Raw genomic sequence first — 144,179 nt, 5'->3', positions numbered from 1 at the left:
GTTAAGGCACACATGCTCATACCACTCGTAATATAACATATCTCCTCTCGGTTTAATATATGGATTAGCAAAATATGTGCCAGTATCACTCAGCTCTCAATATCACTCATAAGTACATATTAATCCATCAAGCTGCTTTGGCACAAATGCAAATCAAGAGATCTTTAAAAGGGTTGTAACGGGGCCAGGTGTAAGGGTATGGAAGGGAAATATTTAAGTAGCTCAAACGATCTGACCCGACTTATTACAAAACATCTAAATAAAACGAAACTAATGTACAACTAACCGACTGATTATATACATCTAAATAAACAAACTATCAACATACTGATTTCACAATTTTTTTTTGACATAAACGAACTTCAACTAACTACAGAATACATAACTGAATATAAACATACATCTTTTTGTCTTTTTTTCAAATTTTTTTAAGCATAATAACGTGATGCTTAACAATGGAACAAATACAAATACAATTACAAAAACAAATAAACCTAGTAAGCCGGATCGTCTCGTAACATAATGTCGGGGTTAAACAAACGGAAAATAAGTCCAAGAAATGTTTTCTGAGGAACCCAACCCCCAGCCCCTCACATAAACCATCCTCATATGTATAATGTATAAGGCCAGACCCCCCAATACCCACACTCACGCTCATCCAGATGAGGCTTAACCTAGTTGCCTCTATCACTTTCGCATTTTGCCAACTGTGATCCCGTAATCCATGAACATCAGTGAAAGCACTCAAATGACGTGTGTGTACTATATATTATTTGTGTACTATATATATTTGGGTCAACTCACACACGTACCGGAGGAATAAGGTTGATGATATAAACATGTGTACCTATCCCCATGACTCGTTATCCCCGCCTAAACGACCCCATTTTCAACTTCTCGTAATAAAAACATTTGTGAGTAAGACTAATGAGACGCTGAAAAACTAACCATGACCAGAAACCTACGACTTGGCATTAATGACATTAATTAACAGTTAACAACTTTGGTTTCTTAACACTTTTCGAGGTACTATCGGGCTAAAATTTTTCAAATTTCCTCCATCCCCACACTTGAGGTTTACATTGTCCTCAATGTAAGAACACTTAACACTGTCCTCAAAGTTAACAAAAATGATAAAACGATTAATGAACATTTGAGGGACGGGGTAGAAATTGACTTTTTGATTATTAAGCAATTTTAAAATTTCTGGGCTCATGTGTGGCGGTTCTACTAACAATTATACAATTACACTTTTAACATTTTAAAGTAATAAAAACAAAATAAAATATGAAACTGAAATCACCTGATATCAACGTGACTGGAGAAGGACCAGTCGGCTCATGAACTCTCATAACACTCGTATACTCTCGTCTCATTCAATTACCAAACTGACAATCGAACCTATAAAATCTCGAGATGTGTAGAAGCAAGCTTCTCACAAGTGTAAGACATAGGTATTTTAAGAGTTACGAAAATGAATATTTGTTAATTTTATTAAAACACTTACCGAGCCAAATTAATTCGTTTCATAATAAATTCTGTTAAATCAGTTAAAAACGTTAAAAGACCTAACTCAATTTCGTAGGAATCACGATTGCATTTAGCATATGCAACAAGCCCTGTAAACCCTCCGGTAGCCCGGGAGGACGAGTGGGGTCTCGTGAGGGTTTATAGCGAACAAAACCCACAAAGTTTGATTACAACAAAATATACAAATAAATCAAACACAGCAGCAATCAAAAGATATATAAACATAACGCCCAACCAGTTACCCAAACATGAATCCCCAAAATATAATAATATAATACAGACCATGATACTAATAAAAACAAAATAAAGTGAAAAAGGTAACCAAAAAGCTACTGTGCTGGGGAATCATCAGCTGCCTCGTCCTGCGGATCCATAGGCTGCTCCGCTGTGATAATTAATGACTGTTGGAGCGGTACCTGCGAAGAGACAAATAACAAACGAAAATAGTCCTCATGGCGGGCCAGATGGGCCCGCGTCTCCAGCCTATGTGCTCGGGCCTTCTCCATCTCGGCCCGAACCTCCTGTCGATGGGCTCGAGCCTCCTCCAGGATCTCCGACTGCCGCTGATATATCATAGCCAATGTGACGGGCTGCTGCGGCTGGCGTGAGGAAGATGATGATGTCTCTCGGAGTGAATGCTGCTGTTGAGGTAGCATGATATGTGGAGTCGGACCACGCTGACGGCGTGTCGGAATACCTCTCTGTAGAGAAACAGCAGCCTCCGACCCCTCTGGTGGTGGTGCCTGTGGACCCCGTCGGACCGGTACTAAAGCCACTGGATCATGCTCCTCAACGATCCCGGCCCGACGGGCCTCCAATATCCCAAAAACGCCTATAGCTGGCCCCCGCGTAAAATATCTAGTCGGATAACGCTCAAAAACCCCAAGCTGCTCGGCGATCCTCGTAATATAAGGCCCTAATGGTAAGCGTGCCGAGGATCCCTGTAGTCTGCTACCCCGTGCGAATGACGTGAGTAGGAGCATCGCCACATTGGCCGGTCCCTGGCCAAGAATAGAATATAAGCACAGCTGATCTAAGTTGCTGCACTTCTCGTGGCCCGAATGTCGGCAGACGAGAGTACAGGCAACGATCCTGTGAATGTAGCGATGGACGGGGTCCCGAATAGATGACTCCACAACAGCACTGGAGTGGGCCCCATCGGCGATCTCCGCCCAATACTGGCCGAGCTGGGCCTCCGTAAGCCAGTACTCACGGGGGTCCTGAGTATGTGTCGTGTAACCACGTATACTCTGGAGGAAGGCAGGCGCCTGAACCTGCTCGGCCGTATAAAATCCAGTGGCCACCGCGAAATATGGGACGGACATCTCGTACAATTGCCGTCCCAGTGAGAATGATACCGCGCGCGGCTCACTAAACTCCATGTGCGTGAAGTCAAAAGTCGAATAAAACTCATGTGTGAGCTCGACATACGGAGTCGAGTCACACGCAAGCATATCTGCCCACGGACCTGTCAATAAATCACGTACCTGGTCTTGAATCTCCAACTGACGCAGCAATGTCCAATCGAATGAACGATGGTGAAGTAGCTGCATCTGCCGAAACCACTGATATCTCGTATACTCCTATGATGTCAAATAGAATCGAAGAACCTAATGAGGTATACGAGCATCTCCCATAATATCCGCTGGCTCGATGCCCTCTACAATCTGTACCTCCTCACTGTCATAGCGGATGACACGAGGGTCAGTCCGCTGCCTCTTGCGCCGGGTGCGCGAGGACTCTGGTGCATCAGCAATATCTGCAAACTCAAGCAAGCAAGTTAGATATGTTAATATGGCGACGACCGTATAGCATTTCGGTCGCGGTCGTCCCATATAATAAAATAATATTAAAATATTAATAAAATATTAAAATAAAAATAAAGACGAAAAATTCGGGGATACCCTTTGCGTTTTTCTAAAAACCAGATTAACCCGGCCGAATGGAGATTGAGTACATGTGAGTAATCACTTAACAATTCACACTAACAAGGTATCCCCGATACTCGATTAACAAAACACAAACAAACGTGATTCGACACAACTCGATTAACCACACATAACCAAACAAAACAAAAGACAAACTAACATACTTGACACAAACTGACCAACTGTCTCGAAAAACATGCATAGCAAACAACTAATATGTCGGGTTGGGTTTTGAAGTATTAAGAAAATAATTTAAAAATACGTTCACACAAATCGTTTAATATCGAACAAACACTATCATTTATTTTATAATAAAATAATGATTTTTAAATGTGAATATCAAAACCCAACCCGACACATTGAACAACCTCGATAAGTCCACCGAATAACCAACCTGATCAACCCGTAAATCATAATCCCAAAGTAACTCCCATAACCCGGTAACCATACTCTCAAAACTACAAGTAATAAAGCAATTATCCCGACACACTAAACAAACGGAACCCAAACTCAAATAACCAGGCAACATCAATCCAATCCCGCAAACTAAATTAACAAAGTAACAAACGAACCCTTCTCAACATCCAATATCAAACTAAACAGGTATCCGAAAAATTGAACAAGTTAAATACATACCTCGATGTCGGGAATAAAGATTGAGAGCAAAATAGATAACGGAAACGATGGTACTGCAGACGGCCGGCAATGGTAAGGGTGGACGGCAGTGGAGGTGATAATAGGAGGGTGGTGTCGGTGGTGGATAGTTATGACAGTGGTGGTGAGGTTGAGTGGTGGTACGGGTGTGCGGTGGTGTGGGTGGTTACAGTGGTTTTGACAGCGGGGTAAACAGAGAGAGACGGAGATGGTGGAGATTGAGAGTGGGAGGGTGGATGGAGATGGTGGGTAGGGTGCGGTGGTGGTGACTGGGTGAACAGAGAGACAGATATGGTGGGATACGGCGGTGGTTTATAAAGAACCGGGTCAGGCGGAGCTCCAAGGCCCATCGCGGTACGCGATGGGTTAAAATGTACTGGGAGCGTATCGCGACCCGATTATGGAGAAACTAGGGTTTTAACCCCATCGCGTATCGCGATAGGGGTGTGATGCCATGCCCATCGCGTACCGCGATGGGTTCAGAGATCAAATTAGAAATTTTTCGAAAATGCACCTGTTTTGGCATCCCGACATTACCCTGGACACGTTCAAAACTGAAAATACCTTTACATACCTGGAGTGATGTGTACTACACCCATGCTTACCGAACTTCTCTAATTTCCCATTCTTCAACAAGTTTCCCCACACTTGGCGTTTACTGCACAAAACTCGAGACGACACTAAGTACAAGACTCAATAAAATAAAAACAAAACTGGACAGACACTAACAAACCCCGGGTTGCCTCCCGTAAGCGCTGAATTTAAAGTCTACAGCTCGACAATGCCTCAAACTCAGTTATCTTCATAAACCGGTGAAGTTACAATAAAACTCACCAATTCCTCATCCAGCTCGTATATGTCCTTCATCTCCAAATATGGCTTCAGTCTATAGCCATTTACCACTTGTCTCAAATGATCATCAAAATCTTCAATCTCGTACTGACTATGATTCCCGACTCTTACAATCGAGTACGGGCCCGTCCACTTACTTCTTAGCTTGCCCGGGAAGAGTTTCATTCTCGTGCTGTACAACCACACTTGTTGACCAACTTCAAAATTCTTCAACCGGATATTAGCATCATGAACTTTCTTCATCTTTGCCTTGTAAGCGGACGCGCAATCGTATGCCTCGTCTCTCAACTCCTCGATCTCGCACAAAGCCAATTTCCTCGCTTTACCTGCATCATCATAATCCATATTAACCTGTTTTGTAGCCCAAAACGCTCTTTGTGCAATTTCAACTGTTAAATGGCAATCCTTTCCTTACACAAGTCTATAAGGAGTGGTTCCAATTGGCATTTTATAAGCAGTTCGGTAGGCCCATAGAGCATCAGTCAAATTAGTTGACCAATCTTTTCGGTCCGCCCGAACGGTTTTCTGCAAAATTCGTTTAATTTGCCTATTAGAAACCTCCAATTGTCCACTCGTTTGTGGATGGTAAGGAGTTGCTATTCTGTGATCAACACCGTGTCGTTTAAGTAATTTCCCAAATTTAAAATTCTTAAAATGAGATCCCCCATCACTTATGATAGTTCGGGGGACTCCAAATCTCGAAAAAATATTACTTTGAATGAAATTGCAAACGAATGTATGATCGTTTGTCCTAGTGGCTATTTCCTCGACCCATTTAGACACATAATCAACGGCCACTAGGATATAAAGATTACCATGCGAATTTGGAAACGGGCCCATGAAATCGATCCCCCAAACGTCAAAAATATCAACAACAAGGATCGGGTTCAAGGGCATCTCGTCCCTCTTTGAAATACTCCCGAGGTGTTGACACTTCAAACAGTGTGTCGCAAACTCGTGAGCATCCTTAAACAAGGATGGCCAAAAGAAACCACTCGCTAAACTTTTCGAGCAGTTTTCTGGCCACTAAAATGACCACCACACGCAGACGAATGTGCGTGTTCCAACAGCGCTCTGACATCCTCCTCGGGTATGCATCGTCTGATCATTTGATCTGCACTGATTTTAAACAAATCTGGATCGTCCCAAATGTATTGTTTAGCTTGGGACATCAATTGTTTCTTCTTTCTCCTTGGCCAATGCTTTGGTAAATCACCTGCAACTTTAAAATTAACAATATGAGAAAACCAGGGATTTTGTGAAACTGCCAGAATATGCTCATCCGGGAAGGACTCGTTAATGGGCCCATCTGTGTCCTCATTTTCCACCATAATTCGGGACAAGTGATCTAAAACAACATTTTCACTCCCTTTCCTGTCCCGAATCTCTAGATCAAATTCCTGCAACCACAAAACCCATCTGATAAGCCTCGGTTTTGCATCCTTTTTTTCCATGAGGTACCTGACAGCAGAATGGTCAGAATATATAATAACTTTACTACCCCAAATAACGGAATTTATCTAGAGCATATACTACTGCTAGTAACTCCTTCTCGGTTGTGGTATAATTTAATTGAGCATCCAAGAGGTTTTACTCGCATAGTATATAACAACGGGTTTCTTGTCGACCCGTTGACCCAAAACAGCCCCGACTGCATAAGCACTTGCATCATACATTATTTCAAAAGGTAAACTCCAATCGGGTGATTGCAAGATTGGGGCTTCAACTAATTTCAATTTCAAAATGTGAAAAGCCTTAGCACATTCATCATTAAAGTCAAACGGGGCATCCTTAAGTAATAAATTACATAAGGGTTTGGTAATATCACTAAAACCCTTAATAAACCGTCAATAAAACCCGGCATGCCCCAGAAACGATCTAATGCCTTTGACATTGGTGGGATGAGGTAGAGTAGAAATGACTTGGACCTTAGCCCGGTCCACCTCGATCCCTCGACTCAAAACAACATGGCCCAATACAATTCCCTCTTGGACCATGAAATGGCTCTTTTCCCAACTAAGAACCAAGTTCGTTTCGACACATCTTTTTATAAATCTTTCGAGTTGGTTTAAACATGACTCGAAAGATGTGCCGAAAATCGAAAAATCATCCATGAAAATTTCCAACGACTCCCCCAGCATATCTGAAAAGATACTCATCATGCACCTCTGAAAGGTGGCGGGGGCGTTACATAACCCGAATGGCATCCGCCTAAACGCGAATGTGCCGTACGGGAACGTAAACGTAGTCTTTTCCTGATCTTCATGATGAATAGCTATCTGGTTATACCCGGAATACCCGTCTAAAAAGCAATAAAATTTTTGACCAGATAGCTTTTCGACAATTTGATCGATAAACGGAAGCGGAAAATGATCTTTTGATATTGCCGCGTTCAGTTTACGATAATCAATACAAATGCGCCACCCGGTTACCGGCCGGGTGGCGACCTCGTTACCTGAGTCGTCCTTGACGACTTGGATGCCCGAATTTTTCGGTACTGTCTGTGTTGGGCTCACCCACGTGCTGTCTGATATGGCAAAGATAATGCCAGCATCTAACCACTTCAGCACTTCCTTCTTCACCACTTCCCTCATGTTCGGATTCAACCTCCGCTGAGCATCATGAGCGGGTTTTACAGCCGGATTTGTTAAGATTTTGTGCATCACGATTGAGGGACTGATTCCCTTCAAATCCGCTATCGTCCACCCGATTGCTTCCTTATGCTCAACCAGCACCGCCATCAAAGCATTTTCCTGTTCAATAGATAAGTTAGAAGCTATAATAACAGGCAATGTATTATTCTTACCAAGAAAAGCATATTTTAAATGCTTTGGGAGCTCTTTCAGCTCGACTTTCGGTGCTTCCAGCATTGACGGTTTCAACCCGGTATCGATCTTCTCGGGAAGTGGTTCCACCTGAATTGACCATGGTGGACGGTCTCCTCGCACAGCTGCGATCTCCATTTGTTTTTCTTCCTCTTCCAGCAACCTGTCTGTTTACACCTGTAACCTGTCAAACAAAAAACACGTCTCCGTTGTGCCATCCAAACTGACGATAGAATCATATAGCGGGATGCACTCGTCAATGACATCAGCCATGAAGCACTCGTCATCGACCGGAGAATTATTTCCACGTGTGAAAACATTAATTTTCAGCTTACGGTTACCGAATGCCATGTCAACAGTACCATTTCTACAATTAATGTTGGAATTAGCGGTAGCCAAAAATGGTCTACCGAGGATAACCGTAGGCTGTTTGGTCCGTTCACCCGAAACATAATCGAGGACCAAAAAGTCAACTGGAAAATAAAAGTCTTCCACCTTAACAATAACATCAGTCAGTATTCCTCGGGGAAGTTTCAGTGTCTGGTCAGCCAAGACAACCGTGGTGGCAGCCGCACGAAGCGGGCCAAAGTCATACTGATCGTATAGACTTCCCGGGAGAATACTGATGCTAGCTCCAAGATCTAGCAATGCCCGAGTCATTTTAAAATCACCCACTTGAATGGGTATAATGGGCATTCCCTGATCTTGAAGCTTCGGTGGAAGCGAACTCGAAAGAATTGCACTCACATTATCGGTAAAATCAATTTGTTTAGGAATCTTATGACTCCTTTTTTGTGTGCACAGCTCTTTCAAGTACTTGGCATAGGCGGGAATTTGTTTAATGGCATCTAAAAGAGGAATGTTAATTTTAACTTGTTTAAAAGTTTCCCACATTTCTTCTTGTTGCGGGCCCCGTTTTGATGCCATATTCGCCTTTGATGGCTCCAACAAAGCATCGGGATATAGAACAGTTTTCACTTTTTCCTTATCCTTAGAGTTGTTGGTATCATCCTTCGGAACCGATTTATTAATTTTAGTTTCACTTTTGTTAGATTCATTTAATTTAATCGGTTCCGGCTCGTCATCACTAACGAGATTTTCATCAATCTCTTCCACCACCCCATCAACCAATGGTGGTGGACCTCCAACCTTATTATCATATTTCTTACCATTACGTAAAATACTTACCTGATTGACGTGCTTTTTCGAACTGGAACTGTAGTGGTTCGGGTTTACTGTGGTGTCGCTCGGGAGTTGGCTCGTGTTTTTCTGTAACTTTGCCACATCTGAAGCGAGCTGACCGATCTGCTTCATCATTGCCTCTGATGACTTCTCCCGTAACTTGAACTATTGCTTCGTTTCGGTTTTGTGATCGGTCATGACTTTGAACAACGCATCCAACTTCGAGTGCACCGACTCATCAGAATTTCCTAAGGACCCTTTCTGTTGATCCTGATTACCCGAAGAATTTCCCCGGTTACCGTCTCTGTTATACCCCCGATTCTGATTACTCGAACCCTGCTGATAACCGCTCTGGCGGTAATTACCCTGCGATCTGTTCTGGCTCGATCCCTGAAAGTTCGGGTTCAACTGAGAAGATGCGTTCCCGTAACGAAAGTTCGGGTGATTCCTCAGGCCTGGGTGATATGTGTTCGAATTGAACCCTTGGCCTTTAGAATCCCCGTAAGTATAATTAACTTCCTCGGTGTCATCCTCCACATCATCATAATACTCAGGACAATTTTCTGCCTTATGCCCGATTTCACCACAATCTTCACAAACCGGGAATTTAACACCAACTTTCCCGACCTCTCTTTTCTTACCCTTTTTCAACTCAGCCAGTTCGCGTTCCAACTCAGTAATTCTTTCAGATTCACTCGTGACTGACTTAACTGACCTAGAGGAATTACCACGTCTTCGTCTTTCAGCTGCTACTTCTGCCTTGGATTCTTCAAACATAAATTCCAAAAAATCCCAATCATCTTCCTCAGGCTGATTCAGCAACAGACCATTACACGGGGCCTTAAGATGCTTTCGGTCCTCGTATGTCAAACCATCAACAAAGCACTTTACCAGTTCCCACAGTTCGATCTGGTGATGTGGGCATTTCGTGATCATGTCTTTATATCTAGTAAAGGCTTCGTGAAATAACTCACCAGGTAACTGTGAAAAGTGACAAATGTCGGAACGGGCCTCGGTAGTCTTCGACTGTGAATAAAACTCGTTTAGAAACACTTGTTGCATCTCAGCCCTGTTTCTGATACTGTGCATCGGTAGCTAGTTAATCAAAGTTTCGCTTTGTCTTTTAGGTAAAATTGGAATAACCACAACCGGACTTCATCTTGATCAAACGTACCGTCACCGATAGACCCGCAGATAGCCGAAAAATCAGTTAAGTGTGAATACGGGGTCTTCCGAAGCCATCACATTGAAGTGAGGAACGATGTTGATGTAAGACGGCCGAGACTTGAAAGTTTGCTGTCCCTGCACTCGTTCCTGTGGAACCATCGGGGATGCTCCATCTGAGATAGCCGGTCTGAACCGACTGTTAACACCATGAGCCGGGGCTATGTAATTTCTCCTCTGCCCCCGGGGTTTCCCATACCACCCCGGTTAACTGGAATACCACCAACTCTTTCGGGCCGTTCCGCCAGATTCACCCTTTCTCGGTCCCTTCCGTTTCTGTTAACGAGTTCAGCCCGTCTTCGATTTACCGGCTCTTCCACTTCTTCTTCATACTGATTATCACCCTCAATCTCTGTTCATCAACCTCATTCTCGGGCTCAACCGCTCGATTCCTTCTAACCCATCGATCTACGTCATCATCAGCTGCCCGAAAACCCTCGTTTCTATTATTATCTTCCCCCTCATCCTCATCTTCAGTCGGAACACTCGGTTGAACATCATCAATATTTATCCGAACTCGGCGTTTGGGGTTATTGTTTGGAGCGGATGGTCCGGCTTGGTCAAAGTTGAGGTTTAAGTTTCGGTTAAAGTTTCGGTTTCGGTTTTGATTTCGGGTTCTGGAGGCACGAGCTGAGTTGTTTTGGTTATTCTGGTTATTGAAGTTTGGTGGGTCGGGTATGTTGTCAGGGTGAAACATGTTGGTTTGTGGAAGTGGATCTTGGTTTTGGTAATTGTTCTGGTTCTGGTTTCCGTTTTGGTTCTGGTTCTGGTTCTGGTTTTGTTCTTCCATCTCAGAGTTTCTGTTTTGTACTCGGTTCTGCCGAGCTAACCTCTCAATTTCAGGCTCGTAAATTAACGGATACTGTCGGCCCGAATGGCGGGTGTGCATAAACCTGTAATCTGCACAACTAACACAACCCGTGTAAAATACAGGTAAATAAAATTTAAACTAAAAATTGAAAACAAAATTAAAACTAAAATTAAAATTAAAATTAAACACAAAAATCAAATAACACGAAAAATACTAAGTGCACTAACTCCCCGACAACGGCTTTTGATGACCGTCGTTTGAGTTAATCAAAAACCTAATTATTCTAAATAGTTAGAGCAAGTTGGGTATCGTATCACAAGGAGTATGTGGTCAATGTATTCGTGTAACAGATTTAATATTATGAAGTGACTAATTTTTAGTGCTGATCACACAAGCAATTTTTTGTAAATTCAGAGAACTAAACAACGAACAAGTAAACGAATTTCAAACAGTTAACAAAGCAAATCACACCCAGGAATTCAAGTAAGCAACCAAAAGTATCTCATGCAACCTAACAGATTAATTATTAACGATTAACTGAAACCTGATCAATCAGACAAAACCTTAGACATCAACAATTACTTTACACACGGAACTGGTTATCAAACAGTCCTTGCCAGTGTGACTCAGTTAAGGGTTATTGTATGTTTTATCGTATTCAATCTAACCAGACAGTTATATGACTAATTATCTAGCAACTGGTAACAGTTCGTTCAGACCAACGTAAACCTAAACCGACCGAACACTCAGGAATACCAAACATCAATAATCATATATTAATCATCAATAACAAAACATAAGTATTCTTAATCACATGAGAAAAACTTTAAAAGGTTACAAACTATACATCCCGGTTGCGATTCTAGGAGATTAGCCAAGCCTAGACATCATTGAATCTTCGATACGGATGATAGAAATCATATGTAAGGTCTTGACACGAGCTAGGATAGTGGAAATCGCTAGTAGGAACTGCTGGAATCGCCTCTTAGTCATCAAAAATGAAATTAGGGTTTTCTCTTGATGAAAAAGAAGTTATAAACTCAAAATCCCGTCTGCAGACCCGTCGCGGTACACGATGGGCCTTCTTAAAGGTCGATCGCGTAGTGCGATTGACCGGAAGTCAAAGATATTTTATAACCCATCGCGGTACGCGATGGGGACCTCAGCAAGCCCGTCGCGTACCGCGATGGGACCTTGTTACAGCAAACTTTACCGTTTCATCGTTTTGCGTGCTGGACATCCCGGGTCTTCATTCCGTGTCACGACAAGTCCATATTGAGTACTTTAACGCCTATGACCTGAAATCCAATAAAACATGTATGAAGTATTGATAGTTCTAGAATAAACAGTTAAAACTAAATAATAAACGAACTAAAACATATACAAATTAACCGGCCATTATTCTTCCATTGTCTTGAGTTATGAGGGTGATTTATATGTCCCGCCGGTGAAATATGAGGGGGTCCCCTCTTACCCACGGGTAGTACTTAGGAATATTTGGGTCTTTTTGATACCCTACCTCTACACCGAGAGTTGAGAAAAAAATTGATCGAATTAAGAGTTTGAAGAATTTCCCATGATAACCTCTATACATTAACTTATATCATTTTATATATTCTAACTTGTTCTGACTTATTATTCATTCAAACGTTGAGATTGGTTTAAGAAACGTAAATGATATTTCTTAAAATTTTGGTTTTTTCCGTTTGAAATTAACACTAAACAAAATTCAAATTTGGTTTTCAGTTCAACTTTTATCATTTTGAATTCGGTCTAGCTTTTGGTTTGATTGGAATAAAATTGATGTTAATTCTTTTACATCTTTAATACATCATTTTATACCCGATTCATGGCAATTTTTTTGATAATATTATTGAGAATTGGCACTAATAAGCCTTTATTTGTTTTTATAGGAAAAAGGAGCTTAGGAAACCAAACATGATTAAAAACAAAGAAAAAAAATCAATAAAAATGAAAGTTTGGCCCTAAGCATGGGCTGTGCCTCATCTAGGCATGTCCCATTCCCCTCTAAAGAATATATCAGCTAAGCATGGGCCATTCTTAACTCAGACATGCTCCTATGCTCGTTTAGAAGAAGACAAAACATTTACCTAGTTAAGCATGGACCATTCCTAACTCAAACATGCCCCACGCCTCCTCAAAAGATGATAAAACAGTACATTGTCCCCTCTTTTACCGACACAAAGGGTCATGCCTCACATAGGCATGCCCCATGCCAATCAAGTATGTCAAGAAATTACAAATCAGTGCATGCGCAATAAATGCATGAGGGACCAGCACAGGCCCAACCTCACCCAAGCATGCCCCATGCCTAGCAATATTCCAAAAAGTACAAAAGGAGAAGACAAAATGGCAAAAGACGTCATTTATGTCTAATCGTTTTTTCAGTGGACGTCCTTTAGCAAGATAAATGGCAGAAAACATCATTTACATTTAGAAACTCTATCACATTATGTCTTTTGATCCTAACCCAGTTAACTTTTCTTGTTAAATATGGTCATGCGCAGAGCACATGAGGGTATTTTGGTCATTTTAATCTTGAAAATTAATCATCTTTAGGTCAGTGAATGGTTCAGAGTTAATATTATTTTAATTTGCAATAGTAAAATGACCAAAATACCCCATGTGCAGGGCACATGACCATATTTAACGTGAAAAGTTAACTGGTTAGGGTCAAAGGACATAATGTGATAGAGTTTTTAAATGTAAAGGATGTTTCTGTCATTTCTTTCGCTAAAGGACGTCCACTGAAAAAATGATTAAACATAAAGGATGTCTTTTGCCATTTTGTCAAAGGAGAATGTGTTGTACTACATGGGGACTAGAATGGGTCATCCTTCTTCTAAGCATGGACCATGCTTTATGCATCAGTGTGCCTATTTAAGACCATGCATGTTGCTCATTTGATGAGTCCGGTCTTGGAGAAAAACACACGCCTTTTCACCCCAATATTCCATATAATTAAAGAAAAGAGAAGCTCTTGAACCCTTACACAACATCAAGAAGAATTCTTAGCATCATCATAATTATCTAGCTTAATTAGTTAGCTTATCTTAAATATTAAACATGAATTCTATATTCATCTATTTGGTGTATCTTTTATATTTATGATGAAATAAAACTCTTTATACCACCATAACTCATGATGAAACTTGACAACTTTTGATGTTTGGAATTAATATATGATAATTTTATGTTAAAAAATGACTAGTTCTTGGTTATCTTTTGATGAAATATTTTGTTTAAACAATTGGAAGTAGTATAAAAGAATTATAAATGGTGTATCCTTTTATGTCGAAAGACTTTTTAATTTTGTTTGAACCTGGATCAATCCTTAAACTATAAACAGATCTCAGATCTGTACGAATACGATTAATCCTATATACGGGATCTAGCTCAATATCACGTTTGATTATATGTTATAAGTATATATGTTATCAGTAGTATGTGTATATATGTATTATATTAATATGAAGATTGAGAGAGATTCGGACAGAGATTCGTTAATTAACTCTCCAAACTTATATTAATGTGTGAACAGTGCTCACTATAAATAGACGATGGAGTTAGTTCGTTAACATCCCTAACGAACTAACGTCCAATTCATTACATACATTAGAAGGAAAATAACTTAACGAATCACCTCCTGATTCGTTAAACATCCTTAACGAATCAGGAGGGATATAACTTAGATCTAGTTCGCTAAACATCCTTAGCGAACTAGACTCTTACATTAACGAAATACAAGATAAATTAATTGTTTATTACATTAAACAAAACGACAAATACGTTAAAGATAAATACAAAGACTCGAAACGCAAAACCGTGCACTAACAAATTTTATCATTTATTTATAAATGTTGTTCATGCAACTTTTTAACGTTTAATTTATAAATAGTTAAAATAAGTCTTGTATGCTAACATGAAAATTGGTTAAACACATATCCTCATGTTTAAATTTGAAAATAGTGAACATTTGTTATGAATTGATATTCTTGTTAATTAATATTATAAGTAATTTGTTAAAACAACTATTTTAATATTACACTTGGGTTGAAAATTCATAGATAAAGGGAATACTTGAACTTTGTCTAATTTAATCAACCATGAGTGGATTAGGTGTTGTTCATGTAATCTTTCCGACCGGTTGTTAGATTTGAATTTCGTAATTGAATGATACTCTATGTCTCTAAATTTCAACATAAATGTTCACTTACACTATTGTATAATTTGTGGTGATTAGTTTGTATAATTAACACTAAGGTTTCCAAAAAAATCACTTGAATGGTTATCTATAACTAGAAACTATTCTTTTCTAGTGAATTTATCTTATATATCTAAGTTTACCATCATTAGGAGTCAAGTGGATTCTATGTTAAGGTGATAACCTTTTAATTTTTGTTTATCTCCATTATCGTGTTACTTGCTTTAAATTATGTTACAAGATTTTCTAAAAATTAATCTTAAAAAGAAATCGATTTAGCTCATTTCTCACGGTTATTATATTTGCAAAGATTTAGTATTAAATTTTACGTGTCCATGTATTGATACCCGGTTCTCGCCATTATTATATTACCGCACGAATGGTACACTTGCCTTTTGTGTGTGTGGTTAAGTTTAGGTGAAAAACATTTTTAAAACCCAACCAAATGTATATTTAATAAAAATGTATATATCTTACACCACATCAAGTTTTTGGCGCCGTTGCCGGAAACACGGTGAATTTAAGAACTATCCGAGTTTTTATTTTAAAGTTGTTTTTTAAAAAAACAAAAAAATAAATAAATAAATAAAAATATGTTTTTAGTTTATTTAGTTTTAGTCTAATTAAAAAAAAACTAATAATAATATTTAAAATTTAAATTTTTTTTACTTTTAGTTTATTTACTTGTTTAGCTTATATTTATATATTTTATTTGTTAAGTAATGTATGTCCACCACGCTGGCACTTGAGCTTGTTTCACCACTTTCAGAACCCGAACGTCACCTTCACCATAGGTTACTGAACCGTTCATGTGTAGTAGTCGAGACAATCTAAAACGAGGCGTTTGTAGACATAACAACCGAAGAAAAAATGGCGGCACCAAATGGTGTAAGGCCTCGGTCCCGGTGCCCATTTTGGCGTTGGATTTACTCATAAACACAGTTCTAAAAATCATATAAAACTTTTCTCAGAATTTAATAAGTCAGCCATATATTACATAACATTTTAAATCTCGTCTTAACATCATTCAAATTTGTCTTTCAAAATAAAAACATAATAAAAAATAACATCATAACATTCTTCTCAAGATGCCAGTATCTTCAGTCCAATGCCATGTGTCTTCATTCAAGCTAGCTACCTTAGCCTATTCACCTGCGTGTATACTAAATGTCAGCTACGCTGAGTGAGTTCTAGTTAATCAGGCAACATACAATACGTTCATATACTACATACTTAACCTGCTTTACTTTCTTTGTACATACATAAGTATATACCTTCATTCTTACTTTCATACTTTCGTACTTTATTTTGCTTTACATACATACACATACGTTTTAAAGAGCTTTCCGCCCTATAACCTCACAGATATTATAAGGGTCTGGTCGCTATCCTCTCAGATATTATAAAGGTATGGTCCTTATCATCTAAGATATTATAAGGGTCTAGTCTCTCCTTTCCATTTAATCATACCTTCTAACATATATTTCTTCATATTATCGTTCATAATTACATACATATTTTCCTATATCCTTCATACATCATTCATAAAACAGTCACATAACATACACTTACCACTTAAGGTAAGTGTATTAACTGATCATGTCGAGTATGCACACATCCCCGAAAACATAACAAGGAAATAGGGATAGAAATTCCCATGTGTCATGTGCTTCTCAGAGTTAACGATAATTCCCATCCTTAGCTGTGCACAACTAATTGTGTAATAAAAAAAGTATCAATTAACTACCTCTACTATGCCATACTTCTATGTTATTGTAACCCCTAGCTACGGGGGTCCAGGGGCAGCGCCCCTAGCAGCGGGGTCTAGGGGCAATAGCCCCTAGCAGGGTCCAAGGGGTTGAGCCAGTCTAATAGTTCTTACTAAAAATTCATCAGAAAACTGAAGTTTGAACCAATATAATCGAATCACAATTTTAATCGAATGGCCATTCTAATCGAATGATCATTCTAATCGACTAACAGATTATAATCGAATGGCATATTCTAATCGAATGGCAGATTCTAATCGAATGACATATTCCAATCGATTGGCATAGTCTAATAGAATCGAATTTGATTCGATTATTTCATCCATTCGATTCAATTACTTTGTTTATTCGATTCGATTACTATGCCCATTTGATTCGATTACTTTGCCCATTCGATTCGATTACTTTGTCTATTCGATTCGATTACTATGCCCATTTGATTCGATTACTTTGCCTATTCAATTCGATTACTTTGTCCATTCGATTCGATTACTTTGTCCATTTGATTTGATTACTTTGTCTATTCAATTTAGTTACTTTTTGTTCAAATATGATTTTATTCTCATCACTTTGCAGCCTTTCTTTTCTACTCGTATTGCCCGTCTTGCATAATAAACGAGCCTAGTACTTTAACCATACTTTTCCCCTACACTAACCTCGTCAAACATTACCCGTTTGTCCCGTTTCATTCCAAACATCTCGTTTATGTTCAAGTTTATATTTTTCTTGCATAATAAAGCCTGATTTGCCTTAGTATCAAATCTTAGGGCAAACCAACCTTAAAAACGTAACCTTTAATCTAAAGTGTACGTTTTTGGTTCACTTCTAGCTACGGGTTAGATTCAACCCGTGATTATGGACGTTTTTCTTGCTTGTATGACAAAGATCTAACACAACCCTTCTTGGTTCGGATTTAAATATGTTCCTTAACGAAAAAGGAGTGTTTGTGTGTGTTTTTAAGTGTGTTATGAAGGCTAGAATATGGAAATGAGAGTTTTAAGCATTGTTTTGAAACCCGGACCGGCCCGGCGATCGGACCAGTCTAACCGGGACCCGGTCCCAATACCGGGCCGAGTCAGGCTATTTGGCCATTTTCTAAAAACCCGGCCGGGTTTTGCAGGTGGCGGTTGGTCCGGACCCGATGACCCGATGGGTGAACCGGTAATATGTAATTAAATCCAAGATTCTAACCAACATTATATAAAATATACATATTCTGGCCACAATTCCGGCCACAATTCCGGCCACAATTACAACCGTTGTGCATCCGACAACTCTAAAAATAAGCAGGTATGTGAAAGAGAAAAATGAATAGGGGTGTGAAGAAGATGAAGATGAAGATGGTGATATGATTCAATCATAAAATTTACATGAGGTGTGAGATGAGATGAAGTTTATGGAGAGGAAGATGATGAGGACTGTTTTAGATCTAGGTTAAAATAACATTTGCCCAGATTTAGGTATATTTGATATTTCAACCTTTTAGTTATTTATAATCTAAATATATTATACTTAGAATATGACGGAAGCTTCTAACCTAAAATCAATTTTTAATTTATTATTATTATTATTATTATTATTATTATTATTATTATCAATATTAGTTGTTTTGTTATATATGTTTTAATAATTATTGTTGTTGTTATTGTTATTATTATTATTATTATATATATATATATATATATATATATATAATTTATATATTTAATTTATTTCTTACATCATCTGGGTCAAACACCGGCTCACCCTCTCGGGTCAGTCCGACCTTTGACCCAGTATGCCGCCCGGGTCGACGTCTGGGCTGGGTCTGAAAACATTGGTTTTAGGGTTTTAGGGAGGTTTAAGGGGGTTTATATACCCTTAAGCCCATTGACCTAAGGCCATCACCTTCCCATAAACCATCTTTTATTGCCCAAGCCCACACTCTATTATTTTATATAAATCAACTAAATAATAACACACCATTAAGTAACGAAATTCTTTATTTATTATTATTATTATTATTAATATTATTATTATTATTATTATTATTATTATTATTATTATTATTATCAAAAGTAGGATGTTAAAAATGGGCTGGAAAACAAACCTAACTTTAACCAATACGGCATGCCGGCTCTGGAAGGCTTTGGCAATGAGGTGACACAACCGAAAATCATTAAAAATTTTGAAATCAAATCCAGCACCATTCATATGGTGGAAAGTGATGTTCAATTCCATGGGCTTCTCGATGGAGACCCTTTGTCTCGTATCTCTCGATTCTTACGAATCTGCTGTACTTTTAAAATCCAAAACTACTTTGAGGACCAAGCTAGGCTCAAGCTGTTTCCCTTCTCCCTCTGAGGTCATGCCTTGGATTGGCTAGAGTCACTACCATTTGGCACCGTTGCCAATTGGGACCAGATGGTGGAACATTTTCTCATTAAATACTTTCCGTCCGATAAAACTGCAAAATACCGAGCTAGTATTACCGGATTCAAGACCGATGAAGATGAATCGTTTCACGCAGTGTGGGATAGATTTGAGACGATTTCCTTGCCATGGTTTGAACAAAGGCTCCAAGTTCAAACATTCTTTGATGCCCAATCTAGCCAAAACAAGAAAAAGTGTGAGGAGCAAAAGTGGGCATCATCGTGCTCTTTCACCAAAGCACTCTCAAAGAAGTTTGAGCAACTACAAACAGAGTTAGTGAGAGCAAAGACCAAGTGCGACACCTGTGGGGGCAAAAACAAGACGAAATATTGCCAGCAAATCATGATGGTTGAAGATGTTGATTACGTAAGCCGGCAGAACAACACCTTCGGGAACGCATATAATCCTAGTTGCAGGAATCATCCTAGTTTCAGCGGGAAGGATGGAGCAAACAATCAAACACCACATGGTTTGAGAAATGTCCTTTTAACCAAACTCATCCAGGCTAACCAAAACCTCAATACCACAGCCAAGGGCCAAGAACCAGTCAACAACCAAACAGTGGGGATACTATGGAGATTCTTTTAACATGACTCTAAGCCAGTTCTGAAACTTCAAACAAATTGACCGAATAGAGGTTCCAGAAGAATGAGGTGGAGTTAAGGAATCAGAAGGCATCTTTACAAAACATCGAAATCAAGTGGGTCAACTTGCCCAGTTACTTTATGAAAGACAACCTGGGGTCTTCTAAGCAACACAGTAACAAAACCCAAATGTTCAGGCTAATGCCATCATATTAAGGAGTGGCATGACCACTCAAGATGTTATATCCCCATCACATCTAGTTGATGATGAGACTGAGATTCCTAACAAGGTGTACGAGTGGAAAGTCCCAGCAAGTACCGCACAAGTCAGAGAAAAAGTAAAGCCATGTGTCCCACCCACACCTTACCCAAACCGTCTTAAGAAAGAAAAGATGGAAGCCCAGTATGGCAAATTACTTGAACTCTTCAAACAATTACACACAAATCCTCCTTTCATCGAGACCACCTCACAAATGCCAAAATATGCAAAGTTCTTGAAAGATGTGTTGAAAAACAAGAGAAAGTTGGAAGAGCTATCATATGTAAAATTGAATGAAGAATGTCGAGCTGTCCTCCAAGACAAGCTGCCAACAAAGATGACCGATCCAGGGAGTTTTACCATCCCCTGCTTGATAGGATATTTATTTTTCAGCAATGCCCTAGCTAATCTCGGAGCTAGCATTAACTTGATGCCTTATGCAGTTTTTTCTTAATGAGGATTAGGAGAACTAAAACCAACCCGCGTGAGCATCCAGCTAGCCGATAGATAAGTGAAATTTCCTAGGGGCATAGTTGAAAACATGTTAGTCAAAATTGATATAATTGTTTTTCCGGTAGGTTTTATAATCCTTGATATGGACGAGAAAAAATTTGTTTCGCTGTAAGGCCCCGATCCCGGTGCCCTACTTTGGACGTTGGATTTACTCATAAACACAGTTCTAAATATCAGAGTTAATTAAAACTTTTCTCGAAACTACACCAATGAGCCAACAACAAGAACATGAGTTGGAACGTACTAAGAATCACGTTGATACAAGTCCATCTACTGCTGAACCTCAAACTCAAGAATAGACATTTGATGATATTGCACATGAGTTCGTGTTTGAGGCTAATCTTCAATCTGCTGATGAGCCATCGGGATCGTCCAACCCGATTGGTCAATCAAGTTCCAGTGTTGCTGATAAGATTGCTCACATTCTTTCTATGCAAGATAAGAGCAAGGGGATCACCCTTGATGCTGAAACCATTGATGTACAGGCCTTACAACGACGAGTCTTTGAACTTGAACAAGACTCAGTTGTGAAGGATGTATGCATCCAAGAACTTGAAGCTAGCAACACTGATAAATATCTGAATATCAATGACCTTCAAGCTAACATGGGTGGTGTCACCGCTATGTATCTGGACCTCCAGCAAAAGCTTATTTAAAATTTTAGAGATGAATTCAAAAGCGGTGAGGACGTTACTGCGGAGACACCTGCTGGTAGTCAAAGTGGTAATTCTAGTGCGCGTCCTGCTTCCAACATTGACGCGTTTGATGCACTGAAACAATACCTTGTTGCCTCTACAAAGAAATCCGAACAATTTGAAAGGATTCAAAAGAAGATTCTCATTATGAAGAATTCTAATCAGAACGTGGAATACCTAATACATCGAAACTCATTGCCCATGGATAAAGAAAAACCGTTTCAACATCAAAAACAACAAAAACTAGAGCAAACATATAATAGCGGATCCTAAATTGTAACCAAGCGTCGCCTATTGGTTCTATACCTGATTCATAACTAGAAAGTTTCTCCTCCGATCATCCAGACACGTTTATTGTTGAATTCAAGAAGGGCTTTTCAGATAAGTATGGTGATCGATCGGATGTCATGTCATGGGGTTTTGATGTTGATAAAGCGATGTGGTGGGTAAAAAGAAGGTCTGGGACTACTGAGTATTACAGGAAAATGAAAGGCTTTGAATCCTAGACAAGGGTAGAACTCAGCGACCTTATCAATGCTCTGTTTCACAACCCCAACAAGGACAAGAGAGCCATAGACTTCTGGAAAATCTTGAGAAGACAAGTCGATCGAGGATTCCCGAACATGGCTACCGCTGAGTCATTTTTAAAGAAATTAAAAGGGGTTTGAGATCCAAAGATGGGGAAGACGATGGTTGTCGTAATGTGGCCTGCAACCAAGAAGGCAACTCACATTCCCCTGTCTATGAAAATTCCAGACTGGACGTTAGATGAGATGAATTTCTAGACGTATGACTGGGAAACGGCTAGGGTCGTCATCCGTCTACGAAAGGGGAAATTTATATTTGTCGACCCACGTGACCTGCTGAAGTTCGGTGAGAAAGACATCAAGACTCTTAGAAATTTTCTGATTATGGCTGAACCACTATTCGAGCCTGCTTCTAAAGAGAATAATAGGATGGTGGGGTCTATAATCAGAACATGTCTATGGGCTGGTGCATACAAGGAAGCAGACACGAATATTCTTGAGCATGATTAAAGATGAAGATACAAACCAAGTGGGAGATTGTTGGGCTAGTTATAGTTTGGTTTGTACTTTGTTTTGGGATTGTATGTAAATCGAGATCTTTTGGATCTCGATGGGCGTTTTGGTTTGTGTTGGGCTAGGGTGTAGTGCCTGTATATACAATGTATTTAGGTTATTGTGAGGTTGGCCTTGCATAACGTTGTTGAACGAGATATCGGTGTAATTTAGTGCTTAAGCACCAGACGTAATATACGTGTGTTTTGAAGCATCTTGTGTGTGTTCTTCGTGTTTTTGATTATTTCCTTTGAATCATCTCTTGTTATTTTCGTATAACAACGAGATTGTTTGATATCACATTGAAAGATCCGTCTAAAGGACTTACATGGTCGTTCTGTGGAAGTCCTCTGATGTAACACTTGATTCTCTTTGCTTCAGTGTTCACCGTGTCGGGTTCTAACCTAGACATGGGATTGAATTCGGTGGTGTACTCGTGGTGTGTCATCTTACCCGCCTTTAGATTCAAAAACTTCATCTCAGCCCTCTCAACCTCGGCATCAGCATAAAACCGCTTCATCACCAATTCCTTCAGGTCATCCCACATCATAGCCTTAATCTCTTCCTGGGTCTTTCTCTGTTCCATAGTTCCCAACCAAATCATAGCCTCCTCACCAAACGACTGGGTAGCGTAACCCACCGCTTGATCGGGTCGACACTCGCTAATTCAGATAACCTTGTCCATTGTGGTTATCCACCAGAGAGTAGCGATTGCTTATCCTAAACCAATCAGCTTTGGCGGGTCGCAACCTTTGAACGACTTGTAGTTACACCCACCTCGGCCTCTCTTTCTTTCATCAATTTTCATAGATCGAACTTCACTCGAGTGACCTTCCTCATTCTTATCAAATTAATTACCATTCTCCCCTGTCCTCTTAGTGGTACTTGCATGGCTTTCAGCAGACTTACCAGGATGTAGATTCTTCACTGCAGCAGCTACAACTTGAGCAATGGCAGCTTGAACAGCAGGATCAAGTTGATACCCTTCATTGTTACTCTGGTCCTGCCCAGTTGCACTTCATTCTTCTCTCATGTTAGTAATTGGTCCTTCAAAAGGTTCCCGGGTAATACGTGGCCTACCAAGACGTCCAGTACGACCTCCTTGACCAACAACCTTTTTAGCTCCAGCTATTCATATTCTATAAGGAAACACAAACGTTATCACTCAAGGAACTATTTGATACAAGGATAGTAAAGCTAATAGGTAATAACATTGGCCAGTTGTGATTAGCTGATCACGTTACTCCCCGTGTCCTATACACTTCCCTTTGTGAGTCCACTTGTGCTAGGTTCTACTTTTAAATGATTGAACAATCAATCACCATCCACAAACAATCAAATAATCCTGTCATTAGCAATTAAGCTAACTTTCTTACAAATTCTTACATTACACATGAAATTAATCATGTACTGTACCTTTACTTAGCTTGCTTGAGTGACACATGACTTTCTTAAACTGGCATCTTCTTTCTTTTCTTACTTAAGTTTCATTCTCTGTTCAAGTCTAAGCATATAGGATGCTTATTTCTCTCGAACTTATGCTCTAATACCAACTTGTAAGGCCCCGATCCCACTGTCCTACTTTGGATGTTGGATTTACTCATAAACACAGTTCTAAATATCAGAGTTAATTAAAACTTTTCTCGAAATAATAAAAGTTAACCATTCCTTACAAACCATAGAAACTTGTCTTAAAACATCACAAATTGTCTCAGCATGAAACATAAAATAAAACATCATTTATTCCATCTTTAGATGCCAGCCATTCAATCCATGCCATGTGCCATCCTCATGCTAGCTCTTTTAACCTATTTACCTGCGTGCATACTAAAAGTAAACTACACTGAGTGAGTTCTTGTTAATCAGGCAACATACAATTCATACACTTACTAACATATATGCATCTGAAGATACATTTTATATACTTTACTTGTTTACCTTTCTTTCGTACATACCTTAATTCATACATACGTTCATTCATACTTTCATAATTATTTATGTTTTAAAGAGCATTTCGCCCTGTAACCTTCGCATATATTATTAGGGTCTGCAACCCTGTAACCTCCACATATATTATTAGGGTCTGTAACCCTTTAACCTTCGCAAATATTATTAGGGTTTGCAACCCTTTAACCTTCGCAAGTATTATTGGGGTCTGCAACCCTTTAAGCATACAACCATACAACCATACATTACCTTCTTTATATTTATATACTTTCATACATACTCTTAATCTTTTCTATATCATTCATATATTATTCATACATCATTCATAAAAAAATCACATATCATACACTTACCACTCAAGGTAAGTGTATTAACTAATCGCATCGAGTATGCACACAACCCCGAAAACATAACAAGAAAATCGTGCTAGAAACTTACCTGGATTCTGTTACGTTCGGAGCTAATCGTAATCCCCTTCCTTAGCTATGCACAACTGACTGTAATAAGGCACATAAGTTAACTACTACTCTAGTGCTAGTTTGTGTCCTTGGACCTTCTTTCTAGGTCTTTCTCATTTTAAACATTAACTTTCATTATTAATTAATTCCTTACTCTTAGCGTATACACCGTATAAGTCCACACTCTTTGTTTACATATGTATACGTTATACATACATATACGTTATACATACATATACGACATACATATACGTCATACATACGTAAACGGCATACACACATACACGTTATACATATACGGCATATACAACATACATACATACATACATACATACATACATACATACATGTTATACATACGTCCTTCATACATATACGGCATACATACATATACGGCATACATACATACGTTACACAACATATACGTCTTACATGCATATACGACATACATACATACACGTCATACATACATATACGTCCTACATTCATATACGACATACATACATACACGGCATACATACATATACGTTACTCATACATATACGTCATATATATATATACAGCCATATATACATATAATATGTCCATACCAGCCTCCTTCTTCGCGTTTTTAGGGTTTTTCTTCGATTCAGGCGTCGTCGGCCGCTATTAATCACCATGGTTGGTCGGATTTTGATCTTTTATAACCCAGGTAGCTTCGGGGTGTCCAGATCCAAGCTAAGGTGGCCCTTAAGCTCATTTTTGTTTCATTAAACACCTGAATAAAGCTAGATCTAGATTCAAATGGCTCATTTGGCATCCTGGGGATGCGGTGTCGGTTTCTAAATTGTTGGGTCAGCTGAGATAAATGATTTCTTACCTTCGGTTGGTCTTGGATCATTGAATAGAAAAGTGTAGAGAGTGATTGGCTTAAGTTTGTGTTTTTGATGGTGTATGCTAAGGTTTAGACTGATGGAGATGGAAAAGATTTAGGGTTTAAGGGTATTTATACTCCCTAAGCCCATGGACCTTAAGCCTATCTTCATTCTAAGTCCATGATTAAATTCCGTATATTTTAGCCTACCATCCTTATATCTTTGTTATTATTTTTATTATAATATCTCTACCAGTTCAAAACAATTCTTCCGGCGTAATTAATATTTTAATATTATTCATGGAAATTTTGGGATGTAACAAGTCTACCGTCCTTAAAAGAGGTTTCGTCCTCGAAACTTAACTTTTACTTAAACAAATCTGGTTAAAACTTGCGCACCTCCTCTTCAACTTCCCAAGTAGCGTCCGATCCTCTACGATGCTTCCATATCACTTTCACTAAATGAATGACTTTGTGACGAAGCTGTTTTTCCTTACAGTCAACTATCCCTACAGGCTGCTCGATGTAGTTTAACTATTCATCAACCTTGATGTTTACTAATGGCACGTGAGAAGTGTCATCAGCTAAGCATTTTCTCAAGTGAGAAACATGAAAAGTAAAGTGAATTCCTTCTAACTCTTCAGGCAATTCCAGCTTGTAAGCCACTTCGCCCACACGATCGACGATATTAAACATGCCAATGTACCTTGGACTTAAATTTCCTCTCTTTCTGAAATGAATAATCCCCTTCCAAGGAGAGACCTTGAGCATTACATTGTCACTAATGCTGAACTCAATCGGTCGTCACCACTTATCAGCATAGGACTTCTGGTGATCTTGAGCAGCTTTCATTTTTGCCTTGATCTGATCAAACCTTGAAGAGGTTTTCTGCACCACTTCTAAACTTCCAGTCTCTTTCTGACCAATCTGTCCCCAACATACAAGATTTCTACAACGTCTACCATACAACAACTCAAACGACGGCATACCAATACTCGAGTGGTAGCTGTTGTTATAAGAGAATTTGGCAAGATGCAAATGATCATCACAACTTCCTCCAAAGTCTAACACACAAGCTCGTAGCATATCAACAAGGGTTTGAATAGTCCTTTCAGACTGCCCATCGGTTTGAGGATGATACGCCGTACTGATGCTTAATCTTTTTCCCATAGCTTCATGAAAATTCTTCCAGAATCATGAGGTAAAAATAGTATATCTATTAGACATGATTAACAGCGGTACTCCATGCATAGCCACAACATCTTTTATGAACACATTTGCTAACATTTTTGACGAGATGGCCTCTCGTATAGGTAGAAAGAGCACATTTTTTGTTTGACGGTCCAATATCACCCAAATGGTATCATGATGTTTAGCTGTACTCGGTAGCTTAGTTATGAAATCCATGGTGATGTGTTCCCATTTCCATTCTGGTACTTCTAAAGGCTGCATCTTCCCATAAGGTATCTGGTGTTCTGCTTTGACTTGTAAGCAAGTTAACCACTTATTGACATAATCTACTACATCATTCTTCATACACGGCCATCAGTAGTCTCTCTTCAGATCCTGATACATCTTGGTGGATCCCGGATGAATCTAGTATCTAGACTTTTGAGCTTTATCTAGGATTCGACCTCTAAGATCCCCATGGCGTGGAATCCACATACGGTCAAACCTAATCTTAACACCATGAGTGTTATCCATCAGCTCGTCTTGCTATCTGAAGATTATTTCCCTTTTCATTAACCCTTCATCTGTAAGCACCTCAGACTGCACTCCGAAGAGATCGGAGTTAATGATAAACTTATAAGACTTCACTGTTGCAATGACTTATTCATTCTTACGGCTTAGCGTGTTAGCAACCACATTAGCCTTACCAAGATAGTAATTGATATCACATTCATAGTCCTTTATCAACTCTACCCATCTCCTGTATCTCATATTTAGCTCTTTCTACTCGCAAAAATACTTCAAACTCTTATGATCTGTATAAATAGTACACGTAGTACTGTACAGATAATGTCTCCATATCTTGAGAGCGTGCAGTACTGTTGCTAGCTCTAAATCATGCAACGGGCAGGTACCTTCGTGAACCTTCAATTGTCTAGACACATAAGCTATCACCTTTCCTTGTTGCATTAACACGCAACCTAACCCACGATGCGAAGCATCAGCACAAACAACCAAATCCTCGTCACCATCAAGTAGAGCAAGGACTGGAGCTTGTGTGAGTCTCTAATTAAACTCCTCAAAATCCTCCTTCTAAAACCTACCCCAATTGAATACTACAGACTTTCGGGTCATTCCGGTTAACGGTGCGGCTATCTTGGAGAAGTCTTCGATGAATCTCCTAAATAGCCAGCCAACCCCAAGAAGCTTCGTATATCAGTCGGGTTTTGTGGAGTCTTCCAATTCATTATCGCCTCAATCTTAGCTGGGTCTAAAGTAATCCCTTCAAGATTGATTACGTGGCCTAGAAATGCACTTTACGTAACCAGAATGCGCATTTATTAGAACTTAGCATACAACTTCTCTTCCTTCAAAGTCTCCAATACTTCTCTTAGATGCTCAGCGTGATCGGATTCACTTTTGGAATAAATCAATATATCGTCCATGAATACGATAACTGACTTGTTTAATATCGGCCGACATACCCTATTCATCATGTCCATAAATGTTGCTGGAGCATTTGTTAGACCCAACGACATCACGAGAAACTCGTAGTGTCCATACCACCTACGAAACGATGTCTTAGGGATATTTTCCTCCTTCACCTTCAGCTGATGATATCATGATCTAAGGTCTATTCGTGAGAACCAACATGAACCTTGTAGCTGATAAAACAAATCATCAATCCATGGCAACGGATATCGGTTCTTCACCGTAAACTTGTTCAACTCATGATAATCTATACACATTCTCATATTCCCATCATTCTTCTTAACAAACAGCACTGGTGCGCCCCACGGGGAAACACTCGGCCTTATAAAACCTTTGTCGAGGAGTTCTTGTAGTTGAGACATCAATTCTTTCATCTCGGATGGCGCCAGATGGTAAGGTGCTTTCGTGACGGGTTGTGCTCCTGGTATTAAGTTTATCTGAAATTCTATCTCTCGCTCTGGTGGCAACCCCGGAAGATCCTCAGGGAACACTCCGGGATAGTCGCGCACAATAGGAACACCTTTCACTTCTTTTGTCTTGGCCAAAGCTTTGACAACAGACGCTAGGTAGGCACTTCACCCTTACCTTAACAATCCTTCCGCTTTTATCATGGAAATGACATTAATCCCTGAACTTTCTTTATCACCATAAACCGTCACCGTACCACCATCCAGGGACTTTAACCTTATCAACCTACTCTTACACACTAACTGAACCTCAAACTCAGATAGCCAATCCATCCCCAAAACCACATCGAACCCTCCTAAGGTCATAACATATAGGGTAACAGGGAACTCATATTCTTCTAACTCTATCTTATCTATCTTACAATCCTTAACCATTGTCATTTTCCTAACCGATTTTCACTAGCGGTTTCTACTATGAAAGTTTCAGGCACACGACAACATTTCATTTTTGCTAACTTACTAAAAGGTGTAGCTACGAAACTTCTATTGACAGTTGAATCAAACAATACGGAAGCAGAAATGCCATTTACTAGAAACGTACTTGTCACAACATCAGGGATTTGCTTGGCCTGTTCTTGCATCAGCATGTAGGCCCTGGTCCTTGGTCTTGATGGTTCAGCACCTTTCTTTCCACTTTCCTGCACCTTCAATACATTCCCTGGCCATGTGACCCGTTTTGCCACAGCAGAAACATGATGGTTTCTCACTGCACTCATGTGCATAGTGCCCCACCTTCCCGCACTTATAACATGCACTTGATCCAACTTTTCACTCTCCTCCGTGTGCCTTCCCACATTTGTGACAAGTATCAGTTCTAACACCCCACTTGCACTCACCACCGTGCATATTCCCACATGTCTTCCATTACTTCTTTTCCCACACTTTATGTCTCTTATCCTTAGAGTTCCATAACTGAGTGTGAGGTCGTTTAGCAGGAGCAACCCATTTCCTCTCTTCCAACACCACATCGCCCACAGCCAGATCAACGTAAACTATCTCTGCGAGTTCAATAGTAGAGTCGGAAGTAGCAGGTTTACTTTCCCTGACTAAAGTGCGGACTGTTGGGCTAGTTATAGTTTGGTTTATTCTTTGTTTTGGGCTTGTATGTAAACCGAGATCTCTTGGATCTCGGTGGGATTTTTGGTTTGTGTTGGGCTAGGGTGTAGTGCCTATATATACAATGTATTTAAGTTATTGTGAGGTTGTCCTTTCATAACATTGTTGAACGAGATATCAGTGTAATTTAGTGCTTAAGAACCAGATGTAATATACGTGTGTTTTGAAGCATCTTATGTGTGTTCATCGTGTTTTTGATTATTTCTTTTGAATCATCTCTTATTATTTCCGCATAACAACGAGATTGTTTGATATAACATTGAAAGATCCGTCTAAAGGACTTACAATTGGTATAAGAGCCTATAGACCTATTATAGGCTCGGTGTTTGTGATATCATTGATTCAAGGTTGAGTTTTTGTATGTGGATTGTTGAAAAATTCTGGAAATTAAAAAACAACTGTTCTCCGTGTTCTTCGAGGTTGTTGGGATTTCTTGGGGAAGATTTTGAATTGATTAGGGTCATAAACTTCAAATCCCAGAGTTTTCGGGATATATTCTGTTACCAAAAATATCTGGTCATAGTTTCCTTGGGATCCTTGGAAGTTATGGGGAAGATTTCATTGTTTTCGGCCAAAGTTTTGTCGTTTTCGGTGAAACTCGTGTGTTGTCGGGCACCTTTGATCAATTTTCGGCTAACTTTCCTTGTTCTCGAGAAATCTTGGGTGATTTTGGCTTGTTCTCGGTCAAGGATTCAGTGTTCTCAGTTGAGGTTTGGTCGTTTTCGGTCAGCAAATAGGGTTTTCGGTGATCTTGGACAGTTCTTGGTCAAAGTGTGGTGTTTTCTGCCGTTCTCGGTCAACTTTTTTGGTTCTCGGTCAACTATAGTTTTCGGCTTGGATTATATAACTTGGCCTGATCATGTTGGGCTTTAGGATAACTAAGAAAGTATTTGGACTTAATTACTGGACTTGTGTATCATTCAAAATAGATCATATAACAAATAGCTTAACTAATGTTGCACTGCATCAAGAACTGGATTCTATAATGGGAACTACTACTCGTGTACCCCCGTCTGCTGTCTCATAAGGGGTTTGCCGAGTGGTAGTTTAGGTTTGAAAAATACATGAAAATGAAATATGCTAAGACTTGGAGAAGTATTGTTTGAGGCCCTCAAGTTATCACGTATCAACATGGGAACTCTGAAGAAGTTGCTGTGAAGCCCGCTGAACTGTATGATGATGCAGACTTTAAAAAAATTGAAGAGGATGACAAGGCGCTTGCTACCTCAACCATGGCACTTTCACCTTAAATTGCCTTGGGGTTTAGAGAATTACAGTCTGCTAAGGCTTTGTGGGAAGCCCTGATTGAAGTGTATGAGGGTAAAGAGGACATGAGGAGAAGCCGTCAAGATCTCATGCGACAGAGGTTCAATATGTTTAACCATGTTCTGGGAGAATCTTTGGAAACACAGCTACAGAGATTCATATCTCTTGTGACTTAGATGAGATCTGCTAATATTAATCTGACCGCTGCTAAAACAAATAATAAACTGGTCAATTCCCTGCCTCAAAGCTAAGATATGAATGTTACGGTGATTAAGAAGTTGAAGGATCTCAATAGGCTAACTCTGTCATAAGTGATGGCAATCATCAAGGCTTGTGACAAGGATGACAAGCAGCGTGCCATAAACCATGCAAACTCCTACAATGCAGCCGGCTATAGTGTTGCTTCTAACAATGCACACATTTCAAAAGACAACTTCTCAATGTTTAAGTCTTCTCATGGGCAGTACCTTCCGCAGTATCAACCTCAGAACAATTTCTCCATGTTTTAGCCTGCTCATGGTCAATTCTCACAGGAATCACCACAACCAACTCATGTTTTCTTTCTTCAACCTACCCAACCATTGGCATCTTCTGTTAAACCTCAGTCATCTGCCGCCTCTTCAAGTCAGTCTTCCAGTCAGATTCCCTCTATTTCAAATGAGACTCAGGAAAACATTGCCTTAATGGCAGGGTTCATGAATTGCTACAATGTCTTCCTTGCTGGAGATCTGGTTCAACCAGTTGTAGCTGATGAGCTGGATCAAATTCATTCTGATGATGTAGAGGAAATGGACATCTTTTGGCAAATCGCCATGGCAGTATTTCGCGCAAAGAAATTTACTAAAAGAATAGGCAGAAACAACTGGAATGTGCCAGCAAATCAGAAGGTGGGATTTAACAAAGATACTCTGAGGTGCTACAACTGTCACGAGCCAGGTCATTTTGCTCGTGAATGCACTAACCCAGCCAAGGAAGGAAACATAGAAAGGTAAATGGTTCCAGTGGGAAATGCAAGAGGAGAAAATGATGCAAGTGCTGGTGAGGGTGAGGGAGGCTTGGTGACTCAACAATTCTCTTGGAATGATCAATGACAGCTCTTAGCATCAACAATCAGACTGCTAATTTTGCTCGAACTGAAGTCGCTGAAGAAGAGAATGTTATTGAAGAACAAGTAAAGGAACTTCAATTTGCTTTTATGACTTTCACTTCTTCCATCTCATCTGAGGTAAGTTCCCCATTATGTTCTCAAGCTTGTGTTAATAAAGTAGATCTTTACAAATCCCATAATAGTAACCTGCTTAGAGAAATGGAAGGAATAAAATCTGAAAATTTTACTCTTATAAAGAATGAGAAAGCTTTCAGAGATAAAATTGAGGCATAGAAAAAGGATTTTCAAAACTTCAATATAATTTTGGCATAAAGTGCTGTCACCACCTTGATGCCAAACAGAAAATTGCTGAGCTAACTGCTAAACTGGAAGTCTCTAAGTTAGAGATTATAAATTTAACTAATAAATTTGAAAGAGCTGAACTAGACTTTAAAAAATTCGAAGGCCCCAGTACCTTTGTTAGCTCCATGATTGTGAATCAATTATAGTTGAAAGAAAACGCTGGTGAGGGGATAGGGTACAATGTTGTACCCTCTCCTTACAACGAGAATTACACTAGTCTTCCTCTTACCAAAGAGTAGGAAGAATGGGTAAAAACCATGAAATATTGTAAAAACAATGAGAATGGCAAAAATGCTCTTGGTTTAGTAAAAGCTACTGAATCAACCTCAGGGGTGAATGATACTAATGCGTTTACTTCACATGCAGATGAAGTAATTGTCGAGGATTGGATTGATGAGGATGATTATTTTCCTGTTTTGAATAATTAAGACTCTAATTCTCATATTTCTTTAAATTTACTTTCTTTGTATTCGGTGACTTCAAATGTTTGTGTGGGCTCTATTTTTAAGAGCAAAGACAATTGTGTGGTTGATTCCTTTAAAACTTCGAAATCTGGTGGTGTGTTTTTGAATAAATTTGACAAAAATAAGAATTCTCATAAATATATATCACGTAAGTTTGTTAAAGAAGGAAGTTCAAATGATCTAAATTATGACAAACCAAGCAATAAGTTAGGTGGTAAACGCCAAGTAAAGCATACTAGCTCACACAACATGTCCAGACAAGGAGCTGACCACAATGAATTCCATATAAAACGTCAAACATGTTTTAATTGTGGCGCCCTTGGTCATATTGCTAGAAATTGTTGACACCATCCATATATCCCATATTATGGATACTGTCATAGGTATATGCCTCGAAATATCTATCAAAGAGAATCAAGGTAATATAAGGCAAATCCCTCTGACGGTGACTGGAAGAGAAACAAAGTTGGTGGGTTTAGTCCTCATCAGACCAAGCCTAACACGTTTCAGAAAAGTGATAAAAATGGTGCTTCGGTCTCAAGAACCAACTCGGTTTCTGGACCGAAACGAGTTAGGAAGACAAAGTCATATGTGTCTCCCACTTGCAAACCAGAGACTAAGCAATCCATTCATACAAACATTAGTAAATCTTCTAAAATTAGATATGAATGGTTTCCTGAATCTCCGGTGATTAAGCTATCAAATTCTATATTAGATAACCGGGAAGACATGTCATGGAAACCCATGAAAAGTTTAGATGAATCAGGTTCACCAAGTGTTACTATGGACTAGGTACCAAAAACTAACTGATCTCACACATCGTGCAGGAACAGTTATGGAGGAATATCATCAGAACTTGGTATGTTGATAGTGGTTGTTCCAGGCACATGACAGGAGACATCTCCCAACTACACGACATTCAAATCTTTAACGGTGGGTATGTTTCCTTTGGGGGAGGAGAGAAAGGGAACATTACGCAGAAGGGTACTGTAAGTAATGGTGTTTTAAAGTTTGAAAATGTTAATTTTGTTCTAGAGTTGAAATACAGTTTGTGAGCATCTCGCAGATTTGTGATAAAGGTTTTTCAACCCATTTTACTAACAAAGAGTGTTTGATCTTAAAAACTGGTATCACCATACCAGAAGATTGGGTTCTTATTCGATCGCTGAGAAAAGATAACGCTTATGTGATCGACTTGTACAAAAATGTTCCTGATGAAATAACCTGCTTGTTTTAAAAAAGTATCAGAACATAATGCCATGATTTGGCATCGTCGTCTTGGTCATGCAAACATTAAGAATCTAAACTGTCTTGCTAAAAACGACTTGGTTGGTTGTTTTCTTGTCAATGATTTTGTTACCGTTGAAAAATGTGTGGCTTGTGCCTTGGGTAAACACAATCGTAAATCTCATAAGCCAAAACTTGTTAATACCATTTCATCAGTTTTTCAATTGCTGCACATGGATCTGTTCAATCTTGTTCATGTTTTGAGTTTTTCTCTCAGGTCTTATTGTCTTGTTATTACTGATGATTACTCACGCTTCACATGGGTGTTTTTCTTGTTAAATAGAGTGAAACTGCAGAATTGATAAAACGCTTCGTGGTTCTTATGGAAATCAGCTCAACTTGTAGCTGAAGGGTATTCGCTATGTCAACGGCACAGAATTCAAGAACTCATCACTGAATTATTTTTGTTCTGAAAAGGAGGTGCTTCGATAGTACAGTTCAGCTCGGACAACGCAACCAAATGGTGTTGTTGAAAGGAGGAACATAACTCTTATTGAACCGATAAGAACTATGTTGTGTGATTCAAAGCTGCCTTTGTTCTTCTGGACTGAGGCCGTTAACACGGCCTGCTATGTTTAAAATCGAGTGCTGATCAACAAGTCGCAGATGAAGACTCCATATAAGATTGTCTATGGTCACAAGCCCACAGTTGCGCATTTTTGAGCTTTTGGCTGTCCATGTACTCTGCTGAATCTTGAATCGACTCCCAAGTTTGGAGCCAAGGCTGATGATTGTTACTTTGTTGGATATGCTGGTCGTACCGCCTACAGAATCTACAACAAGTCAACTAAGAAGATTTATCTGCTGACACTCACATGTCTCCAGTGTTGGGTATTGATCCTTCAGATTCACTGGATACCACTCAACCGTTGTCAAACAATCAACAAGAGGAAGTTACCAAAACTGTGTCTTCACCAACACCTGCTGTTGATGTTTCATCAGTTGAGGGGGAGAGTCCTATTTGTCAAATATTTGGAAGCAATTTATTCCCAGATGTCATACTTAATAAATACATTGCCAGTACCTCGTACTCACACAGTATGACAACATCTGGCTGGAAGAACCTTCATACTGAAATCCTTGAAGATCCATCAAACTTACCTTCCACCAGTTCTATTCCCGGACATTCATTTCCAAAAAGAATTCAACGAGATCATCCAATTGACAATGTTATAGGTCCTCTTGAAATAGGCGTGTCCACCAGAAGTCAGACCGGACATATACCGTTTGTTTTCCTGTTTCATCTATCAAATAAAGTCTATGTCAGTGGAAAGGGCCCTACAGGAACCAAGATGGGTGGATTCCATGCATGAGGAATTGAATCAGTTTGATAAGCTCAAAGTTTGGAGATTGGTCGAGCTGCCAGTTGGAAAAAAAGCGTTAAATACAAGATGAATTTTCCACAACAAGCAAGATGATACGGGGGTTATCGTTCGAAACAAAGCACGACTCGTCGTTCGTGGTTTTCATCAGGTTGAAGGCTTAGACTACACTGAAGTGTATTCTCTCGTGGCTAGACTTGAGGCCATTATGATTTTTCTATCATATGCGTCCTACATGGGATTCACGGTTTATCAGATGGATGTCAAGACAACGTTTTTATACGGAGAAGTCAAGGATGAGATTTATGTGGATCAGCCACCGGGGTTTGTTGACTCAAAGAATCCAACTCATGTTTACAATTTAGATAAATCACTGTATGGTCTTCATCAAGCACCTCGGGCGTGGTATGAAACTTTGACAGCTCATCTTCTAAGGCATGGTTACAAGAGAGGAACCATCGATCAGACTCTGTTCCTTAAAATTGTCGGAAAAGATTTGATTCTGATTCAGATATATGTGGATGACATCATCTTCGGGTCTACCAGTGCTGCACTATGTTCTGAATTTGAAGAAGTCATGAAAAAGAGATTTGAATTGAGTTCGTTGGGGGAAATGACATTGTTTCTGGGATTATGGATTCGTCAGATTTCGACGGGGATTTTGTTGCATCAAAGAAAGTACGTTGATGACATGCTTGCAAAGTTTAAATTTAAAGATTCTAAGAACGCAGCAACTCCGATGGCGGAAAGACCTCTTCTTTCTTTTAATCCTGAAGGGAATCCCGTAGATCAAACGTACTATCGGTCAATGATCGGATCCCTGATGTATCTCACCGCCAGTCGCCATGACATCAAGTTTGTTATATGTCAATGCGCCTGTTTCCAGTCTAATCCTAAACTCTCTTATTTAATTGCTGTTAAACGTGTTTTTAGATATCTAAAAGGGCAACCAAAGCTAGGTCTTTGGTATCCCAAAAACTCGGATTTTGATTTATATGCTTTTGCTGATAGCAATTGCAGTGGAGATGATATTGACAGGAAATCTTCATTTGCTGGTTGTCAATTCTTGGGTGACCGACTCATCTCATGGCAGTGCAAGAATCAACAAACGGTGTCCACGTCCACTGCCGAGGCTGAATATGTTGCTGCATCAGCTTGCTGCTCATAGGTCATCTAGATACAACATCAATTGCTGAATTACAGTTTGGAATTTCTTGACACCCCCAATCTTTTGTGATAATGATGCTGCTATTTCTATTGTTAAAAATCTTGTTAAACACTAAAAAACCAAGCACATTGACATTAATATTCATTTTATTCGTGACTTTTACAACCGTAAATTGATTCATCTTGAGCAAGTTCACACTGATAATAATGTGGCAGACTTATTTACAAAACCGGTCGGAACAGACAGATTTAATGTGCTTGTGGGGTTTCTTAAAAGGCTTCGTTTCGATGATTGAGTCTTTTTAAGGTTAAATTTGCACATAAATATTTTTTTTAAATTTTTGTTGCACAAATTTAGGGGGAGAAAATTAAAAAAATTCAAAAAGAGTGTGTGTGTCGGTTTAGAAAAACAATTCAACACTCTCGCTTAAAACTATGTCGGTTGCTCAACTTAGAAGGACATATACTTGTATATGTTTGGTCCTGTCATCTACTCGTAGTCATATAGGATAGCCATTCACCTAAAGACGGAAAGCTACTGGGGCGATTGTGGTGTGTTCTTATTTTAATTCTTTCGCTTAAAATTAGGTCGGTTACTCAAAGTTTGAGGGACATGTATCTCTATATATGTTTGGTCCTGTTATCCAACTGTGGACATACAGGATAGCCATTTACTTGAAAACTAAAAGTGACTGGGGCGGCTGAGTTTTAAATTGTCTTATGTAATTCAGTGGGAAGTGATATGATTATTCAGTCAACAGCTTTAAGCTTTAAATATTTTCAAATGAAAATTGATCCAACCTTTGGAAAATGATAGTAAAATTGATTATGTATGCCTAACGTGTGAAGTTACTAGGCTTAAAAGGCATTATAACAATCATTGATTTGCATGGTAGCTTTCCATGATGCGTAAAAGTTGAAGTGATAAGTTGAAGTGATATAAACTAAATATGCTAAACTTACTGTGGAGAGTAATTTTGAATAAAAATTGCATGTCTCTAGATATATCTCTCCGAATGATAGGCAGAAAAGTAATTACCCAGTCATACACGAGCCCGTTAGTGTCTTGATCTCCAAAATATTATGTCTTTGTTTTGTTAAAAAAATGTTGTGTGAGTAATATATATAGTATTGTGTTGCTAAATTTCATTTTTCAAATGCTTAAAGGGTCAAACTAGAACTACAAGGGTGGGGCATTCAAGTAAGTCCTAAATACTCTGAATGTAAGAGATGTAAGTCCGGACGGCTTGTAAATCCAACGTTCAACCTTAAAGCTTAAAATTCTTTTTTGGTTATCTATAAAAATCTTTTGATCAAGCATTAGGGGGTTGAAGTCAAATTGAGGTGTTCTGGGGAAAACCAAATACGCTTTGAGAATATATAGGATGCATCACAGGTCCATGAGTGATGTCCATCTAAGATTTATGCCAAATTGAACCTATTCGTATAACTGAAGCAATGAAAATCATGCTAAGTTCATTATACATGCTATCAACCTGTCTCTTTATGTCATAATAATTTTGAACATGAATCATTGTGAAAGCATCTTAATTAATATGATTCCATGTTCGGATCTTTTTTTAAGAGGTGGCATGTTTATCAAACTTAAATCTGATCCCAAATTTGTTAAATTACAAGGAGACCGAGTAACTAAATTTTTATATCTTTATTTATTTATTTTATCTTTACCTCTTAATTACTCTTGTCGATACGGATTCTATAAGGGATCGTTCCTTTTAAAACCATGGATCAAGCCCTTGTTGGGTATAGAATTTGTTTTCAGCCCATGTGGCCCACCAAAGGTCTGTTTGTACTTGATGAACTTATCGCGGCTCATAAGTCATTTTTCGGCCCATTAGGGTTTTTGGCCCATTTTTAAATGTTTTGAAATATAAAAGGTTTAATTTGCATTATTGCTTTCATTTTTTTAAAACTCAAATCTTAAATATTATAATAATAATAATAATAACCTCTCCAGCCGAAAACCCTTGGCATTCTGAATCTTCAAGTCTTTCAGTTCTTGTTGTTCAAGTTTGTTTCGTGATCAACGTTAATTAATAGGTAAATGAAAGTTTTATAAAGGGTTTCTTGGCTCATTGTGAATGATAACTGGACAGAATTGACAGATTGTTGTTAATCACATTGTGACTTTTGATTAGAGTAGAGATTATGTCCATGAGTTGTAGGCTAAACATGCAGTGAGTGATTATAATTGCAGGTTTCATCATCAATGGTGGTTTGGCGTTGTGGAGAAGATGACCCAGATTTCGAGGAGAAACCCAAAGGGTTTTCCTGGCCGAGATATAAGTATCTAGGGTTCTCTGGACATTTGACCAAAAACATGTGGTCAAACAGAGATATCTTGAGTTCATTTGAAATTTCAAGGGTTCTCGAGTGACTTGTTGCCCGAGGACGTTTCATCATCAATGGTGGTTTGGCGTTGTGGAGAAGATGACCCAGATTTCGAGGAGAAACCCAAAGGGTTTTCCTGGCCGAGATCTAAGTATCTAGGGTTCTCTGGACATTTGACCAAAAACATGTGGTCAAACAGAGATATCTTGAGTTCATTTGAAATTTCAAGGGTTCTCGAGTGACTTGTTGCCCGAGGACCTACACTGAGTAACCGAGAACTCTTGTTCACGGTGGATTTAGACTTTGTTGGACAGAGAACACAACCTTTGGACCGAAAACCTGTTATTTGGACAGAAAATACAACCTTGGACCTAGAACCTACTTAAATTGACATTAATTTACATTGAATGATCAATATTATCTAAAATGACACTCTTGGTCCCTGTTCTTTAGTCCATTTGATATTTGTCCTTATAATATTGAGTGATTGTTAAGTTAAGTGAATGTTCAATTAACTTGACTCATTTTTTGCAGTCATGGATGATCAAACACCCTTAAAGTTTGTAGATACTCACAATATTGTTGGATGCTTATATGATCCACCCCTTGTACACATAGAATTCAAGTCTATGATTGTGGGGCTAAACACATGCAGGATTTCTCACACTATACGAGAAACTCCTGTAATCTACAAAAGGATGGTGACAGAGTTCTGGAACAACGCTTCTATTAATCAATGGGGAGCCGAAGGAGTTGTAACAATTGACTCTAAGATTCAAAAGAGGCCTGTCATTATTTCAGAGGCCATCATTCGTGAAGTTTCACTATTCGACGATCAATACGACTATCCAACTGAGTATCTCGTTGATGTCGTTGCTGAAGTCGCACTAAGAATGAGATATGAAGGATCTTACCCTCCAGCTATCAAGAAACTTTTTCATCCTTACTGAAGGTTCATGATTCACACGTTTTTCACGTGTGTCTCATAACGAAGTAGGGGTCAAACGAGATTAGCCACATCCAGACATAGGCTGTGGTTTCTTTGATCATGGACTGGAATTACAATTACTTAAAGTTTGTGTTCGATGAGATGATGAGCAACCTCAAACGGAGAAGAAGGAGATGTTTATGATGTACTTGAGGTTTCAACAGATGATTTTTGACTCACACTACCCTGGTCTTGTCAAATCTATAGAAATGCTCGATCTTATAGCCATGGGTCCCAAAACATTTGGGCTAATGAAGCAGTCTCAAAAGGGAGAGAAAGTCGTATACAAAGGCCTTCACGAACTTGTCAAGTTCGGAAAGTTTTCTGAAACTGTGGCTACTCCCGCTAGTGCCAGTGCCTCAATTGCTGACGAGCACGTGAGACCTTCTCAGAGGTTTAATGCTTCATATGAAACCATTTCTGATGATGATGAACCAGAAACTTCTCCACTACAACACATGGAGATTGAACACCAAGAGGAACAGGTAATACCTACTTTTGATTAGTTGAAAGACTTCGAGATGTTTAAAGATCAGCTCTAGTCGACTGCATTGAAACCTCCTCAATTTGTCACTGCAACTCAAGACGAAGATCTTTCTGAAGAACCAGCCACTGATCTCATTCCACGAGAACGAAGAAAGAAAGATCCGAGACCGGGTGTGCTGGTTCCTGAAACTACACCAATGAGCCAACAACAAGAACATGAGTTGGAACGTACTAAGAATCACGTTGATACAAGTCCATCTACTGCTGAACCTCAAACTCAAGAATAGACATTTGATGATATTGCACATGAGTTCGTGTTTGAGGCTAATCTTCAATCTGCTGATGAGCCATCGGGATCGTCCAACCCGATTGGTCAATCAAGTTCCAGTGTTGCTGATAAGATTGCTCACATTCTTTCTATGCAAGATAAGAGCAAGGGGATCACCTTTGATGCTGAAACCATTGATGTACAGGCCTTACAACGACGAGTCTTTGAACTTGAACAAGACTCAGTTGTGAAGGATGTATGCATCCAAGAACTTGAAGCTAGCAACACTGATAAATATCTGAATATCAATGACCTTCAAGCTAACATGGGTGGTGTCACCGCTATGTATCTGGACCTCCAGCAAAAGCTTATTTAAAATTTTAGAGATGAATTCAAAAGCGGTGAGGACGTTACTGCGGAGACACCTGCTGGTAGTCAAAGTGGTAATTCTAGTGCGCGTCCTGCTTCCAACATTGACGCGTTTGATGCACTGAAACAATACCTTGTTGCCTCTACAAAGAAATCCGAACAATTTGAAAGGATTCAAAAGAAGATTCTCATTATGAAGAATTCTAATCAGAACGTGGAATACCTAATACATCGAAACTCATTGCCCATGGATAAAGAAAAACCGTTTCAACATCAAAAACAACAAAAACTAGAGCAAACATATAATAGCGGATCCTAAATTGTAACCAAGCGTCGCCTATTGGTTCTATACCTGATTCATAACTAGAAAGTTTCTCCTCCGATCATCCAGACACGTTTATTGTTGAATTCAAGAAGGGCTTTTCAGATAAGTATGGTGATCGATCGGATGTCATGTCATGGGGTTTTGATGTTGATAAAGCGATGTGGTGGGTAAAAAGAAGGTCTGGGACTACTGAGTATTACAGGAAAATGAAAGGCTTTGAATCCTAGACAAGGGTAGAACTCAGCGACCTTATCAATGCTCTGTTTCACAACCCCAACAAGGACAAGAGAGCCATAGACTTCTGGAAAATCTTGAGAAGACAAGTCGATCGAGGATTCCCGAACATGGCTACCGCTGAGTCATTTTTAAAGAAATTAAAAGGGGTTTGAGATCCAAAGATGGGGAAGACGATGGTTGTCGTAATGTGGCCTGCAACCAAGAAGGCAACTCACATTCCCCTGTCTATGAAAATTCCAGACTGGACGTTAGATGAGATGAATTTCTAGACGTATGACTGGGAAACGGCTAGGGTCGTCATCCGTCTACGAAAGGGGAAATTTATATTTGTCGACCCACGTGACCTGCTGAAGTTCGGTGAGAAAGACATCAAGACTCTTAGAAATTTTCTGATTATGGCTGAACCACTATTCGAGCCTGCTTCTAAAGAGAATAATAGGATGGTGGGGTCTATAATCAGAACATGTCTATGGGCTGGTGCATACAAGGAAGCAGACACGAATATTCTTGAGCATGATTAAAGATGAAGATACAAACCAAGGGGGAGATTGTTGGGCTAGTTATAGTTTGGTTTGTACTTTGTTTTGGGATTGTATGTAAATCGAGATCTTTTGGATCTCGATGGGCGTTTTGGTTTGTGTTGGGCTAGGGTGTAGTGCCTGTATATACAATGTATTTAGGTTATTGTGAGGTTGGCCTTGCATAACGTTGTTGAACGAGATATCGGTGTAATTTAGTGCTTAAGCACCAGACGTAATATACGTGTGTTTTGAAGCATCTTGTGTGTGTTCTTCGTGTTTTTGATTATTTCCTTTGAATCATCTCTTGTTATTTTCGTATAACAACGAGATTGTTTGATATCACATTGAAAGATCCGTCTAAAGGACTTACATGGTCGTTCTGTGGAAGTCCTCTGATGTAACACTTGATTCTCTTTGCTTCAGTGTTCACCGTGTCGGGTTCTAACCTAGACATGGGATTGAATTCGGTGGTGTACTCGTGGTGTGTCATCTTACCCGCCTTTAGATTCAAAAACTTCATCTCAGCCCTCTCAACCTCGGCATCAGCATAAAACCGCTTCATCACCAATTCCTTCAGGTCATCCCACATCATAGCCTTAATCTCTTCCTGGGTCTTTCTCTGTTCCATAGTTCCCAACCAAATCATAGCCTCCTCACCAAACGACTGGGTAGCGTAACCCACCGCTTGATCGGGTCGACACTCGCTAATTCAGATAACCTTGTCCATTGTGGTTATCCACCAGAGAGTAGCGATTGCTTATCCTAAACCAATCAGCTTTGGCGGGTCGCAACCTTTGAACGACTTGTAGTTACACCCACCTCGGCCTCTCTTTCTTTCATCAATTTTCATAGATCGAACTTCACTCGAGTGACCTTCCTCATTCTTATCAAATTTATTACCATTCTCCCCTGTCCTCTTAGTGGTACTTGCATGGCTTTCAGCAGACTTACCAGGATGTAGATTCTTCACTGCAGCAGCTACAACTTGAGCAATGGCAGCTTGAACAGCAGGATCAAGTTGATACCCTTCATTGTTACTCTGGTCCTGCCCAGTTGCACTTCATTCTTCTCTCATGTTAGTAATTGGTCCTTCAAAAGGTTCCCGGGTAATACGTGGCCTACCAAGACGTCCAGTACGACCTCCTTGACCAACAACCTTTTTAGCTCCAGCTATTCATATTCTATAAGGAAACACAAACGTTATCACTCAAGGAACTATTTGATACAAGGATAGTAAAGCTAATAGGTAATAACATTGGCCAGTTGTGATTAGCTGATCACGTTACTCCCCGTGTCCTATACACTTCCCTTTGTGAGTCCACTTGGGCTAGGTTCTACTTTTAAATGATTGAACAATCAATCACCATCCACAAACAATCAAATAATCCTGTCATTAGCAATTAAGCTAACTTTCTTACAAATTCTTACATTACACATGAAATTAATCATGTACTGTACCTTTACTTAGCTTGCTTGAGTGACACATGACTTTCTTAAACTGGCATCTTCTTTCTTTTCTTACTTAAGTTTCATTCTCTGTTCAAGTCTAAGCATATAGGATGCTTATTTCTCTCGAACTTATGCTCTAATACCAACTTGTAAGGCCCCGATCCCACTGTCCTACTTTGGATGTTGGATTTACTCATAAACACAGTTCTAAATATCAAAGTTAATTAAAACTTTTAGCGAAATAATAATGGTCAACCATTCCTTACAAACCATAGAATACTTCTCTTAAAAAATCACAAACTGTCTCAGCATGAAACATAAAATAAAACATCATTTCTTCCATCTTTAGATGCCAACCATTCAACCCATGCCATGTGCCATCCTCATGCTAGCTCTTTTAATCTATTTACCTGAGTGCATACTAGAAGTCAGCTATGCTGAGTGAGTTCTAGTTAATTAGGTAACATACAATTCATACATTTACGTGCTTATACGCATGCGAAGATACATTTTATATACTTTACCTGTTTACCTTTCTTTTGTACATACCTTCATTCATACTTACATACTAATTTATGTTTTAAAAAGCATTTCACCTTGTAAGATATGCATATATTATTAGGGTCTGCAATCCTGCAATCTTCGCAGATATTATTAGGGTCTGCAACCCTGTAACCTTCGCATATATTATTAGGGCCTGCAACCCTGTAACCTTCGCAGATATTATTAGGGTCTGAAAACTTTTAACCTTCGCAGAGATTATTGGGGTCTGAAACCCTTTAAGCATACAACCATACAACCATGCATTACCTTCTTTATATTTATATACTTTCATACATACTCTTAATCTTTTCTATATCATTCATAAAACAATCACATATTATACACTTACCACTCAAGGTAAGTGTATTAACTTATCACATTGAGTATGTACACAGCCCCGAAAACATAACAAGAAAATGGGGCTAGAAACTCACCTGGGTTATGTTACGTTCGGAGCTAATTGTAATCCCCTTCCTTAGCAGTGCACGACTGACTGTAATAAGGCACATAAGTTAACTACTGCTCTAGTGCTCATTTGTGTCCTTGGCCCTCCTTTCTAGGCCTTTCTCATTTTAAACATTACCTTTCATTATTAATTAATTCCTTGCTCTTAGCGTATACACCGTATAAGTCCATACTCTTTGTTTACATACGTATACGTTATACATACATATACGTCATACGTACATATACGTTATACATACGTATACGCCATACATACACATACGGAATACATACACGTTATACATACATATACATCATACATACATAAACGACATACATACACGTACGTTATACATATACGACATACATACATATACAACATACATAAATACACGTTATACGTACATAGATGGCATACATACATGTTATATATACATATATGTCCTACATGCATATACGACATACATACATAAACGGCATACATACATACGTTACACATACATATACATCATTCACACATATACGACATACATACATACACGTTATACATACATATACGTCCTACATGCATATACGACATACATACATACACGGCATACATACATATACGTTACTCATACATATACATCATATATACATATACAACCATATATACATATACGCCCGTATATGTTCATAATAGCCTCCTTCTTCGCGTTTTTAGGGTTTTTCTTTGATTCTGGCACCGTCGGCCGCTGATAACCCCCATGGTTGGCCGGATTTTGATCGTTTATAACCCAGGTAGCTTCGGGGTGTCCAGATCCAGGCTAAGGTGGCCCTTATGCTTGTTTTTGGTTAATTAAACACCCGAATAAAGCTAGATCTAGATTCAAATGGCTCATTTGGCATCCTGGGGCTGCGGTGTCAGTTCTAAATTGTTCGGTCAGCTGAGATAAATGATTTCTTACCTTTAGTTGGTTTTGGATCATTGAATAGATTAGTGTAGAGAGTGTTTGGCTTAAGTGTGTGTTTTTGATTGTATAGGCTAAGGTGTATAATGATGAATATGGAAAGGATTTAGGGTTTAAGGGGTATTTATAATCCCTAATCCCATGCACATTAGGCCCATCTTAATTCTAAGTCCACGATCAAATTCCAGCTATTAATTCTTCCAGCGTAATTAATATTTTAATATTATTCAATAATAACATGGTTGGAAAATATATTTTATATATTAAATAATCCTAACTAAACCCCTATATATTCCAAACAGGTACAAAATACCAAACATACCCGTACGGTACTGATGGTCGGTTAATTTGTATATATGTTTTAGTTCGTTTATTATTTAGTTTTAATAGTTTATTCTATAACATTCGATACTTCATACGTGTATTATTGGATTTCAGGTCACAGCTGTTAAAGTACACAATTTGGACCTGTTGTGACATGGTATGAAGACTCCGGATGTCCAGCACGCGAAACGAGGAAGTTTAATGAAGTTTGCTGGTGACAAGACCCATCGCGATACGCGATGGGCTTGCTTGAGGACCCATCGCGTATCGCGATGGGATTTAAAAATGATATTGACTTTTTGGTCCATCGCGATACGCGATGGACCAGTGAAGACCCCATCGCGTATCGCGATGGGGGTTCAGACGGAAAAATTAGGTTTATATCTTATTCTTCATAAAAAACAACCCTAACTCCGTTTTGACAAACAAGAGGCGATTCCAGCAGCTCCAAGAGGCTATTTTCACCATCCTAGCTCGTGACAAGACCCCACGCATGATCCATATCATCCGTATCAAAGATTTAATGATGTCAAGGCTCGGCCATTCTCCTAGAATCGCACCCATCTTTATAGTTTTTCTCATGTGACTAAGAACAATATCGTATGATTATTGATGATTGATATATTATTATCTATGTTTGGTATTTCTGCATGTTCAATCGGTTTAAGTGTACGTTAGTCTGAACGATTTGTTACCAGTTGCTAGATAATTGATCATATGATTGTTTAGTTAGATTGAATACGATAAAACATACGATTGCCCTTAACTGAGTCACACTGGCAAGGACCGCTTTGATAACCTGTGCCGTGTGTAAAGTGATTGTTGATGTCTAAGGTTTTGTCTGATTGATCAGTCTGTAGTTAATTGTTAATAATTAATCTGTTAGGTTGCATGAGATAACTGTATGTTGCTTTCTTGAATACCCGGGTGTGATTTACTTTGTTAATTGCTTGAAACTCGTTTACTGGTTTGTTACTTAGTTCACTAAATTCACTTTAATTGCTTGTGTGATCAGCACTAAAAACCAGTTACTTCATAAGATTAAGTCTGTACACGAATTATATTGACCACATACTCCTGGTGGATACAATACCTTACTTATCCTATCTAGGTAGTTTAATTAGGTTTTTGATTGACTTGAACGACGGTCAACAAAATCGCGCCATTGCCGGGGAGTTAGTGCGCTTAGTGTTAATTTTAATTTTAGTCTTAATTTTTGTTTTTAATTTTTAGTTTAAATTTTATTTTTCTTTATTTTACGCGGGTTGTGTTAGTTGTGCAGATAACAGGTTTATGCGCACCCGCCACGTGGGTCGACAGTCACCGTTAATTTTCGAGCCCGAAATCGAGAGTTTAGCTTGGCAGAACCGAGTTTAAAACAGAAATTCCAACAGAAGATGAAGAAGAGGGGGAAAATAATAATGATGGGAACGAGGGTTTTGAAGTTGAGGATGAGGTTGATCAGTGGGTTAGAAGGAATCGGGATGTTGAGCCTGAGAACGAGGGGTACGAGAGGGAAAATGAAAGGAATTAGAATTTGGAGGCAGAGGTAGAAGAACCAGTAGTTCGAAGACGGGCTGAAGCAGTTAACATAAACGGAAGGGATCGAGATAGGGTGAATCGGGCGGAACAGCCTGAAAGAGTTCGTGGTATTCAGGTTAACTGGGGCAGTTTGGCGAACCCCCGGGGGCTCACGAGGAATTATATGGCCTCGGTTCATGGTGTTAACAGTTGGTTCAGACCGGCTATTTCAAATGGAGAATCCCCGTTGGTCCCACAGGAACGAGTGCCGGGACAACAAAATTTTAAGTCTCAGCCATCTTATATCAACATTGTTCCTCATTTTCACGGGATGGCTTCGGAGGACCTGTATTCTCACTTGATCGATTTTTCGGCTATTTGCGGGTCTATTGGTGATGGTACGTTTGATCAGGATGACGTCCGGTTGCGATTATTCCAGTTTTCCCTAAAAGACAAAGCTAAGCTCTGGTTTAACTCGCTGCCGATGCACAATATCAGAAATTGGGCCGAGATGCAGCGGGTGTTTCTAAACGAGTTTTATTCACAGTCGAAGACTAGCGAGGCCCTTTCGTAAATTTGCAACTTTTCACAGTTTTCTGGCGAATTATTCCATGAAGCCTTTACCAAGTATAAAGATATGATGAGAAAATGCCCACATCACCAAATCGAGCTGTGGGAACTGGTAAGGTGTTTTGTTGATGGTTTGACATACGAGGACCGAAAGCATCTTAAGGCCTCATGTAACGGTCAGTTGCTGAATCAGCCTAAGGAGGATGATTGTGGTTTTTTGGAGTTTAAGTGTGAAGATTCCAAGGCAGAAGCAGCAGCTGAAAGACGAAGGCGTGGTAATTCCTCCAGGTCAGTTAAGTCAGTCACGAGTGAATCTGAAAGAATTGCTGAGTTAAAACGTGAACTGGCTGGGTATAGAAAGGGTAAGAAAAAGAAGTCGGGAAAGTTGGAGTTAAATTCCCAGTTTGTGATGATTGTGGTGAACTCGGGCATAAGGCAGAAAATTGCCCCGAGTTTTATGATGACGAGGAGGACGATTCTGAAGAGGTTAACTATGCTTACGGGGATTCCAAAGGTCAAGGGATCAATTCGAACTTTCATTACGGGAAAGCGTCTTCTCAGTTGAACCCAACTTTCAGGGGTTGAGCCAGAACAAGTGGCAGGGTAATTACCGCCAAGGCAATTATCAGCAGCTGCAGGGTTCGTATAACCAGAATCGGGGGTATAACAGAGACGGTAACTGGGGTGGAAATTCTTCGAGTAATCAGGATCAACAGAAACGGTCTTCGGGGAATTCGGATGAGTCGGTGCACTTAAAGTTGGATGCGTTGTTGAAAGTCATGACTGATCATAAAACCGAAACGAAGCAACAGTTCGAGTTACGAGATAAGTCGTCAGAGGCAATGATGAAGCAGATCGGTCAGCTCGCTGCAGACATGGCAAAGTTACAGAGGAACGGGAGTCAACTCCCGAGCGACACCACGGTAAACCCGAACCACTACAGCTCGAGTTCGAAAAAGCACGTTAACCAGGTAAGTAGTTTACATAGTGGTAAAAAGTATGATAATAAAGTTGGGATTCCACCACCATTGGTTGAGGGGGTGGTGGAAGAGATTGATGAAAATCTCGTCAGTGATGACGAGCCGAAACTGGTAAAATTAAATGAACCTAATCAAAGTGAAACTAAAATTAACAAACCAGTTCCGAATGATGACACCAACAATTCTAAGGACAAGGAGAAGGTGAAAACCGTCCCCTATCCCGATGCCTTGTTGGCGCCATCGAAGGCAAATATGGCATCAAAAAGGGGCCCACATCAAGAGTAAATGTTGGAAACTTTTAAACAGGTTAAAATCAATATACCCCTCTTAGATGACATAAAACAAATTCCCGCTTATGCTAAGTACTTGAAGGAATTGTGCACATAAAAAAGGAGTCATAAGATTCCTAAACAAATTGATTTTACCGATAAATTGAGTGCAATTCTTTCGGGTTCGCTTCCACCGAAGCTACAAGATCCAGGAACGCCCATTATACCCATTTTCAAGTGGGTGATTTTAAAATGACTAGGGCGCTCTTAGATCTTGGAGCTAGCATTAGTATTCTCCCGGGAAGTCTATGCGATCAGTATAACTTTGGACTGCTTCGGTCAGCCGCCACCACGGTTGTCCTGGCTGACCAGACACCAAAATTTCCCCGAGGAATACTGACTCATGTTATTGTTAAGGTGGAAGACTTTTATTTTCCAGTTTCCTTTTTGGTCCTCAATTATGTTTTGGGTGAAAGGACCAAACAGCCTATGGTTATCCTTGGTAGACCATTTTTGGCTACCGTAAATGCCAACATTAATTGTAGAAATGGTACTGTTGACATGGCATTCGGAAACCGTAAGATGAGGATTAATGTTTTCACACAAGGAGATAATATTCCGGTCGATGACGAGTGCTTCATGGCCGATGTCATTGACGAGTGCATCCCGCTTTATGACTCTGTCGTCAACACGGATGGCAAAGTGGAGAATTGTTTTTTGTTTGACAGGTTACAGGTGGAAACAGACAAGTTGCTGGAAGATGAGGAGAAACAGATGGAAATTGCAGCAGTGCGAGGAGACCGCCCACCATGGTCAGTTCATGTGAAACCGCTTCCCGAGAAGATTGATACCAGGTTGAAACCATCAATGCTGGAAGCACCGAAAGTCGAGATGAAAGAGCTCCCGAAGCATTTAAAATATGCTTTTCTTGGTAAGAATAATACATTTCCTGTTATTATAGCTTCTAACTTATCTGTTGAACAGGAAAATTCTTTGATGGCGGTGCTGGTTGAGCATAAGGAAGCAATTGGATGGACGATAGCGGATTTGAAGGGAATCAGTCCCTCAATTGTGATGCACAAAATTTTAACATATCCGGATGTCAAACCCGCACACGATGCTCAGCGGAGTTTGAACCCGAACATGAGGGAAGTGGTGAAGAAAGAAGTGCTGAAATGGTTGGATGCTGGGATTATTTTTGCTATCTCAGACAGCACGTGGGTGAGCCGGACACAAACAGTACCGAAAAATGCGGGCATCCAAGTCGTCAAGGACGACTTAGGTAATGAGGTCACCACCCGGCTGGTAAGCGGGTGGCATATTTTTATTGATTATCGTAAACTGAATGCGGCAACAACGAAAGATCACTTTCCGATTCCGTTTATAGATCAAATTGTTGAAAAGCTATCTGGTAAAAAAATTTATTGTTTTTTAGATGGATATTCCGGGTATAACCAGATAGCTATTCATCCCGAGGATCAGGAGAAGACTACGTTTACATGCCCGTATGGCACATTCGCGTTTAGGCGAATGCCATTCGGACTATGTAACGCCCCCGCCACCTTTCAAAGGTGCATGATGAGTATCTTTTCAGATATGGTGGGGGAGTCTTTAGAAATCTTTATGGATGATTTTTCAATTTTTGGCACATCTTTCGTGTCATGTTTAAATCAACTCGAAAGAGTTATAAAAAGATGTGTTGAAACGAACTTGGTTCTTAGTTGGGAAAAGAGCCATTTTATGGTCCAAGAGGGGATTGTATAGGGCCATGTTGTGTCAAGTCGTGGGATCGATGTGGACCGGGCTAAGGTCCAAGTCATTTCTACTCTACCTCATCCCACCAATGTCAAAGGCATTAGATCGTTTCTGGGGCATGCGAGGTTTTACAGACGGTTTATTAAGGGTTTTAGTGATATTACAAAACCCTTATGTAATTTATTACTTAAGGATGCCCCATTTGACTTTAATGATGAATGTGCTAAGGCCTTTGACATTCTGAAATTTAAATTAGTTGAAGCCCCGATCTTGCAATCACCCGATTGGAGTTTACCTTTTGAAATAATGTGTGATGAAAGTGATTATGCGGTCGGGGCTGTTTTGGGTCAACGGGTTGACAAGAAACCCGTTGCTATATACTATGCAAGTAAAACCCTCTCGGATGCTCAATTGAATTATACCACAACCGAGAAGGAGTTACTAGCAGTAGTGTATGCTCTAGATAAATTCCGGTCCTATATTTGGGGTAGTAAAGTTATTATATATTCTGACCATTCTGCTGTCAGGTACCTCATAGACAAAAAGGATGCAAAACCGAGGCTTATCAGATGGGTTTTGCTGCTGTAGGAATTTGATTTAGAGAGTCGGGACAAGAAAGGGAGTGAAAATGTTGTTGCAGGTCACTTATCCCGGATTATTGTGGAGGATGGAAACTTGGACGGGCCCATTAACGAGTCTTTCCTGGATGAGCATGTTTTGTCAATTTCACAAAATCCTTGGTTTGCACATATTGTTATTTTTAAAGTTTCAGGTGACTTACCAGAGCATTGGCCAAGAAGAAAGAAGAAACAGTTGATTTCACAGGCCAAACAATATATTTGGGATGACCCGTTGTTCAAGATTAGTGTCGATCAGATGATCAGACGATGCATACCCTAGGAGGATATCAGATCGGTGTTGGAACACGCACATTCGTCTGCGTGTGGTGGTCATTTTAGTGGCCAGAAAACCGCTCACGAGTTTGCGACACACTGTTTAAAGTGTCAACAACTCGAGAGCATTTCTAAGAGGGACGAGATGCCCTTGAACCCGATTCTAGTTGTTGATATTTTTGATGTTTGGGGGATCGATTTCATGGGCCCGTTTCCTAATTCGCACGGTAATTTGTATATCCTAGTGGTCGTTGACTATGTGTCTAAATGGGTCGAGGCAATAGCCACTAGGACAAATGATCATATAGTCGTTTGCAATTTCGTTCAAAGTAATCTTTTTCGAGATTTGGAGTCCCCCGAACCATCATAAGTGATGGGGGATCTCATTTTAAGAATTTCAAAATTCGGGAAATTGCTTAAACGATATGGTGTTGATCATAGAATATCAACTCCTTACCATCCACAAACGAGTGGACAAGTGGAAGTTTCCAATAGGCAAATCAAACAAATTTTGCAGAAAACCGTTCGGGCGGACCGAAAGGATTGATCAACTAAGTTGACCGATGCTCTATGGGCCTACCGAACCGCATATAAAATGCCAATTAGAACCACTCCTTATAGAATTGTGTATGGAAAGGATTGTCATTTACTGGCCGAAATTGCACAAAGATCGTTTTGGGCTACTAAACAGGTTAATATGGATTTTGATGATGCGGGTAAGGCGAGAAAATTGGCTTTGTGCTAGATCGAGGAGTTGAGAGACGAGGCCTACGATTGTGCGTCTGCTTACAAGGCAAAGATGAAGAAAGTTCACGATGCTAACATCCGGTTGAATAATTTTGAAGTTGGTCAACGAGTGTGGTTGTACAACACAAGGATGAAGCTCTTCCCGGGTAAGCTGAAAAGTAAGTGGACGGGCCCGTATTCGATTGTAAGAGTCGGGAATCATGGTCAGTACGAGATTGAAGACTTTGATGATCATTTGAGACAAGTGGTAAATGGCTATAGACTGAAGCCATATTTAGAGATGAAGGACATACACGAGCTGGATGAGGAATCGGTGAATTTCATTGTGACTTCACCTGTTTATGAAGATAACTGAGTTCGAGGCATTATCGAGCTGTAGACTTTAAATTCAGTGCTTACGGGAGGCAACCCGGGGTTTGTAAGTGTCTGTCCAGTTTGTTTTTATTTTATTGAGTCTTGTACTAATTGTCGTCTCGAGTTTTGTGTAGTAAACGGAGAGTGTGGGAAAGTTCGTTGAAGAGTGGGAAATTAGAGAAGTTCGGTAAGCATTGGTTAGAGTACAACAGGTATGTAAAGGTGTTTTGAATATTGGAACGTGTTTAGGGGTGATGCCGGGATGCCAAAAGCTGCGTTTTGGTAAAATTTTCATTTTGTAACAGAGCCCATCACGATACGCGATGGGCTTGTTATTACCTCCATCGCGTAACGTGATGGGGGAGAGGCATCCGTCATCTGTGACGTCATCGCGATACGCGATGATGTCACTAACTACCCCCATCGCGTTTCGCGATGTGCTCAAACCCTAATTGTGATTCAACTGGGTGGCGATACGCGATCGCCACCCATTTGACTCGCCGCGTATCGCGATGGGTCATAATTGACCCGAAATTTTTTATATAATACCCGACTATTCTTCTTTTTCTTTCTTCTTATTTTCTTCTTCTTCCTTCGTCTTCCCGTCCCTTTCTCCAGCGAACACACCACCACAGCCACCACCATCACTAACCACCACCTACACCATCACCACTCCGCTATCATTCCACCACCGCCATCCACCTCTCCGTCACTACCGCACCATTATCACCACCAGCGACCACTTTCCACCCCAGCCGTCACCCACCACTGCCACCGTTTATCCTGTTACCGTCACCCACCATTACAAATCACCACCACTGCCATAACCACCACCGTACACCGCTGTCACAATCAACCACCACCGCCACTGCTACCAGTCGCCATCATCGTCCACTTCTCCATTATTGTTACTAGTTTCATTACACACCGACATTCAAGTATTGTTTCCATTATTGTTTTTGTTTTCATTATTGTTTGTCGAGTTGAATTTGGTAGATCGGATTGAACTGAGATTATTGTCGGGTTTGATGGAATTGTTGCTTAGCACTGTCAGGTTGCTTGTTTTAGGTTATGCCGAATTTGGATAAGTTGATACCTTGCGGGATTATCGGGTTGCGGGTGTGTGTTGGTTCTGAGATGTCGGTTTCTCGTTAAACGAGATTATTTGGCAAAACGGGTTTTCGAAGTTCAAATTTTCAAATCATTAGTTTATTCTTAATTAATTGATAGCGGTTGTTCGATTCGAAACGATTATTTTGAACTTAATTTATTAACATTTCATTAATATTCTTTTTGAAAAACCCGATTTGTCATCTAATTGTTTGTCACCAACAGATTTTGGATTTGTCTGCACGTTATTCGAGTCAGTTGTCAGTTTTTTTGGTTGTTCGAGTAGTCAAGTCGAGTATGCTTGTGAGCTTTTGTCGAGTCTCGGGATTACCTTGCTAGTTGAATTGGGTGTTTTAAATCGCAAATTCATTACCCGCCCATACTCAATCTCCATTCGGGTGGGATAATCTGGTTTTTATAAAAACGCAAAGGGTGTCCCAGAATTTTTCGTCTTTATTTATTTTATTTTATTTTGTTTTTATATTAGTTTAATATTATTTTATTAAGTGAGACGACCGCGACCGAAATGCTATACGGTCGCCGCCACATTGACTGTTGACATATCTAACTTGCATGTTTGATTTTGAAGATATGTCTGACGCACAAGCGTCTTCACGACGCAAGAGACAGAGGATTGGGCCCCGTACCATACGGTATGATGGTGACGAGGTACAGATTGTCCCGGGTATCAAGCCGGCAGATATCATGGGCAACGGACGCCACACGCAGCATCAGGTGCAAAGATTTTTTATTACGTCCGAGGAGTACGCCAGGTATACGCGTATTCGATGTATGCAGCTATTGGGTATGAGGACGTTTGATTGGGGTTTATTGGATACTTTGGAGGCGGAGACCACACTCCAGGGTTTGATGTCGGATCGGTGGCGGGCAGTACTCGAGTGTGACTCGATATCATATGTCGAGCTCACATGCGATTTTTACTAGACGTTCTCATACACCGCCCCCAATTTCGACGAGCCGCATGTCGTGTCGTTCTCACTTGGACGACACGTGTATGAGATGTCGGTCCCTGATTTCACAGTGGCGACGAGCTTCTGCACGCGGGAGTATGTTTAGATTCCTGCATTCTTACAGATCTTTCGTGGTTATACGACGCATCAGCAACAGGACCGACAGTTTTGGCTCATTGAGCCTGATCTGGCTCAGTTTTAGGGGCAGGTCGTGGACGGTGCCCACTCTAGCGCTGTAGTGGCATCCTCTATTCGGGACCCCGTCCACCGCTACTTACACCGCATTGTTGCTTACACTATCGCTGGCCGTCATTTGGGCCGCGATAAGTGTAGCAACCTCGATTTGTTGTGCCTCCTGTCTATCATTACTCGCAGGGAGGCCAAAATTGCGATGTTGTTCGGCACATCATTTCGATGTCGTAATGTAGCAACCTCGATTTGTTGTGCCTCCTGTCTATCATTACGCACATCATTCGGCAGAAGCCGGAGTTTACAGGGGGGCGACGGCCCAGTTATCCATGGGGCCGTATATTACACGGAACACGAGCAATCTGGGGGTTTTTGTCAGATATTCGGCTACATACTTCACCCCTGGACCGCCCACGGTGACTTTGATTTGGCGGACGCTCGGAGGGCCGGGATTTGTGAGATGGACGATCCATCCAGGCTCATCCCGGTCCGAGCAGGCCCACAGGTACCACCGACGGAGGGTTCAGCAGTAGCTATCCCCTTGCAGAGGGGCATTTAAACACACAGACATCATATCTTGATCCCTCGCATGATGCGATAGCAGCCGCAGTTCGAGCTTCGACAGCCATCACCTCAGCAGCAGCAGCCGCGGCAGCCTGTTACACTGCACATGTTATACCAGCAGCAGCAGATATTGGAGGAGGCTCGAGCACATCGACAGGAGGTTCGGGCCGAGATAGAGGAGGCCTGAGCAAATAGGCTGGAGACGCGGGCCCATCTGGCCCGCCATGATGAGTATTTTCGTTTGTTATTTGTCTCTTCGCAGGTACCGCTCCCGCAGTCATTGCTTATCACAATGGAGCAGCCTGTGGACCCGCGGGATGATGCAGATGACGATCCGCCGGCACAGTAGTCTTTTGGTTACCTTTTTCCTTTATTTGTTTTTATTCCTGTGTCTGTATTATATTAATATTATATTATTGGGAATACTATTTGGGTAACCGGTTGGGTGTATGTGTTTATATATCTTTTGATTACTGCTGTGCTTAATTTATTTGTATATTTTGTTGTAACCGAACTTGTGGGTGTAGTTCACTATAAACCCTCACGAGACCCCACTCGTCCTCCCGGGCTACCGGGAGGTTTACAGGGCTTGTTGCATATGCTAAATGCAATTGTGATCCTACGAAAGTGAGTTAGGTCTTTTAACATTTTAACTTGTTTAACTAAATTTATTATGAAACGACTTAATATGGCTCGGTAATTATTTAAATAAAATTAACAGAAAATCATTTTCATAACCCTTAAAAGACCTATGTCTTACACTTATGAGAAGCTTGCTTCTACACGTCTTGAGATTTTGCAGGTTTAATTATCAGTTTGGTAATTGGTTGAGACGTGAGTATACGAGTGTTTATGAGAGTTCGCGAGCCGACTGGTTCTCTTCCAGTCTCGTTGATATCAGGTGATTTCTGTTTCATAATTTATTTTGTTTTCGTAGTTTAAACGTTAAAAGTGTAACTGTATAATTGCTAGTAGAACCATCACATTTGAGCCCCGAGTTTTTAAATCGCTTAACAGTCAAAAAGTCAATTTTAACCCCGTTCCTCAAATGTTCTTTATTTATTTAACTATTTCAACATTGAGGACAATGTAAACCTCAAGTGTGGGGATGGGGGAAATTTGAAAATTTTAACCCGATAGTACCTCGATGAGTGTTCAGAAACCAAAGTTGTTAACTATTAATTATTGCCATTAATGCCAAGTTATAGGTTTCTGGTCATGATTGGTTTTTCAGCTTCTCAATAGTCTTACTCACAAATGTTTTAATAACGAGAGGTTGGAAATGGGGTCATTTAGGCGGGGATAACGAGTCATGGGAACAGGTACACATGTTTATATTGGTAACCTTATTCCTCCGGTACGCGTGTGAGTTGACCACATATATATAATACACATATAATATATAGTACACACATCTCAACTGAGTGCTTTCATCGATGTTCATGGATTACGGGATCGTAGATGGCAAAATGCAAAAGTGATAGAGGCAATTAGGTTAAGCCTCGTCTGGATGAGCGAGAGTGTGGGTACTGGGGGTTGGGCCTCATACATTATACATATGAGCTCGGGTAATGAGAGGGGCGGGGGGTTGGTTCCCTTAGAAAACCTTTCTTGGACTTATTTTTCATTTGTTTAACCCCGACATTATGTTACGAGATGATCCTGCTTACTAGGTTTATTGGTAAGTGTATTTGTTTTTTTTTTTGTTTTTGATTTGTATTTGTTCCATTATTAAGCATCACATTATTATGCTTAAAAAAATTGAGGAAAAAGCCAAAAAGATGTCTGTTTATATTCAGTTATGTATTCAATAGTTCGTTTATGTAATAAAAAAAAAGGAAATCAGTATGTATGTTAGTTTGCTTAATTAGAGGTTTTATAATAAGTCAGTCAGCTTGTATAGTAGTTTCGTTTATTTAGATGTACGTTTGAGCTACTTAAATATTTCCCTTTCATACCCTTACACCTGGCCCCATTACAACCCTTTTAAGACATCTTGATTTACATTTGTGTCAAAACAGCTTTATGGATGAATATTTACCTATGAGTGATACTGAGAGCAGAGTGATACTAGCACATCTTTTGCTAGTCCAGATATTAAACCAAGAGGGGAGATGTTATATTATGAGGGGTATGAGCATGTGTGCCTTAACCGGAAACAAAGTACACTTGTCTGGGCGGCTCTATTGTTTTTATTATAGCACTTAACCTTATTTGTGATATGTCAATCTAAAAACAGTGTCAGTCTGGGAAACTGGGTATGACCTTAAACCTTACTAGTATTAATGGCGATAATTTACATACATATGATGGAGGTTGATGTTTGCTTTAGAGTTTGCTTGAGGGCAAACAAAAGATAAGTGTGGGGATGTGATGGTCTGTTAACTTGTATATGTTTTAGTTCGTTTATTATTTAGTTTTAATAGTTTATTCTAGAACTTTCGATGTTTCATACGTGTATTATTGGATTTCAGGTCACAGGTGTTAAATTACACAATTTGGACCTATTGTGACATGGTATAAAGACCCAGGATGTCTAGCACGCGAAACGAGTAAGTTTAATGAAGTTTGCTGGTGACAAGACCCATCGCGATACGCGATGGGCTTGCTTGAGGACCCATCGCGTATCGCGATGGGATTTAAAAATGATATTGACTTTTTGGTCCATCGCGATAAGCGATGGACCAGTGAAGACCCCATCGCGTATCGCGATGGGGGGTGCAGACGGAAAAATTAGGTTTATATCTTATTCTTCATAAAAAACAACCTTAACTCCGTTTTGACAAACAAGAGGCGATTCCAGCAGCTCCAAGAGGCTATTTTCACCATCCTAGCTCGTGCCAAGACCCCACGCATGATCCATATCATCCGTATCGAAGATTTACCGATGTCAAGGCTCGGCTAATCTCCTAGAATCGCACCCGGGATGTATAGTTTGTAATCTTTATAGTTTTTCTCATGTGAAAGAACAATATTGTATAATTATTGATGATTGTTATATGATTATTGATGTTTGGTATTTCTGCGTGTTCAATCGATTTAGGTTTATGTTAGTCTGAACGATTTGTTACCAGTTGCTAGATAATTGATCATATGAGTGTTTAGTTAGATTGAATACGATAAAACATACGATTGCCCTTAACTGAGTCACACTGGCAAGTACCGTTTGATAACCAGTGCCGTGTGTAAAGCGATTATTGATGTCTAAGGTTTTGTCTAATCGTTAATAATTAATCTGTTAGGTTGCATGAGATAACTGTATGTTGCTTACTTGAATTCCCGGGTGTGATTTTCTTTGTTAATTGCTTGAAACTCATTTACTTGTTTGTTACTTAGTTCACTAAATTCACTTTAATTGCTTGTGTGATCAGCAATAAAAACCAGTTACTTCATAAGATTAAGTCTATACACGAATTACATTGATCACATACTCCTGGCGGATACTATACCTTACTTATCCAATCTAGGTAGTTTAATTAGGTTTTTGATTGACTTGAACGACGGTCATCATCAGGTACTCGTACTTATACCCGATTGTACATGTACCAAAATTCAACAAAAATGAATACCAATACCCGTACCAAATAGGCTAAATCGGTACGGGTACATGTACGTGTACGGGTACAACTATGGGTGTTAAGAAAAAAATGCTCATCCCTAATCTCGAGTACGCTTTTCTGGTGAATATAAATTACCCATTATCATCTCTTCCAGTTTGTCGAATGATGAAAAGAAAAGATTTCTTGAAGTGCACAAACTCCACAAGAAAGCAAATGCTTGGAAAATCATGGACATAAAAGGAATCAGTCCATCATTCTACACTCACAAATCCTGATGGAAGAGGACTTCGAACCAGTCATGCAACATCAAGGATGTCTCAATCCTAACATGCAAGACGTTGTAAAGAAAGAAGTTATTAAGCTACTTGATGCTGGACTGATTTACCGAATCTCCGATTCCCCTTGGGTAAGCCCAATGTACAGGTGGTACCAAAAAAGGGTGGTCTGACGGTTGTAAAAAATGACAAGCATGAATTAATTTCTATGAGAACCGTCACAAGCTAGAGAGTTCGCATCGATTAACGCAAACTTAACGATGCCACAAGAAAAGATCACTTCCCACCTTCCATTCATTGATCAGATGCTTGGGCGTCTATCAGGGAAGATGAATTATTGTTTTTCTTGATGGTTTTTTTATACTTCCAAATTCCTATCTCCCCTGAAGATAAGGAGAAAACAACATTCATATGCCCTAATGGCACATTTGCCTACCGGCGAATGCCCTTTGAACTGTGTAATGCCCCGGCCACTTTTCAACGTTGTATGGTGGCTATTTTTCATGACATGATCGAAGACTCTATAGAGGTATTCATGGATGATTTTTTTCTGTTTTTGGAAGTTATTTTGATCATTGTATTGAAATTTTGAGAAAAATGCTAACAAGATGTGAAGAAGCCAATCTTGTATTCAATAGGGAAAGATGTCACTTTATGGTCAAAGAGGGCATTGACTTAGAACAGAAGAAATCACAAGCAAGACTTGAGGTCGATAAAGCAAAAATCGAGACCATTTCAAAGCTCCCGCCACCCACATTTGTCAAATCCATTCGAAGTTTTCTTGGCCATGCTGGTTTTTATCGCCACTTCCTGAAAGACTTTTCAAAAATAACTCGACCAATGACACAACTTCTAGAAACTGATGCTTCCTTCGTGTTCTCCAAGGAATGTCTAAAAGCATTCAAGTTTTTATAAGATAAGCTTGTTGATACCCCAATCATGGTAGCTCCAGACCGGACATTCCTGTTTGAGCTCGTGTGTGATGCAAGTGATTTCGCAGGTTGGGGCAGTGTTGGGTCAAAGGAAAGATAAACACCTTCATTCAATTTACCATGCCAGCAAAACTCTTAATGATGCTCAAGAAAACTACACCGTCACTGAGAATGAGCTTTTGGCGGTAGTATTTGCATTTGATAAGTTATGTTCTTATCTTTTCCTTCCAAAACCATTGTCTACACGCACCATGAAGCCATTAAATATCTTTTTAGCAAAAAGGATGCTAAAACTTGATTGATCTGATGGCATCTGCTTCTTCCAGAATTCGATATTGAAATCAAAGATAAGAAAGGCGTCGAAAAAGTATCAGCCGACCACCTCTCCCATTTGGAATGCCCAGCTTCACAAAAATTAGTGGGGTCCCTCTTCATACGAATGTTCACCGTCTTCTTGCACATTCGGCTACTGTGCATGGTCAGACGGCGTGAGTTGTCAACTCAAGGGACCTTTTTGCTCTTTACTCGATGGTGACAAAGGAAACGTGCAACATTGCTTATCTTTTTTGTCACATGTTTAAGACTAACAGCACCGCCGCCTCGAGCCAAACCCCGTTACTTGGTGGGTCTTGGATTGTCGAGCTTTATACAAATTTTGGAGTGCCAACTCAAGGCACTGCCGTGGTATCTGTTAAAAATTGACCATTGAGCTTTTTTCAAGTATGGGGATGATTTCCAACTTACCAGGCTCTATTCATCGTTTCAAGGATTATAAAGGGCAAGTTTGAGACCCGAATAATCCCACTCAAACCCCCCAAGGAAATTGTTGCACTTGATCAAAATGATGAGGATCCTTCTGGTCAACCGTCACCACCTCTCAACCACATGATACCGCATCTTCATCTCATTACATGGCGAATCTCATGACTGTCATTCGAATCACCTCCAATAACTCTCGTCAAGTGTTAGAAATTGCACATTTAGCTTCTCACCAAATTAGCGAGCTTGCAACCACGCTTCAGCATATAGAACAAGACATCTCTTTTATAAGTAAACACGTGGCAAGGAAGTCGGTTTTGGAAGATGTGTAGCCGAATCGTGTGTTGTTTTCATTTGTTGACACTAGCTGTTCTGTGCCATTTATTTCGTACATTCTTTGTTTTTTTTGTACCAGGTATTGGTTGATCTATGCCGCTCTAAACCTTTTAAGTTATGTATATTCTGACTAACTTTGTAGAACTTTCTATTTATGCTATTTGTGTTTTTTTTAATATCTACATTTTAGGCTACTATGGACACCGACCAAACGCTTGGGATACTATGGCATTAAGGGGAGTCTCCTTTCATATCTCTTCTCCTAACACTTTAATATACACTTTATGCTTATTTCTTTTCACATTAAGGGAAATATGAGTTACATGTGTGGGGAGGGGATTACTTGACCATTATCTTGTCCAACAAATCTTTTTGAAAAATCTCTCTGAATGTTAATAGTATTTTGACAAAACCAAGGGTCAAGTTGTATTTCCAAGAAGCACTCGTTCAAACCAAGCACTGAATCAACTATAACTTAATATGAAAACTGAAAACATGGCATGTATTTATTGAGAAAAACTTTATGCAAAATGTGGTGTTTATACCCAATCTTTCCGTTTTCGTGAGTAAACTCAAGCCTCATTGAACTATATCAATACTTATGGTTTAGCGGGTCGTTGAGTGAGTCATATGTTTCTTGTGTTTTGTATGCATATTTATATGTGTATGTATCTGTGTATATGTGTATGCATATATTTATGTATCTATGTATGCATATAAGTATGTATCTATGTATGAATCTATATATGTGTCTATGTGTCTGCATATATGTATATATCTATGTGTGTGCGCACACACACACATACAGATATATATATATATGCATCTATGTATATGTGTATTCTGTGATAGTTATGTATGTAGGTGTGTAATAATTGGTAAGTATATTATATATATATATATATCTGTGTGTGTGTGTGTGTGTGTGTAGGTTGTCAAGCAATGGTAATGTATGTAGGGCCATTATTTGTAACATCCGGAAAATTTCAGGTCAAATTTGACAATTAAGGAAAGATGAGGGACTTAAAATAATCTCAAAGATATGTAATGGAACTATGGAAGAGGTGAAATAATAAAAGTAGAATGATCCCACATTGGAAGGAAGAAGAAAGTGGTATAATTCCACATGGGTAAAAATAGGAAAGAGAAATTCCCCCCCTACATTGATAAATTATAAAACTTGTGGCTTGTGAGCTCTTTGTAAGGAAGAGAATTCCCATAGTAATATTCCTATATGCCAAGATGCACCCAGTGATCTTAGCGAAGAGTGCGAAGCACCTGACGCTCATGTGCACGGGCACAAGCGATCGCTCGCATCATCGCTTGACAGCCGCCTTAGTATTTTGAAAAATTGAAGGATAAGATGGGAAATTTGAGTTTTGAAACCCATCGCGCTACGCGAAGGTCTTAAGAACCATCGCGATACGCGATGGAACCGAGAAGAAATCGAGGATAGGCGATGATACGCGAAGAAGGTGAGATGACGCGTGTCACATCACGTGGCAGGCCACGTCTCAACACATGGCTGCTTCTGACGATGATGAGTCATCGCGATACACGACGGGTGGCAAAATCAGCCTATAAATAGGGGTAAATGGCATCTCACTTTCCATATGCCAAAACACCTCCACTTCACATAGTTTACCTCGATTTGCGTGCCAAGTCTTGAAGTACATGCCAAGCTCCGATGTTCCGACAGTTTAAGCCTCGATACGCGATAGAGAGTAGATGTACTGCTCCATCAGTCTTAGGCGTCTAACTCCGAATACCTGTGTAAGGTAGGGGTTCCGCTTAAGTATTATTTTATTATTATGGTTTATACCATAGTCAGGGGTACGGTCCGAACCTTGTTTACATTATGCATAATATAACTTTTCGTAAGCAAAGGTTATAGTTTCTTCATGATTAAGAAACATAAAGCTTTTACATACAAGGGCTATAGTCAAGATAATATTTCCTATGATTAAGAAATATAATATTTATATAAAAGGTTATAGTTAAATTAATGTTTCTGCTTGAGAAAGAAACCCGGTATAGATGTTTTTTCATGAAAAAGAAACATAACATAACATATAATTGGTAAATAAACAAACAGACTAAAGGACCAAATGTTTTTATACAAACAAATGGTTGTCAAGGTTTAAAGTTATATAAACAGACTAGAGGTCTGAAGCTAGATCATTGATCTAGATATTTATACAAAGGTTATTCTCATACTATAGGTCCGAGGTAACAATCAAAAGAAGAAGTTAGTATCAGAAAATATTGATAATCAGAAAGGTGAATACGTCCTAAACTTTTACAAACTCTTTAAGAGTCAGAATGTTCTCATAGGATCTATAAATTCTTAAAATCTTGTGTTACAATAATAAGAAACGGACACTCTGAATAAAGGTATACATGTGTCTAGATCCATTCATACATGGTGACTCAGAGTTCCGTGATGTCATTCAAACATGTCTCTAGAAGTCTACGGAATTGTTTAGAGAAATGATTTTGTGTGTATATATAATTGTGCGTAAATTTTATTCCTATTGAGTTGGTTGCCTAATGATTAGTCACAAAGTTATTGTTGTTAATTTCACAATGGTATTGAAAAGATTTTACAACTGAGTCAGCGTCAGTCACCAGCTATGTGCTGACGTATTTTCCAACCCAATTCACAGGAAATCAGAAAGGTTAGATTAGACAAGCAAGACGTGATAGAAGATTGAAGATATAGTCATTAGATGTTATCTGATGGCTTAAATATTTTAATCACAATATTATAATCATATTTTCAAAAATACATGTATTTGAATTATCAAATGGATATATAGATTCCAAGTGTTCAAAATAATATTAAAACTTCCGTTAAATAAACGTAACCCTGGTATATTTACAAAATAGATACCAACTAATGGGTCACACGCCTGGGCCCTAAGTCGGTGTGTGACATTATTGTCTATTCACAACATACTTCTTTGTTAAATAGGTTATTAACTTGCTTAATCTTGTACAAATTAACAGTTTAACTTAGGATAGTCAAATAGTGTGGATATATGCATATATGTGTGTATGCATCTATATATGTATTGTATATGCAATTGAAAGTCAACTTTCTTAATCTTGTACAAATTAACAGTTTGACTTAAGATAGTCATAAGATGTGTTTACATTGGTTAGGCATGTAACCATTTAGATAATCAAAATTACTTTTGTTCTTGTTAATTTGAGTAATAAGGAACTTAAATTGTAAGTCAGCTTGTTTAATTGAAAGTCAACGGGTCAAACAAGGTCAAACGTGAAAGTCAAGCGTTAGTTGTTATTAGATTTGGAGGGAAATGTTAAACAGAAAGAGGGTCAAAGTTTCATAATCCATAAGTTAACGGACCGTGGGATTGCAAATTGCAAGGGTATTAGCGTCTGTTCACATGATTTTCAAATTTAGGATTAACAGTTGGTCCCAACTGCAAAAAAAAAATAGAAAGACCACTACGGGAATTATAACTGCGAAAAAAACCACCGCGGGGTTCAAAGTTGCGTTTTGAGCCTCACCATATGTACCAAAATTGCAATTAAGTCTTTCGACAACTTTATACAAAGGAATAAGTATACGACATGTCCAACAACAATAATAGCACCACCACCACCACCGTCATTGTTTTCATTGCTAGGAAGGTATAAACGACTATCCCTTGCATCCTTTATACTTAATTTCGAATTTTATTGGGTTAATTAAAAACCCTAGGGCCGATTTTTGTATATAAGTTGTGTTCATATGTCTTGTTTGATTTGATGATGTATTGATGATGATTTGATAACTAGAATGGATATTATTACATGTTAATTGTTGTGTCTTGATTTTGAGATCAAATAAAACCCTAACCATGTATGTATGGTGTAATTGATGTGCATGGATAGTGATTATGGTGTCTAGAGTGTTATATGAACGGATTATAGTCTATAGATGGTTAAATTGTTGAGTTTTGTTGCAAACAGTTTCTGGACAGTTTGTGTTGTTGATGTTCAACTGACTGTAACGGGGTGTAAATGTGAAAATTGATTGAGATAACTGATACTAAAGTAAACTAGGTTGAGTCTAGTTTCTAAATAATGTAAATTTGCAATTTTTGGACGTGTAAAAGTTAACCTTTATGATTTTACAAAAACGTTGTGCAAAGCTGAGTTGTTAGACCTGCTGTTAGGTTGTTTTGTAAATGTTATATCACATGAACTACGAGACCAATTGGGTTGGTTCCACTTCTGAAAGTTTTCTTGTTGAGTTAGGAATCTAACCCAAGTGGACTTGCATTTATTGGATTTTTCGTTTAACGGGAATTTCAAATAACATTCTGTTGCGCATATATTTGACTGCTATGAGTTTGCTGTGGTAAATTGATCTTTGTGAGAAATATGTATGGAATAAAAATACAACAAAATATGTTCTGGGAACCTAACACATACATGCTTTTGTGATGATTTTTGGTAAATTTATTGTGATGCTATGATCGGTGGGATAGACTAGTTTTTCAAGTAGAATTCTGTCGTTAAGAAACTAGTTGCTGAATTTTGTGAAAGTTGCATGAAACATGGTGATTGCTAATTTATTATCATGTTTTGACCAAATTGCCCTTGCGGGGGATAATTGATAACTAATTGTCGTATTTTGACCAAAATACCCTAGCGGGGAATAATTGCTAATTGATTGTCATGATTTGACCAAATTGCCCTTGCAGGGAATAATTGCTAGTTAATTGTTATGTGTTGACCAAATTGCCCTTACGGGAAGTAATTGCTAGTGATGTACATTATGAATACACGACACGTAAATAATTGCTCACACATGTAACGTATCACAAATACACTTGTTAAAGTCACACACGATTCACAAACGAAACACGAAACATGTTGTGTGCATAGGAATTATGTGCCGGGTCTAGAGACTCGATATTAGTTCCGATACTTAGAAAACCTCCTTATTGTTTTAGAACGCTAGAGAGAGTTTTCTATGACGCGCATCACTTGGTGATTTATTTTGGGAATTCTTCGCAAACAGTGAGTTTCACTTACCCCTTTTTAAACTGTTTTCAAACGCTTTTCACTTGGGGGAGATAACATACTCCGAAAACGCATTTAAGATTTTGTTAATATAGATTATATATCACTTGTAAAGACTAAGTGGCAAACGCAATAACTAAAGTCCTTCATTCACATCGAACCGTTTAATATTGGATAATAGCGAGTCATTGTTGAGTAGTACTACTGGGTTTGACAAACCCCACCCAACGCTAAACTCGACTGGAGGTCGAGTGGGTGTAATCTTGGCTAAACATATACCATGGTCGGGATAGACCTGGTGGCAAGGCAAATGATAAACAGTCAGCTTCGATGTCGAACACTTAGTAATACTTGTTTTATAGGCTAGCTACCTATAGATATATAATTGACATAACACTATCTGGTAACGCAAAACGCTTAACGCAAAACTCTTAACGCAAAACGTTGAACGCAAACGCTAAACGCTTTATTTTATATAAACTTGTGAACTCACCAACCCCGTGTTGACACTTTTAGTATGTTATTCTCAGGTAGCCGAGGCGGGCGCGCGGTATAGGATCAGGCATTATCTGAAACACTTTGTTTATGCAAACTGATTTTTAACTGTTGTTATGGGGTGTTAAGTCGTTCTGCGTGACGCAACTTTTATCTTTTGGTTTTTTGCGCTTCCGCACTTATTTTCAATTAAACGTTTTTACGGTTTGATAATAACTAATGATTCCGGTCCTGTTAGTTCACACCCTCTGACGGTAAAACTCCGTTAGTGGATTTTGAGGGTGTGACAGATTGGTATCAGAGCCATTGGTTATAGGGAACTAGAAATTGCATGCATACTAGACTATAACCGCGACGACCCATTAATTATAATGATACGCACTGCATAGATTAGTGTAGTCTTTGTTATCTTATCTCTTTACCCCTTTCACTCATACGCGCGCATACACGGCTTACCTGTAGGAATGTCGACGCCGCCATCATCATCATCATCCGATCCGATGACTCATGCTCACGGGAAAGAACCGCAGATACCTACCGCATCGCCACCCCGAGTAGTTCCGGAACTCGAAGCTCCCGCACTGAAGAGGTATCGCTTATCCGGAGGCATGTACGAAAACGAAGTTAGCTGGGATTGGTACCCTAATACGATCAGACGTATGGTCTATCGCGAACAGGTTCCCCCGCTACCCCACCCGAACCATCCTGCTTATCCCAACACCTTACCACCCATAACTGAACCTGTAGAGCGTGTGCTTGCAGCTGTTGTTTCATGCTTGGAGCGTGACGTGGGTTACATGTGCTATACGAGAGCTAATGTTTCCGGACTGTTAAAGGAAGGAACGGAAACTAAGGAGGAAATTTCCCGCATGACAGCGGCCATGAAGGACTCCAAGTAGCAAGGACTCGAACCGAGATAGCTTTAGAGCGTTGCGATGTCTTACAAAGGCAGATTGCTCAAAACGCAGCCGAACCTGAGGCAGAGCCTGAGGCAGAACCTGAAGCAGAGCCTGAGGCAGAGCCTGAAGAGGAACCCGAAGAAGATCCCGAAGAGGAGCCTGAGGAGGATCCCGAGGAAGATCCCGAGGAGGAAACTGAAGAAGAACCGGCAGAGGAGGAGGCACACTCAGAGGTGTCCTCAGACGATGACATCTAAGGATGATAACACCTAGATGGAGGGGTTGTCTCCATCCAAACTATTATTTTTCTATGATTTTAAGGATTAGTTTTAAATACTTTGTAGCGAATACAATGGTTTTAATCATGAATTATTATTTGGATTAATATATGGTTGTGATGTGATGTTTGTTCCTTTTATTTCTTTCTTACCTATCTTTTATTACATGTATGGTGTGTTTCATATGAAAGAAAAATTCATGTTTAACATTTTATGCTGTGATTCTAGGAAATGGCAGGAAGAAACGCTGGACACGGGCGTGGTAACATCAACCTGACTGCAGCAGAACTCCAAACTCTGCTGAACGACCATGCGGCGGCCGCTCTAGCTGCACATGTTCAGAACCAAGCTGGAGGTCCAATTGGAACGTGTACCTTCAAGAATTACCTTGACTGCAAGCCCAGTACGTTTAAGGGCACTGAGGGAGCTATAGGCTTCCTGCGTTGGGCTGAGAAGGCTGAGTCGGCGTTTGAGATGTGTAATTGTCCCCCTGCCAGTAGGGTCAAATTTGCTGCTGGAACACTTGAAGATTCTGCCCTCACATGGTGGAATTCAAACGTGCAGATCCTTGGATTGGAACTGGCTAACGCGATGAACTGGGAGGAGTTCAAAAACATGATGTGAGAAGAGTACTGTCCTAGGGAGGAGATTGCAAAGTTGGAATCCGAGTTTTGGTCATTGAAGATGGTGGGTTCAGAAATCGAAGCCTACACCACCCGTTCTCACGAGTTGGCTGTGATGTGTCCACGGATGGTAGACCCGCCGAGTAGGAGGATTGAAATGTATATTGATGGGTTAGCACCGCAGATTCAGGGCATGGTGACGTCTTCCAGACCAGCCACGATTCAACAAGCGATTCGGTTAGCTCACAAACTGACGGATCAAGCAGTGACCCAAGGTGCGTTACCACCTAGGGGTTCAACCACTAAAGCCCGTGACAACCCGAGCACTGACAACAACAGTAACAGCAACCCGAGCAGCGGAAAGAGAAAGTTTGACAACACCAGATCCTCATCCTCGAACCCCCCACAGCAACAACACTACCGTAAGCCCGAATTCACTCGGGGCTTCAACAATCAGGGTCACAATAACAATAACAACGGTGGCGGGCAAGGTTCGAGCGGATATGCTGGGAAATATCCGAAGTGCAACAGGTGTAACTATCATCATGCTGGGCCGTGTGACCGTGTCAAGTGTCTGAGATGCGGAAAGATTGGTCACCAGGCAAAGGATTTTAGAGGAGACCTTGCGGCAAAGGGTGCTCCTAAACCACCCATGACAACCAAGGGATGTTTTGAGTGTGGACAAGAGGGACATTTTAAGAAAGACTGCCCTAAGCTGAAACATAACGACAACAATGGAGGTAATGGAAGTGGCAGTGGTGGTGGAAACAATGGTAAAGGAAGAGCTTTCGTTATTGGGTCGGGTCAAGCCCGCAATGATCCGTACGTGGTGACTGGTAAGTTCCCTGTGAACGATTGTTTTGCTTCTGTATTGTTTGACACTGGAGCTGATAGGAGTTTTGTGTCGAAAGCCTTTAGTCAACTCTTAGACCTAACTCCAACCCCGTTAGATGCTAAGTTTCCTGTTGAATTAGCTGACGGTAAGACTATAGTAACGACTCATGTACTTGCGGGATGTAAGTTAAAACTGTCAGGTCATGTTTTTGATATTGACCTTATTCCTTTTACTCTTAGTAGTTTCGATGTCGTGGTCGGCATGGACTGGTTATCCGAGAACCGAGCAGAGATTATATGTCACGACAAGATAGTCCACATTACTACCCCTTCCGGCGAGATCATTTCGATCCGGGGCGAGAGAAGCACCCAAGTCGAATTCCAAATAGATATGACCCCCGGTGCAGCACCCATAGCACGAGCTCCGTATCGGCTCGCACCGGCGGAGCTTCAAGAACTGTCCACTCAGTTACAAGATTTATTGGATAAGGGTTTTATCCGACCTAGCTCATCACCATGGGGAGCCCCTGTCTTATTTGTCCGAAAGAAGGACGGGACTTTCCGCATGTGTATCGACTACCGGGAGTTGAACAAGGTGACGGTCAAGAACCGTTATCCTTTACCTCGAATTGATGATCTGTTTGACCAGCTTCAAGGATCGAGTTACTACTCGAAGATCGATCTGCGGTCTGGTTACCATCAACTAAGAGTGCGCGAAGAAGATATCTCAAAGACGGCTTTCAGAACACGGTATGGTCACTATGAGTTTTCAGTTATGCCTTTTGGCTTAACCAACGCACCAGCCGTATTTATGGATCTTATGAATCGAGTATGCAAGGCGTACCTCGACAAGTTTGTGATTGTGTTTATTGACGATATCCTGGTCTATTCCAAGGACAAGGCTGACCATGAGGAACATTTAAGGGCAATTCTGGAATTATTGAAGAAGGAACAACTGTACGCAAAACCCTCGAAATGTGAGTTTTGGCTTCGCGAGGTTCACTTTTTAGGACATGTGATCAATGAGAACGGTATCCATGTCGATCCCGGTAAGATAGAGGCCATCAAAAACTGGGAAGCACCTAAGACTCCGACTGAGGTGCGGCAATTCCTAGGACTGGCCGGCTACTACCGACGTTTCATTGAGGGATTTTCAAAGATTGCCCAACCCCTCACCGCTTTGACTCACAAAGGCACTAAGTACAATTGGGGTGACGCGCAAGAATCCACTTTTCAACTGTTGAAAACCAAACTCTGTAGCGCCCCTATTCTAGCCCTACACGAGGGAACGGAGAATTTTGAGGTACACTGTGACGCATCGATACAAGGTCTCGGTTGTGTGCTGATGCAACTCGAGAAGGTTATAGCTTATGCCTCTCGAGAACTACGGGTTCACGAGAAGAACTACACGACCCATGATTTGGAACTCGGAGCTGTGGTGTTTGCCCTTAAGATATGGAGGCATTACTTGTACGGTACCAAGTTTACCATTTACACCGACCACAAGAGTCTCCAGCATATATACGATCAGAAGGAGCTGAACATGCGACAGCGTCGTTGGGTCGAGCTGTTTAAGGATTATGATTGTGCCATCAAGTACCACTCTGGTAAGGCCAATGTAGTGGCCGACGCCCTCAGCAGAAAAGAAACAGATAAACCCAGACGAGTGCGAGCATTGCAACTCACGATTCATGTCAGCTTACCCGATCAGATTCACGATGCGCAACTTGAAGCTTTGAAAGATGATAATCTTCCATCGGAACTCATGCGGGGCATGAACAAGCAACTTGAAACCAATTCGGACGGGGTCCGATATTTTGAGAACCGGATTTGGGTTCCACGATACGGAGAGTTGAGAACTCTGGTGATGGACGAAGCACACAAGTCCAGATATTCTATCCACCCTGGCTCAGATAAAATGTATCATGACTTAAAGGCACTTTACTGGTGGCCGAATATGAAAGCCGACATTGCCACCTACGTGAGCAAATGCTTGACTTGTTCCAGAGTCAAAATAGAATACCAGAAACCATCTGGTCTACTGCAACAACCGGAACTTCCAATGTGGAAATGGGAACACATTTCAATGGATTTTATCACGGGATTACCTAAAACACCGACGGGATGCGATACCATTTGGGTGATCGTTGACCGGTTGACTAAGTCCGCAAACTTTTTAGCGATTAAGGAATCAGAAAAAATGGAAAGATTGACTCGCGTCTACATGAAGGAAGTAGTGTCTAGACACGGAGTGCCTGTCTCAATCATTTCTGATCGAGATTCTCGTTTCACTTCGCACTTTTGGAAGTCACTACAAAGCGCACTAGGCACACGTCTTAATATGAGCACAGCATACCATCCTCAGACGGATGGGCAAAGTGAACGAACTATTCAGACCTTAGAGGACATTTTGCGTGCATGTGTGTTGGATTTCGGAAAAAGTTGGGAACCTCACTTACCTTTGGTAGAGTTTTAGTATAATAACAGCTACCACGCAAGTATTAAAGCAGCGCCGTTTGAAGCACTGTACGGACGGAAGTGTCGATCACCTCTCTGCTGGGCAGAGGTGGGTGACAGCCAAATCACTGGTCCAGAATTGGTACTCGAAACCTCGGAGAAGATTGTTCAGATCCAAAACCGCATGGCAGCAGCACGAGATCGCCAAAAGAGTTACGCCGACAAGCGCCGAAAACCTCTCGAATTTCAAGTGAACGATCAAGTGTTACTCAAAGTCTCACCTTGGAAAGGTGTGGTTCGCTTTGGAAAGCAAAACAAACTCAACCCACGATATGTTGGTCCTTACCGGATAACGGAACGCGTTGGTCCGGTGGCGTACCGACTGGACCTACCAACGGAACTCAGTGGCGTACACAATGTTTTTCACGTATCCAATTTGAAGAAATGCCTATCTGATGAAACCCAAGTAGTCCCTTTGGACGAACTGCAAGTTGATGAACAGCTACGCTTCATTGAAGAACCAGTTGAAGTTTTGGATTGGGAGACCAAAACACTCAAGCACAGCAAGATTCCAATCGTTAAGGTTCGTTGGAACTCGAGACGTGGACCGGAGTTCACGTGGGAACGCGAGGATCAAATGATGAAAAAGTATCCTCAACTTTTTGAAGGGCTGACCAAACACCGGAAACCGCGAAACCCGACAAACCGTCAGAAATCACCGGAGGTATGAATTAAATTTCGGGACGAAATTTCTTTCTACTAGGGGATGATATGACAAACTGAAAATTTTTTCTTACTTTTTCAGACACTCATCACGACTTGACTCAAATTTTCGGGACGAAAATTCTTTAACATGGGAATGATGTGACATTCGTCAATTTCAGGTTAACTCCGTTAACTCAACTCCGTTAATTCAAACTTAAAGATCATTGAATCTATAACGCACACCTCTTTACATTTAAACTAAGGTTTAAATGACGCTTGACACTTACTACATGTGTAGTCTTTCGGAAATTGCACCGAAACGCAAACGAGTTGACGCAAACGATTGGTGAATAAACGAGAAATATTAAAACAATATTTATGTGTTAGGCTTATGTGTTATGTGATTACATTGTTTAAGAAGTTAACTCAAGATGCAAACTAATTACTTTGGGCTAGTAAACTAATAATTTGAAGTGGAGGGACCTAGATGTAACATGATTATTATTAATAATATTATAAACCCTAGCCTCTCTTTCTCTCCTCTCCCTCTACCCCGATCGGACCCCCCCCCCCCACCCTTGCTCACGGCTGCCGCCAATCACACACACACACATACAAGCAAATTTTCAAGCTTTTGATTGAAGATTAAGGTGCTAAGAAGGTATAAACGACTATCCCTTGCATCCTTTATACTTAATTTCGATTTTTATTGGGTTAATTAAAAACCCTAGGGCCGATTTTTGTATATAAGTTGTGTTCATATGTCTTGTTTGATTTGATGATGTATTGATGATGATTTGATAACTAGAATGGATATTATTACATGTTAATTGTTGTGTCTTGATTTTGAGATCAAATAACCCTAACCATGTATGTATGGTGTAATTGATGTGCATGGATAGTGATTATGGTGTCTAGAGTGTTATATGAACGGATTATAGTCTATAGATGGTTAAATTGTTGAGTTTTGTTGCAAACAGTTTCTGGACAGTTTGTGTTGTTGATGTTCAACTGACTCTAACGGGGTGTAAATGTGAAAATTGATTGAGATAATTGGTACTACAGTAAACTAGGTTGAGTCTAGTTTCTAAAGAATGTAAATTTGCAATTTTTGGACGTGTAAAAGTTAACCTTTATGATTTTACAAAAACGTTGTGCAAAGCTGAGTTGTTAGACCTGCTGTTAGGTTGTTTTGTAAATGTTATATCACATGAACTACGAGACCAATTGGGTTTCTTCCACTTCTGAAAGTTGACTTGTTGAGTTAGGAACCTAACCCAAGTGGTCTTGCATTGGATTTTTCTTTTAACGGGAATTTCAAATAACATTCTGTTGCGCATAAATTTGACTGCTATGAGTTTGCTGTGGTAAATTGATCTTTGTGAGAAATATGTATGGAATAAAAATACAACAAAATATTTTCTGGGAACCTAACACATATATGCTTTTGTGATGATTTTTGGTAAATTTATTGTGATGCTATGATCGGTGGGATAGACTAGTTTTTCAAGTAGAATTCTGTCGTTAAGAAACTAATTGCTGAATTTTGTGAAAGTTGCATGAAACATGGTGATTGCTAATTTATTATCATGTTTTGACCAAATGTCCTTGTGGGGGATAATTGCTAACTAATTGTCGTATTTTGACCAAAATACCCTTGCGGGGAATAATTGCTAATTGATTGTCATGATTTGACCAAATTGCCCTTGCGGGGAATAATTGCTAGTTAATTGTTATGTGCTGACCAAATTGCCCTTACGGGAAGTAATTGCTAGTGATGTACATTATGAATACACGACACGTAAATAATTGCTCACACATGTAACGTATCACAAATACACTTGTTAAATTCACACACGATTCACAAACGAAACACGAAACATGTTGTGTGCATAGGAATTATGTGCCGGGTCTAGAGACTCGATATTATTTCTGATACTTAGAAAACCTCCTTATTGTTTTAGAACGCTAGAGAGTGTTTTCTGTGACGCGCATCACTTGGTGATTTATTTTGGGAATTCTTCGCAAACAGTGAGTTTCACTTACCCCCTTTTAAACTGTTTTCAAACGCTTTTCACTTGGGGGAGATAACATACTCCGAAAACGCATTTAAGATTTTGTTAATATAGATTATATATCACTTGTAAAGACTAAGTGGCAAACGCAATAACTAAAGTCCTTCATTCACATCGAACCGTTTAATATTGGATAATAGCGAGTCATTGTTGAGTAGTACTACTGGGTTTGACAAACCCCACCCAACGCTAAACTCGACTGGAGGTCGAGTGGGTGTAATCTTGGCTAAACACATACCATGGTCGGGATAGACCTGGTGGCAAGGCAAATGATAAACAGTCAGCTTCGGTGTCGAACACTTAGTAATACTTGTTTTATAGGCTAGCTACCTATAGATATATAATTGACATAACACTATCTGGTAACGCCAAACGCTTAACGCAAAACGCTGAACACAAACGCTAAACGCTTTATTTTATATAAACTTGTGAACTCACCAACCCCGTGTTGACACTTTTAGTATGTTATTCTCAGGTAGCCGAGGCGGGCGCGCGGTATAGGATTATGCATTATCTGAAACGCTTTTGTTTATGCAAACTGAATTTTAACTGTTGTTATGGGGTGTTAAGTCGTCCTGCGTGACGCAAATTTTATCTTTTGGTTTTTACGCTTCCGCACTTATTTTCAATTAAACGTTTTTACGGTTTGATTATAACTAATGATTCTGATCCTGTTAGTTCACACCCTCTGACGGTAAAACTCCGTTAGTGGATTTTGAGGGTGTGACAAGCAGCAGCAGCAGTGATTTACTTAGATTTAAATCTAGTCGTTTGAAACCCACCTACCAATCCATAATGTATAACTGCTGCTTTGATTTTCCCTTGGAAAAATCATGCCAGTTTTCATTTAAAAAAATAAAATTTGAATTTTGATTTGGGGCAATATGGATGTGGGTTTCTTATTTGAATATTTTGGAAATACATCGTTACTTTTGATTAAACTAACTAATATGCTCTAAGATCCCATTGTATGTGCATTATTGAGCTTATTCAATCATATATTATTATCCATAAACTAATTCAAGATTGTAAAAAAATAAACAACTTTCAGACTGTTTTATAGGACAAGTATGTGCTTTCAGATAAAGTGTTTATAAGCTGACCCAACAGATGCAAGTTGGCCTATTTCTTGATTATGTATCACATTTTGCTTACAAGGTTCTGTTAATACTAGTTAATCTGAGATGATTAGAAATGGAATCAAGTGTGTAGGTAGATCAATTCCGATATAAACATCGTTAGTATTTGCTGGTTTTATATCTATACTTTTATCAGGTATGAGTTTTTGGTACCACAAACTGCAAAGTGTAGACTTAACGCATACTCGGTAAGCATGCGATCACTCGCGCGTGTTTTATTCCAGCTGTCTCTAAATGCAAGATCCACACCATTTAAAACCGTCACAAACATGGTATCTTATAGTTTCCTGTCAAGCACTCGGTTTCTGTCAACGAAAGGTGGAAACAAAGGTGAAGTTGATTGGGGATCGATCCGAATCCACATAGTCAAGCGGGCTCACCAAAGAACATTATGATGGCGAGGTTGTAGGCAAAAAGGTTACCAACACTACTGGTGGTGGTGTAAGAGGGAAGGCATTGCATCTGTCACACGAGGATGATTTAGAAAAGATAAGGAAACTGGCAGCTGCAGCTTTGCGCAGAGATGGTGAATTCGCAGGTGATTGAGCCTGGGGCAAGAGGCGCGTATTTGAAGGATTCGGAAAAGGCTGAAATGTTTTATACGGCTGAGAAGTTGGCGAAAGATTATGAGGCAATGGGTGCATGCGATTTTTATGGTTGAAAGAAGATGAAGAGAAAATGGAAAAGAAACTTGGTCACCCGTTGGATGATTCTGTTGAGCAGTTGCTTGACAATTTCCCCGAGTAAGTTATTTTGTTGATTGTGACAACCATAATCAGATTTTCAACTTTGATATCTTTATATATTTTCTTAAACCAGAAAATGTTGTTTTTTTAAAATGACCAGATAAAAAAAGAAAATACAGATATGGAGGTAACTGATCTAGATAGGCTTGTAAACGAACCGAACCAAAATGAACAATTAAACTAAGGGCGTTCTCTTGTTTGTGTTCTATTTGTTTATGTTGTGTGTTAAATAGTATAAACAACGGTGGACCTAAGTGAATGAGCATAACTGAGCATAGATAAACATACATAACCGGGCAAATTCCAGTTAAAATTAAACACGAACATCAATTTGTCGGGCCTAAAAATGATAAAAGCAGACTAAGTTGTAGTGAATTTAAAATAAATAACTGAATTATATAAACAAACTTAAACACACTTTAATGAACGTAAATGAACGAACTTAAATAAGAGTGAATGAATGAACATTCAAAAACATAAATGAACGAACGAAACATGTGTTCATGTTTGTTAATTTTGTAAATAAACGAACTTTTTGCTGAACAATTCTCAGATGTTTCACTAGATGTATAACTATCCTAACTTCTACTGCATATTTATACAGGCACAATAAGGCGTCTATAATATATATATATATATGTATATATATATATATTTTGATGGTATTATTGTTATTTTGCAGATTTTTTGAGTGGCATGATATAATGCTAATATTTATGTTTCCCGTGTATAGTTTATTTAATATTTTAATAGTTTCTGTTCGTTTTTAGTCGAGATTTGTATATTACTAACACTTTTATATTTCGTAGGCAATGGAAGTTGATCGTGATCGAAAAGGGCGAAAAACGAGTTAAAAAGAGCCAAAACGGAGATCTGGAACGCGTCAGGAAGGAACCGGTCAAACCGGGCCGGTCTGACCGGCCCCCTTATTGTGACACGCCGCGCTGCGCGGCCAGGCACCCATATCCTGGTCGCGCGGCGCCTACCTATACCTGATGGGATTTTTATTTCATTTTTGTTACTTGTTGGGCCTGGTTATCAGTATAAAAACATATTTAACTTAAACCTAAAAATAACCTGCTGCCACCAGACTAATTTGGAGTTTTAGAGAGCATATTTTCGAGTCTAGTGGTGATTTTGAAGGCACGAGAACAGCCGGTGAAGAGTTACACGTTCAAGATCGAAGATTACGGGTTTTATCATCTCTGATTTCCCGTTCTTTATATTTTCATCATGTTTTCAGTTTTATTTGTTTTGTTTGATTTAGACTATACGATGCTAGGCTAAAACTTCATAAACTACCTAGGTCGTGATGAACCTTAGTTCGGTTTGATTTTGATTGAGATTTATTTCATTATGGATTATATTTTTTTAAGTAAAGTGTTGGGTTTGAATCAATTGATGCGTTTGATTGCTTGGTTTTGTTTACTTGGATTTATTGTTTCACATTGCCCTTGTTGATTGTTTCATAGGATAGGGTTTTGTTAGGTCATTTATTGTGTGTTCTTGACTTGTTTGTGATTGATATCGATTAAAATCATAGAAACAATAAAACTAATTAAACAGATAAAAGTGAGCTGCTAGCCTAGAAAGCTGTTAGGTGATAGGCTGTTGATAGATCTTTGTTGGTCAGGATTACTAGATTTAATTCTTCGTAAGGAGTTCGTCTAGATTTGATTGTCAGCTTAGTCTATTATGTCAATTGAGTCTTTTTAACTATCTTTGATTTTCGTGCTGTAAGGTAGGATTTCGTCATAAAGATACTTATAAATAAATTATTAAATAACCGTAAGGAAGTTTAATTCATAAAACTGGTGAGTCTTAAAACGTGTTAGAAATCCATAGGCGTCTTCTTGAAGTTCAAGATTCCTGTTCGGGTTTTCTGTCAAGGATCCATTTTACGATCCCGGTTTCATAACTTAAGTTTCTCATTTAAATAATAACCGTAACTTTGGGGATTCCAGCCTAGGTAGTTGCTTTTATTATCTGAATTAATCTAAGTTTTCTTAATAGTTTATTATTATAATTAAATTAGGGTTATGTTTTATATTAAATCAATTAGTTTAAAGGTAATGATTATGTTTTATTATTATTTTATTAATTAGGGTTAGGTTTAATTATATAAGTATTAGTTTATTAATTAGTTTAGTTAAGTAATCATTAGCTAATAATTACTATGTTTTAATTAATGGTTAATTATTTATTTAGGTGTTTTAATTAATTAGTTTAAAAATTCCCCCTGAAATATTATTAATAAATTGTCGTGTCTTATAGTTGAGTCTTGTTTGTTAGTTTCGTAATTTAAAGAGTCTCGTGGGTTCGATATCCGGACTTACTTAGCTGTACTAGAGTCGACCGGTACACTTGCCGGTTAGTAGTTTAAGTTAAGTTTAAGAGTATAAAGTATTACTTAGTGTCTAGTTTTAGCGTATTTTTATTTGACTACTTTTAGCACATCAAGTTTTTTGCGACGTTTCCAGGGACTTCTTAGCGATTGCGTTATAAGCATTACTTGGACTTATTTGCTACATACGTGCTATTTGTTTTATTTTCGTTTGAGTCGTAGGAGTCTAATTAAATTTTAGTTTATTTTGTTTTAGTTTTAATTTTTAGTCTACTTACTTGGTCTGTTGCATTTTTCAGGTATATGCCACATCTTCGTGCGCAAGGACCACCGCTGGAGAACCTAGAATTTTCTCCATTGAAGACCGAGGCTAGCTCGTCAGCTGAGATAAACAGTTAGAAGTTGATTCGACACCAAAGTCATCACCACCAGAAAGTCCGAGAAGTCAACCAGACGTCCAAATGGCTGACAATAGAACAGTTGCTGCTAAAGCCTTCGATGGCTTAACCGGAGACCAATCATGCATCGTCACCCCCGAGATCAACAACCCAGCTCGTGGCAGATTCCGTCATACGTCATGAACAATATCGTTCAAACTAATCAGTTTCATGGGCGTGATGACGAGGATGCATCGGCCCACATAATCGGCTTTACCGTGTTTTGAATACTTTTAATTTACAAGGTGCAACTGACGATGCCATTTTCTTACATCTTTTTCCTTTTTCACTTGCAGGGAAAGCGGCTCTTTGGCTTGACACTCAGCCACCTGGCACGTTCACTACTTAGGAAGCACTGCGCTCAGCTTTTATCAAAAGATACTTTCCACCTGCTAAAGCGGCTATTCGTCGTGATCAGATTCACTCGTTTCACATGGAGCCGGATGAAGAGTATTGTCATGCTTGGGAGCGTTTCCAGAACATGCTAGCTCGTTGCTCACCATATGGTCTCACACCATGGGCTCTCGTGGAGAAATTTACAATGGGCTGAACTACGAAACCCAAGTTCGTTTCGACACGGCTGCTGGAGGAAATCTAATGGCAAGGAAGAATGTCACCGAATGCAACGATATGTTTGAAAGCTTTGCTCAATCTGATTTTACTAAAGCGCCACCTCGCGGTAATTCCACTCCCGTCAGCAGTACATCCTCATCTTCTGAAGGTGACACCAGGTTAATCTGGATACTACAATGGCTGCTGCTGTGGAATCATTAACGAAGGAGGTGAAGGAACTTAAGACGAAGGTGGACAAGTGTGACTTTTGTAGAGGTGGACATGGTACTTTGGAGTGCACGGCGATGAATCAACATGTCAATTTTGTTGGTGGTCAGAATAGGTTTCCCAACAACTACAACAACAACAATCAGAATTGGAACACCTCCAAGAACCCAAATCAGAATAACTCCAACTGGCGTCCCGCGGGTGCACCATCCGGCTTCCAAAATTCTTATAATCAAGGACAAGGTAAGTACAATAATAATAATAATAATAACAATTGTACTAATTTTCAAAATAATATTCAGGATTCGAATGGTGGAATGGGATGTCTAGAGGACATGATGAAGCAAATCTTGGAGAGATATCAAGTTACACAGAAAAAGTTTGCCGAACACGATTTGCCCTTCAAGAATCAACAATCTTCGTTGCTTGACCTTCAAAGGTCCGTGGGTGATATTGCTCGTCGTCTCGATGAAAGGCCTCAAGGACAGTTTTCGAGTTCTACTCAGCCGAATCCGGCCGCTCAATTGAAAGTAATTACTACTCGTAGCGGAAGGGTTTTGGGTCCCGAGGTTGTTAAAGAAAGGGTTGGAGTTGAAGAAGAGGAAGTGGTAGATGAAGAGATTGAGATGGAGGCTCCGGGTAAGTCACAAGGTAAAACACCAATTATTGAGCCACAAATTGAGAAAAACCGGTTGAATTTCGGCCACCACCCGATATTGATATTTCCCATGTTCCATATCCAGCTCGTCTCAAGCATCAAAGGTACACGAGGGAATACGGGCATTTTCTGGATATGTTCCGACAGTTGAAAATTAATCTTCCGTTTGTTGAAGCCCACCAACACATGCCAAAGTATGCGAAATTTTTGAAAGATTTACTCAAGAGGAAAGATCGGTTGGGAGACGTTTCGTCTATTCCACTTAGCGGGGATTTTTCCGCGGTAGTATTGAATCGGGTCCCGGAAAAGTTATCGGACCCGGGTGTATTTACAATCCCGTGTACGTTTGGAAGTGATATGATGAGTCAAGCATTGGCGGATTTGGGTGCGAGTATTAATCTTATGTCATATTCGTTGTATGAGAAGTTGGAGTTGGGTGAGCTTACACCGACTCGTATGTCTTTGTCGTTGGCAGATCGTTCGGTTAAGTATCCGCAATGTATTATTGAGAATCTGTTAGTGAAAGTTGATAAGTTTGTGTTCCCGGTTGATTTTGTGGTACTTGACATGGAGGCCGACGAGAAGGTTCCCATTATTCTTGGTCGGCCGTTTTTGAGAACGGCCAAGGCTCTTATTGATGTGTATGAGGGGAGGATCACACTTCGGGTTGGTGATGAGAATGTTACTTATGATATTGCAAAGTCGATGAAGCACAGGGGTGATAATGATGATTTTAGTTGTCCATGCCATTCGGTCTATTTTCTTAATTCTTTCATTCCGTGTTTTGACACATGTCTTGATTATATTTGTGGAACCGATTTAGTCGGGATGGATGTGGATGAAGAGTTGACGGAAATTATGGAGGATAGTGAGGAAGAAGTGGTATATTATGGAGATTATGGAGGTTAGTGAGGTTATTTGTGATAAAGAGGTAGAAAAACCCGCTCCGTTGGAAATAAAGGTCCTTCCGTCACATTTAGAGTATGCGTATCTTTAAGAAGGCTCGAATTTTCCCGTTATTGTTTCTTCTAAGTTGACGGATGAAGAGAAGTCAAAGTTGATAGAAGTGTTGAAGATGAATAAAGGGACGATTGCATGGAGGCTTTCGGATATTCAAGGTATTAGCCCCGCTTATTTTACCCACAGGATTTTGATGGAAGAGTATAAACCGGTGGTTCAACCACAAAGGCGTCTAAATCCAAATATGCAAGAGGTTTTCAAGAAAGAGGTGCTTAAGTTGTTGGATGCTGGAGTGATTTATCCGATTTCGGACTCTCCATGGATAAGTCCGACCCAAGTTGTCCCAAAGAAAGGGGGGATGACGGTTGTCATGAATGAAAAGAATGAACTTATCCCTTCGCGTACGGTTACCGGTTGGCGGGTGTGTATTGACTGCCGGAGGTTGAATGATGCTTCTCGAAAGGACCACTTCCCGTTGCCGTTTTTTGATCAAATGTTGGAGCGTCTCGCAAGTCAACAATTTTATTGTTTTCTTGATGGTTTTTCAGGTTATTTTCATATTCCAATCGCACAGGAAGACCAAGAGAAGAAAAATTTTACGTGTCCGTATGGTACATATGCGTATCGTCTCATGCCTTTTGGGTTGTGTAATGCTCCGGCTACCTTTCAGCGTTGTATGGTAGCAATTTTTCAGGATATGATAGAGACGTCCATGGAGGTTTTTATGGATGATTTTTCAGTGTACGGTAATTCTTTCGATCATTATTTGGATAATCTTGAGAGGATGTTGAAGAGGTGCATCGAGACAAAGTTGATGTTGAATTGGGAAAAGTGTCACTTTATGGTGACAGAATGGATAGTGTTGGGTCATAAAATTTCAAGAGATGGTATAGAGGTGGATCGGGTGAAGATTAACACGATTAGGAGGCTTCCTCCACGGACAAATGTTAAAGCTATAAGGAGTTTTCTTGGTCATGCAGGTTTCTACCGGCGGTCTATTAAAGACTTTTCCAAGATTACCCGCCCGATGACCCGATTATTAGAGAAAGATGTCCCTTTTTTGTTCGATGGGGAGTGTTTGAAGGCGTTCAAATTTTTGAAAGATCAACTCGTAAGTGCTCCTATTCTCATGTCACCGGATTGGAATTTACCTTTTGAGCTCATGTGTGATGCTAGTGATTATGCGGTTGGAGCGGTTTTGGGGCAAAGGCGTGAGAAACATTTTTACCCTATTTATTATGCAAGCAAGACTTTGAATGATGCCCAAGAGAAATACACCACCACCGAAAAGGAACTTTTAGGCGTTGTGTTTGCTTTTGACAAGTTCCGGTCTTATCTTGTGCTTTCAAAGACCACCATTTTTACCGATCATGCAGCTTTGCGTTTTCTCTTTCACAAGAAAGACGCGAAGCCCCGTCTCATACGGTGGATTCTTCTACTTTTCGAGTTTAATATCGACATTAAAGACAAGAAGGGTGCGGAGAATGTTGCGACAGATCATCTTTCCCGTTTAGAAGATCCGAAGAGGGAAGAGATTCGTGAGGATGAGATTGGAGATAGATTCCCGCATATTGAGTTTGTTGCGGCCGAAAAGCAAGGTTTGCCATGGTTCACCAATTTTGCTAATTATTTATCTATCGGCCTTGTGTTGAAAGGGATGACTACGCAACTAAAGAAGAAATTTTTCCTGGATGTTACTCGGTATGTTTGGGATAATCCTTTTCTTTTCAAAATTGTGGTGACCCGATTCTTAGAAAATGTGCCACAAAAGAAGAGATGTTGGATATTTTTAGACATGTTCACGAAGGTTTAACGGGAGGTCAATCATGGAGCGCATACCACGGCCCAAAAGGTATTTGGTGTGGTTTTTATTGGTCATCGGTTGTAAAAGATGCAGTGGAATTTGTTAAGACGTGTGATGCTTGTCGACGAACCGGAATCATTTCATCGAGGAACGAGATGCCTCAAAACCCATACAAACCCTTGAATTTTTTGATGTTTGGGGCATCGATTTTATGGGACCGTCTCCCATTTCCAGTGATCACAAGTATATTTTAGTGGTTATAGATTATGTTTCCAAGTGGGTTGAACCCCAAGAATTAGCCACGAATGATGCTAGAGTTGTTGTGAAGTTTCTCAAGAAGTTATTTATTCGGTTCGGGACTCCACGGGCAATTATTAGTGATCGAGGTACTCATTTTTGTAATTCCGTCATGGAGAAGGCATTAGCTCGTTATGGATTTACTCATCGCACCTCTACCGCTTACCAACCTCAAACGAATGGTCAAATCGAAAATGCTAATAGAGGGGTGTAGAGAATTTTGGACAAGACAGTGGGAACAAGTCGGAAAGATTGGTCAGAGAAATTGGATGACGCGCTATGGGCATTCAGAACCGCGTACAAGACACCGTTGGGTACTACACCGTTTATGCTTGTTTACGGTAAAGCATGTCATATTCCCGTTGAGTTAGAGCATCGAGCTTTTTGGGCATTGAAGACGGTTAATGTTGATCTTACTGAGGCCGCAAGGAAGAGGTATTTTCAAATTCATGAGTTAGAGGAACTTCGTGATGCGGCATATTCTAGATCGTTGGATATCAAGGAAAAGACGAAAGTGTTGCACGATCGACGTTTAAAGGGAGATAAAGACTTCAAGAAAGGTGACAAAGTATTGTTATTTAACTCTCGTTTGAAGTTATTTACAGGTAAATTAAGATCCAAATGGACGGGACCGTATTTGGTGAATGAAGTGTTCCCGTATGGAGCGGTGGAGTTAGAGAATCCGGACAACGGAACTTCGTGGAAAGTGAATGGCCATCATTTAAAGCATTATCTTGGAGGGCCGGAGGATTCAATCGAGGTGGAGGAAACTCCCCTCGATCCATCGAATTAAATCATCACAGGGGATCTTGAGTGAAAACTCAAGTGTAGAGTTTGTAAATTTTTCTTTATTTTATTTTAGTTTCTTTGAGTCACTAACTCTAGTTTTTGTAGTTTTGTCGCGTCGTCGAGTCGTTTCAAGGAATTATCACCATCATAACGAGAGGATTTTACGAGAATTCAAAGGATGTCAGGTAAGTTTTACACGTAAAAATAACATAAAATGGGCATAACAAGAGTTGGTAATTTTCTAAAAATTTTTCTAAGGCAAAAAGGCTTCAAAAACATCAAAACTTTCTGTTGAAAACAACCGTCGCACCGCGCGACGGGGTTTTTAAATCCACTCCGCGCGACGCAGAGTCGAAACACCATTATCAGCTACGCGCTGCGTAGCGCGACGGCAGTGACAAAGGGGGTCGCGCGGCGCAACTTACTCTGCCAGCCCATATCCGATTTTTTTTGCCATTTTACTCCATATTATATCAAAATTTCAAAACCCCCTTTCTCCCCCACTCAAACTCACGAACCCTACATCCATTCTTCACTAAATCTATCAATTTTTCATCAATTTTCATCAAATTAAACCTCAAAATCAACCAAATATCATCCTAATATCATAACCCATCAATAATTTAATCTAATCTTCACCTATCCTCTCACTTGCACACACCTAAGTTCTTACTTTTTTTGTGCAAGTTTAATTCGGGTTTACACCATTTAAAGGTATAATTTCTTGTATTTTTTTTGTAGCTTTTATGTATTGTAATATTAGTTTTTGCTTTGGTTTTGGTTACTTTGTTGTCGGGTTTTGTTAAAGTTAGTTGTCTAAGTTAGTTTTTGGGTGCGGGTTGGTATGGTTTGGTAGATTATTGGAGCTTGTTGGGTGCGGTTGGTTGGGTTGGAAATTGTTGGAAAGTTATCTTTGTGGTTCCAGTTGGGTCGGTTTGGGTCTAAACGAGTGTATCTAGTGTTCGGATTTAGCTTGGGATGTTGGACTTTGATGTTTTTAGTGGTTAAAAACGAGATGGAAAACAATTTTATACACTGTATATTTTACCAAAGTTCGGTTTTCCGCTCGTTTCCGACTCAATTTTTCAGGTTGTTAGCACTTGGGTTTAATTGGGACAATTAAAGTGCCGGGAGGAGGTGATGTTTATTGAGTCGGTTTGAATGTTTTGGGTTTTTTCAACATACTTAAGTGTTTAAAACTTGGTTTTCCGTTAGCTTTGTGTGAAAAATAAAACCGCTCGCGAGTACTCAATTTTCATTCAAATGAGTCGGTTCAAGATATTTTGTAATCCGGATTTCCAAACTTAATTTATTTTCAGTTTTTAATATATATATAAAACCAAAAAAATTAAGAAATTAAAAAAATTAAAAAATCCGAAAATTTCAAATATATATATATATATATATTTTATTTTATTTTACTTTAATAGTTTACTTACTTACTCCCATTGTTTGTTGCGTGTCTAATTGTTTTAGGATGTCAAAAGAAGTGGGTAAATGGAAAAGAGTCCCGGTTCCGCGACCATGAGAAGAGCCGGACGAGGTGGTTTTTATTAGGCCGAAACTCGCATTATTGAATATCAAGATGGGCCGATCGAGGCAAGAAAAAAAACACAAAATATTATCGATAGTTCGTTGCTTAAGTTTGAGTAAGATTCGCAAAAATATGTTCGAATGCATATTCTCGTCAATTCGGATCTTCTCACCTTTAAAACTATCGATTGGGATTTGTTGGACGCGATTGGTCAAAGAGAGTGTATTGAGGAATTATTGGGCCCGAATTTAAAGCCATGTTATGTCTTAAAGAATCGCAATATCATGTGTTGACTTTGGAGTTTTTAAGTACTTTTAATTATAAAGATGGTAATTTTAGTCAACCGAATGCGGTTTCGTTTGCGTTGGGAAGAAAAACGCATGAGATGACTCTAGCGAAGTTTGCGGTTGCAAGTGGGTTTTATACGGAGGACGAGGTGAGAGAACCGGGTTTTAAGACGAGCATACGTGGTGCTTTTAAGACTAAGAAACTGGTAAGTTTTGGTAACGATGAAGTGGCTGCGTTTTGGGATAAGATTGCTTTTTGTTCGTTTTCGAGTTCAATGGTGAGCTCGGATATTCGGGATCCGGTGCTCCGTTATATTCATAGGGTTTTGGTGAACACGTTGATTGGTCGGGGATCGGGTGATAACAAGGTTAATTGGTTGGATATTTTTTGTTTGTTGGCGATGGTAGAAAAGGTGCCGGTTAACTATGCGAGTATTTTGGCATGGTCTTTCCATCGGGCGAGACGAGGTGGAACTAAATAGAGGTCAAAGCTTTACATAAGCCCATATATCACAGTTATTGTTCGAAATTTGGGTGTGTTTGAGAAGTTTAAACCAGAATAGATGAGAAAGGGGCCCGTGAGAGAATATATTGGAGTTAAAGACTTGAGGAATGCAGGTATTTTAAAGATGAGTGACCCGTTAGCATGGGAAAATGTTAAAATGGGTCCACATGTTCATCCACCGCAGAACACCGAGGCTTCTGCAGCTATGAGAGCCGGTTTTCCTTCCCGGCATCAGAGGCCGTTACACAGATCCAAGAGGTCGGGTGTTCAGTTTCCGGTTAGAGAGCCTCGCCTTGAGACGATTACCGTAGAGTCATTGTATGACCTGATGGAGTCCGGTTTTGACCAGATTAGGGGGTTTGTGACTGAGCAGCGTGATGGGTAGAGACAGATTATGAGAGAAAATCAGCAGATGATAATGACAAATCAGCAAAGGCGGGATGACCATATGAGGTATTTGATGAATGGGTTGAGGATTAGTTTGCTTGTTTCTCTCCGACAGCCGGATGTTGCGGTTCCAAGCGGGTCGAGTGCCCCGGGTGGTTCGGGGTATGGTTATGGAGCACCGATTTACCAGCCGGGTGATCTAGAATTCGAAAATGCAGAGCCGTTTTACTTTTATGAGCAATATTCAGAGGAGGAAGAGGACGATAATTGAGCTTGCGATAACGCATCAGCATGGGAGTTCGTATCTTTTAGGATGTTTTTATTTTTTTATTTTTTTATGATTTTTTTATTTCTATTTGGTTTGTACTGATATTATTCTAGACTATTTGGTCGGGTTCGGAGGGTTGGTGTTTGGTGACTAGTTAAGACTTATAAGTAACCTTTATTTCTAGATATTATGTTTGATGTTACTTAGGTTTGTCGAGAGGAGAGGCCGTGTCCGTTCAGAAAGAGAGAATGAGTTGCTAAATCATGTTGAGCGGCCGGTAAGGAGAGCACCCATGGAAATAGACTGGCACGTTGACAGTATCGCATGTTACCAGCTAAGTCTTTTCCATTGTACTTTGTTTTTATGTTTTTATGTTTTTGTTTTTATCTTTTTAGGTTTTTGCTTTTTATTTTTATAATTTTAGCTTTTGTTTTTGATTTTTCGAGTCGTGTTTCTCGTACCCGCATTGAGGACAATGCAAAATTTAAGTGTGGGGATGGGACACAAGTGTGACACAAGTGTTTCAACTAATTTTAGTTTTGTTTTCGTATTTGAGTTTTTAATATGTTAAAAAAAAGAAAAAAATTGAAAAATGTTTTAAAAATGTCCATTTAATCTAGTTTTTTGCGTGAAAGTGGGAGATGATGATATTTATCGGAAATCGGTTTTTCAAACTACTAATAATATGAGATTATATAAAAGAAAATGCATTTAACTTGGGATGTGTCGGTAAGGTCCATGACGGATCTTTCAATTATGATATCAACGGATCTAACTATTGGTGCGACAATCCAACAGTAGACGATTCAAATACAAGAAATATGAACACGTAGAACACGATGGATTGCTTCAAAACACACGTTATATTGAACGTCGGGTGCTTAAGCACAATACATATCTCGTTCACTATATCGAGGTGAACGGCCAAAACTACAAGTGAATGAACAACCTACAACCCTATACAATAAGTTCTATATATAGGGTACCCACCATGCAAGCCCAACTATAGCCTAAAGCCCACCGAGATCCTTATGGATCTCGGTTTACATACGCAACTCAACAACAAAACAAACTAAGTACAAACCAACTAATTTAGGCCCAACAATCTCCCCCTTGGTTTGTAGCTTGGTTCTCAGTCATGCTCCATATAATCAACGTCAGCGTCTTTCAAAGCACCTGCCCAAAATTTGCACCTGATAATGGAAGCTGCCATGCTAGTGTATTCTTTTGCAGCCGCTTCAAAAATCGGGTCAGGGATTATCTAAAATGTACTAAGGGTCTTAATATCTTTCTCCCAAACTTTAACAAATCCCTTGAATCAACAAATCTGAATTTCCCTTTTCCCTTCTGTAACTTGACAAAAGCGGTGGCAGTCTCACTGTCAAACATCCAGAACCTCATGTTGTCCAGAGTACCATCTGGAACAGCTTTAGGCACATGAATATGAGTAGCCTTCTTTGTTGTAGGCCATATAACATTAACCATGGTCTATCATGTTCTTGGATCTTTGACCCCCTTTACTTTCTTCAAGAATGATTCAGCAGTTGTCATGTTCGGAAAGCCTCGATCAACTTGGTTCTTCAGGAAGTTCCAGAAATCAATACCTCGTTTATCATTGGTTGGGTTGTGGAATGGAGAGTTTATCAGGTTACTGAGATCCACCTAAGTCCAAGATCCAAAATCTTTCATCTTCTTATAGTACTCAGTGGTCCCGGACTTTCGTTTAACCCACCACATGTTCTTCTCGGCGTCAAAACCCCATGACACAACTCCAGAGTGATCCCCATATTTTTCTGAAAATCCCTTTGGAAAGGTGACCACAAACCTGTCTGGATGATTGGATGACTCAACATTCTGATTGAAGTTTTTCATCACCAGCAGCTTCCTCTAAACTCTATATGACTTCTCTTTGGTAATTGGAGGTGCAGACATATATTGTTTCAGCGTCTCATATTCATCTATGTTTTCAACTGGAGGAACAGTAGAGCTACCACCTTGATCAACGTTGGGCATCTTTGAAATTACATCAGCACTGCTCTTGAATTCATCTCCAAACTTCTAAACAAGTTTTTGTTGGAGGTCTAAATAAACAGCAGTTAGCTCTCCCATGTTTGACTGAAGCTCTTTAATCTTAGAATCTTTGTCAGAGTTACTAGCTTCCAGTTCTTGGATCCATACATCTTTGAAAACAGAATCTTGTTCGAGCTCAAAGACTCGACGTTGAAGAGCATGAACATCAAAAGGAGCATCCTCAAGTACAACTCCCTTAACTTTGTTCTGTAAATAAATTTCTTGCATGGAAAGAATCTGAGCAATCTTATCAAAAGCACCAGAGCTTGACTGACCCTGATTGATTGGGTCAGATGATCCAGAGGGAGCATCAGTGCATGGAATATAGGCCTCATCAGAGTGTGGAATGTCTGCCTCAAAATCAAACTCACTACCAATGTCATCAAAATCTTGATCTTGAGTATGAAGCTCGGCAGAGGATGGATTTGGATCAACATGAGTCTCAGGAGCAATCGACTCGGGCTGATGTGATTCTTGTTGTGGGCTTGTTGTTGTTGACGGTGTGGTTGTTTCATCTTCAATGACCAGCACGCCAGGTCTCAGATCTTTCTTCCTTTGCTTACGTGGAATGAGATTGGCGGCTGGTTCCTCGGGGACATCTTCATTTACAGCAGCTGCTTGAGGTGGCTTCAATGCAGTTGACTGTAGTAATTATTTGAAAGTCTCAAAATCTGTTAGTTGCCCAGCAGTCGGAGCACTAACGGTGTCACGTTGTTCTGTCTATTCATCTTCATCGTCAGAGATCTCAAGTGTAGCAACACGCCTTTGAGTTTGCGTTGCATGTTCTTCAGCCACTTGAGCAATAACAGGAGCACCTTCTGTTTCGGCAAACCGGCCAAATTTAACCAACACATGAAGGCCCTGATAAACAATCTTTGATCCTTTCCAGGACTATTTCATCAACCCAAAAGTGTTGGGTCCCATCGACTTCATATCTAATGTTTCAACAGATATGACAAGGTCAGTGTAATGAGAGTCAAAAATCATATGTAAAAATCGAGGATACATAAGAAACATCTCCTTCTTCTTACCTTTCAAGTTGCTCTTCATCTCATCAAAGACGAACTTGGAATAGTTGAAACTCCAATCCATGATTAGAGCAACTATAGCCGACATCTGCGTGTGCCTTATTTCATCAAAACCTCCCTTTCTTCCCGACACACATGTGAAGAACGTGTGTATCAAGAATCTCCAGTACGGGTGAAACAATTTCTTGATTGCTGGAGGATATGTGCCCTCATATCCCATATGTGTAAGAACCTCGGAGATTTCAGCAGTTGAATATTCCGTTAGGAAATCAGATTGATCCCCAAATAAAAGAACCTCCCGTATGATGGCCTCTGTGATGACGTCCGGCTTCTTTTGTACTTTGGAGTCTATCGACACAACTCCACCTGGTCCTCGCTGGTTGATCGAGGCATTGTTCCAAAAATCTGTGATCATTTTCCTGCAAATGACAGGATTTTCTCGTAAGGCGTGAGAAATTCTGCAGTTGTTGAGGCCAACTATCATAGACTTGAACTCCTTGTGTGTTGGAGGGGGGATCAAACAAGTGTCCAGCTATATTATAAGTGTCAACGAACTTTAAGGGAGCCTGATCAGCCATTACTGCATCAAACGAGTCAAATTAGTGAATGCAAACTTGACTATAGTTATACTTTAAAGAAAGTTTGTCAAATTTTAAAACATAAGGGACCAAAGATGACAAGATCACATTGGGTGGACCATAAGAGAAAAATAATAATAATAATATAATAGATTTTGGTCCATCAATGAGTTCTCTGTCCAAGAAGGTGAGATTTCGGTCAAACACAATGGTTTTCGGTCAATGGCTAACGATCTCTGTCAAGATTAACCGAGAACGTGAGTTCTCGGTCAAACCCAGGAGATCTCGGTCAATGAAAGTAAACCGAGAACCCTTTAAACCTGCAACAAACTCCGTGAATGGCCGAAAACTCTTTGTATTCCCTTCTTGAAACATGTGCCCTCTTCTCCGTGAATGGCCGAAAACTCCATTAAACCTGCAACAAACTCTTTTGGATCCCCAAGAATTAACCCTAACACATCCAATCGAAATCTCAATCAATAATTTAACAACTGAAGATCTTTGTTTGTCGATGTGATTCCTCTATCCATCTATTCATCAATCCATGAGACTACAGCTTGTTAGGTCTCACAAAGACATTCAGATTGAACTTATGTTCATTACCTGTGAATCGATCAAGGAGTAAACACCAATTAAATCTTGTGATTAGTATATTAAGAGAAAGTTCTTGGCTAGAAGGCTAGAGAGAGATGGTTTTTTTTTTTTTATTTTGAAAGTGATGAGAACAATAATTGAGGTTAAGAGGGTTATTTATACCCTAACTGTTATGGGCCGAGAACCCATAGACAGGCCCAACCCAGAGATTTAGCCCAAAAATCATGTTACCAAATAAGACAGCAGAGCAGCATAAAGGCCAAATCAGCCCAAATCAGTTTAAACACATTTGAAAACAACCCAATGAAATCACGCGTTTCGAGGAGAGTAGTTTGAGATAAAACAAAAGGAACAAAAATATTTAGAAAAAATAAAAATACAAAAGAATGAAAATTAACACGAAGTACCAATCCTTTTGAATTTAGCAAACTTTTGAGATCAAATTTCAGTTTTGATAAAATATGTCGCCTCTTATGAAAATATCCAAACATGGAATCATATTGTTTAAGGTGTTGTCACAAGGATCCATGTTCAGCGTTATTATGACATAAAGAGATAGGTTGATAGCAGGTATAACGAACTTAGCATGATTTTCATTGCGTCAGTGATATGAGTTAGGTTCAGTTCGGCATAAAGCTTAGATGGACATCACTCATGGATCTGTGATGCCTCTTATCTCTTCTCAAAGTGTATTTGGCTTTCCTCAGATCACCCCAATTTGACTTCAACCCCCTAGTGCTTGATCAAAAATTTTAGAAAGCAATAAAATTTGAGCTTTAAGCCTATTGATGTACAACATCAAAGATTATATACAAACTTAACTGAATACACATTTTTTTAACTGACATAATAATAACAATAACGAATGCCTGTAAGTTCCAAATCTGGATCACTACAGTAAGACAGCTCAGTATTTTTGGTGATCAAGACACTAACGGGCTCGTGTATGACTGGGTTATTGCTTTTCCGCCTATCATTCGGAGAGATGTATATGGAGACATGCACATGTCTTTAAAATGACTCTCCACAGTAAGTTCAGCATATTTAGTTTATATCACTTCTACTTTTACGCATCATGGAAAGCTACCATACAAATCAATGAATGTTCTAGAGCCTTTTAAGCTTAATAACTTCACCCGTTAGCACACAGAAACAATTTATCTATCATTTCCAAAGGTTGGATCAATTTTCATTTGAAAATATTTTAAGGATTCAAAAAAGCTGTTAACTGAATGATTATATCACTTCCCATACAGTCATAGAAGACATATTTAAAAATGTTAAGAACTCAGTCACCCCGGTTATTCTTCATTTTACAGGTAAATGGCTATCCCGTATGACCACTAGTGATTAACATGACCAAAACACATATGAGAATACATGTCCCTCCAACTTGGAATTACCGACATAATTTTAAGTGAAAAAAATCAAAACATGAAAACGTATCACAATCGCCCCAGATGCTTTCAGTATTTGGATAAATGGCTATCCTGTGAATCTACGAGTAGATCACCGGACCAAACATATGCAAGTACATGTTCTTCAGACTTGAGCAACCGACATAATTTTAAGAGAGGGTGAATCGTAAAAACGAAGCAAATTTTTTTTATTTTTTTTAATAAATACACACTCACACTCTTTTTGAAATTTTTAATTTTTCTCCCCCTAAATTTGTGCAAAATTACAAAATATGTACAAATTTATTCTCAAAAAGACTCAATCCTCGAAACAGAGCATTTTAAGAAAACTCACAAGCACATTAAATTTGGTTGTTCCGACCGGTTTTATAAATAAGTCCGCCACATTATTATCAGTTTGAACTTGTTCAAGATGAATCAATTTTCATTCGTAACAGTCACGAATAAAATGAATTTTAATGTCAATGTGCTTGGTTTTAGAGTGTTGAACCTGATTCTTAACAATTGCAATAGCAACATCATTATCACAAAAGAAAGGGGTGTCAAGAAATTCCAAACCGTAATCCAGCATTTGGTTTTGTATCCAGATAACCTGCGAGCAGCGAGCTGATGCAGCAACATACTCCGCCTCGGCAGTCGAAGTGAACACCGTTTGTTGTTTCTTACACAGCCATGAAATGAGACGATCTCCTAAAAACTGGTATCCGGCAGATGTGGATTTCCTGTCAATGTCATCTCCACCATAATTGCTATCATCAAAAGCATAAAGATCAAATTCTGAGTGTTTGGCATACCAAAGACCTAACTTCGGTTGTCCCTTCAGATATCTAAAAATACGTTTAATAGCGGTTAAATGAGAGAGTTTAGGGTTAGCTTGAAAACGAGCACATTGACAAACTGAAAACATGATGTCTGGGCGACTGGCAGTGAAATACATCAAAGACCCGATAATTGATCGATAGTACATTTGATCTACAGGACTCCCTTCCGGGTCAGATGACAGTAGAGGCCTTTCATGGGAGTGTTAGCACTCTTGGAATCTTGAAATTCAAATTTTGCGAGCATATCCTCAACAAACTTCCCTTGATGCAGTAAAATTCCCGCCGAGCTTTGGCGAACTTGTAACCCCAAAAATGTTGTCATTTCACCCAACAAGCTCATCTCAAACCTTTTCTTCATTACTCCCTCAAATTCTGCACACAACTCAACATTGGTGGACCCAAAAATAATATCATCCACATAGATCTGTACTAGAATCAAATCTTTTCCAACAGTTTTACAGAACAAGGTTTGATCAATGGTCTCTCGCTTGTAACCATGATCTAAAAGATGTGTAATCAAAGTAGCATACGACGCCCGAGGAGCCTGATGAAGCCCATACAATGCCTTGTCTAACTTGCAGACATGATTCAGTTTCTTGGAATCAACAAAACTCGGTGGCTGATCCACGTAGATCTCTTCTTTGACTTCCCCGTACAGAAACGCGCTCTTGACATCCATCTGATATACTGTAAACCCCATGAATGACGCGTAGGCCAGAAAAATTCTGATGGCTTCAAGTCTAGCCACTGGAGCATAGACTTCAGTGTAATCTAACCCTTCAACTTGACGAAAACCGTGAACTACTAATCATGCCTTGTTTCGAACAATAACCTAGGTGTCATCTTGTTTGTTTCGGAAGACCCATCTCGTATCAAGTGCTTTCTTTCCTTCCGGTAACTCAACCAATATCCAAACCTTCAACTTATCAAACTGATTCAATTCTTCATGCATAGCATCTACCCAACATGGTTCCTGAATGGCCATTTTTACCGTCTTTGGCTCAATTTGAGAGATGAAACCGGAAAACAAACATCTGTTTATGTGTCCTGTCTAACTTCTAGTGGACACGCCCGTTTCAATAGGACCTATGACATTCTCAATTGGATAATTTTTCTAAATCCTCGATGGAACTAATTGATCGGAAACATCACCAGTAGAGTGCAAGTTTGAAAAATTTTATGTTTATACCAGCAAGAGGATTCTTCCATCCAGAAGTCGATGTACTATGTGAGTACGAGGTGCTGGCGACATATTCATCTGGGATGGCATCGGGAAATAGTGTGCTCCTGAAAATCTGACAAATAGGACTCTTCCCCTCAACTGTTGTAGCATTTTCAAACGAGTTTTGTGAGTATTCAGTTTCTGGAACTTCTTTGGGCTGAGTGACGGACGCGGGTGTGTCGTCATGAAGTGGTTCTGTGACATCATCATCCATAAGTGGAGAGATGTGAGATACTGCATGTGGGTTATCTTTCTCAGCATCCATTGTAGCACCACCTGAAGGTTATGTGTTGATGACTGGAAGCACATCGAATGGTTTGAAGAGTTCATTGTAGTCGAATAACCAGTCCGGACCAACACGAGCATCAGTCTCGTTTTCTTCCAACCAACGAACATCATAGAACTCTAAAATTTGCTTGGTTGACTTATTGTAGACCATGTAGGCGGTATGGCTCGCGTAACCAACAAAGTAACAATCATCAGCTTTGGCCCCGAATTTCAGAGTAGATTCGAGATTCAGTAGAGTGCACGGGCAACCAAATGCTCTGAAATGTGCAACATTAGGCTAATGACCATAGACAATCTCACATGGTGTTTTCATTTGTGATTTGTTGATTATCACCCGATTCTGAACATAACAGGCCGTATTAATAGCTTCTACCCAGAAGAACAATGGCAGCTTAGAATCACACAGCATAGTCCTTGCCGCTTCGATAAGAGTTATGTTTCTCCTTTCAGCCACACCATTTTGTTGTGGTGTCCTAGCTGAACTGTACTGACGAAGCACCCCCTTTCTGAACAGAAATAATTCAATGATGCATTCTTGAATTATGTACCATTATCAGAACGTATTCCCTTCAGCTTCAAATTCAGTTGGGTCTCCATAAGCACAATAAACTTCTTGATCAAATATGTTGTTTCACTCTTATTTGACAAGAAAAAAACCCAAGTAAAACGTGAGTAGTCGTCAGTAATAACCAGACAATAAGAACTGCATGAAAGACTCAAAACATGAACCGGACCGAAAACATCCATATGAAGTAATTGAAAAACTGATGAAATAGTATTAATCAATTTTGGCTTATGAGATTTCCTATGATGTTTACCCAAAGCACAAGCCATACACTTTTCAATAGTAACAAAATATTTAACGGGTAAACCACGAACCAAATCATTTTTAGCAAGACGGTTCAAGTTTTTCATGTTTGCATGACAAGACGATGATGCCAAAGCATGGCATTATGTTCTGCCACTGTTGAAAACAAGCAAGTTATTTTATAGGAACATTTTTGGTTCATGTCAATCACATAGGCAGTATCTTTTCTCTGTGATCGAACAAGAATCCAGTCTTCTGGTATGATGATACCAGGTTTTAAAATTAAACACTCTTTCTTAGTAACGTGAGTTGAAAAATCTTTATCACATATTTAAGTCACGGTCAACAAACTGTGCTTCAATTCTAGAACAATATTAAAGAATTTTAGAACACCGTTACTTATAGTACCCTTCTGAGTGATCTTCCCCTTTTTGAATGCCGTGTAGTTGGGAAATGTCTCTTTTCATGTTCCTGGAACAGCCACTATCAACATACTAAGGTCTGATGATATTCCTCCATAGCTATCCCTGCACAAAGCGCGGGATTAATTAGTCTTTGGTACCCAGTCCATAGTTACACTGGGTGACCCTGACGCTTTTAAAGTTGTCACGGGTTGCCATGACATGTCCTTTTGATCATCAAACGTTCGGTTTGTAGACTCTTTTACCGGAGATTTAGGCAACCATTTATGTCTACCAATGTAAGATTTTGCATTATAAGTACGAATGGTTGACTTCATCTCCGGTGTTTTTGGGTTAGTAGGACACCATTTTGTCTTCTCTACCTGTTTCGATTTAGAATGCGTGTTCATTTTTGAAACCGAAGCACATTTTCTAACCCTATTGCGAAACATGTCAGGCTTGGTCTGATGAGGACTAAACCTGCCAGATTAGTTTCGGTTCCAATCATCGTCAGAGGGATTAGCCTGATTATGCCTTAATCTTTGCTTGTACGAATTATGAGGCATATAGAGCATATTCCTCAGATAAAATCCATAGTAGGGAACGTATGGACGATGTGGACAATTTCTGGCGATATGACCAGGAGTGCCACAATTAAAACAGGTTTGACGCTTTACATAAAAATTATTTTTGGCAACTCCTCATCTGGACTGGTTGTGTGGACTAGCTTGTTTAAAATTACGAGGACCATTTTTCACATTATTGACCTTATCACCTTGTTTGTCATTAGAGCATCCCTCTTTAACAAACTTAGGTGGTGAATATTTGTTGGAATTTTTTGAATTTTTAATCTTGTTGGAAACCACATTATCAGAATTCAAAGTTTTAACATAATCAACCACACAAGAATCCATACTCTTTAAAACAGAGCCCACACAAACAGTCGGAATAACATAATTCAAAACAGATAGTTTTAAAGAAACATCAAAAATGATGTCATTATTAAATTCAAAACAAGGGTCGCCGTCCTCATCAGTTCATTCCCTCACAGTTACTTTTTCTGCACATGAAGCAAAAACGTTAGAATCGTTCACTCCTGAAGTGGACGCACTAGCATTCATAGAACTAGCTTCACCACATTTATCTTGTTTTCCGTACTTCATGCCCTTTATCTTTTCTTCATGTTCTTTGGTAACAGGAGTACAAACATAATTGTGGTCATAGGGTGGGGGAACTTGACTATATCCTATGCCCTCACCTTCGTTTTCTTTCCACCATAATTGATTTTCAATTATTGAGTTAACTACTTCACTGGAAACATCGAATTTTTTAAAATCTAGTTCAGCCCTTTCAAATTTACTAGTTAGATTCAAAGTTTCCAACTTGGAGGCTTCCAGTTTAGCAGTTAGTTCAGCGATTTTTTGTTGGTCGTCTAGGTAATGACAACATTATATACTAAATTCAGACTTAAGCTTTGGGAAATCCTTTTGAGTTGCTTCTATCTTATCAAAAAAGCCTTTTTTTTCATTTTTCTTAAGTTTGAAATTTTCAGATTTTATTCTTTCCATATCTCTAACTAAGTTATCATTATGGAGCTTATATAACTCTATCTTATCAACACAATTTATAGAACATGGTTGAAAACTTACCTCGGATGAATTTGGAGAAGTGAAGGCCATATATGCGAACTGAAGTTCCTTGATTTTCTCCTCAGTAGCATTTTCTTCTCCGGTGTCTTCAACATTTGCGAAGTTTGCGGTCTGATTTCCAATGTTGAGAGCAACCATCTGATCCTCCTAAGAAAATTGTTGAATAACCAATCCCCTTTCACCATTTCCCGAACTACCCCCAACCTCACTTCTAGCATTCCCCACTAGAACCAGCGCCCTTTCTGTGTTTCCATCCTTCGTTGGGTTAGTACATTCACGAGCAAAATGACCCGGCTCATGACAGTTTCGCATCTTAGAGTGTCCTTATTAAAACCCACCTTCTGATTATTAGGCATATTCCAATTGTTTCTACCCGTCCTCTTATTGAACTTCTTGGCTCGAAATACTGCCATGGCGATTTGCCAAGAGATATCCATTTCTTCAACATCGTCAGGATGGATCTGATCGAGTTTAGCAGCAACTACAGGTTGGACCAAGTCTCCAGCTTGAAATGCATTATAATTGTTCATGATCCCGTCATTAGAGCTATATTCTCCTGAGTCTCTTTTTGAATGGAAGGAATCTGACTGGAGTTCTGACCATAAGTAACACCAGAGGATGAAGATTTTCTATTGTCAGTTGAAGATTGACCAGACTTAGTGAAGAATACTGGAGCTGGTTGAGGTGGAATGGAAGATGATTGGCCTTGACTGGATGTGAACATTTGAAAGTTTCCTTGAGGTGGATGTTGAGTGGCCTTGAACATTGAGAAACTGTCTTGAGAGATAAGGGCATTGTTGGAAGCAACGTTGTACCCAGCTGCACTATAGGAGTTTGAATGATTTATAGCATGTTGCTTGTCATCCATGTCACATTCCTTGATAGTAGCCATCATCTCAGAGAGAGATATTCTGTTGAGATCTTTAGTCTTCTTGATAACAGCAACATTCATATCGCAACTCTTTGGCAAAGAATTCACCAGCTTGTTGTTTATCTCAGAGATTGCTAGATAAATACTTGTGGATCTCATTTCAGTCACCAGGGCTATGAACCTTTGGAGTGGAGTTTCCAACAACTCCCCCAGAACATGGTTAAACATATTAAACTTTTGTCGCAGCAAGTCTTGGCGACTAATTTTCATATCTTCATTTCCTTCATACACCTCAATTAACCTCTCCCATAATTCCTTAGCTGATTGCAGTTCTCTAAAACCAAGAGCAATCTCAGGTGAAAGTGCCATGGTTAAAGTTGAAAGTGCCTTTTCATCCTCCTCAACTTTAGCAAAATCATCATCATCATACAAATCAACTGGCTTCACAATAACTTCAGTTGAGTTAGCACGTTGATAAGTGATTCTTTGAGGTCCCCTAACAATACTTCTCCAGACTTTGGCATCCTTCATCTTAACATATTTCTCAAACTGAAACTTCCATTCACTAAACCCCTCATGAGAAAAGAGACGGGAATACAAGTGGTGGTCCCCATTATTGAGCCCAACTCTTGATGGAGTGAAGCGTTGGTTGAACCATTGCCATTGGTTAACTGATCCATTTTAAGGTCCACTAGTAATTTTAGTCCAAAAGTTTTATAGTCCAAGCACAAGGCCCAAATCAAATTAATCAGGCCCAAATAATGTTTACAGTTCACTGGGCCGAGAACTGACGTGAGGTCGAATACTCACTCAAAAATAAACGGAATACAACTAGTTAGATAGCGGTAAACGGTTATCGAACACAGGGAGTTTGTGGAAAATACGTTACAAAGTAGCTTTATAATTAAACTATATTAAACTAAGTGCAGAAAATAAACTCACGTATTTTGTTGGTTGATTTGATTAACAATAAAGAACTAAAGCAAATAAACGAGTTTTAAATAATATGAGAAAATATGCCTTCCCTCGGTTTCAGGTTTCCATGAATGTTACAGTTAATGTTTAAACTGAGATGAACATTAGATAAAGTTCGTGTTTATGAAAATGATTGTGATAATTGAAGATCAAGTACTTGGATTATATAACGCAAGGTAATCACTCAAATATCAATTAGATTATCTAATCCCAGATCCCTCCCGATTAATCTCGATTACATACAAAACCAAGAATTGATGGCTTAGAACACGAACTCAATAAACTAACAAATTAACAATCAATTCATCAATACCATACTAATTTAATCAATAAGATCAAACTAACATCTCAAAAATTGTCTAAACATTCAACCAAACAAACATAATAAACCTTACAATCCGAGGGAAAGCACGAAGGAGTTTATCCAAACATAATTTGATTTATCATCACATCAATTAGCTTAATCGTACGAATCACAAACCCAAACAAATGATTATAATCACCAAAGTCTTGTTATTGCTCTCAAAAATTCGCCCCAAAGTTGTTTAGAATGAAGGATAGCCCAAAAGACAATCAAAAACTGAATAAAATATGCCAAAAATGGCAGTTACAAATGCCGTACCGTGACCCACAGTTGGTGTCTCCTTGGGTCTTCTGGACCATGGCCCACGGTCACCACTATGGGCCACGGTGGGCTTCACGGTGGAACAGAGGCCACGTTTCGGTGGCCTCTGTCCATTTTGGTCACATTGGACCGTGGGTCATGGTGGACTTCAGCCTCGCCTTCCCGTTTTCACTTCTTTTGACCTCTCTCGCATACTCGGTTCCTTAGGTTTCTTCATTATACATCATAATATCCTCGGAACCTCCTTTGTACCTACAATTCACCGAGAACATAGTAGTTATCTAATTCCACAAGATAAACCAATTAAATACAAGATTATTACAGTATTAACTCAATTAAGGGTTATCCCATGGACCACCCGTCACATTCCCGCACTTACCCGTTGCTTTCCCTCAAGCAACATCTCAACACAAACTTTTTTTTTTCAACTTGTAACCACCAATCTTACCACAATTCCGGTTCAGTTATGATCCCAAGTCATACCCTATTCCTTTATTTTTATCGGTTTCACTAGTTCACTTGACTTTCCATTCAAACCATAGATTTCTGAACAAACATAACATGTTTTCGGTTTTTACCTATACATAACACACATTTACACATTTACACATTTAATCCATACATTTCACATTTAATCAATTCTCCTAGCATACGCTTGTACAATCATCAAATCTCCACCTATGTAAATGCTTTTGACATGAATGTAAATCAAGAGGGCATAAAACGGGTTATAATGGGGCCAAATGTAATAAACAACTAAGTAGCTCAAGCGATCCGATCCGACTTATTACAAACAAACTAAGTAAACAATGAAATAAACAACTATATACATCACTAACATCATTTTTCTTTTCTTTTTTTTTTTGAACTAATATAATATTTGAACATTGCATACTTAAACATTGCAACTCTAATACAAATTCTTTTAAGCATAATAAACATATGCTTAATATATCTAATTGACAAATACTAACACAATTACATAGAAACCTATTAAGTCAGATCGTTTCGCAATATAATACCGGGGTTGATTGAATAAAAGAATAGGCCCAATAAAATTTTCTAAAGGAACCAACCCCCCGCCCCTCTCATATCCACGCTCATATATGTAATGTATGAGGCCCAACCCCCCAAAAACCCACACTCTCGCTCATCCAGATGAGGCTTAACCTAAGTGCCTCTATTACTTTTGCACTCATGCCACGCTAAGATCTCGAAATGCACTAATTGTACAAGTTCTATCAGAGAATATCAACTGTCTCACCAACCAATACTTTCTCAGTTCTCAAGTGTAAACGAATATATTATGCAAGGTATTACACTGAAAGCATGCTAACCTTGATTAGAAAAATACATAATCTCCTTTTTTTAAAAAACAACTAGGCACATATTATGTAGGGAATTGTGACTATGAAAAGGGACCAAAACCTTACCCCGCAATCTTACCACTTTCCGGTTTCTTTAAACACACATTTTTTAAATTTTTCTGATTTTTTTTATTTTTCTTATATTTTATTTTATTATTATTTTTTTTTAATCGAAATATTTCAAAACAAACGAAATTTTCCTCATCCCCACACTTGGAATACATTGTCCCCAATGTACGGTTTTGAGAAAAATGAAACAAACTACTTCATCATAAGTATTTCATCCTCCACCATCCACCCAAAAACAAATAAAAACACAAATAATAACAACTATACAGAAATATACAGAACATGGTTCACCTGGAATCACGAGGCTCAATCAGTTGTAAGGAGGATGGGCCGGCCCAAAGATAGACGTCATGAAATCTGAGAACTGGCCAAAATTAAACGCCCCATCGCCGCCGCTGCTTCCTTCTTCTTATGGTGGTGGTGGTGCCATTGACTGCATTGGGCTGACCCACATGGAATGATGAAGAGGTGGTTCAGGATAGAGTATTGAACCGTCATATGGAGGTAGGGTCGTGTAAACTACGATTGGTGGATCCGATATAACAGGTTCACCTTCATGCCATTGATCATGCATCCTCCGATTCCTATCATCCAAGTATCTCATATTCATCTCATGCGCTCGCCCGTAAGCATTGGCACGATTCCACATCTCTAACCTGTCGTGCCTTTCTTTTTCGGCCCGTTCAGCATAGGCCCCCATAAAGGTCTGATTGTAAAATAATGCACGCGACTCATCCGACCAATTTTCATACGTGAAAGGCCTATGCCTTTCCACCACCTCATTTATTGACCCCACATGGGCCCAATCATTACCATAGGAGTTATAACCCGCCGAATAATCCCAACCCCCGTGTTGAGAACTGCTGCCACCACCCACATCCATGTAATCGGGTTCACCTACCTCTTCCACCTGTTCTATATCCTCCTCCTCATCTACTTCCACATCTTCTTGAATCACTCTCCATCTTATGTTATCACACAAAAGTACATGATGTCTATCGGTTAGTGTGTAAACCCACCCCGGTAAATCTGACAACTTGAACTCTTTGAACCCCTTGGTCATTCCCACTGAGTCTTCATTAATCACACCATGGTTCTTTAGTAATGCTGTGATCAGTCGACAATGCGGAATTAACTTCCGCTTATTGCTTTCCCGGTTGATCCAAATGTTATGCATGACTAGATATCGGTAAGAAATAAGAGGCGTCCCGCACATTAATGCGTACAATACGGGAATATCGCAGTTCCGCACTATCGAAATATCTCCCATTTGGGGCAACACATTGTACAAGAAAATAGAAATCAATAACAGTGCCTCAATCTTCAGATCCTTTCTCTTAATCTGATCACCCGAACCTCCACCTCTTTTAAGAACCTTTTCAAGAATGTTGTGCCATTGAGGATGCTTTTCGGGACATTCAAACAAATCTTTGACAGAAGGATACACATATGAGTTGTTTGGTTTTTTGTCAAAAGCGCGATCTGATTAAATGTGTCAAATGACATTACCACTTCCTTTCCTCCCACCGTTCCAATTAATTTCATGCCATGCCCCTTCTTGTAGGTGGGACATCTTAACGTGGACACCCGCTCCTCAATTTATCTATCGTACAAAGTGTTAGTCTCTTCATCATAACACTTCAGAGCTGCTTCCCATCCTAAATCCTTAAATCTGTCAATTATCCCAAAAGCCTTAAACCCCGGATAAGTTACCTCTTTCTCGCACATGTATCCCTCAATTCTATTTCTCAATTTTTCCATCTTATCAATGAACAATTCGGCTTGCCATTCTAGTGCATATTTTGACAACACCCCACCTTTCCATGTGGGTTTTACCGTTTGTACTTGCACACATGCTTACTCTTCATGTAACCTCTGTCTCTTTGCTTGGGCTGCTCGCCCACTTGAAGACGACGCCTTTCCCTTTCCTTTATTTGAAGTTCTACCTATCTACACACAACAAACAACCGAAACAAACCAAGTTAAGTCAACATAAACTTCCCCACACTTGCTTATTACTATGGTTGTGAATAATCACTCGTTAATAGATTTACCAAAAATTTCAATACTTGCTTCAACACATGATTTCCACATTATCAATTAAACAACCATAAGTTTGTAACATTTATCCACTAGCCACAACCATAATGTATAATCATTATACTAATTACTCAAACAAGCAAGTGGGTATATAGAACAATTATGAACAACTTACAACTTCATTACAATATACCATCAATAATGAAAATAAATTCCATACCTTGGTGTTGTAGGAGATGAAGATGAAGAAAGCTTCAAAGTAAACCAAAACCCACAATTTTCAGACTCAATTGTCCAAAATCAACCAACAAAACAAGAGATTCATTCAAATGCAATGATATAATCAAAACCCTTTTGAAATTCTAGTCAAAATAGACCCAAAAATCGCTTGAATTGGTTAAGATATGGTGGTGAGTTAGGGTTTGTAGAGATGAGTGAAGAAGAAGATGATTAGTAGGTGAAATTGAAGGTTAATAATGAAGGTAGATATAATTTGTGGTGTAGATTGATTTAAAATTTGATTTTATTTGTTTATAAACTCCAAAACCCGGCTCCTCTTCACTGTTTCGATCAAACCGTGGCCCACGGTCTCAACCGTGGGTCACGGTGGACTTGTTGATGTTCGTCCATATCATCCGGACCGTGGCCCATGGTCCACACTGTGGGTCACGGTGTAGTTGTGTCAAAACGGACAGAGAGCACCGTACTGTGGTGCCTCTCTTCACCGTGCCTCACGGTAAGCCACCGTGGGCCACGGTCCAAACCGTGGTCCACGGTTCACTATTTTTTTTATATAGAAATCAATATTAAAAGGAACCAAAATGATTAAAAACTTATTTACCAAATTAAAATTCAAAATTACACTACCCCTATGAAAAACCCGAGTTGCCCTCAACACGGTATAAAATCATAAGGACTTCCCCATACTTGATTTGGACAACTCCAAAGCGAGGAAGGTAACTTTTAAACCAATTAGAATAAAAACTTAATTAACCTATACTAAAATATACAACATACCTTAGCCTCTTAATTTGTTACACCGAGCATATTGATGTCATTTCCTTCCAAGTAAGGTTTAAGTCTTTGACCATTCACCACTTGTTTTGTTTGATCTTGAACATATTCTCTCTCCACATCACAAAAATTACCCACTCTTGTTATGATATATGGGCCCATCCACTTGCTCTTTAACTTACCCGGAAATAACTTTAGCCTTGAATTATACAACCACACCTTTTGACCCACTTCAAAAGTCCTTTTTCTCAACTTTGCATCATGGACCTTTTTTAGTTTTTCTTTGTATGCGGAAGCACATTCATACGCTTCATGCCGGATTTCCTCAATCTCATTCAATTTCAACTTTCTCAATTCACCCGCTTCCTTATAATCCACATTCACATTCTTGATCGTCCAAAACGCCCAATGTGCCAACTCCATTGGTAAATGACACCCTTTCCCATAAACTAACCAATAAGGAGTTGTGCCAATAGGAGTTTTGTAGGCGGTCTGATATGCCCACAATGCATCATTTAACTTAGAAGACCAATCCTTTCTATCGACCCGCACCGTCTTCATCAAAATTTCTATAATTTTGCGATTGGACACTTCAACTTGTCCACTTGTTTGTGGATGATAAGGTGTAGCAATTCGGTTATTCACATTGTATCTTTTTAAAAGTTTCCGAAAGTTGAAATTCTTGAAATGTGACCCACCATCACTAATAATAACCTGCGGGATACCAAACCGAGCAAAGATGTTTAATTGAACGAATTTGCAAACTACCGAATAGTCATTGGTTCTTGTTTCTACCGCTTCTACCCACTTGGACACATAATCGACTGCAACCAAGATATATAAAAATCCATTTGAGTTTGGAAACGGGCCCATAAAGTCAATTCCCCATACATTAAAAATCTCTAACACCAAAATCGGTTGCAATGGCATTTCATCCCATTTCGAGATACTACCCAACTTTTGGCAATTCAAGCAATGTCAGACATACTCACTTGCATCTTTAAAAATGGTGAGCCAATAAAACCCACTTTGAAGGACCCTGTAACCCTTTTTCTGACCACTAAAATGACCTCCACATGCAGACACATGTTCATGAGTCAAAACCTCCAAAATCTCGGATTCGGGAATGCACCTTCGTATAACTTGATCCGAACCAATCTTGAACAAATCTGGTTCATCACAAATATATTGTTTCACTTAAGCCATGAACCGTTGCAGTCTTTTCTTCACCCAATGACTTGGCATAGATCCCGTGGCTAAATAGTTCACAAAATGTGCATACCACGGTGTGGTCGATACGGTTAACAGCTGTTCATCGGGAAACCGTTTGTTTATCTTTATTGAATCGTCAATACATTCAAGTGGAATCCGAGACAAGTGATCCGCCACTACATTCTCACAACCTTTCTTGTCCCGGATTTCATGATCGAATTTTTGCAACAATAACACCCATCGAATCAAACGAGGTTTCGCGTCTTTCTTTTCCATCAAATACCGGACCGCACTATGATCCGAGTACACCAAAACTTTACTTCCCAAAATATACGACCGAAATTTATCCAAGGCATACACCACCGCAAGTAACTCTTTTTCGATCGTGGTGTAATTTAATTGCGCATTGGATAAAGTTTTGCTTGCATAGTATATTACCACCGTCTTTATCTCTACTCGTTGACCCAATACCGCTCCAACCGTGCTATCGCTAGCATCACACATGATTTCGAACGGGCTTGACCAATCCGGTGATTGCAGAATGGGTGCTTGTACCAACTTCTCCTTCAAACTGTCAAAAGCTTGCAAACATTCATCAGTAAACTCAAAGGGGGCATCCTTTAATAAGAGATTGCATAAAGGTTTTGAAATTGCACTAAAACCTTTAATGAATCTCCTATAAAATCCGGCATGTCCCAAAAACGATCTCACCCCTTTAACATTTTTCGGGGGTGGTAAAGATGAAATTACTTTTATTTTAGCTTGGTCAACTTTCATTCCCCTACTTGAAACCACATGACCCAACACAATGCCCTCTTGCACCATGAAGTGACTTTTTTCCCAACTCAACACCAAGTTTGTCTCAACACATCGTTTTAAAACTTTTTTCTAAATCAACGAGACACGACTCGAATGTTGAGCCAAAAATAGAAAAATTGTCCATAAAAACTTCAAGTGATTCCCCGACCATGTCAGAAAAGATGCTCATCATGCATCTTTGAAAAGTAGTTGGGGCATTACACAGTCCAAATGTCATTCGCCTAAAGGCAACAGTACCATATGGACACGTGAAGGTGGTCTTATGTTGGTCATCGGGATGAATTGCAATTTAATTGTAGCCCGAATATCCATCCAAAAAACAATAATATTTTTTACCAGAAAGTTTTTCAACTATTTGGTCAATGAATGGTAATGGAAAATGGTCTTTTGAGGTTGCATTATTTAATTTTCAATAATCAATGCACACTCGCCACCCGGTTACCGTTCGGGTGGCGATTTGTTCACCATTATCACCTTGTATTACCCGGATGCCGGCTTTCTTGGGCACTACCTGTGTCGGGCTCACCCATGCACTGTCTGAAATGGGATAAATGATCCCCGCATCCAACCACTTGATAACCTCATTTTTCACCACTTCTCGCAAATTCGGGTTCAACCGCCTTTGAGTCTCCTTTGTGGGTTTAGTCTCCTCATCAGTAATTATTTTATGCATAAAAATGGAATGACTAATACCCTTTAAATCCGCAAGCGTCCATCCAATGGTAGCCTTATGTGCTCCCAACACTTTTACCAACGCCCTCTCTTGTTCTTCTTCCAAATTAGAAGCAATGATAACCGGAATGGTTTCATTCTCCCCTAAAAATGCATACTTTAAGTGACTTGGAAGTTCCTTCAATTCAACCTTTGGTGGACACTCCAAAGACGGTTTTGTGTCCGAATTGATCTCCGTTGGCAAATTCACAAATTGATGTGTCCATGGTGACCTTCCCTCTTGCATAGCTAAGACATCTTGTTTTTGTTCTTCCATCCTCAAAGCACACACGTGTACCTGTTCAGAATCATCATAAATACAAGCTTCTACACAATCTTCATCACATTCATGAGGAATACAATGATCCACCAAATCTGCCATAAAACATTCTTCACCACTCAAAGAATTAGCAAAGTTAGTAAAATCATTAAGGCGCATTTTACGATTACCAAACGTCATGTCAACAGTACCAAATCTGCAATCAATGATTGCATGAGCAGTGTTCAAAAATGGTCAACCAAGATAACATTTTGTTGTTGACTTGGGTCACCCGAAGAATAGTCTAACACTAAAAAGTCCATAGGATAGTAAAAATCCTCCACTTCCACAATTACATCCCGCACGATTCCACAGGGAAGTTTATGAGACAAATCCGCCAATTCCACCGTGGTCTCAACACGTTTCAAAGAACCAAAGTCATATTGGTCATATAAACCCCCCGGGAGAATGCTTACTCCGGCCCCAAGATCTAGTAACGCCCTAGACATTTGAAAATCGCCTACTTGAATATTAATTAAGGGCATTCCCGGATCTTGAAGCTTATGAGGAAGATCTCCTTTTAAAACCGCACTTACCCGCTTAGTTAAATCCACTCGTTTAGGAACTTTTTGTTGCCTCTTTTGAGTACATATTTCTTTAAAAAACTTAGCATACGCGGGCACTTGTTTTATTGCCTCAAGTAGAGGTAAATTCACTTTTACCTGTTTAAACACTTCCCGCATCTCCTCCTTTTGAGGACCCCTTTTGACAATTACATTTTTCTTACCCGGGTCAAGCAGAGCAGAAGGAAATGGAACCGCATGTGGTTCGACTTCCTTGTTTTTATCTTTTAAATTAGAAGTTTGACCTGGATTTTGTAACGGTTTTTCAAAAGTGACATTTTTAGTGGGTTTATTAGTTTCAATTTCATTATCACTTTCATTACCCGTAATATCCTCGACTTCCCCATCAACTAAACCCGGTGATAAATCCTTTTTGTATTCTTTACCACTTCTTAGCACACTAACATGATTTATAGGAACGTTACGAGATAAACTATGGGATGGGTTTACCTTAGTGTCGCTTGGTAGTTGACCTTTGTTTTTCTTCAACTCTGACAGTTCAGTTGCAAGTTGACCCATTTGTGTGGTCAACGATTGGATGGCCTTATCTCTAACTTCATCCTTTTGCAATCTCACTTTATCAAGTTGATTTCTTCGTTGCATGTCTTGTTGCATCAACTTCAACATGTCCATAACTTCATTTCCACTTGATGAACTTTGACCCGTTGACCCACTTTGACCGCCACCTCCTTAACCTTGAAACCCTTGATTATTCCCGCCATGAAAATTACCTTGGTTATTATATTGTTGGCGAGGAACATATTTGCCTTGATTTCCTTGAAAATTTGGGTTAGATTGAGTAGCTGGGTTTCCATATCGAAAATTTGGGTGATTTCTTAACCCAGGGTGGTATGTGTTGGAATTCATGTTGTAATTCCTACCACCTCCGCCTTGAAGTGCGTTCAGCTCCTCCACCGATGCTTGACCTACCGCACATACCTCCGACGCATGACCCAACTCGTTACAATTTGTAGAAACATCAATTACCTGATTAGTGGTTTGTACATTTCCTTCTTCCACGGCTTGCACTTGCGGTCTACCAATCTCGGGTCTTGCTCTTCTTCCGATTTGGGCCTTTCTCTTTGAAGTAACCGCCCTTTGTTCCAATTATGCCCAATCATGTTGTTCATAATTGGTACCAAATGTACCATTCGTGATTGACCTTAAATCTCGTTCATACTCAATACTCAACCCTTAATGAAAAGCATTTAAAAACTCCCAAAGAGCAATACCATGATGAGGACAATTCTTGATCATCATATTGAACCTCTCGAATGATTCATGAAACATTTCCCTTGATTGTTGTTGGAAGGTTCTCAAACTTCTTCTTGCATCGTTGGTCTTTTGGGTTGTGTAAAATTCTTCCAAGAATCTTTGTTGCATTTCGGCCCAAGTATAAATAGACGCGGAAGGCAAAGTGTAAAACCATCTTTTTGCCTTGTCTTCCAACGAAAATTGAAATAGAACCAACTTAACCTCATCCGATGTAAAACCTTTACCCCCAATCGTGTTGCAAATGGAGTCGTATGCCTCCAAGTGAAAATAAGGTTCCTCCGTTGCTAGACCCTTATACTTCGGGAGACTTTGAAGAGAATTGGTTCTCACTTCAAAAGTCCTCCCTTGTTGATTGTGAGGAATAACACCATAGACGGATTATTAGTAATTACCAGTCGGAAATGAGCTTCAATACCCCTTACCATCTCTCTTGCATGCCTTCTTGGTACCCCCATTGGTACTCTCGGTTGACCCATTTGCCTATAAACGGGCCTTGAATGTGCAAATTGTTGTTGAAACTGTGATTGGGGCATTTGTTGTAGAAATTGTTGATTTTGAGGTTGCCCTTGTGGTTGAACTTCTTGTTGAACAACAACCAGTTGTTGTTGAGCAACCGGTGGTGGTTTTCTATTAAGCCCTTGCACAGATTCCGGTTGTTGCCATTAACCATAGGCCAAATTTTTCCGGATTTACCCTTTGACTTCCATCACCTCCTGTGTAGTAACCTTCCACTTCATACCCTTCAAATTCATTGCCAACCCCATACCCGTAACCGTTACCTTGCGTTATTGAATATTTCATGAAAGGCGGGGGTTGATATTGGTAACTTGATGGTGGTGGTTGAAATGTTGGTTGTTGGTTTTGTTGAGATGATGATGCACCAAAGGTAGGAAAAGGATGGAAATAGATGGTAATGTAGATGATGTTGAGTAGGTGTACTGAGCAGGGATAGGTTCGGTTATGTGAGTTGGTCTCAATTCACTAGATGCAGTGGGTATGGTAGTAGTGATTGGTGGAGGTGGATTTGGTGGAGGTGTGGTTGGGATTGTTGACCCGAAGTGGGAGCTGGTGAATCCATGGTGCTGTCTGATGTAGTTGGAGAACCAAGAAGCTTGTTCTCCCTGAGTAAGACTCGGTTTCTTCGAAGCGTTCTGTCAATCTCGGGATCGATTACCAGTGGTGATGACCTGTTAGATCTTCTAGTATGCATACACCTGTAGGTACCTACACACTAACACAACCAGCGTAAACCCGAAAATAACAAACAAAAGCTACTAAAGCTAACACACGTTGCGCACTACTCCCCGGCAACGGCGCCAAAATTTGACGTGAGGTCGAAGACTCACTCAAAAATAAACCGAATACAACTAGTTAGATAGCAGCAAGCGGGTATCGAACACAGGGAGATTGTGGAAAATGCGTTACTAAGTAGCTTTATAATTAAACTATATTAAACTAAGTGAAAAAAATAAACTCACGTATTTTGTTGGTTGATTTGATTAACAATAAAGAACTAAAGCTAATAAACGAGTTTTAAACAATATGAGAAAATATGTCTTCCCTTGGTTTCAGGTTTCCATGAATGTCACAGTTAATGTTTAAACTGAGATGAACATTAGATAAAGTTCGTGGTTATGAAAATGATTGCGATAACTGAAGATCAAGTACTTGGATTATATAACGCAAGGTAATCACTCAAATATCAATTAGATTATCTAATCCCGGATCCCTCCAATTAATCTCGATTACATACAAAACCAAGAATTGACGGCTTAGAACACGAACTCAATAAACTAACAAATTAACAATCATTTCATCAATACCATACTAATTTAATCAATAAGATCAAACTAACATCTCAAAAATGGTTTAAACATTCAACCAAACAAACATAATAAACCTTACAATCTGAGGGAAAGCACGAAGGAGTTTAGCCAAACATAATTTGATTTTTCATCACATCAATTAGGTTAATCGTACGAATCACAAACCCAAACGAATGATTATAATCACCAAAGTCTTGTTCTTGCTCTAAAAAATTCGCCCCAAAGTTGTTTAGAATGAAGGATAGCCCAAAATACAATCAAAAACTGAATAAAATATGCCAAAAACGGCAGTTACGAATGTCGTACCGTGACCCACGGTCCACACCATGGGTCACGGTGTCTCTTTGGGTCTTCTGGACCGTGGCCCAAGGTCACCACCGTGGGCCAAGGTGGGCTTAACGGTGGAACAGAGGCCACGGTACGGTGGCCTCTGTCCATTTTGTTCACATTGGACCGTGGGTCACGTTTGACTTCAGCCTCGCCTTCCCGTTTTTACTTCTTTTGACCTCTCTCGTGTACCCGGTTCCTTAGGTTTCTTCATTATACATCATAATAGCCTTGGAACCTCCTTTGTGCCTACAATTCACTTAGAACACCGTAGTTATCTAACTCCACAAGATAAACCAACTAAATACAAGATTATTACGGTATTAACTCACTTAAGGGTTGTCCCATGGACCACCCATCAAGAACCAACAAAACTGAGAGAAAACTGTTCTATATTGACCGAGAACCAGGTATTGTTGACCAGGAGTTGACCGAGAACCAATAAGTTTGACCGAGAATGCTTGATGATGGCCGAGAACACTTATTCTTGACCGAGAACACACGTCTTAAGCCGAAAACGATCAATTTTGGCAGAAATCTCTTGTATTTTGGCCGAAAACTGGGAAACTTAACCGAGAACACTTGATTGATGCCGAGAACACCATTTTTACACCAAAAACAATATGAATCGTAACTAACTTCCGAGAAAAACGGGATTTAATTTGTTTCCAAACCAAAACCAATCTTTTACCAAAAAAATATCTTTATCTTCTCCGATGACCAAATTGCCGGAAAGCTTAATACAACCACCAAAGAACAAAAATATTGAATCCTTGATATCAAAATAACGAGCCTGAATAGGTCTAAGTCTCTAATACCAATTGTAAGGTCCAAGGCGGATCTTTCAATTATGATATCAACGGATCTAACTATTGGTGCAGAAATCCAACAGTAGACGATTCAAGAACAAGAAATATGAACACGTAGAACACGATGGATTGCTTCAAAACACACGTTATATTGAACGTCGGGTGCTTAAGAAAAACACAAATCTCGTTCACTATATCGAGGTGAACGGCCAAAACTACAAGTGAATAAACAACCTACAAACCTATAAAATAAGTTCTATATATAGGGTACCCACCATGCAAGCCCAACTATAGCACAAAGCCCACCGAGATCCATAAGGATCTCGGTTTACATATGCAAACCAACAACAAAACAAACTAAGTACAAACCAACTAATCTAGGCCCAACAGTGTCGGTAGGCTCAGCCTTGAGAATGAAAGGGCAATTTGATAAAATGGTTAAAACAGAAATCTTTTGTGGGTAAAGCGTTTTGTCCGTGGAAGATAAGTAATGAAAGGTCGGGCCATACTCAAGCCTCAATTATTGGTTTGAAAAAGTGGAAATATTATAAAATTTTAAAAATCTGAATACGTTATCATATGATGCTTGGGTAGGTTTAACTTTAGAGTATGCCGTGTAGCCTGTGATATAAATCTTAACTGCTTAGTTTTAGTGTTTTACACTTCATTGGCGTATGGTTTTATAACCTTAAATCGTGTATTGATGGGATGCCCCGGGTCCGGAGACCATGGGTCTGTATGCAATCTGTTCATCTGGGTATTCACAATTCCTAAGTGGGGTTGTGGATATTTAAATAAAGCTAAAAGGAGCAAACCCTTATAAGTCAATAAACCATGATCACTACGTATAAAAGTACAAATACACTACTGCCTTGATCATCACGCTGTTAGCCATGTGGGGTCCCCTTGCTCGCGTCTCATTACCATTTGGAAACGGACCACAAGGGGCACGCTACACGTAAGCCCTACAGATGAAATTTTGCATACGTGATGGTGATGGTTCGGTGTATTGCTTGATAACGGGGGTATGTCATGTTGTGGGGAACACTAGCTATTAATTAATTGTTGGTGCATAATGTCAGTAGTTCATAGTCTAGTGTCTGTAATCCAGTCTGTAATGTTAATTGTGTTTTGTTTATGTTTAAGCGAAGTTACTGACAAGTTCGCTTATCAGGCGAACTTGTTAGTCAAGCGAAGTTAGCAACAACTTCGCCTGAACATATCAGGCGAAGTTGTCGTGTATTTATACGCTAGGTCACGGCTTGTTTAGAGTTTTTAAGGTAATCGTATACAGACGTGTGTGAGTCGAGAGACGTGAGAACCAGAGAGTATTGAGTCTGTATTCAGTGATTATATCACGTGTTTCGGTTATAATATAACGTGTGTTCGTTTATTCGTATCGTGTGTTTGTTTGATTCGTGTTCTACGCTCGTAACAACCTACGCAGGGATTCCGCACCTGTGTAGATCGAGATATCCCGTGCAGATCCATCCAGGGAACCTACAATTGGTATCAGAGCTATTGCCCAATTGTGTGGTTCGGGATATTCACGCGGGTGTAGAAATCATCCCGTTTCGACTATTCGCGGGACGTGTTTTCTGTGTTTTTGTGTCATTCTTACCTCCTACCATCGTATTCAACCCTTTACACCGTCAAAAACCTCGAAAAACCCAGAAATCAGATCTGTAGAAACTTCGTGTTCATCAGGCGAAGTTGCCGTCACTGTTCGTAGGGTTTCGGCGAAGATATAAGGTTAAGCGAAGTTATCCACAACTTCGCCTACCTTCTCAAGTTCGCCTAACTCAAGCGAAGTTCTCTACAACTCCGCCTACCTCCTAAGTTCACTTACCTCAATCGAAGTTAAGAATCAGCGAAGTTCTTCAGTGAAGTTAAAACTTAAGCGAAGTTATCCGTAACTTCGCCTACAGTACTTTTCAGAAGAAATTTTTTTTGTTTTTCGGGTTTCTTAGTTTTTGAGAAAGATGTCGTCAATTAACATCTCAGAGTTAGTTAAGATGGAAGTAGAAGCAGGGTCAGCTACTAAGGCCCCAAAGTTGCTTAAAGGAACCGACTTCGTTGCTTGGAAGGATCGGTTCGAACAATATGTCAAGTACCAGGATGCGAAAATGTGGGTATGCATCCAGGATGGTTATATTCCACCAACTATGGAGTACGAAGGTCGTGATCAGATCAAAAAGTACAGCAAAATGGAAGAAGAAGAGAAAAAGATGTATGAGGCCGAGAGCAAGGCTCATGCTGCTATCACTATGGCTCTTCCACAAGAGATCCTTCATACTTTTAGAAAGTACAAGACAGCAAGAGAGCTTTGGGAAGCTCTTGAGAACCGGTTTGAAGGAAATGTGGGAATCCGTGCTTCGAAGATCAAATTGCTCAAAACTCAATTCTCGGTCTTCAAGTATCTGAAAAACGAATCACTTGATGATATCATCACCAGATATTATCATCTGATGACTGAACTCAGCAACTATTCAATTGCATACAAAGAAGATGAGATTGTTGAGAAGCTTCTTGATGCTCTCCCACCAAAATGGGAGATGTATACTGTGTTGATGAGAGAAGATAAAGACTTTGCTGACTATGACCTTGAGACAGCAGTTAACAAGCTCCGAACCTTTGAGCTTAACATGGTTAGAAAGGAGACACCTACGGATCAGGTTCAAGATCCAGGTATGTATGGTGCTAAAGTCAACTCTAGTTCAGGTTCGAAGACTGAATCAGCTGCCTACTACTCGAAGGGAGAGTCGGGCGCCAACTCATCACATGAGGGGCATGTGTCAGTCAACACGAATGGTGATGTTTGCTTTGTAGAAGGTGGATCTAGTGCATCTAAACCACAAGCAAGCAAGAGTAGTTGCTCTCCAAGTATTCCTAGCAACAACTACTCTAAGATGCCTATGAGTGTCAAATCTGCTGAAGAGCAGTTTGCTCTCTATGCTTCTTTTATTGCTTCCTATGACAACTACATTCAGGGGAAGATTGTTGATCCAGCTATGTTGGATGAAGACTATGACCAGATTGATGCTGATGATCTGGAAGAAATGGATCTGCAATGGCAGATGGCTATGATCGTGAGAAGAGTGAAACGGTTTATGAAAAAGACCGGAAGAAAGTTTGTCGGTGGAAGTCCAGGGTTTGACAAGACGAAGGTAAGATGCTACAACTGTCAGCAAAACGGCCACTTTGCTAAGGAGTGCAGAAATGAGCGTGTAGAACGTGGTCAAGGCAAGTCTACACAGCATAATGGGGGTAGTAAAGATTATAGTGCCATGATTTCCAGAGAAGATGGTGAATATAACTGGAACCTGCATTCTGAAGAAATCTTTGAACAGGCAAATTTGGCGAATGTGGAAAATGAAGAAAGTGAGAAAGCTACTGGAGAAGAAAAAGCTTACATGGCTGATGCTAAAGACCAGCTCTCCGAGGTATGTTCTAAACCTACTTGTTCTAAATGTGAAAACTTGTCTGAGCAATTAGCAACTATAACTGATCAGTATGTTAGTTTGGATGCTGAGTTTAAAACTCTAAAAGAAGATCATCATTTTACAAAAGCAAGAGAAAATAGCTATAAAGTTAAAATAAAAGCTTGTGAAAAAGATATTAAAAGTCTAAAAGCAAAACTTGCTGAAAAAATTCAAGTGATTGATCTAAGCTATGAAGTTTTGGAAGAAAAAACCAAACTAATAGCTGAAAGAGAAAAACAGATTGCTGATCACCAGGTGAAAGTGGTGGAACTGAATAGAAAACTTGAGCAGTTCAGAAATTCCTCTGCTATTCTTGATCACTTTGTTAGTGATCAAGGTTCCTCAGTTAAGAGGGGAGGAATTGGTTATCATGAGGTTCCACCACCTTATAATCACAATTACACTTTTAATCCTAGTAATCAGAAATCTGTTGACTTTGAGGTTGTTCAGACAGTTCCAATTAAGGTAACTAGTAAAGAACCAGATGTTAGTAGAGGCGAAACAAGTCCGCCTGTGTCAAATGTTAAAATTTCTGTTCCGAGTCCGGTCTCATCAGATTCGGATAAGTCATTCGAGTCGGGTAAGACAAAGGAGGAGGTTGTATTACCAAATAGTGGAGAGAAAGATAAAACAACTAAAAAGAGTTCTCCGCTAAACCCTTATGTCCCACCATATGTGAGACGAACGGGCGGTAGTACAGCCTCGACATCCAAAACAACTGTTGAAAAGAAAGTTGAGCATAGGTGTTGTTTTAGGTGTAATCAATTAGGGCACCTAGTTGCAGATTGCCCTCTGAAGCAGCGATTCAGAGGTGTGATGCATACCAAAACTGAGACTAAGCCTAATGGTAATTATAATACTGGTAAAAGTGAAAACCATTCAAAATTCAGAAATCAGACTAATTCAGGTTTTCAAAGAAACCAATCTTAGTTTCACACTGCTGATAACCAAACAGTAAGTTATAATTCTTTCAATTCACAAAGGTTTGGAAGGCCTCACAATCAATCTACAAGGAGGTATACTAATAGGACTTACAGGAATTATACAGAGACTAACTTTGGAAAGCCAAAGTTCGGGATGTATAGATCCAAGACCAATTGGTCTTGGGTCCCTAGATTCTAATCTTTTGCTTTAATCGTGCAGGAACAGTTGAACAGGGCTGCCAATAATCTTTGGGTTGTGGATAGCGGCTGTTCCCGGCACATGACGGGTAACAAAATCTTGTTACACGATTTGAAACCTGTTCAAGGAGGAGAGTGAGCTTTGCTGGAGAAAGTGGAGGCAAGATTACAGGAATGGGAACGGTGTCTAATGGAAAGATGACTCTAGAGAAAGTAAACTTTGTCGAAGAATTGAAGCACAATCTGCTGAGTGTGTCGCAGATCTGTGATAAGGAGTACACCGTACATTTTACAAAGAATGAGGCGATTGTGTTGCATCCTGGTTTTCAGATACCAGAGGAGTAGATTGTGATGAAGGCTCCACGTGAGAGGAATACGTATATTATGGATATGAGGTCGACTGAAATGGCCACGGAAGAATCATGCCTTATGACAAAAGCGAGCGAATCGGAGTCCGAATTGTGGCATAGGAGAATGGGGCACATTCATCTTCGGAAGATGAACCACATTGTCAAGAATGGACTTGTGCTGGGCGTTCCCTTGAAAAGTTTCAACTTTGAAGACAAATGTCTAGCGTGCAAGAAGGGAAAGCAGCACAAGAAATCCCATCACACCAAGAAGGTCAATTCTATTGTCAGTACTCTAGAATTGCTTCACTGGATCTCTTCGGTCCCGTTAATGCAAAAAGTCTAGGAGGTACTTCTTATTTCTTGGTGATCACTGATGATTACTCACGATATTCGTGGGTATATTTCCTGAAATCAAAAGATGAAACGGCTCAGATGGTGAAGAATTTGATTACCAAAGTTGAGAACGTTATGGATAAAAGGGTTAAGTTCATCAGGAGTGACAATGGAACGGAGTTCAAGAATTATGAAATGGAGATCTTCTGCCTTCAGAAAGGGATTGAGCACCAGTACAGCGCTCCGTATACTCCGCAACAGAATGGAGTGGCTGAGAGGAAGAATAGAACGTTAATTGAAGGAGCCAGAACTATGCTGGCTGATTCGAAGCTTCCTGTGGTGTTCTGGGCTGAAGCTGTTGCTACAGCCTGTTATATCCTGAATAGAGTCTTGACTGTTAAAAGACTTAATAAAACGTGTTATGAGCTAATGCATGGGAGGAAGCCCAACTTGAGTGGTCTTGAACCATTCGGGTCCCCTTGTTCGATTTTAAAGACAAATTCTAAATTTGGTGAAGTAGCCGATGAAGGAATCTTAGTCGGTTATTTTGTTGGGACTCCCAACAGACGTGTCTTTAATACATCGACCGGCAAGGTTGAGGTGGTGTGTAACACCGATATCACAAGTTACAAACCGCCAAAACCAAGCAACGGACCTGCTGAGTTTTTCGACTATGATAGGCTTTTTAAGTCTTTTAACATACCTTATTTGGATAGTGCAGAAGTAGAAGAAAGAGTTGCTACGAAGATGATCCTTGATGAGGAAGAAAATCTAGTGCAAAGACAGCTGTTTGATAAATGTCAACATTCCTCATCAAATGCTATCGATACCCCTGCTGCCTCTCCTGAAGAAGAATTTTTCAATCCGTTTCACTCTCAGCAAGGAACAACCATTGACGAGCTCTCTTCTAACTTGGAAGACAATTTGCATGTCGGTTCGGTTCCGACCACGAGAATTCATAAAGATCACCCTTTGGAGAATGTGATTGGTGATGTGTCCTCCGGTGTACAAACAAGACATAGCTTGAATGAGTACACCTGTGTTTACACAAGCATTAAGGAGACAGGCATAATCAACGAATGCTTGTACACCTGCTTTATCAGCCAGATTGAACCAAAGAATTATCAAATGGCTCTAAAGGACAGCTCGTGGGTCGAAGCCATGCAAGAAGAGCTGGCTCAATTCAAGAAAATGGAAGTTTGGACTTTGGTTGAAAAACCAAAGAATGTGCATGCGATAGGCACAAAATGGGTTTTTAAGTGCAAGAGAGATGAGAAAGGGATTATTATAAGAAACAAGGCGAGGCTAGTCGTTAAAGGTTTTAATCAACAAGAGGGGATTGATTATAATGAAGTGTTCGCTCCTGTGGCAGGATTGGAAGCCATTAGATTGTTTTTAGCATTTGCTGCTTATAAGAAGATGAAGGTATTTCAGTTAGACGTGAAAAGTGCGTTCCTAAATGGGAAAGTTGATGAGGTTGTGTACGTTGAGCAACCTCCGGGTTTTCCTGACCCAGACTTTCCAGACCACGTGTACAAGTTAAGCAAGGCGTTGTATGGACTACATCAGGCACCTCGTGCCTGGTACTCAACCTTATCAGATTACTTGCTTGAAAATGGGTTTGAAAGAGGGAAGATAGATAGCACGTTGTTCTTCAAGGGAGAAGGAAGCGACTTCCTGCTGGTGCAAGTCTACGTGGATGACATTATCTTTGCTGCATCAAAAGTCTCCATGTGTCAGGAGTTTGAGGCCGTCATGAAGAAAAGGTTTGAAATGAGTGCTATGGGTGAACTAACTTTCTTTTTAGGATTGCAGGTTGATCAGAAGAAGGATGGGATGTTCATTCATCAGACCAAGTATGTCCATAATGTGCTCAAACGCTTCAAGATAGAGGACAGCACTCCATTCGATACTCCAATCTGCGTCAACCATAAATTGGGTGCTGAGACAGACAATGACGCAGATGTGGACCCAACTCAGTATCGGGCTATTATAGGTTCTTTAATGTACTTAACTGCTTCTAGGCCTGATATTATGTTTGCAGTTTGTCTTTGTGCTCGTTTTCAGGCAAACCCAAAGGAATCTCACATGAAGGGTGTGAAGAGGATCTTGCGATATCTCAAAGGCAAACCTAAGCTGGGGTTGTGGTACGCGAAGGGAGGAGACTTGGAGTTGGTAGCTTACACAGATTCTGATTATGGAGGGTGCAATCAGAGTCGGAAGTCAACTACTGGAGGATGTCAGTTTCTAGGAGGCAGATTAGTGTCCTGGCAATGCAAGAAGCAGACATCAGTCGCCATTTCAACATGTGAGGCAGAATACATGGCAGCATCCAACTGCTGCTCCCAGGTTCTGTGGATTCAACAACAGTTACGCGACTATGGTCTGAATTTCTCACTTACTCCAATTTGTATTGATAACACCGCTGCGATCTCAGTAACTAATAATCCCGTAAAGCACAGTAAAACTAAACATATTGACATACGTCATCATTTTATACGGGATTGTGCTGAGAAGAAACTGATTGTGCTTGAAAAGGTGGATACGCTTGATAATTTCGCTGATTTATATACTAAAGCGTTTGACAAATCAAGATTTCAAAACCTTGTTGAGTTGAATGGGATGATCAATCCCGAGTAACCATGCTTTTTGTGCATATATATAAAAAAAAAAATGTCACTATCGCTTAAAATTATGTCGGTTACCTCAGTTTGAATGACATATCCTCAGATATGTTTGGTCCTCATTTTCTACTTGTAGAGTTTGAGGGTTGCCATTAACCAGATGACTGAATGTGACCGGGGCGGTTTATGATGTGTTTTTATTCTTTCGCTGAAAATTAGTCGTTCATACTTAGTTTGAAGGACACATACTTGTATGTGGTCGGTCCAGCGGATCCATTGGATCCTCAGGATAACCGTTTACCTGAAGACTTTGAACTGATCGGGGCGATTGAAGTCAAAAAAATTTTTTAGGGAAATGAAATTATTTTTCAAGTCTACTACTTCGTAAGAAGTTCTGTTACTATGTTTTAACAGAAAATTGATCCAACCTTGGAAAATGATAGATTTACTGATACTGTGTGCTTAACTAGTGAAGTTATTAGGCTTAAAAGGCTTTAGAACAGTCATTGTATGTCATGGTAGCTTTTTATGGTGCGTAAAAGTAGAAGTGATACTAACTAAATCTACTCCATTTTATGTGGAAACTTCTTAAGAGTTCTGCATGTCTTCATATATATCTTTCCGAATGATAGGCAGAAAAGCGATTACCCAGTCATACACGAGCCTGTTAGTGTTCTGATTCCCGTGAAGAAAGCGTGTCAAGAGACTGCAGTGATCCAGATTCGGGACTTGCAGTTGTTCTCTATGTGTTTGATAAAAAAATAAAAAATAAAAAATAAAAAAAAATTTATAATTCATTGAGACATTCTTTAACTTGAAATGTCAATCATGATGTAAGAAAGAGAACGGGAAGCAGAGTCTAAAGATCGAAGAATACTTACAACTTAATCAGACACTACGGGTCGAAGTCAATTCGGGGTGACTTGGGGAAAGCCAAATACGCTTTGAGAATAGATAGGAGGCATCATAATCTCCGAGTTGTTGCCCACTTAATTTTTGAGCTTAATTGAACTTAACTCGTATCACAGAAACGATGAAAACCATCTTAAGTTATTTACCTGCCTACAAACTGTTTCTTTATGTCATAATACAGCTAAACACGGATCTATGTGACAGTCACGTAATTAGTATGATTTCTGTTCGGATCTTTTCTAAAACGTAGTAGTCCCTGTCGAGACTGAAATTTGATCCCTTGTACTTTAATTTTTAAAAGTTTTTCGTACTTAGGTAGTTTATGATTTTATAACTGGTTACTTGGACTTGATCGTGTCATTTAATTCTTAAAGGGAAGTTTTTAAAACTTAATTGAGTTGCCAAGAACTACTCAAGCTCTTGGGACAACCACAGCTCAGGAGGAGTCTGCAGGTGCAGCTGGCGGTTCTGGTGGTGATGAGGTGGTGATGGTAGATGACGAGGAGATGGGAGATGATGTGATTGATGCCTTGAAGGAGTTGGATGATGATATGTTAGATGTTGATGATGTGTGTGATGATGATGTGCTGCCATTAGAAGAAATTGAGAAGATTGGTGCACAGATAGTGATAGAAGATGATGTTGAAGAAGGTGAAATTGTAGAGGAGAATGTTGAACACGAGCTTCCAACCGTTGAGAAGTAGAATGTATGTGAAGATACAGTAGTTGATGATACAGAATGGGAGGAGCAGCCTAGATGGAAGGAAGGCTATGCTCATTGGTTTATCAAAACGAAGAAGCCAGTGGTACCTACAATGTTCAAGAAAAGTTATAATATTAAAGGGTACGCTGAGTCAAAGAAAGGCATTATCTGTTGGTTATATGATGAACAGCTAAAAGTGTTCGTGGTGAAAAGATATGATGGGATCCAATACTTTAAGAGGACGTTGAGATCTCTAAATACCTTACCTGAGTGTGAGGTAAAGGATTTGGCCAGACTGGGGTTGATTAATAGAAGTGATGATAATATGGCCAGAGTTATTGGGAAGATAGTATGGAAAGAAAGTATTAAAGAGAAAAAGTTTGAGTTGTTAAAACCACAGAAAGGGAAATTAGTTGAAGATACTGAAAGAGGAATGAGAGCAGATGGCAAACCTTGGATGGTGATGAAATATAAGCCGATTCGGTGTTTGAAAGAGGTTCCAATGAAGACTATGCCTCAAGATGTGCTGAAAGATCTGAAATGGTGGTATGTGGATTGCCAGACTGCTGAAGCCGTGATGGAAGACGAAGACAAACAAGAAGTGCTAAGAGTGTATGATCCAATGCATCTTGTTAATTTATCTAAAGCTGATCTGCAGGTGTTAAACGAGAAGAAGATATTCTATATTCCTGCTTGGAAAGGCGAAGCGAGGAAATATCAGCGAGTAGTCACGGTCTGTGTAAGAGAGGGAGTGCATGCATGAAGATTACAAGACAAGTGCTTAAAGATAAAGATATGAAGCTACTGCCAAGGGGGAGTCTGTTGGTGCATAATGTCAGTAGTTCATAGTCTAGTGTCTGTAATCCAGTCTGTAATGTTAATTGTGTTTTGTTTATGTTTAAGCGAAGTTACTGACAAGTTCGCTTATCAGGCGAACTTGTTAGTCAAGCGAAGTTAGCAACAACTTCGCCTGAACATATCAGGCGAAGTTGTCGTGTATTTATACGCTAGGTCACGGCTTGTTTAGAGTTTTTAAGGTAATCGTATACAGACGTGTGTGAGTCGAGAGACGTGAGAACCAGAGAGTATTGAGTCTGTATTCAGTGATTATATCACGTGTTTCGGTTATAATATAACGTGTGTTCGTTTATTCGTATCGTGTGTTTGTTTGATTCGTGTTCTACGCTCGTAACAACCTACGCAGGGATTCCGCACCTGTGTAGATCGAGATATCCCGTGCAGATCCATCCAGGGAACCTACATTAATTGTATCTTAATCGTATCTAATGGCTGCTTGGTAGACTTTGATGCTTAAGCTTAGGTGAATAAACAATACCCCTGATCGTCTTAACTATTCAATAAAAAAAATAGAGCAGCAAAAGTTTTAAATCTGCTAATTTTGAGGTTTAAGTCAAGTTGGGGTGGTCTGGTCCGGTAAAAGCTGAAAATAAGCGGGTCTTAATTGTGTAAACCAATGAGTAATATTATTGTCGGATCTTAATTGTCCCGGTAAATATTAAGGCATGGGTTTAAGTGGACAATAATATCGGTGATCACGGTTTTTGCGTTTTTCTGAGCTTTAAAAAAATAACCTGTATGTTTTTAAGACTGTATTTTCCAATTCTGATCCAACTGCATCAAACTTTTTCAGGGACGAAAAAAGAATAAGTATGTGGATATTTGATATAATGCTAAATATTTATGTTTCCTGTGTATAATTTATTTAATATTTTAATAGTTTATGTTCTTTTTTAGTCGAGATTTGCATACTACTAACACTTTTATGTTTCATAGGCAATGGAAGTTGATCGTGATCGAAAAGGGCGAAAAACGAGTTAAAAAGATCCGGAACGCGTCCGGAAGGAACCGGACATAGAACCGGTCAGACTTTTAGGGTATTGTGACACGCCGCGCGGCGCCTAGTCAAAGCTGATGGATTATGATCTAACCGCATCAGAATTTTTCAAAGGCCATTCCCGTCGCGCGGCGCCTAGTCAAAGTTGATGGATTTTTTATTTCGTTTTTATTAGGTTTTGGGCCCTGTTTTCAGTATAAATACATCCTTAACTTAAACCTGAACATACCCTAAAGCCACCAGACGATTTTGGGAGTTCTTGAGAGCATACTTTCGAGTTTCGTGGTGATTTTGAATGCACGACAACAACAAGTGAAGAGCTTTAAGTTCAAGATCGAAGACTACGGGTTTTATCGCCTTTAATCTTTCGTTTCTCATTCATTCACCATGTTTTCATTTTATTTGCTTTGTTTGATTTAGATTATATGATGCTAGGCTAAACCTCATAAACTACCTAGGTCGTGATGAACCTTTGTTCGGTTTGATTTTGATTGGGATTTTTGTTCGTTACGGATTTTATGTTTTAAGTAAACTGTTGAGTTTGAGTTAATTGATGCGTTTGATTGCTTGGTTTTGTTTACTTGGATTTATTGTTTCACATTGCCCTTGTTGATTGTTTCATAGGATAGGGTTTTGTTAGGTCATTTACTGTGTGTTCTTGACTTGTTTGTGACTGATATCGATTAAAATCATAGAAACTATAAAACTAATTAAACAGATAAAAGTGAGTTGCTAGCCTAGAAAGCTGTAAGGTGATAGGCTATTGATATATCTTTGTTGGTCATGATTGCTAGATTTAGTTCTTCATAAGGAGTCCGTCTATATTTGATTGTCAGTTTAGTCTATTAAGTCAATTTAGTTTTCTTAACTATCTTTGATTTCCACGCTGTAAGGTAGGATTTCGTCATAAATATACTTATACAAAAATTATTAAATAACCGTAAGGAAGTTTAATTCATAAAACTAGTGAGTCTTAAAACTTGTTAGAAATCCATAGGCGTCTTCTTAAAGTTTAAGGGTCCTGTTCGGGTTTTTTATCAAGGGTCCATTTTACGATCCCGGTTCTATAACTTAAGTTTCTCATTTAATTGATAACCGTAACTTTGGGGATTCTAGCCTAGATAGTTGCTTTTATTATCTGAATTAATCTAAAGTTTTCTTAATAGTTTATTATTATAATTAAATTAGGGTTAAATTTTATATTAAATTAATTAGTTTAAAGGTAATGATTATGTTTTATTATTATTTTATTAACTAGGGTTAGGTTTAATTATTTAAGTATTAGTTTATTAATTAGTTTAGTTAAGTAATCATTAGCTAATAATTATTATGTTTTAATTAATAGTTAATTATTTATTTAGGTGTTTTAATTAATTAGTTTAAAAATTCCCCCTCAAATATTATTAATAAATAGTCGTGTCATGTAGTTGAGTCTTGTTTGCTAGTTTCGTAATTTAAAGAGTCTCATGGGTTCGATATCCGGACTTACTTAGCTGTACTAGAGTCGACCGGTACATTTGCCGGTTAGTAGTTTAAGAGTCTAGAGTATTACTTAGTGTCTAGTTTTAGCGTATTTTTATTTGACTACTTTTAGCACATTATGGCACGATAGAGAATTTCATGTTGCGACTTTACCATACAAACCGGATTTCAAAGTGATGCCGGAGGGTTGGGACGGGACCATTAAGGACCCAGATAAGGTGCTATACGAGATATCAGTGAAAGAAGAGGAGATTTTATATCAAGAGTTCCTTGAGAGGTTCAACTTCAACAAGCAGAAGGTAGCCTTAAAAAAACAATCTTCTTATTCTCATACATCAGCCGTCTTTTTGGAGATGTTAATGTTGTTTTGTTGTCTCATAACAGATGGATTATAACGTGAAGGTTCACATATACAGCAGAAAGAAGGGTGAGATTTCACGGCTGAGAAAATGGGGCCTCGCGGGAAGCGTGGGGACGCTGGTGGGTGGAAGTTCATGAGTTTGGCAGACGGGTCCACACGACTGCTTAATGACTATGAGAAGATGTTTGCAAAACGAGAGAAGCCTTGCATGCGACGCAAGATTCAACATCCAAAGTAAAATCGTCTGATGAGATTGTTGTCTAGACAGTTTGGTTTCTTGATTAATAATATATATGGTCTCTTTTGTTTTTGTTAAATGTGGTGGGGATACTGAACACGCCATCATTAATGTCTTTTTGTTGTTATATTTTGTTAAAAGTCATAGGTTAAGGTTGTGCCAATTGCCAAGGCTTAAATATTTGAGCAAAAGTAATGATGTGGTTGGTATGTTTTGAAGAGTGGCAAAAATAGAGTGGAGTGTGGCAGATCTAGGTCAGTCCATTTAATAAAGGGTGACATAAAGTTTTCGTGTGTGACATAATAATAATTAAAAATGAAGAAAAACAGAATAAAATGTATAATTTGAGTGACATAAAATACCCACTACCCTACGTTGGGTATGTCGAATGTAGCATGGGACAAGTTTCATTATTATTATTTGTTCTGTTTTTTTTTTTTTGTTTTTTTTGTTTTTTTTCCTTCTAGGGTTTAATTTGTGAAATTATATTACAAATTTTCATTATTTGTTTTTTTTTTCTCTCCTATAAACTTCAACCACAGATGTAGTCAGTAAAAATGACGGTGACAAATTAAGGCGGGTGGTAATAATTATGTTTACTTGAACCAAGGATATATTTTACTCAAAATGTATAATGTTTGAAACTGAAAAATGTAAAAAAAGAAAATTTATTTAATTTACATCATGTGTCAAGTCATAATAACTCTATTACCATAATAACATGTTCAAAGATAAGAAGGCCGACAACGGAAGCTAGGTTTAGAGAGTTCAAGTCAAGGAAGAGGGCATATCATGGATCACAAACGAGATCTAAAATAGTGGTTTCGTTGAAATTGCGATTAGTCCTCCGCTAGCAGATAGAAATCACCTCGCGTAAGGACCGACATTGTTCTCCGACGATGTAGACGGGAACATATTTAGTTTTATAAACAATAAGGTTTGGTGCTCCTTTCTTACTCCCAAGTTTTCATATGGGTGAGTTCTATGGTTCTTCTTTTGGGCTGCCTTCACAAATGCACCACTTGTAAGCTTTATTCATATTTCGAAGATCACTTCATTCTTTATAGAGAAGGAGCCAAAGGGCTAGCTTAAAAGTATAATTTGCGTTAATATTCTACTTATTGAACGTCAAATTAGACATTCGTGCTAAGAAGGGACTGCAACCCCAAGGTGTAGCATCAATTCCAGACTACAACTCATGTTCAAGTAAGGTTTTTTTTCTCTCCTTCATATTGAATGAGTGAATGAGTTGATAAATAAATCCCTTGAATTTTGAATAACGGCATATGGAGTTTGTTGACAGGACTTGGTTACTAGTTCATTGCTTACCAATCAATGTATGCTAAGTACAAATTAAACACACAACATCAGGTTTTGGAGACACACTTTCTACCGAACTGATTTAAGGACACTTTCTTACCGCAGTAGATATGACTAAAATGAAAAGACATTAAACACACATAGCGAGAAGAAAGAATATCCTTAACCTATAACAAGTAAATTATTATAAAACTAGTACCGAAGTTACACACATGTTCTTTTCCTATTATATAACCATCTTATTGCATATACCTTTCCTACCCATATACATCAGCAATATTAGTTACATACTTGATTGTAAGACTTTGTCTTATATCTGTAATGTAAAATAAATCTCATATTGGGCTTAAAACATGAATACTTGCCACATTGCACGCCCCATATGTTTTAGATTCCGAGTTTAAAAGTCAAATTAGGGTTCCCTCACAGATTCCCTTATGTGGTGATTCTGGGTTAGAATTTTAAAGCGTCAAACTAATAATAAACAGTTAAATTTTACTTTTAAAGCTTAAACTCAGGCATTGATAATTAGCAAACCTAATAATTTACCACAAAATCAAAACACCTTTTGGAGAAAAAAGTCAGATTAGTATCAGGGTTTGTTGATCCTTTTATACCAAAGATGAACAAGCAAAAAAACAGTTTGTTACTTTTCCATTTACTATTTTGAAGGAGTATGTCTGCTCTCTGCTATATGCTAACTGACTGACTGCAGCATCTAATGTAATCAAATGCATTTCTCTCTTTAAACCAAAAAATATCTTTGGCAGGTTACCTTTTTGTCGTTTCTCCCTCTTTATACACAAAATACAAAACAAACCAAAGATTGGAATTAGCACCTTTTATTATTATTATTATTATTATTATTATTATTATTATTATGTCCTTTCTTTCCAAACCCCACACACACCCTCTCATTTTCATTTTCATTTTCATTTTCAACACCTTTTTTTCTCTTCATTAGCAGTACCTTTCCTATAGAATCTAGGGTTTTTTTTCCAAGATTGTTATCTATCTGCAGCTGTGACACCAAACCCAGGTGGGAATCAACTTAATTTCACTCTTTCTTCACTTGATTCAACTTATTTTGATTTTAGGGTTTCAAGAATTTGAACTTGTAAGTTGCTGTATACTTGTAATACTTGTTTTATGAGCATATGGAGTTCAAGAAACTGCATGATTTCATATGGGTTTTTGTTTAATTGGAGAATCTTGAGTTAATTTTGATTGAAAAGATTTGTTAGGCTGATCAAGTTTGTAGCCTTTGCTTGTTTTGATATGGATTTCTTGTTTTCTTGATGTGAATCCTCTAGGAAGTGATAAAGATTGTTAATTTTGTATGTGAAGCTAATGAAACCATAATTCAAATAGATTATAGAGGTGTGTGCTAATTTAGGGTGATGATGGTTGTTACGTAATTAATAATTAAAGCCAAGAATAATCATTAATCGTCAATTAGTTATTATAGAGGTGTGTGCTAATTTAGGGTTATGTGTTTTTGTTTTGAAACTTTCAGTGTTTTGAATTTGCTTGAATTTCTAGGAAGTTAAGAAAGGTAAAAGATGTGACAATTTGGACATAAAAAGTGGGAAATTGTAGATCTTATAATTATAATGGCAACCGAAAGCCCGATAAGAATCACGGAAGCAAGTGGAAAATGGGCATCACAGGGTACACATGAGGAAATGGGATTACTGGTAAAAGGTCAAAACTTTCAAGAAAACCCGAGGAATTTGGGCCCAAATCGAAGTGGAAGTGCACCTCCAAACATAGAAGGTTCATTTGCAGCAATTGAAAACCTCATTTCTAGACACAAAATTGCTGCAAGTGGTACCGAGCCCGAAGAACAACTTCGTGCTGACCCGTCTTATTTTGAATATTATTCGAGTCATGTCAATATGAACCCGAGACTCCCTCCACCTCTAATTTCAGATCAAAACCGACATCTTGTGCGGAATCTACCAACCGCCGCTAGTAATCCAAGATTAACATCAGTTGATGACTCGACCCGCTTGACACATAGTAATCTTGCTACTCATAAGGAAGAAGTCGATGATGATGAATCGGCAAAACAAGATACTCCACATAAATATGAAGCCATAGTTATTTCCAACTCATCAGAAGATAATGTTTCAAGCATAACAAAAGAAATGGTTGCTGTTAACATATCTGGTAACCCAAATACAGAGAGTCAACAGGACCGGCAACAAAGAAGTATGCTTCACGTCAACATCCCACACCCTCAGATAGTCTCACAAAGTCAAACTTATATTGGGATGAATCAGTTTCTTCTAACTCCCTCAAATTACTCATCCGAGGTACAACGGGCACCGGCATATGCGTCCGGTTCGGCGTATATGATGTCGGCAAATCACGTTTACACAAACATGTACTTTCCTCAACAAAACACCGTTGGCGGGTATGTGTTTAATTCACCATACGTACCTGGATATCTCCATACGGGCCCAATCCAAATGCCTTCGGACATTCATCCGTCACCCTATATCGGTCAAGGTCAAGGTCAAGGTCAAAGTCAACATCTGAACAAGTTTTATGGGTATCCCGGACATCCTGGGTTACTGATTCAACCTCAATATGCAGAAAGTTTGCAACTTTCTACTTTTGGAGAAGACCAGTTACAAAAGCTACAATCTTTAGGACATTTAGGTCATGGTAACTTAAACCCTAGAATAATAGATACTGCAAATCCTTATAATTTAGGAAGCCCAACCAATATGGGTATTTTACAATTCCCGAACACAACGTATGCTGGTTCACCCGTCCCTGGATCCCCGATCGCTGGGGTCGGTTTTCAAAGAAACGGAATGAGGCCGTATGGTGGAAATCAGGTTTTCAAAGATCCAAAATCTTATTCTTTTCTTGAAGAATTGAAATCTGGTAAAGGTCGTCGGCTTGAGCTATCTGATATTTTTGGTCACATTGTTGAATTCTGGTGAGTGGTAAATGAGTTATAATCTCAAGTGCACCTTGCTGAGGTGGCAAGACGGGCGGGTTGCAGAGGGTGTGCTTGGTCGGTTTTGGGCTTAAACTGGATCAAAAACTGAAAATTTAGTTTGCGAGTGGTTTAATTTGAGTTTTTCGGGTTCTACCATTTGGGCTTAAAAGATTTGAGTGATAAATTTTTTTTTTTGTGCAAAATACTGAATTTCAGCCTAAATCTTTTTGTTAAATTAATAATTGATTCATTATGATACATATGGGCTAAATACACTACTTGTTAAATTCTTATGAATTACCTCAAGTTCAAAATGAATAATGAAAATTCATAAACTCAAAACAGGTGCGCCCTAGTGGGTTGGGTGACATGTCATAAAAGCGGGTTGGGTAACATGTCATTAAAGCGGGTTGGGTAACATGTCATTAAAGCGGGTCTTTTTTTTTAATTTCATATCGAAACAGGTGCGCCGGATGGGTTGAGCCAAAATCTCTCTTTTTTCCATTTTCAGTTTTGTAAATAATTAACGAGTTAAGTATGATCAAAAAAGCAATATTTTTTGCAAGTAAATGGGTCAAAATTGCACCTCTTTGTATTGCTTCTTTTCAAAGAATAATGTCATATTTGTAAATATTAATGCAGTGGTGATCAACATGGAAGTCGATTCATTCAACAAAAGTTAGAAATTTGCAGCAACGAGGACAAAGAATCTGTATTTAAGGAAGTTCTTCCAAATGCTTCAAGCTTAATCACTGATGTATTCGGTAACTATGTTATTCAAAAGGTAAAGGGTAATTTCGTAACTTCGCACACTAATTCATCCGGCCAATTTCTTTTCTATAGTTCATTTTCAACTTCTGCCGCGTGCTTGCAGTTTTTTGAGTATGGAACCAGTGAGCAAAGGAGGGAGCTTGCAAATCAGCTCGAAGGTCAAATACTGCCTTTGAGTCTGCAAATGTACGGCTGCCGAGTCATCCAAAAGGTAAATAACTAGTTTTATGTCTTACTATTGTGAAATGTCTAAAATACCCTTCTTCTGTTAGGCCCTTGATGTTATCGAGGTTGAACAAAAAATCAAGCTTCTTAGTGAGCTTGACGGGCATGTTCTGAGGTGTGTTCGTGATCAAAACGGGAATCACGTGATACAAAAGTGTATCGAGAGTATTCCGATGGAGAGAATTAGATTTGTAATCTCGTCGTTCCGCGGTCAAGTTGCAGCTCTTTCAACACATCCGTACGGGTGTCGTGTCATACAGGTGTAAATGCTACTTTTTTCTTAATTCTTGTTTTTTAATTGTGCTTGATTCAACATTTTCTGTTGTTAATAGAGGGTTCTAGAACACTCTACAGATGAATTACAAAGTCAGTTTATAGTCGATGAGATATTGGATTCCGTATGTACTCTTGCACAGGACCAGTATGGCAATTATGTAACTCAGGTTTGTTTTTCATCATCTTTGTGATTTGTTTAGATGAAGATTTCCTATTTATTATAGGTGCAAATTTTGACCCGTTTAGTTATAAATGGGCTGTTTTGGATTGTGTGATTTATCTCAACCGGGTCAAATAAAAAAAGAATTGTTAAAAATGGGCTGTTTTTGAATTATGAACCATTTAGTTATAAATGGGCTGTTTTGGATTGTGTGATTTATCTCAACCGGGTCAAATAAAAAAAGAATTGTTAAAAGGGGAACGATCTAATGGTTTGAAAGTCACCAAAGTTTGTTTTATTCAGAATACTGTTCTAATTATATTGTTTTGGTAATCACACAGTTAACATGTTAGTTATTAACCAAAAATGGGCTAAAACTGTTCGCAGGCCAACCCAAGTACCCAACTGACCCATTTTGACCTGACCTGTCTTTTTATTAGGGTCGTAAACTAGCCGAGCCAATTTGCGTGGCTCGATTTATTTATTTTGACGAGCTGAAATGTTGAACTTGAGCTCGGGTTGTAATAAGCATAAGCCAGCTCGTTTGTTTAAAAAGATAATAAATTTTATATTTTTCAGATATTGATATATGTAAAAACGAAAAAAAAAATTTAGTATACACAAATTTATATTTATGTGTATGTTATAATCAATAAGCTACGAAATTTATATTTATATATGTTAACATTTGTGCTTTAATTTAAATGAGACAACAAGCCAGAAAAAAAAACCATACAAGCGAGCCAACGAATCGAGCTTACCTTGGCTCAGGCTCGGCTCGTTTACAAACAAGATGATTTTGAGTGAGCCACGAGCTTTTAGAACAGCCCTATTCTGTACGCATAGCATTTCACCTTCGCCATATCTGAAGTTGTTATGTCACTTGCAGCATGTGTTAAAGAGGGGAAAGCCCGAGGAAAGAAACCAAATTGCACACAAGTTGGCGGGCCATGTTGTACAACTAAGCCAGCATAAGTTTGCATCAAATGTAATCGAGAAGTGTTTGGAATATGCTGATTCTACCGCACGAGGTATCTTGATCGAAGAAATCATCGGGCTAGGTGACAATAGTGATAATTTATTGGTGAGTAATCCTTTTGTTGTGTGCATATATTCAATTTTTTTATATTTTATATGTAGAACCCACAGGATTGATTTTAATGTTTTTGATGGTTGCAGGCAATGGTGAAAGACCAATTTGCAAATTATGTTATTCAAAAGGTTCTTCAAACATGTACGGCCGATGAGAGGGAAGTGTTGCTTGGTCGAATAAAGATTCATCTCAATTCTTTGAAGAAATATACTTATGGGAAACATATTGTTGCACGCTTTGAACAATTATATGGCGAAGGTGTGTTTCTTATTTCTTGTGGTTTAAAACCGCGTGTTTTGAAAGAGATTTCAGTGCTTTGACTTTTGTGTTGACTTTTGTGTTGACTTTTGTTACTTGCAGAACTTCAGGGGGCAGGTTCATAGCCTGCTGCTGAATATGTTGGTTCTGAAAATGAAAATGAAACAAAGATTTATTTGAAACATGGGTTTCATAGGATTTCACAAAAGTCTAGAAGTGCCAGTCGTCATGATGTATAGATCGTGTTTGAACAATGGTGGTACATAAACGCAGAATAGCGGGCTGTGCTTGTAAATTGGTGAACTTATTTTTTAAAGTGTGGTGGTTTGAACATGTAGTTTAGCTAGGAAGGGCTCTTGGTACTGTTATGATAATTGTTGAATAAAGATTTGCATAGATACCAATCTGCTTAGCATCAATCTAAATCTCTTCTTGAACTTAATGTTATTTCTGTTGGGAATGGAGTATTACGAGATTGGTGACGACATGCCTACGTTATAGATCACAATATCAACATATCAAACGAGAAAATGAATCCTACAATGTATTCTCCATCCTTGGAGCCAAAATGGCACTGATCAAAGGAGAATGGTATTCACAATATTGATGTGTAGAACAACATTTAGAAAAAATATTATAACAAAATTCAGTTCGAGCCACATATCGTCTGCCATGACAAACCGTTGTTTAGGTACAACGCTTAGCTTGATGGGATAATGTTGACGGTTGACTACATATTCTTTGCTTTCAGGCCTATCAAAGTAAAAAACAGTAGTTTTCATACCAAAAAGGAAACCCTAAATTACAAAACCTCAAAAATCTCGATACATTGTCCAATATCACCTCTCAAATGTAACAAGAAAACAGACGAGCACACATGTATATAGAAATCAAATATGATCAGAAACGGGCCTTGCGCTTGCGAGCGGTATATTTTGTGTCCGGGGGCACAGCATTTCCTTTACTCCTCATCTTCTCCTTTTTCTGCAACACCCGCGATCTTGTCTTACCTTTCTTCGTTATCTTTTGCTTTTTTCGTGGCCTGTTTCTATCTGAAATACTCACCTGCACAAGTAATCGAAAAATTGAGCAAAACAACTGACTTAAAATATATTTTTTGATACATATCAATCTCCAAAGATGAATTATATTACAACTTACAGTTTGATGCCTTGCGCTTGCGAGCGGTATATTTTGTGTCCGGAGGCACAGCATTTCCTTTACTCCTCATCTTCTCCTTTTTCTGCAACACCCGCGATCTTGTCTTACCTTTCTTCGTTATCTTTTGCTTTTTTCGTGGCCTGTTTCTATCTGAAATACTCACCTGCACAAGTAATCGAAAAATTGAGCAAAACAACTGACTTAAAATATATTTTTTGATACATATCAATCTCCAAAGATGAATTATATTACAACTTACAGTTTGGTTCTCCTCATCGCCACTAATCTCATCATCTGAGCTACTGTTACCGTCTTCACCTTTAGCACTTGGTGTTGCAGTACTCTCAGACGGTGGCCCACAAGTAAGCACAAGGTACTCTTTCCTTTTCTTTGAGCTGTTGCAAAATATTATTTATTAAATCAACATATAAATCATAAATTCAGACTATATATTGAAATTATTTATCATAAAATTAGAAAGAACTATACCTGTGGGGGTAGTCGATGACAACACCACCAGCAAATCCAGCACGCATAGCATAATTTAAAATAAGCTCTCGTTGTGCATTATTTTCAGGATACAGTTGAAAAAACCGCTCTAGCTCCCCGACTCAAGCATCTATAAAGTGAACCAAAAAAAGCCCTGCAGTAAACCATGATGAACAAAACCATGATTATTATGTAATATGTGAATTTTGACATTAATGGGACAGAATTACACATACTTCAATCGCAATCGTGGCTCGTGACAGGATTTATCAGCATTGCACAACCACTACATAATAACAACAATATTAAAACTGTTAGAATAATTATAGTTGTGAACATATAAAACTCAAAAACTGATTATTATTAAAAAGAATATATATAAAAACCTGAACGGCGGAGATGCTAATGGCACCGTCCATGACTCCGGGGCGTAATCCTAGGCCCTGACCCATGTCAGCAAGTATAAGATCTCCATCAGTCTCGCGCTCCAAAGCCACAGCTGAATTAAGTAAACTTGGTTCATACATGAGTGTCCACAATGATATAATCATTATTCATGTAAAGAAAAACAAGTGCATAATAATACCAAGCATAGAGGGCGATATATGAGACCGATCCAATGATGTCCATGTTCAGATATTGTTTCACCACTAAGGCCAGAACCACAACCTACCAATCATAATATTCATTCAATCAAGAATAACAAAAACTATAAATCAAACAATAATAATAATAATAAATACATACTTACCAATGTCAAGAAGCAACCTAGGGATTCCATCATCAGGCAAAGCAAGAAGCTCTATTGCTCTTTCTGAAAGCTCAGCCTGAGATTTTAATAATAATAAGACATCATAATAATAATAAATTACATCATTTTAGATATGTATGTATAATAACTATACCTGAATTCCAACGATACGAGAAGAAGAGGTGTATTTTCTGGCTTCAACATCGTCGTAGAATATCTCAGGCGGTGCCTGCAGCTCCGGTCGAGATGACATCACCACGGCGGCGCTTGGGTTTCACTCAACGAAGGGTTCACCTCAAATTTAAATTAGGTTTCACCTTTCATTTTTATTTTATTATCGGATTTAGACCGAAATCTCATTGTTAGCCTTCAAATAATTTTTTTTATTGTATTTCTTACAATGTAAACAAACATTTTTTTACCCGTATTTCATACAATAATCAATTTTTTCACCACATGTCATATAATAATATTTTTAATTTGTTTGACTAATATTATCATTTTAGAAATTTTCGTTTAAAAAAATTACTAGTAAGACTTTGGTGTTCCATCTATCAAGTTCTCTAATTTTCTAATTTTTTAATTTTAGAAGAAACAATATTAAAGCCCTACATACGTGATCAATTTCAATTTATATTGTCTAAATATTAATTAATCATTCAAATTTTCAATTTCTCATAAACAAATCCAAATTAAAGATTTATATAGACAAATTAGCAATTACAATTTTATATAAAAGTGGAATAATACCTAAACTGAACAAGTTGAAGTCGAACCGTGAAAGAGAGACTAAGGAACACCGTCCGTCGGCAACTTGGCTGCGGCGTGGAGGTCTAGTGACCGGAGGAGGGTGGCATGGATTGGGGTGGACTGTGAATGACTGAAACATTGTTTTGTTAAATGTTGATGTCCGGCCTGGTCCAAGTGTCCAAACATAAAGGAACAACGAAAATGTTTTATTTGGTTTGGACTTTAATTTGTCTGAAACTTTAAACTTTAATTGGTTTTAGCTTTTAACTTAGTTGGTCTTTAAACAAATATGAGTAACATTATATTTTTCCAGGGGTAGAGAATACGAAAATCAACTAGATAAAAATTTAATTTGAACTACCGACAAAAAGTTGTGGGGTAGCGGAGGCTACTCCTAGTTAGAGGTGCACAAATCGGGTTTTTCAAATACCCGGGTTCGGGTATGGAACTGGGTTCAGGAATGATTGGGTATTCAAAATTCGGATATTTGTAATACCCGGGTCGGATTCGGGTCCGGGTATCATCTCTAAAAACTATACCCTATGTATCGGGTTCGAGTCGAATATAGAACCGAGTATTTTAAATTGGGTATTTGATTACCCTATTCCCGGGTTTTTTTGGGCTTCTTTTCAGCTAATTTTCGGATATATATTGGACTTTTAAGGGGTTGCATCTTTTAGGATTATTTTTCCGAGTATTTTTCGGGTAATATCGGGTATTTGAAAAAACTCGGTTCCGGGTATTTGTAAAACCCGGTTCGGGTATGGAATCGGTTCAGATATTACAGGTACAAACCGGGCCTGGTTCCGGTACGGGTTTTGGTACTTAAATGCATACCCTATCTGTACCCTACGGGTAGAGTCGGGTACGGGTATGTGTATTAAAAACCCCCGTATACAAAACCTGGTTTCAGATTTTTTCGGGTCTGGTTCCAAGTTCAGGTTTTTTGTGCACATCTACCCCTAGTTACTAGATAAGTTTGTCCCTGTTTATATATATATATATATACCATTTCCATCAGCCAGCCGGTGGGAGCGAGAAGTTTGGGATATGTTTGGTGTTTCTTCCATCAATCATCCAGATCTACGCCGTATATCAACAGATTATGGTTTCGAGGGTCATCCATTACGAAAAGACCTTCCTCTGAATGGATATGTGGAAGTACGCTATGATGATCCAGAGAAACGTACGGTTTCTGAACCCTAGTTACTAGATAAGTCTATCCCTGTATTATTATTATTATTATTATTATTATTATTATTATTATTATGTAAGGCCCCGTTCCCGGTAGCCCTACTTTAACGTCGGATTTACTCATAAACACAGTTCTTACAAATCAGAGTTAATTAAAACTTTCGTGGAATAAACAAATTTCAATCATTCTTTACCAAACGATACAAACTTACCTTTAAATCATCACAAAAAACATCGTGTTAAACATCATAGCATTCATACACACTAATAACCACTAGGCAATCACTATCCTTGGCGATACGTGCAATATTCGAAGATCGTTCACGCACCGACAAGCATTATATAATAGCTACCTCGTATATCATCTATAGCATACACTTACCACTTAAGGAAGTGTATTCACACTTCACATCGAGTATGCACACAACCCCGAAAATATAACAAGGAAAATGGGACTAGAAACTCACTTGAACTCTGTTTCTTTCTTTGTTAATTGTTAATCCCTTATTTAATTGAGCTCGGCTAACTGTATACAAGTTACACGTATCAATACTCATCTGATCTAATCTAATGGCCTAGTATTAGATTACTTTTAATTAGCATATTTATGGTTTTCCTTTACTTTACATTCTAGTATTTTATCTCTTAGGTCCTTACAATGCATACCATCAAGTGTATACACGTATATGTATACATATGCGGGTCACCATGTATCCGGGTCTCAATATAAGCGAACTCAGATATAAGCGAACTTAGATATAAGCGAAATTGTTATCAGGTGAACTTATATGTGTAGCAAACTTGCTGTAGCGAAGTTACTGCAGCGAACTTATGTACTTCTTGTAGCGAAGTTACTGCAGCGAACTTGTTGTAGTGAACTGCTGCTGTCAAGGTTAGTTTTATCATTATAAACACACGTTTCATGACCCTAATTCGCTTATTATGGTTTGGCCTTAGCCCCAAACGTTCGCTTGACCGTTTGCGGTCCAAACTTGTCCCAAATGAATGTAAATCTTGGATCTTTATGGCTAAGATGTTCAAAACTAGGTTTGGGGCTTCTTTAAACGGGTCGTTCATAACCGTGGGTTTGTTAAGCTCATTCTAACGTCAAGTTTGCTACTTTATGTTTCGTTTATACCAGATCTACTCTAGGCTTAAGTTTCAAGGCTAACCAAAAGTAAACTTTAAATATAAAGGACACCCCTTTACGTGTTTTTAAGGTTACGGTTAGCTTGGTGATGAACTACAATCTTGTATCTTGCTTGCACGTTCAAGATTGATGTACACATAAATATACATCTTTTCGGCATCAAATAATCTCTAAAAACTGCAATTTCTATCCAATAACATAGCATAAAAGACTACTTATCATAATAAAACATAATTTCAGGTGAAACCAAGCCTCAAATGAAGAAACAAGCAAAAAGACGAAGAAAAACAGAAGAAAACACAAGAAAACAAAGAAACACGCCCCCATGCCTCAAGAAACACGCCCCCATGCTTCTGACACAAGAAAAGACAAAATCTGGAAGCAAAAGCACGGGGCCGTGCTCATCATGCACGGGGCCGTGGACGAGAACACAGAAAAGACAAAGAAGAATTGAGCACATGTCACTAAAAATCACGGGGCCGTGCCTACCAACCACGGGGACGTGGCCACGTCACAAAAAAGACAAAACAAACCTGGCACATGTCATAAAAATGCACGGGGGCGTGCTCATCAAGCACGGGGTCGTGCCTCACCATCCAGGATGCCTATAAATAGTGGCTCATGTTGCACTCAGTTGGTGTACCTTGAAAAGAATTCTCTTCGGTTTTCACTTATAAAAACACACACTAACACTCACTTTGAAGATCTAGTGAAGAGTTTGAAGGTTTGGAGGTCATCACCACTAATCATCATCATCAACCATCATTAAGAAGAAGGATTCATCTACATTTGGTTAGATTGTTCCAAGTTTAATCATGTATTTGTTATTATCAATCATCTTAATGTTTATCACTATGCTCATTATGAGCTAAACTCCTTTTACCATCTAAAATCTATGAAGAAGCTTTGTCTTACTTGATAATTAACCAAGACATGTGATGTAGTCTAGTAAAGTACATGATTATATTACAATTATCTTTTGATGAGAAATGTTTCACCATCTTAAATCACTAAATCAAAGTTGGTGGTTGTCAATATCTTTGGCAATCGTTCATGATCGATTCATGTTCTTGAAACGATAGAAATACTTTGATACATTATCGAAACATGGATCCTTAAATTGTACTTAGAAATGATGAGATATAAGTTATGGTGTATTTTTCTAAACCTTGGTAATCCGAAAATGGCTTTGCTTAGGATATCAAATTAGTTAAAGAAACCATATGTTAACGGAATGTGTAATTATAACCTACATAAATCAACCAAGGGGAGGTTGTGTGATGAACTACAACCACCCGAAGTTGTTAGAATTGGTATTTGAGAAATCGAAGTCAATCCTAATCTTTCTACTTTACGAAACTACTTGTCAACTCAAATCGACATCATTGAGATGGTATGACATTAGGAAATGGTGGACTTTAAAATGCGCATACCATCTCCTTAGTGCCGAAGATGCTCACTTAAGGCTTAAGGAGCTATCTATCATATATTGCTACAGCAAGTTTATCACATGTCTACATATTAATTATCAATGCTAAAATGGAGTGGATTCTTGATCTTAGATGGTAACCTTCGCATAATTGAACAACTCGTTTAGAATCTCTTGTCTCGGTCACCTATATATATATATATATATATATATATATATATATATATATATAAGTATTTATATTTTATAAAAAGTTTAAAAATCAACCCCAAAATGATTAAAACCTCCGATTGAAGTAAAAAAACGATTTATTATTAGAAACCTTTGTGTCCACGGATCGATACTTGGTTCTTACCAATACTATTCTACATATACGATAGGTACACTTGCCTATTTTGTGTGTGTTTAGTCATTGTAGAAATCACTTTTATAAATTTAAAACACGATCTTGTGCAAAAGCAAATCATCCAACCTCTTATAATTTTATGACGCACGCGCAGGCACATCAAAGTTTTTGGCGCCGTTGCCGGGGATACACGGTATGTTTCTAAGAACAATCCAAGTTTTAATTTAATCATTATCTAAAATTCTAAAAATTTAATCATTTTCCAAGTTTTAAATTGCCGGGGATAGCTTGTACAAATTTCTAGGAACCAGTCCGAACCTATGTTCCGCCTATTCCATACCCTGGAAGACTGAAGTAGGAGCGATTGGAAGCCCAGTATGGGAAGTTTCTAGAACTTTTTAAGCAACTCCATATCAACATCCCTTTTGTCTAAGCTATCGCTCAAATGCCAAAATACGCCAAGTTTCTCAAAGAAGTGCTGACAAACTAAAGGAAGCTAGAGGAGCTCTCGCATGTCACCCTAAGTGAAGAATGTTCAGCTATCCTCCAAAGCAAGCTACCGACAAAGATGACCGATCCAGGGAGCTTTACTATCCCTTGTCTCATAGGAAATTTATCTGTTAGCAATGCCATGGCTGACCTAGGAGCTGGTATTAATTTGATGCCTTATGCGGTTTTTGCAAAACTAGGGATAGGAGAACCAAAGCCCACCCGCATGAGCATTCAGTTGGCTGACCTATCCGTTAAATATCCTCGGGGCATTGTTGAAAACATGCTTGTCAAAATTGACAAGTTTGTTTTCCCAGTAGATTTTGTGATTCTAGAAATGGAGGAAGACAAAATTGTACCTCTAATTTTAGGAAGACCCTTTTTAGCTACCGCAAAGGCTATCATTGATGTTTGCACCGGCAAACTCACTCTTAGGGTCAATGACGAGGCAATCACTTTTGACATAGGAAAATCTCTGCAATATCCACAACAACACGATGACACCTTATACAGTGTTGATATCATAGACTCCATCGTAAGTTGCTATATGCGAGATTCCGCCATCAATACTCCCCTAGAAACACAAGTCTTAGACAAAACACTAAACAAACCCATTTTTGAAAATGAAAATTTCAATAACAACTACCATGAAGAATCAGAAACGATATACGAAATCATTGAAAACAATGAAAAATCAAAACCATCAATCGAAGAACCACCAGCCTTAGAATTAAAAGAACTACCAAAACATCTCGAATACGCCTTTCTAGAGAAAGATTCTCAACTCCCAGTAATTATTTCATCTCACCTTTCTAAAGAAGAGAAAGACGAACTTCTTAAGGTTCTCAAAAACCATAAGAAGGCTATCGCATGGAAGATCATGGATATCAAGGGCATCAGTCCTTCGTTTTGTACCCATAAAATCCTCATGGAGGAAGAATACAAACCCGTGGTCCAACATCAAAGACGTCTCAACCCCAACATGCAAGATGTGGTGAAGAAGGAAGTAATCAAACTGCTTGATGCCTGATTAATCTACCCGATCTCGGATTCACCTTGGGTTAGTCCCGTTCAGGTCATACCCAAGAAGGGAGGAATGACAGTCGTAATGAACGAGAAGGACGAACTAATACCAATGAGGACCATCACAGGCTGGCGAGTTTGCATCGATTACCGGAAGCTTAATGATGCCACAAGAAAAGATCATTTTCCACTTCCTTTCATAGATCAAATGCTCGAACGATTATCTAGAAAAATGTTCTACTGTTTTCTTGATGGATTTTCCGGATACTTTCAGATTCCCATTGCTCTTGAAGATCAGGAGAAAACTACTTTTACATGTCCATACGGAACCTTCGCTTACCGAAGAATGCCATTTGGATTATGTAATGCTCCAGCCACCTTCCAACGCTGCATGGTGGCCATCTTTCACGAAATGATCGAAAACTCTATGGAAGATTTCATGGACGACTTCTCAGTCTTTGGAGATTCCTTCGATCATTGTTAGAAAAACCTATACAAAATGCTAGCTAGGTGTGAAGAAGTAAATCTAGTGCTCAACTGGGAAAAATGCCACTTTATGGTAAAGGAAGGCATTGTTCTAGGTCACAATATTTCTCAAAACGGACTAGAAGTTGATAGGGCCAAAATAGAAACCATATCCAAACTCCCACCACCAACTTCAGTCAAAGCCATTAGAAGTTTTCTAGGTCACGCCGGTTTCTACCACCGCTTCATAAAAGACTTCTCAAAAATCTCAAGACCTATGACCAAACTTCTAGAGAAAGACACACCATTCGTCTTCTCTGAGGAATGTGTT

At 39.1% G+C, this 144,179-nt stretch overlaps 1 protein-coding gene and 2 pseudogenes across 2 annotated transcripts; 2 read left to right on the top strand and 1 right to left on the bottom strand.

Moving 5' to 3' along the window:
* The first annotated feature begins 76,719 nt into the window (after window positions 1–76,719).
* Window positions 76,720–127,542, top strand: LOC143628640 (protein GAMETE CELL DEFECTIVE 1, mitochondrial-like; annotated as a pseudogene).
* A 2,814-nt stretch (window positions 127,543–130,356) lies between these two features.
* On the top strand, window positions 130,357–135,038 carry LOC143628649 (pumilio homolog 5-like). The gene is made up of 8 exons (XM_077098181.1): window positions 130,357–131,815; window positions 132,461–132,602; window positions 132,693–132,800; window positions 132,862–133,074; window positions 133,147–133,257; window positions 134,140–134,334; window positions 134,430–134,601; window positions 134,704–135,038. The coding sequence occupies exons 1-8, from the start codon at window positions 130,476–130,478 to the stop codon at window positions 134,724–134,726; spliced, it is 2,304 nt and encodes a 767-aa protein (XP_076954296.1). The 5' UTR covers window positions 130,357–130,475; the 3' UTR covers window positions 134,727–135,038.
* A 364-nt stretch (window positions 135,039–135,402) lies between these two features.
* LOC143628636 (18S rRNA (guanine-N(7))-methyltransferase RID2-like) lies at window positions 135,403–137,271 on the bottom strand (annotated as a pseudogene). Its single transcript, XR_013152782.1, has 8 exons — window positions 137,157–137,271; window positions 137,003–137,078; window positions 136,838–136,920; window positions 136,638–136,750; window positions 136,488–136,537; window positions 136,252–136,405; window positions 136,022–136,157; window positions 135,403–135,666 (listed from the first exon to the last, which is right to left on the bottom strand). The product of XR_013152782.1 is annotated as an 18S rRNA (guanine-N(7))-methyltransferase RID2-like (transcript).
* Window positions 137,272–144,179: the final 6,908 nt, after the last annotated feature.

This window comes from Bidens hawaiensis, unplaced genomic scaffold (assembly GCF_021521415.1).
Source record: "Bidens hawaiensis isolate Kalapana, Puna unplaced genomic scaffold, B.hawaiensis_p1.1 tig00005035_1, whole genome shotgun sequence".
NCBI lineage: Eukaryota > Viridiplantae > Streptophyta > Magnoliopsida > Asterales > Asteraceae > Bidens > Bidens hawaiensis.
This window is presented reverse-complemented; position numbering and strand designations above follow the sequence as displayed.

Bases quoted from the DNA above. Each gene is read 5' to 3' on its own strand.
- LOC143628649 (XM_077098181.1), top strand. From the start codon at position 130,476: ATGGCAACCGAAAGCCCGATAAGAATCACGGAAGCAAGTGGAAAATGG. The intron at 131,816-132,460 runs GTGAGTGGTAAA...ATATTAATGCAG, and splicing joins GGTCACATTGTTGAATTCTG to TGGTGATCAACATGGAAGTC. The intron at 132,603-132,692 runs GTAAAGGGTAAT...GCGTGCTTGCAG, and splicing joins GTAACTATGTTATTCAAAAG to TTTTTTGAGTATGGAACCAG.